This window comes from Meles meles, chromosome 7 (assembly GCF_922984935.1).
Source record: "Meles meles chromosome 7, mMelMel3.1 paternal haplotype, whole genome shotgun sequence".
NCBI classification, from domain to species: Eukaryota; Metazoa; Chordata; class Mammalia; order Carnivora; family Mustelidae; genus Meles; species Meles meles.
In genome coordinates this window covers 132,625,545-132,769,723 of record NC_060072.1, presented here as the reverse complement: position 1 = coordinate 132,769,723, position 144,179 = coordinate 132,625,545, and the positions used below count along the sequence as shown (strand labels likewise).

General features: G+C 40.2%; 1 protein-coding gene and 1 non-coding gene across 7 annotated transcripts; both read right to left on the bottom strand.

The window, feature by feature from the left end:
* Nucleotides 1-38,780: 38,780 nt before the first annotated feature.
* Nucleotides 38,781-125,955, bottom strand: ARMC3 (armadillo repeat containing 3). 6 transcript variants are annotated; one of them, XM_046010740.1, is made up of 18 exons: nucleotides 125,908-125,955; nucleotides 115,878-115,995; nucleotides 107,958-108,083; nucleotides 101,849-101,917; nucleotides 101,435-101,610; nucleotides 99,032-99,226; nucleotides 96,485-96,668; nucleotides 85,793-85,945; nucleotides 85,587-85,692; nucleotides 69,239-69,488; nucleotides 65,249-65,385; nucleotides 64,258-64,426; nucleotides 61,468-61,565; nucleotides 60,669-60,770; nucleotides 60,137-60,244; nucleotides 47,301-47,501; nucleotides 45,070-45,232; nucleotides 38,781-39,996 (listed from the first exon to the last, which is right to left on the bottom strand). In XM_046010740.1, the coding sequence occupies exons 1-18, from the start codon at nucleotides 125,953-125,955 to the stop codon at nucleotides 39,787-39,789; spliced, it is 2,613 nt and encodes an 870-aa protein (XP_045866696.1). In that variant the 3' UTR covers nucleotides 38,781-39,786. The 6 variants fall into 6 exon arrangements, with proteins under 6 accessions (XP_045866696.1, XP_045866697.1, XP_045866698.1 ...); XM_046010741.1 differs by having other exon boundaries at nucleotides 60,137-60,232; XM_046010742.1 differs by having other exon boundaries at nucleotides 101,435-101,607; nucleotides 125,908-125,950.
* On the bottom strand, nucleotides 49,650-49,795 carry LOC123947706. The gene has a single exon (XR_006819786.1). It is a non-coding gene; the product is annotated as a U4 spliceosomal RNA (small nuclear RNA).
* Nucleotides 125,956-144,179: the final 18,224 nt, after the last annotated feature.

The window sequence follows — 144,179 nt, the reverse complement described above, 5'->3', positions numbered from 1 at the left end:
TTTGTTTTTGCTCGTAGCTTTACAAGACTCGAGCCAGTCCTTAAAACCCAAATATAGCCCTCCTGGGGCAGAGGAATATTTCATCACGGAGGGAGGTCTAGATTTTCCTTTCATTGCATTTTAATTTCATTGGGTCAACTGAGCAAGGCTTTCATAGGAAACATCACTGTGCCTTAGAGCACCTTCAGCAACTCCTTCAAAATCATGGTGGCAAATCTCTGAACGTATTTCCCAGTGATGGTGAATGTCCTCTCTCCAGATGGCTCACCACAACAAGCTAATCCCACTTCATGTTACTGGTAATTGAATTCTCCCTAGAGAAGGAAATTGTATGAGATCCATGCACATTTGATGTATGGATACTTCTAAACAGCCTGACTTGGAAAAGATTAAAACAGCCTTGTATTCCCAATCCCTCAGACCTCCTCACCGGCAGGACCCAGATTTTAATCTGCTCCAGGTGGCAAAATTCAGGAAGGCTTATAGCTCTCGGCATCTTCAATTAATGCCAAGTGTAATCGTAGTTGGCAGAGTGCAGGGTGTTTTGGCACATTTAAGGGATGGGCTTAGAACCTCACTGCCAAGTCCTCAAAGTACCATCTCTTGGATTCCACTTTCCATAATCAAAAGCTCCTGTGATTAATGAGCTACAGGCAATGGGTAATCCCCTACACTTAAAGAATCAGAACCAGGGGGAAGGAAAAAAACAAACTAAGAACAAATTATTCCACATAGCCCTGGGTTTCCCAACCTCAGAAGCTTTGTGTGAAGCCTTTCTTTTCGGACCCTTGCCACGCAGACAGCTGAGTCTCATTGAGTTGTGTTATGTCTGAGTGTGAGAGAGGCTGTCTGCCGCTCTCCACCAGTGTGTGTATCTGTTTTAATTTTGCTCATGAGCTCAGAGACGTCTGGATTTGGCCACATTTAAAAGTAAAACGAAAGCATTGAAACACTGGATTTGGGAAATAATCACAGAACTGGAATCGTCTATGCCTCCTAATTGGCTTCTGGTCTGAGGCCATCTGAGTCGAGATGTCTCTAGAGCTCGTTATTGGGACAACTGCGCAATGGAAATCGCCTCGGACGCCACCTCTAGCAAGCCAACAGAGTCCGATTTATACTCCAGGACGGAAGTTCTACCCCAAGAGAGATCAGGAGTTGAGTCAATGTTTTGCCTTCCTCTGGTAGCTGCTGTGAGGTTTAAAAAGTGAAGCTTTCTAAATTCCACTAGAAAAGCAAGGAAATCAGTCACCAAGCAGATGAGAGTCTAGTCCTTGTGCTCAATGCCTCATTAGAAGTACGACCAAGATGGCGGAGTGAACAACCACCTTCAAAAACTGTAATAGACTTACAACCTTTTTGATGTGGGTAATATCTTGGCTTTCATGATTGTCAAGAGGTCATGAAAGCACAAGAAAATAGTGTTCATATGTTTTGAATAAAGTAAAAAAAAAAACAAAACAAAACCTCAGTAAGGCATTGGCATTTCTTTCTATTTTATAAATTACTAAAGTTTGTATTTAAATTAGATTTTATTAGTCACTGTAAAATGGTGCATTGACTTCATTACACATTGCTTTTAAAAGCTGGAGAAATGGAATCCTAATTCCATTTTATTAAAAATCTCTGTAATGACTTTGTCTCAGGAGACTCCCCACCAGTTGGGTGCATTGTAAATCTCCCGTTGCACAGTTTATAGATGAAGATAACAAAGTACATGAAGGTTACACTGCTTGTGTTCACATTACAACGGCAGTGATGGAATTAAATCCGAGACATTATCTGTGAGGGAAGGATTTGCCTTAATACGTGAAACCCAGAGCCCTCCATTGTGTCGGCAGAGAAGAGCTGTAGAAGGATATCTCCAGACTGAACAGGGAGGGTCCACACCTGGGTCTCAATCCTCTCCTGTCGGACACTGTCCAGTGTCCTATGCTGCCAACAACAATAACAATGGAAGAATCTACTGGATTCCCTCTTGGCAGCGCCCAGGCCGAATGTCGATTTCTAAAGAACAGGAGTCAATGCAGAAGGAAAGTCAAAGGGAACAAACAGAATCAAGCTCTTCCATTTGCTTCTTCTCTCCCCTAAGCTGATTTCACGGTGCCCAAACTCTTCTTCCCCCGGTTTCCCTTCCAGTATGCCCTCTGTAACTCCTTCCACCATAAACAACCTCCTGCTTTGAGGCTCGGGTTACTTGTGTCTACAATACCCATGTCCCTCCATCTGTCAACCTTCAGGTCACTCTCTCCCATCCGCTGAGGACATTTGCACCTGCTCTTTGTCTTTCTCTGCAACCCAGCTGCTGGATGATCTAGAGGATTATTCGACACCCTAATGGCAGGTCGGTAGGCTCCAAGTTTAATACTTTCCATCACCTTCTGCAGCCAGAAAAAGCATCGGAATCATTAAGCCAAGCAACTTAAATAAAAGGTGACAACCAGAGCTTTTTGTCTCTAGCAGCCACAGTGGAACTCCCAGACACAGAATCAGAAATACCTCAGTCACTGGGGAACTAGATCTTAGTCTTAAGATGTATTTTACCCGAGGCAAGGCCGATTCCCAAGCTGCTTCTTCAAACTTCTAGAAAAAAAGGTCCTAAAATTTTGAGGGCGTACAAGAGAGTCAACGGGGATTATTAAAAACCCACTCGTACTAATTTAATATTAGAATTAATTAATTAGAATTAATATGAGTATGTAAATTATAATAGGCATTATTCTTGATTTTGTGTCCATCCTTACATGATTTCATGAATATAACCATCTTTGTAAGGGTTTTTCCCATAGGAACTGAGCTACCCCTACCTAGGACCATAACACTTGTTTGGAGGAGGGGAATAAGGAGTTATTTGCTATTTGTTTTCCAGTTGTCCAACTGTGTTTTTTGCTTCTTTTTTTAATCTCCTTCCCTGATTTTTTAAATACATTTTTTTTGTTTCTTTGGTATCTGATTTTTCTCCCTAAGTAGGCTTTTTAGGTTATACCTCTCTGTTTTATTTTTTAAAGATTTATTTATTTAAGTAATCCCTACATCCAACGTGGGGCTCGAACCCACGACCCTGAGATCAAGAGTCACACACTCCTTCCACTGAGCCAGCCAGGTGCCCCACCTCTGTTTTATTTTTCAGTGGTTGCCCTAGAGATTACCATATACACCCTTATCTTATCACACTAGCTGACTTTTTAAGGTTCAATTTTGGGCATTTCAACTATGAATGGATGTCTTTATCACTGTGTGTATTCTGTGTCCTTTGAGGTTTGTTGAGATTCTTGAATCTTCAGGTTGCAATATTTCCACAAGATCAGAAATGTTTCAGCCATTATGTCTTCAAATGATTTTTTCCTGTCTCAATCTGTCTCTCTCCTCTGCTTCTGTGACCCTCATTATGGGTAGATTAGATTACTTGATGCAGTCCCACAGGTCACTGAGGCTCTGTTAAAGTTAACTGAGAAAGTCCTTTTTTCTCTCTGTGCTTCTACTTTGAAAGTTTCAATATCCTGTATTCAAGGTCATGGGCTTTTTCTCATGCAGTGTGTAATCTGTTCTTAAACCAACATAGTAAAATTTATATTATAAATAATATTATTATATATTACTATATTATATTTTTATTATAATTAAATTATATTTAAATTTAAATATTTTATTTTTCAGATCTATACTTTCCATTCGTTTTCTTTTTATTATACTTTTCATTTCTAGGCTGAGAGTCCATATCTGTATCTCATGTTCATCTTTTCCTTTAAATCCTTGAACCCGTTTCTCACATCTGTTCTCATAATTCCAGTAGGTGTCATCCTTGGATCTATTCCTATTCATTTCTCATTCCTCCCAGTGATGGGTCACCTTTCTCTGCTGCATCGCATCTAGTAATTTTTTTTTTATTATATACTTTGAAAAGGCTACTTTGTGCTGCGTTTTGATGTCTTTCTTTAAAACGTGTTGGGTTTGCTTCTGGCAGTCTTGATTTATGGAGGAACCAGTTGACTCCTGCTGAGAGCTGTTCTAGGCTTTGCTAGGGCAGATGACGGGCTGTCCTTGCTCTAGATGTAGCCTTTCTGAGCTCTCAGCTCAATGCCTGAGGGGTTTGGCAGGTTCTCTACCCCTTGGGTGGTGGGAACTCCAACATCATTCTGCCCTGCATGGCCGAGGGTGACTCGGTCCTGCTCAGACAAGGTCTCAGCCCCACAAGGTCTCACCTTATATGTGCACAGCTTAGACTGCTGCCAAAGACTCAAGAGGACCCATTGAAAATCCAAGATCTCTGGAGCTCCTTCTCTGTGAAGCTCCTCCCTCTACAACATTTTATCCTCCTACCTCCACTTTAACACCCTTGAACCTGACCTCTGCTTCCTCAGCCCTGTCTCTTGGGCCTCCATTTCCTGCATCCTCGTTTAGAAAGCACCATCAGGAAGATCACAGGGTGAATGCACAGTTTCCTTCCTTTCAAAGATCACAACCTTGTGGTGTCTGTTGTCCACTGTCTGAAACAGCTGCACATACTGTGTTCGGGTTTATAGCTTTCATGTGAGGAGGGTGACTCTGGTACTTGTTACTTCACTGGGACCAGAACCAAAAGTCAGCTCAAGGGTTTTTAGAAATACAAACCTTCACGTTTGGGGGAAGGAGTACTATATTTGCATTTGGTCATTCATCTTCCTAAGGTGGCACTGGAAAGATTTCTCATCCTTTTCCCTTTTTCTCCTCTTTCCTCTTCTCTACATCTCATTCTTCTTTTTCAAATTCTCTTTAATAGGACTGACTTGAGGTTTGCTCATACACAAACTGGAGTTTTGGCAGCTACAGAAAAGTTTTATACACCAGTAAATCTGCATCTATAGAATTTTACTTAAAAGAAATCAGAGAGGGACTGATGTATATGAGGCATATAAACATCTAGGTTTACAAAGCAGAGGTGAACAGAGCTGGCAGGAAACGTGTTTGTCTTTTTCCCCCTCCTAGTTCTGTGTTCATGTCCATATGAACACACTCTGATTTCTCACTATTTCAGAGTGGTCACAAAACCCTCACTTTTTTTCTTAGACAAGGCCCAGAGATACCAACCAGTTCAAGCTTCTTGACTTCCCAGAACCTTCCAATTCATTTTCTAGTCTAGGAAAGTGCCTTGATCCCAAGCAAATAGCAAGACGTTTATGGTCCATACTCTGAATTTAATCATGGTCCAGGGGAAATCCCACCCTCAAACCTATCCAATCCCTGCCACCGAGCTAGAGAGTATGACTACTCTCTAGCCCATTACAGCTCATGAAATAATGTTTTGACGATGCCATAATCTTAACATTCGGAAGTAAGAACTTGAGCACATACTAGAATCCCAATGTCGTGCAAGATTTGTGTTGAACGTGAGAGTGGAAAGTCACCAGGGTTGACCTCTTCATTTTCATCTTAGCCAACTGAGGTCCAGAGAGGCTGATGTTGTCCCTGATTTCACACATCTAAAGGATCAGAACCATTTCTAACCATTAGCGGGGATTCTTTATGCTTCACAACACAAATGCGAGATTCCCTTGTCCCGATTCCCTAGTCCCTAATAGATCTGTTTTTCAATCCATTCTAGTCACTGGAGAACTCTGTAGGAGGACCCGGATGAAGCAGAAATAGCAAAAACGATCCTATCCGGTTTGTCTTGAATATATCGGTGCATTCTAACTTTCTTAATTCTTGGTTCATTGCTCCTTTAGAGCCCATGTTCTAATTAAACATATTTGTTTTTGTGATGACGAGTGCATACATTTTATTTCAAAGTATCCGTTTGCATGTTTTAACAGCTGAGTAAGCAGTCTGTTGCAGCCTGTTTCGATGACATTTTACCTCACTTGTCTTCACTTACCCAGATCTGCGTGGGCTTTTGGATGACTGGATTGCAACATGAAAAGCCGAGCATCACACACCATTTCTCTGAAAGTCAAGTTCATGTAAATCCAGTAATTCTCTGCACAGGTTATCACCTATTTTTGTGTCTTTGTAAATAATCTTCCCTTGAATAAAAATCATTTGCTGATTATTTATTATTCCTAATTTTACAGAACTTCAGTAGGTTCAAAGTATGATCTAAAGAGACATCATCTCAGGGTGCCTGGGTGGCTCAGCGGGTTAAAGCCTCTGCCTTCGGCTCAGGTCATGATCCCAAGGTCCGGGATTGAGTCCCGCATCGGGCTCTCTGCTTCAACAAGGAGCTTGGTCCGCCCCCCCCCCCCCCGCCTGCTTCTCTGCCTACTTGTGTTCTCTGTCTGTCCAATAAATAAATAAAATCTTCAAAAAAATAAAAATAAAGAGACATCATCTCTAATCTGTCAGCGTTTTAGCTGCTCTCTCAGGTAGGGACTTAATTCCATGAGTATTCAGTCGGTGCTTATAAAATCCATCAAATAAAGGACATGCTATTATTACCGTCTTCATGATGCTTCTCACCAAACAGGGCAGTCAAGATGTTGACCCACAGGAATGGAAAGATCCTTGTGGCTGAGCTGGGTGAGTTAGGGGTGGTGTTACAGATGTGAGAGTGATTGTATGTATGGAAAGAGAATTTCTGAAGCTGAGGGGGAAAAAAGAAAGCACTCAGAGTGAGAGTAGACCACCCAACAGGAATAAAGAAAGGGAGGAGGCTATCTGTGGGGACTACAGTGGTTGAGGGAGTGAAGAACCAACAATGCGTGACATTCCTCGAAATCCAGGCACTCGACCTATCCCTAGACACACGTGATCCTATCTAGTTCCCCCAACCAGGAGGCCTTGGTTGTCAGCTGACTTCGGTAGAAAATAGATATTGTTCCTGCCCCTCTTTCACAGACAAGGATATTGAAGTTCCAGGGGGAAGGGACGCAAGGCAGTCCCCTCAGGCAAGAGTGACAGGGACCAGGTGGCAGAATCTGATATCCAGATGCCTGGCCCCGTGGCCTGGGCACTCACCCCTGTACTCTAATCTGCCTTCTACGAGGGGCTCAGGGCTGACCGCAGCCCAGGGTTTTTCTCTCTTCTTACCGACTGTGTGAGACTGTGGGACTGATTCCAGCGGAGTGTTTTGCAAATAGCGCTAGGCTGCTAGGCTCGCTGCTCTCCCCTGGCCTGCAAACCACAAGGCCGCGAAGACTCACGCCTGCTCAATTCTCTATTTCCGTGTCCACTCAGAGTGGGCTTCCTTGGATTGGCCTCACTACGGGCTCCAGTCTCACCCTGCCCTGTGACCTACGTCCTTTGAAGATGACTCTCTCATTGTAGGTAAACTCTTGCCATAGCTGTGATTACTAGAGCTTCTCATTTTCAACTTCTAACCATGATCGCAGAGAGGTGAGACGGGAAACGGGTCTTCAAGAAGTCAACCAGAAGGAGTGACGGGCATTATAGGTCTGAAAGAAAACATGCACCGAGTCCCGGGGTGTCACCTCTGGCTGGCATTACATTTCTAGTTTCATGTACACATTTACATCTCAGATAATAGGTGCTGAAAATCATTTCTGCTGAAATGTCAGAACGCCTTGCAGCCCGAGTCTGATTTGCTTTTAAAAGGACTCTGCTCTTCACCTTTATCCTGTTATGGTAAGGGGTGAACCCTGAGATGCGATGCCATCTGAATGTCTACCTATGTTTTGTAGATGTGTCGTGTGTGTGTGTGTGCGTGTGTGCGCGCGTGTGTGTGTAAACGCTGAACATTCAGAGGATAATGAGACTCTCAACACATAATATCACCATAGAAACCAGCATTTAGTCTCTGAACAACAACAGATTGGTTAATGCTTTAATCCTTCAAAATTGTGGATATTTACTCATAGAACCAAAATATTCCTAGTACTTATTATAGGCAAGAGAAAGCAGACTTTTTCTGTTGGAAAGGGTACCCCTTAAGAGTATCCGTGGGATGAATAAGAAGTCAGTAACATTTTCCGGACGCCACATAGTGCTTAAACCAATATTTACATTTAATAGTTGATGGAAAATGTTTGCATTAATTCTGTGTCAGGCTATCTCTCCAGTGGAAAGTTCTGTTCTTTAATTTTCTAACTAGACTTCAGTCATTGACCAAACTATGTAAGTCAAATTTTTAACTTGCCACAGAGAGAGACAGAGAGAGAGAGAGAGGGAGAGGGAGCACTAATGAAAAGCTCTAGTCATGCATGCATATTCATTAATTTCTCCCTGAGGAACACTCCATCAATCTTAACATACTAATGCCTGACAAGTCAAGCTGGTTGAAAGTTCTCTTTGAACCATGAAGTAATATTTTCCTGTGTTGTAAGACACGATGCATAAGGAACTCTCTTTTGTAAGCTAAGAGATAGCATGGTTCCCAAACAATGAAAGAGAAAACCACAGCACTTACGCCCTCATAAACAATGGAAATCTGGAAGGTTCCCCGTACCAGTGGGTCTCCTTTTCTTCTTCCGAGTGAACTTTTTAGGAGTTAACTCTGAGAGACATGAAACAACACACTAGTTCTTTCCCTGAGGGCTTTTGTTCTACTCCACTTCTTGCTGAGTTTCCAGAATTGGTCATAAGCAAATTCTGCCTCCTCCCCCGCCCAATTTTCTTTACCTTAATTTTCTCCTTTTTTTCTAAGATAATCACTCATAGAAACTGCCATGCCCGCAGAAGATTTCTTTCTGATCCCGTCACGGGAGCCTTAACAAGTAGGAACAAAGAGCAGTGAGAGACTTCTTAGCAACACGTGACATGCATGGTCTGCAACTGGGGGCATGCAAGACCCTGGGGGCTGTTGCCAATTTTTGGCCTGGTGTCCAGTCGGGTGCTCTGTACCGGCAAGTCTTGAACCATGAGAGTAGCCTGGGAAGACATGGGGTACAGTCCCACCCCAACCAACTTCCCTGCACTCCTTGAGATGCGAAAAGTAACCTAATCACTCCGATGGCTCCACATAAAGGAGAATGGAGCCTAGAGAAAGGGCAAGAACTGGGGGGCTTCCCAGGAGGTCACCAAGCCAAATGATGGGGTGCTCCATTCTGGAAGAAGGCTGGAAGTATGGTCTGCTGGAGAGGACAGATGAGATTTTTGCTCTGAGGGGACTCCGGTGACAGAGGAGGCTGGGATGAAGCCAGAGACCACCCAAGAAAAGCGAACATAGCACCTACGTGGAGTCTACCTCCCTGCCCCCCCAGGTCGCCCACTATTAGACCACACCCAAGGCAAACCGGAGAGCTGTCATTCTGAGCTCTATGAAACAGTGTGTCAAATCCATCTATTCGCTTGCGTTTGAACATCCAGCTGCATACAGTGTTACTGCAGGACAGTCAGAGAGGTTCTTGGAAAGCATTTCATTATCATAACAATGGCTACAAGGAAGTACTATGAGCACAGTACTCCAAGCACAGCCCCACAATGGTATTTGCCTGTCCTTCCCCTCCACTCCCAGCAGAGAGCAGAGCTCAAACAGTGTGGGGCCTACAGCTCCCTCCAGCCCCCAGCCAAACCCGACATGCTGGGATGGGAGAAAGAATGGACGTGCAAACCATGACCCAGACAGACCCCACTCCAAGCCCTTGACCCCTAAACCTAGCTGTATCAGGGACAGAAGGAACTTTGAATTGAGTTGACCATGTTTTAATAATTGGAAGTAACCAGAAATGATGGATTCTGCCTGAGCTATCATTAGGAAAAGAGACTCATTGAGAGCTGTGGTTGGGGAAAATAATATCTATATTCTCAAAGAGTTGAAATTCCTCAGTAAAGCATTTACCTATTTGATTCATTGTAGAAAGACTGCCATCCAAGGTGGCTGGGTTTTTATTTTTAAGTTTGAGAGTTTAAAGAAGCAAGCTATCTAGAAAATTAATTCATGAGTTGCTAGGTTTTTTTTTTTTTCAGTTTACATATAAAGTGTTAGTATACTTCCTATTTTACCCATTGTCTTAAATGGAGGGAAATTACTGTAATCGGAGATGGATATTGCCATTAGTGGAAAGAATTCTTTAAATAGAAGACATCTTATCTTTTTAAGTATGAAGAAGATATCACTTATATTCTTTTTTTTTAAGATTTTATTTATTTATTCGACAGACAGAGATCACAGGTAGGCAGAGAGCAGGCAGAGAGACAGGGGGAAGTAGGCTCCCTGCTGAGCAGAGAGCCCGATGTGGGGCTCGATCCCAGGACCCTGGGATCATGACCTGAGCTGAAGGCAGAGGCTTTAACCCACTCAGCGACCCAGGCGCCCCGATATCACTTATATTCTTAACTGGAACAGCAGTTTTTCCAGATGGAGACCTCAGAATGAAATGAAGTCACATATCTTGCGAACTTGAGCCAGGAAGACCTCTCACCTGGAGGACTTGTCCCCACGTGTCACGAGAGCTGGAAGCAGAGTTAGTGAAAAACTACAGGACAAGGGGCGCCTGGGTGGCTCAGTGGTTTAAGCCGCTGCCTTCGGCTCAGGTCATGATCTCAGGGTCCTGGGATCGAGTCCCATGTCCGGCTCTCTGCTCTGAAGGGAGCCTGCTTCCCTCTCACTCTCTCTGCCTGCCTCTCTGCCTACTTGTGATCTCTCTCTGTCAAATAAATAAATAAAATCTTTAAAAAAACAAACAAACAAAAAAAAAAACACTACAGGACAAAAGGGGTGCCTGGGTGGCTCAGCATCCAACTCTTGATCTTAGCTCAGGTCTCGATCTCAGGGACGTGAGTTCAAATACCGCATTGTGGAGCCTACTTAAAAAGAAAAGAAAATTACAGAACAAGAGACGGATAATCCATTTTCTTTTATTTTGTATGAGTTCCTTTGTTTTCGTTATAAGATCTATGTAAGCAGCCCCAACCCACCACCAAGACCAGAGTGAAAATAGACAAATTCCCGTCATGTAAACATGTGGCTTACAAATCTGTGCCTCTGTTTTTGATGGTCATTTGGTAAAATTTTCACTTTGGCTTTGTGACACTTTTTAGTATTTGGTATTAGAAACACTCTTTTACTATACAGAATCTTTTAAGATAAGCACTTGACATCCTCTTTACATGGCTTTAGGAGTGAAATACGATGACTTTTTAAAAAACGAGTATACAAAATAAAATTACATTCATTGCCAGAGCTCCTCCTTAGGCTTTGCTGGGTGTGCAAAGCCTTGCTGGGTTTTATGTCGGGCTGTACATAGAGAAAGGGTGGAGAGGAAGGATGCTGGAGTGAGCGGGGCAAGAAGTAGAAATTGGGGCAGATGAACACATGAATGGGCTTTCAGATTAATCTCTGTTGCTGATCAAGCCCAGAGAAAGCCTGGAATAAATTGGGGACTGTTCACAGTTACTGATAACTGAGAGTCAGACCCTGAGGTCAATCAGCTAGCTCTCCAGGACATAGGCTGGTTTTGAACTTGAGATGTTGAGTGCCCCTGTGGACCCACAGATTCAGGAGGACACGTTGGAGGGTGTGCATGACCTTTCTGGCAAGGAGGGCTAAAGCAATAATAAAGAAAACATGATTTTAAAATGTCCTACCTTTGAACAACACTTTGCAGTCTTTGTTTCTCTCATCTTAATTTTCAAGCCAGCTGTGGAGTACGTTTTGCTACTTTTTAAAAAAGATTTTATTTATTTATTTTTAGAGAGAGAGAGAGAGAGAGGATGAGAGCAGGGGGAGGGGCAGAGGGAGAGAGAGAATCTTAAGCAGACTCCATCCTGAGCCGAAAACTTGACACAGGGCTCAGTCTCATGACCCTGAGATCATGACCTGAACCAAAACCCGGAGTCAGATGCTTAATGCACTTAGCCACCCAGGCACCCCTGTTTTGTTACTTTTCATAAGCAAGTGACTAGCCCAAGATCATCTAACTGGAACCACCACTCAAACACAGGTCTTGCGACTCCAACTCTAGGATTCTTTTCCTGACGGGCTCGAGTGGAAGTGAATCCAACACGGCCAGGCCATCTCCCATAGGAATTGATGTGCAGGAAAATCCTTTCAACCTAAAAATCAAGGAAAGCCTTTTTTTTTTTTTTTGATGGCTTGCTATATTTTCCTTTGCTAGACAACATGAATTTTGCATTTTTCCTATTTTCCTTTGGCTGCTGAAAAACCCCGGCCCCAATTTCCGGCCTGGTCTCCAATTTTGGAAATTGCATGAGACCTTCTGGTCCTGTTTTCCCACTCCCCCCGTGTAATTCCTTATAACTTATAACTTATAACTCACATTTCCTTATTTTAAAGTGGCATATATATTATCAACTTTTTCAAATTATTGGTAGGACAAGGTGGGATATAAATATATAAACCCAAAAAAGCAAGTATGTGACATCCGACGGCTCTCCGGTTGCAGAGGCAGAGCCATTATTCTACACAACAACGCCTAACTAGGTCGGTCTTTCTACCTCCACTTCGGTGAATAACCAGCTGTATACAGAGGGGCGTTGCAAAGCGTTCAAGCAAGAGTACCTGACAAACATTTCATTATAACAACTGTTGTTTTTTGTTTTTTGTTTTTGTTTTTGTTTTTTTTAATGGTTGGCCGTGAGCACAGGGCTGCCGTATGTGGGCTGCCAAGAGACGGGTCAAGTTCTTCAGGTTCCCATGGGAAGCATGTCTTTGTATTTAATACCGAGGAAATTCCCACCCGGAAGAGGTGTAAGTTTGGACTTGCCAAATAACCAACCTATGTGGGGAAGGAAGCCTGTGGTCCTACAGCGGCTTTGTCTGCTGATTGCCTTGCCTTGCCATTCTTCTGCCCCCAGGTCCTGCCCCAGGTCCCAGGTCCTGCCCAGTCTGTGCTCAATGAGAATACACAGCCCAGAGCTCCCTTCTCCTCCTTCCTGGAATCCTAAAATTCCTTCTTTCTTCTTCCTGCTCTCTGTGCTAAAGAGCTGCACCTCTACTTCATAATCTCATTAGACCAGGACACATATAGTCTGAAACTCAAGGAAAAATGGGGCCATCATTCTGTAAAACCCCAGTCTCACCATCACGTATAAATAAAGCACATGGTGGCACTTGGGTGTCCAACTCTTGATTTCGGCTCAGCCCCTGATCTTAGGGTTGTGAGATTGAGTCTCAAGTCACCCTCTGCACTGGGCATGGAGCCTGAAGATTCTCTCTCCCCCTCTCTACCCCTCCCTGCTCACACACTCTCTCTCTCAAAAGATAAAAAAAATAAAAATAAAGCACATGATGTAATTAAATATGCAGAACCATGTAAAGTTTACTTGAGAAACCACATGACACAACTTTTAAAAGACACTGAAATTTACAACTGAAAATTTACAAGCCTATCATGGAATTTGCATGTGTTCATTCTGTCAATTTTTTTTTTTTTTTAATCTCAGTGTCATCACTGAGAGTCCTACTCAGGCAGTTATAGAGCTGGTCCTTCTTTTTTCTCGTTGCCGTCATAAACTATGACAAGGGAAAATCATCCCTGAATGAACATGGACTGGGGCTGAGCTCTTTGCTGAAGATGTCAAACCTTCAAGACTGTGATGCTCACGGTGGAGGGCATCTTTTTGGCACAAAGGATTTAGCCAAAACTGTACTCTGAGCACATAATTATACATGAATTACACATATAATTACACATCGGCTCATTTGTATTATCAACCTACAGATCTGCGGGGCATGGGGCCAGTGAGTCAATGGAGAGTCATTTTGATAAAGATACGGTGGAATTTGCTCTCTCTTTCCCAATTTAAAAATCCTGTGTTATCAGGTGGGCAATGTCCTTCCTTGCTTCTGAATTATTGCATTTAGATCTTAGCTCTTTGCTTTTCATTCTTTGTCCCAGACATCTTAGAGATTCAGCTGACTTGCAAAATATTCAGTGTACCCAGTAAGAGAAACAAACAGTCGAGTGTAACTTTTTTGGGCCCAAAGACCCTCAAGGTGGTGACAGCTGTTATTGGAGGTTGACCCATTTCTGAATGCAGTGCCTTCCTTACCTCTAGTGGTAACCTCTCTAGCGCATGAAGAAGGCTAAAATGGAAATTTCATAGTTTATTAATGAAGAGACTTCAGAAATTCTCAAAACTGCCCATGTCCTTTAGTTATAAACCAAGATGGCAGTGATCTTTCCAGGAAGGAGTCGTATCTGCCATGTTTCCTGGTACACAAACATTGGGAAAGGACAGCTAGCCTAAGTGGAGATTTCTTCAGATTTTAGGTCAGTGGTTCACAAAGGGTAGCCCTGACCAGCAGAGTCAGGATTATCCGGGAACTTGCTGCACATGTGGGTTCTCTGGTCTCACCCCAGGCCTCCTAAATCAGGACCTCTGAGAGTGGGGCCCAGTACTGAGCAGAATACAGGAGATTCTGATGCCCACTGCAGTTTGAGACCACTGCTCTCTCAATCTAGCGTGAGAACAAAACCTTAAGTAGAATCTCACTCTGAGAGCAGTGAACACACTGCAGCTTCTTGTATCAGAGTGTACCCTGGTTTAGCTAATGCAACGTAGGAGTTCATGAAGGGAACATAAAAGGACAGCTTTTCTTTTAAAGTGGCTTGTGGCTTTGGGGTCGTAACTCCTTAGCCTCAGTTAATGGTGTAATTACTTAACTGTTTACAATTAGACAATGATGTCAACAAATTGGGTAGTTAGCTTCCAATCTTCTGGAGAGACGCTTGATCCTGGGCGCAGCCCACAGCTGATTGCCCAACCTTGGCCAAGAGCATATCGGAGAGAAACGACCAGATTTTGCAGGGTGCATTATTTCTTAAACAGCAATGAACGGATACTGCAGGCAGAAGTGTTTTAGCCCTTGAATCACCGATCCTTGTCTCCTCTCTATTTTTCCAAGTCCTTTTTTCTATGGCCCTCCTTTTAAATATATGTCCAGTTCTGTGCTTTACAATGGTTTCCATAAAACTGTGACAAGAACTTTATATCAGGTGCACAATTAAAAAGAGAACTGCTGCCATTGGCATTTCTGATAGATCTTTCTGGACCTTAACCTCCAGGAATAGCCAAGAGAGAATGTATACTCAGCCTGAGCGAAAAAAAGTCTTTCCCTTTCTGCGAGCTTCCTGCGATTAATGAGAGAGGCAACTGCGAAGGAAATCATTGGGGCCAGAATAGAGTAGTCCCTGCCCATGCGTCCTCGGTTTCTCTCTGCTGCAAGCAGCCGCCACCGCCGTACCCTCACCATGTCCTGTTCTTCCTCTGGGACATGCGTGGGAGTTGTTCTTTTTCAGGAAAGAACTATTCCTCTTAGCTTCCCTAAGGTATCACTATGAGACCCAGGGGCCTCAAATCAAATCCGTTTGAACAAGGTAGGAATGAGCACGTCTCAAATAAGACCGAGGAGTAATCACAGCCTGCATGAACCCTGTTTAAAAAAACAGTCACCCTGGCCATATATTTATGTCCTGCCATTTGTCAGGAACTTCCAAGTCTCTACTAATGTTACCCTAAAAATGCCTAAATGGAAATACCATTCCTAGCTTAACGTGAACTTGAGCCTGTAGCTGAAGAAAGGTCTCTCCAATCTCCCCGAATAAGCAGACAGTTATGAATGGAGACGTTCTCCCTTCTTATAGATGAACTAACATCTGTTAAAATTGTCTTTGCATGGGGTTGCACAAACGTTGGATACAAGAACCTCTCCCTTGGATAAACACAAGCTCTGTGATTTCACCATGATGTTTCCCAGAGTTCTAGGTGAGGACAATCTGACTTGAAAAGTTACAAGTTAGAGCCATCTGCTGTCATCCTGGGCTACGTGTACAGGAGAGATTTTTCAGTTGGAACCATCTGCTCTTGAAAGAGAATGGGGTCTGGGCACCGGAGGGAGCAGAATCTGAGTCTGGGGGAGTCCTTCAGGACCTCCCGAGGTAGTCGGGTAGTAGTCTGGTACAGTGTGCTTCTTCCAAGCACGCCTGTGAAGCTCAGAACAGGGAAATGTGCTCTATTAGTAGAGGGGTGGGGGGCTCGCTTCCTGCCTGCTGGAGAGGGCGACCGCAGGGAGGGAAGCGGGAGGCCAAGCCAACACGCCCCATCTTGCTTGCACGTCGCCCCAAAGGGCATTCAAGCCCGTGAACTTCACTTACATTGGGGTGGAAACCAGCAGGCTCCAAGTGCCCGCGGGTCGAGCCTCAGCTACCGCCGGACCCACATGTCTCCAGCCCTTGGCTTCCTCCAGTCGCATCTAGGCATCCCTGGTTACCCTCAGCGTTTCGCTCTGTTTTCCTGTTGGAGGGTCTCCCTGGGCGCTCGGGCCGCAGGAAACATCGCTGCAGAGTGCAGCAGCTCTTGGCTTCACGGCTTTCTCTTTCCTCCTTCTGCCTTCTTAGGAAGCCGTTTTTGGAGAGTGAGGGAGCTGAGGAGGTCTCCACGGTGTTGCGGTATCATTAGAACACAATCATTCATCACCCTCCTAACGGGCGTCCTCCCGAGGAACAGGCATTTCCCGCTGGGGATGAGGAGGGGACGGTGTCTGTGCTGTGCACGCGACGAAGGGCCACTAGGGGGCGCCCGGCGCCTCGGAATGGCTCGCCTTTGCGCAACCAGAGGGCGGGCGGCCAGCCCTGGTCTTGGGATGCCTCCGACTCCCGGAGGCTCTGGAACTCTTCCTGGAAGATCTTCATCTGTCGGTTAATGGGTTTGACAGAGAAGAGCATCGCCAGCCGCCCCCCCCCGGACGGGAGAGTGAGGAGGGGGACCCGGGAGAGGGAAGTGGTAACTGCTGAGCTGGTGCGGGAGGGAGGACAGGAGGGAGAGGGAAGAGAGGCTGCTTTTTGAGGGATTGGGGAGCTCCAGAGACATTGGGATATGGTGTTTTTGTGGAGCAAATGGAGGGGCAGTGCTGGGGTTAGGGAAGGAGCCGGATTTGGCCTTGATTAGGGGAGAAGAATGTCTCCAGGCGCAGAAGGTCGTGGGCGTCCTGTGGGCCTGGCTGTCTGGGTCACTCAAGTCCTCCCAGGCCCCTGTGTCAACCACAACCTCCATGACTTTTCTCTTGCTTTAGAGTCACGCGTCTTCCTCACATCGTCTTTCTGGAAAACAGCGATGATCCATTTTGACTTCAGGCCCTGCCTGATGGAAACAGGAGGCAAAGACCGAGAAGGCCAGTTTTGCAGTGGCTTCCGGCCTTTTAGAATTCCTAGGTGGTTGTGACGGATGATTTTGAACCGGGAGATAGTGAAACAGGAAGGAGCTTGTCTTCTTGCACAATGTTTCAGGCTAAAAATAGTGACTGACCCGTTTGGGGCTCTTACTATGCTTGAGGAACAGGTGTAAACACTTAGAAAGGACCCGAGCCGTGTAATCTTCACAGCCACTGATGAAGGAGTATTTTAGTTGTCTCTGTTTAGCAAGGTAAAATGACTCAGCCAAAGTTACGCAGCCAGCACACAGTGGGGCCACCCCCAGACAGTCTGACTTGTACTGCACTTAATTGTCCTTCCTAAAATAAAATTCAGTTAAGGGACAAAACTGGGACTCGAATTCAGAATCTCCACCTTCAAATCCTCTTGTGTGATTGACATCATTGTCCTCAAATGCTTCTGTCTCAGGACCCCTTGTTGAAGACCCTGAGGAGTATTGTTTCTGTGGGACAGATCTATTATGATTGACTGTATTAGAAATGAAAACTGAGAAATTTAAATATCTATTAATTCATTAAAAATCACAGCAATAAACCCATTCCAGGTTAACAAACAACACATTTTTGTGAAAAAGAACTACTTTCCAAAATAATAAAAAAATTAATGAGAAGAGATTTCAATTTTCTGCCCAATGTAAATGTGGTATTATTTGATATAGAAAAACATGATGAAAAGAAAAAACAGGGGTGCCTGGGTGGATCAGTGGGTTAAAGCCTCTGCCTTCGGCTCAGGTCATGATCCCAGGGTCCTGGGATCGAGCCCCGCATCAGGCTCTCTGCTCAGCGGGGAGCCTGCTTCCTCCTCTCTCTCTGTCTCACTGTCTACTTGTGATCTCTGTCAAAAAATAAATAAATAAAAATCTTAAAAAAAAAAAAGAAAAAACCAACATCACCTGAGGGACACCTGGGGGGCTCAGTCAGTTAAGTGTCCAACTCTTAATTTCAGCTCTGGTCAGGATCTCAGGGTCGTGAGATCGAGTCCCACATTGAGCTCCATGCTGAGCATGGAGCCTGCTTAAGATTCTCTCTCTCCCCCTGCCCCTCCCCCCAGGTCACACATGCACTCTGCCTCTCTCTAAAAACAAACAAACAAAAACCACCTGCAAACCCACCACCTAAGAGAGAACCACTGTGAATATTTTTGTACATTGTTCAAGCCTGCTAGAAAGACTATATCTGCCAGACATTGTACCTTCCAGAAACGAAAACAGTAACCTTAAATTGTAGCAATTTAAAAATTCCTACAAAATCGGGGTGGGATACATTAAAGTTGAGCAGACCTGGAGGGGAAAAGGAGGGACTCTTGACCACATATTTCTCGATGGAATCAAGGCCCTAGTATTCATTATCCAAGGAACCCTGGGTTTGGGCAAGTCATCCAAATTCCCAGCTTCAGGTTTCATCTCTCAAAGGAAAAATAATAGTTGTACCTTCAAAGGATTAGAGAGATAATTAAATGAGTAATGTGTGCAAAGACTTTGAACAGCACCTGGAAAGTAAGTATTCAATGTTATTATGCTTACCATTTCAAATGATTTTTTGCACCATTTATATTCCTTATTCAATCATATGTTCCCTTTGGCTTTAATATCTATTGTATGTTGTCTTGTGTAATCTTAAATAATCAGGTAATTCTGGAGACAGAGATAACACCCATCCTGGTATAGTTCAATCTCAGAAGATCATGATTTCTATTCTATCTATTATCATTTGTGGTTTTCTTCCCACACTAAGAGATTCTGATAAAGATGTAGGTGTTGTGGATCCTCAGGTTGGGTAGAGAAAACTTCCTACTGTTAATCTGTTACATGTCCGTGAGAATATAATATATCATCTCTGTGTAAAGGAAAGAGGTTGGCAGTTGGTTGTCACTGAATGCATTGTGCATTAAATGGACAAGTTAATGGAGTTTGATCTGGCCCATAGCTCTCTGAGCAGCTTTCTTCAAAATCTGGAGGCTGGAAATTATCTAAGTGTGGGATGCAAGCAGCAGAGGGAAGGAGGTCTCTACTGTACAAAGAAGCTATCTTCTTTGTAAGGTGTTCATTCAGTAGGGATGATGCCAGGGGAGTGGAGCACCTTCCATGAGCGACCCGTACACCTTGGCAGGCTGCTGAAGATTCCTGTTCATAACCTGCCAGTAAGATGAGGAAAGAGCAAACAGGTTTCCCAAGGGTCCATTCGTCTACCTACTAGAGCAAGTAACCATGCATTTTGGCACCAGGATAGGAACAAACATAATAGATCTACTATTTTTTAGTGAATTCCCAAATATTCCGTTATTAACAAGCCAATCTCTCCCTGCACACATACTGTGATAGAGCATATTGTTGTCCCCAGATCTTTCCCTCTCTATATAATCACTCCTCTTTCCTTGTGACTTTGCAGTTTTTCCCACCAAAGGGGCAGAGTATATTTTCCAACCTTTTGACCTAAAGGCCCATGCTTGGCCACATGACTTGTCTTGGCCTAAAGAACAGGCTACAAGTGAGTGTGCAAGTTCTGAGCCCAGGTCTTAAGAGGACTTGTGGGTTTTCACCTGTGCTCTCGAGATTTTAGCCACTCCCCTGAGAAAAACAGGCTTAGGCAGACTCTCTGATCTGAGAAGGGGGATGAGAGACAAGGAGCAGAACCATCCCAGTGAAGCCCCACCTAGATCAGCCAATCTCTAGCATACCCACAAACATGTAAGCTAAATAAATGCTAAAAGTCATACGGCACTAGGATTTATAGTTGTTTGTTACACAGCAATAGCTAAGTCATACACCAGCTCATCATCTGGCTGGAGTAAGGAAGAAGGCGGATGTGATAGTAAGAGAAAAGCCCTTTCCCTCTACTGGTGGAATGTGGAGAGTCAGAAAAGAAGTAAGCTGAGAAGGTCAGGTGCCAACCTTCTTGTTCTTTCTTTGTTCTTGAGTATGTCGGATGGGGAAGGCAAGAGACATTCTGTCGATTTTGGAAAATCTGAGAACTTCGGGAACCAGTGGCCCATTTTCCTGGGTTAGCATGGGGGAGGCTGCGAGCCTCCGTGAGATGCCTATATTTTGTTTAACACTGTGCTGGGGAGCGATCGTAGAGATTGGACAGGTGTCTGGGCTGGTGGTCATGGCACTCAGTGCTTCTGGCTTTCCCCAGTCTTTAGAGCATTTGTGGGGGATCTAGAAATCACTGCGTGCTCCAGGAAAGAGGCTTAAAGGAGCCAATGGCCTGATGGAAGCCCCGGTGCTAGAACAGAGAAGCCAGAGAACACGTGGAATTTGTGGCCAGAGACAAAGGGCTGGGGCTTTGGTGTCAGCAAAATGGTCCCTCCTCCCTGAAAGGCGGTCAGGGACCAGTGGTTCTCCGTCCATAGTCTCTCTGACCCGGTGGGGCTCTGCAGACCTCTGCCCACCCAGACATCATGGCAGGGAGGAAGGGGGCGGGAGGCGATGCACAAGGAAAACCTGCCACATCAAGCATCCACCAGAAAGATGCTGGGTCACCTCCCCCTCCCCGCCAAAGCAGCATCAAATGGCAAGTGGCTCATCTAAGGGGTTCCCTCGCCACTCTGGGTATTACCCCAGTGCTCTTGCGAAGTTTAAACCCGTTCCTGAGCGTGGTTTGCTCTTCCTTAGAACCTCATTCTTTTATCATGTTGTTTTCTCAAATGGTAACAAATGTTAGGGTTTTCGTTTACAAAGAGCTCCTCAAATGCCACGACCCGTCTGAGACGTCAGCACGCCAACATCTGCCAGCCAGGACCGGTTCAAACGCCTCCCTTGGGCTGTTGCCTGTCAGCAGCTCTTTGCGGGCGGGGTCAAGTTGGACAGGAACAATTGTAAGGGAGGGCCGCGCGGAATTATCCAGATGTTATGTAACCGAAACTGTATTTTCACGGCAGAGAGAACAGAAGCAGGCCTCGGAGCGGATTTCAGAGCCGTTCCCGATTCTCAGGCCCGGGTCCTGGATCCAGTTTCCTCACCTCGTTTTACATTTCAGCAAAAGAGCAGCGCCTCGCAGGGTTTATTGGGCCAATGTCATCTGAGAAGGCAACGGGGTGATTTGTGGCCGTAGTGATGTGCTAACTGGGCCCCAACTGCTATCCAATACCCCCCACCCGTAAACCTCTTCCTGGGGGTTGAAAAAGGAGCTGAGACCTTTGGCAAGTTTATCTTTCTTCCCCCCCCCCCCCCCTTTTTTTTTTTTTTGGTGTGAGGCCTTCCAACGTCTTGGTTGCAGCTGGGTGTGCTCTCAGAGCAGACGAGATGCTCTGGGAAAGCGGAGGGTGTCCGTCATCCAGGCTGGCAGGGGCAGCAAGACCTGGAACCTTCCAGGCACCGTGTGCCCTGCCTCCGTGTCCCAGCTCAGCCGCCTGCAGGGCCCAGGGGCTCCGCCCGACGGGGAAGAGTCCCGGGGCTGGTTGGATTCTCCAGGAAGAGCTGCATACAACCAAATGACTTCTCAGCTCCTGTATATTTTATTTTCTGCAGTCAAGCACCTTCCCTAAGTGTTTGTTAAGCAAGTGGTGGAAACCCTGCTGGGAACTCAGTACCCATTTGTCAGTTATTCCTTTGGAAATAGTTTTGCAGGCAAAATGAGATGTTTGATGACTAGCAGAACTCCTTACTTCCCTACATACGCAGTGCTTCTGGACTTAGGATCAGATCTAGTTTGAAAATACAGTGTTTTGTGACTTTCAAACCCAAGCCCCGGGTTCAGGTGTCTTGGGTAGAGTTCTCGCGATTTGTTCCCAAGACCGTTGAGGGCCGAAGGGATTTGTGGGAAATGTAGTTTCTACTCTTGAGGGTTCCTTCCCCCCTCGGTAATTAGGAAGGAGTTTTAACTGGCAAGCAGGAGTCTTCCCAAATGGGAAAGAGGTTGCTGGAGGTGGGGGTGTGAACAAGGCCCCGGTCCTGGTGCCTTGGCTCCCCGGGAGGCATTTGGATGACTTACAGCGAGGACACTGAGCAGCCACGGCACGTCTGCAAATTTATCTCCCTGAACTACGGCCTCCCCATCTGTTCCAGCCTCTAATTACAAATGCAAAAAATATCTAATTTGCAATGGCATCATAAAAAGGGAAAATATAAATGATTTAAGAGCTGCTCTATGCTACGTTGTTCATGTTTTACACACTCCGGGCCGAGAGGAATTGCTCTCTCTCCCCATGTCAGGAGAGCTCCTTAGCCAGTGTCTGATTTGGCCAGACTGTGGGAGAATTCCCACAAAGTTGCAAAGAGGAGGAGGGGTCCCAGGACGGGGCCGGTCGCTGGGGTTACTGCTGAAAGCCAGGAGTCTACCGCCATGATTTCTGGATTATTTGACCTCTTTGGGAAAATCTACAATGTGAACACAATACCAGGAGTCTAAATATGATCGCTAGAAATTATTTTTTTTAGCTGTACCCTTGACGAAATAAAGAGGGTGTGCTATGAATCGTCCTAGAAAAAAGACGTAGAAATGTGTATGTATGCACAGAGCCCAAAATCTGACTTCCTTTTCTTCCTCTCTTCCCCCTTGCCCTGCTCTTCGTCCTCTACCGTCTGTTTGGAATTACCACGAGTGGCAGAGGCATGGGATAGAGGAAGGAGCAAGTGGTTTGGAGTTCTGGGCTGCCTCTAGATTCCTGGTGTGCTCCTGGCACCAGTGGTTACCTAAAAACAGGGCAGGCAACAGCCTCCCCCAGCATGGCTTCTCCTGAGAGTGCGTGGGCATAAGCAACACCTGCTCTGTCTCCCAGGTCTCCGTGGCCATCCCGTGGCCTCCTGTATGGTAGTGCTTGGTCAACCAGAAAGCCCCGGTCCTGTCCAGCCCTTTCATCCTCTACCACACTTAACCCAGAGCCTCACCCTTGCACTCACCCCCACTCATGACGCATTCCACACTCCCTTCGAACCCAGGGCTGTGCTGACTCTTGGGGGAGGGGTCTGGGGAGGTGAGGACAGGCTCTGGTGGAGGCCACGGAAAAAAAGTCACTTTCTTTGCTTTTGAGGATCGAGTGGGTCCCATTTTATACCTTCCTCTGGAGTGGAAAGACAACTTCCCTGGGAGTACAGAGATCTGTATTCAGAACTGGTGTTGCCAGGAACTGATTAAGAACCCTGAGCAAATCACTTGGCTTCTCTGGGTCTCAGTTTTTCCCTGCTGTAAAATAAGAAGGTTGAACAAGAGGGTCTCTAGGAATTCTTTAAGCTTTAAATCACTATTGTGAGAATATTACTGAGTCTAAGGCAGCCGCTTTTGTTTTATTAAATGTAGATTTGAAATACACATTTTCTCTGGGATGCTTTGGCTGCCTTAAACATGCTATGACTTGTCATTTCCATCTTTAATGGTGGTATATGTGCAAAGGGAAGATAATACACAAAAGTTCTTTCAGAAAAAGTGAAAACAGGGATGCCTCGGTGGCTCACTTGATTCAGTGTCTGCCTTGGGCTCAGGCTGCTATCCCAGGGTCTTGGGATCGAGTCCCAAGTCGGGCTCCCTGTTTAGTAGGGAGCCTGCTTCTCCCTCTCCCTCTACTGATTGCATTCTCTTTCTCTAAAATGATTAAATAAAATCTTTAAAAAAAAAAGAAAGAAAAAGTAAAAACAAAATATCAGTGGACAATTCATGTAGGTAAGCTCTAAATAAGTTTTAAGTAGTGGGTTTTTTGGGGTGCCAGGAAAAAATTATTCTGACATTTGTTAGAAGGATAAGGAAGGCTGTATTTAGGACTATTGCAATAGGCATTGCTGTATTGCCTGTTGCCGTAGGGGAGAGAAATCAGGCTTAATTCCAAATACAATAAAGACAGCTAGGGATTGGGGCTCCTGGGTGGCACGTCAGTTAAGAGCCCAACTCTTGGTTTTGGCTCAGGTCCTGATCTCAGGGTCATGAGATCAAGCCCCATGTCAGGCTCCACAGTTAGGTCAGAGTCTCCTGAGTTTCTCTCCCCTCTCCCTCTGCCCTTCCTGCTTGTGCTCTCTTTCTCTCTCTAAATAAATAAATCTTAAAAAAAAAGAAGAAGAAGAAGAAGAAGGCAGCTAGGAATTTATAGCCCAGGAGCAGAGTGGAGGGTCAATGAAAAAAATCACTAGGTGGAGACATCAACGTTGGGGGTTAGTAAAAAGCAAAATTCAACTGAGTACATTTTAAAGGTCTTTTTGGCTTTACCCAATGATTCATGAATCACCTAGCATCCAATCTAGCAGGCAGAAAGAAGCTCCAAGGAGACGGGAGCAGGAACAAGGAAGTTGTTCTAGGCAAAAAAGCATGTGGTTATTGCAAGGTCACTTTCCTTACAGGGGATGACAAGGATCTGTCAGGCAGATTGCCCAACTGGGGCTGGTCAGGAAATTCCTGATTGGTTTCAGATTCCATTTCCAGGAAAGCCCAAACTGTAGTTAAGTCTTGGTTTGATGACCTGGGTCTTAGCACAAGCAACTCCATTTTGGACCTGTTGTCTTGTTTTTAACAAGAGATTCTGGCTAAACCCTTATAACAGGACGCTCGTTGCAGGCAAGATAGTAAAGATGGGGGAATTCTTACCAAACTGACTTGGCAGGATTTTTGCTGCAACTGGATGAGGCAGGTCAAGACAAGGTCCGAGGATGAGACCTAGTTGAAAAGAAACCTCAGGGGAGCCTGCGTAAAGTTTGGTCAAGGAGAGAATCTTGGTCAGTGGGAACAAATAATCCATTATCTAGGATAGTGAAAGTCCTTTTAGGTGAATTTTTAGTACAATTATCAGATAATAGGTTCTTCATAGTGACTTCACAAATAAATTAAATGATAGAGGAGGGGAGGATGGTGTAGGATTTGCAGTGGAGCTCGGTACCTTGGTTTACATGAGATGGGGAGAAACTACATCTGAGTCCACCATCTATGTCTCTGTGAAAAGAGCTGTCATTACATGATGTTTCCAGGAAAAGAGATCTGCTGGAATATTTCTTGGATTTTTCACAATCCCGTCATTTTGCACGGAAAGAAGTTTTAATAACCCTGGGATACTATTGACTAGTGTTCGGAATGTGCTAAGTAAATTTCTCAGCATAGACACCTAACACATTGTCTGCAACACATGCTTCTAGCCCCTCCCTCTTCCTTGCTGCTCCATCCCCATTGCACACTTAGGATCCTTGGTTCTGGGGGTTCAATGATTCTGTCTGTAGAACAGTTCAAAAAGGAGAACAAGTCTTCTGGGTCCTAATCCACTATTTTAATCCAAGATTTAAAAATGCAAACAGTTTTGAGAGAGTGATTTTGAACTAAGAGGACAATATCCAGGCTGCTCTAGGGGCTTGGATAGGGCTGGTCTGGACTCAATGGGGATAAGAAGGCAGACACAATGGTCCTGCCCTTCAGGAGTTTTTGGTAATGGGGGAAAGCTGGTTGGAGGTGCACAGAACCACTGGTACCGCTGGTATGTTAGAGAATACTCAGGAGAAAAGTCAGCACAAGTGGGAAAGGAAACCTGAGCATAAACCACCACCGAAGACTTAGAACAGTGGAGACTCAGAAAAATGTCCATTTCTACGTGGCATTCTCGGGGCTTCAAACCCTTTCAGAAGCAGAAGAGAAATATGGCCAAACAGAAGAAACAGAGCACCTCTCTGCAAAGGGAAAGGGAAACATGTGTCCCACGTACCTCAGCTATGGAGAGTGGAGAGCGTTCAGAAAACCAAAAAGCTTTTTGCTTTTCATTTATATGTATGAATACTTTGTTGTTTCCAGTGGTAGAAAGCAGTTTTCAAATTGTATTCGCAGACTGATTTTGCTGCATAGATGCGGCCTCGTTTTATTCAACCGGGAAATAATTCTTCTCGATTATAACCCTATTTGCAAACAACACATTTTAGGAACTTTGGGAGCTGAGATTGAGTCTGGGAGTTGTGAAGTTTGTGTTTTCTCTATTCAGGTACACAGACTTTGGAACCTGTGTGAAAAGGCATCCTTCAGCTGTAAATGACACAGAAAAAAAAAAAAAAAAAAAAGCGTTCCGTTTGCTCCCATCCGTAGTCCGAGGGACTTCAAGAAAGCATTCTCTGGTTAATCTGGACATGGCTAACCCAGCTCACGTGGATTCTAGAAATGACTTGAAACATAAATTGTATTCCAGTTGTTTCCATCTAAGCCACTCTCACTTCCTGGGCTCCTAGAATTCTGATTTAGCATTTCCATAACACCTCAGCAAATTAGAGGAGCTTTCTGGGTAATTAGCATGCAAATGTGCATTTCAATGCAAGATCTAGACAAGCTTTCACTCTCCTGCTGAGGGACTGATTTTGTTAGAGGGCCCTAGAAGGTGTGTTTTTCATTTAGACACGCTTCTGGCAAATTCCATGTAGGATGTAATTGATAAGGAGCCTTATGAGAGATGAGCTATATCCCCACAGCAAGTAAAAAAAAATATCTGCGCCCTGTCCTGGGCTGCATTTGCTGGCTGGAGGACGAGGAATCAAGGACTGTTCGTTTAAAGCAATTCCTGCTTTGTATGAATTTAAAATGTTGCAAAGGGGCTTTAAAGAAAGCTTCAGTCATTATCTGCAAAATAACTGTATTAGAGGACTTTATTAAGTCTCGCAATCTGACTTCATTTATTATTTCTAAGAATGACTCCCATAGGAGTGAAGGAATCAAGCCTTTGTTCAGTCTTCCCTCCCAGAAAGGAGCCCCACTGGAGAGAAGTCTGTGAAGGTTTTCCCTGGTGACATTCAGGACGATGGTAGCCACGCTCTTGGGCAAATGGTTCTGCTTGGAGGCTGAAAATGTGTACCAGATTTCCAAGTTTTTTTGTTTTGTTTTCCTTATTGCTTTTTTGTTTTTTGTTTTTGTAGTGGGATATTTTTCCTGTCTGGGTTGAGATTCTGTGGATGGGAGGACACCTTTTGTAGCGTGTGAATTCAGACCGAGCAGGGAGGATTTGGCATGTCATGCATCAGGGCAGCTCGAAGCTTCTGGAACCATCTTTTGACAAGGAAGCGGTTGCCCAGCATTTGAGCTCCCCGTCTTTTGAAGGAGGGGAAGACGGACTGGCCCGCCAGTGGTGGTGTGGAGAGCAGGATAGCTTTGTCCTTGAATGGATGATAATGGTGATGGATGAAAATGCACTGCTTTTTCTGCACCAGGGATTATGGGTATGCCTTTTTTTTTGCACCAGAAAGGGGACAAAATGTTAACAGTGGTTAGTAACCTCTGGTCATGGGACTGTGAGTGAGAGCTGCCTCTTTATATATTTGCATAACATTTAAAAAACTCTCTACAATGAGACTGTATTACCCACAGAATCCTAAAGCACTATTTTAACCCACCCACCCGCCATGCAGGAGAGGTCCCAAGGTGTCACGGAGCTGGTAATAGCAGGAAGGCATCAAAGCCAGAGACCAGCCTCGTTTGGGCTAGATCCCCTCCTGAGGCTCCACGAACCCGGACCCTGGCGGCCACAGCGTGGCTCCCCATTTAGGAAACCTCCCATTCTCTGCACGGTGCTCCGAGGGGCCGCCTCTGCTCCCCGCCCTCACCTTGCAGGGCTGCAGGGCCTGCATTTGCTGAGAGCTGCCCTTGACTGTGGTACCAGCTTCTAGCGCATTGATTTATGGAGCTATTTGGTGTCAGGTAATTGCCCATCAATATCCTATTTATCACCCGGCTTGTCACGGGATGTGGCTGCTATTCCACAAAGCCAAGGCCTTTGAGAAAGGTCCAGGGGCTCCAAGCACAGGAAGAGGAGGTAGGAAATGTACCATGGCCAAGTTCTTTTCTCCCCACTTGGCTTATTGCTGGTCTTTCCCTTGAGTGAGGGGAGGGACAGTGGCACATGTCCGGAGAGGGGAGCTGCTGACTGTCACATGACTTCTGGACACCAGGAGGATCTCTCTTGTTCCAGCCCGTCTCCCCCCAGCATCCTTCCTAAATAAATGTGATCCACATTGGATAGGAACAAAATCTGCTGCTTAGCAGGTCATTAAGTTTTTTTTAAAAAGTACATATGAAGAGGCTGGAAAGAAATCTATCAAAACACGAATATTCTGTGGTTCCTGGAAAACTTCTTTACCTTATTTTCTGTACTGTCTGCAATAAGCATGTATTTCTTACAAACAAACTAATGCATTCAACTTCCCGTTGTTTATATCTTTAAAATGCAGATTTGCAAGAGTTCATCATTCTAGAAAGAAGCCTTTGGAATTGATAGGTCTCCAGAGAGTGGGCTCTGAAGAGCCTGAGGGTGTGTGGGGGCTGGTGGGGGTGTGTGTTGGGAAGAGAAGATGGAAAGCAGGCTGGGAAACCAGGCTTGGCCACCGCAGGGCTTGCCAGGGCGCACCTGCTGACCCAGCACGCTGGGAGTCTCAAGCACAGACATGAAGACGCGCCCCGGTTTGCAGCACCGAATTCCTGGAAAGCCCAGCTGTTGTCTGGAGCCCTGGAGATCAGGAAACACTGGACTTCCCCAGCCCTCCCTGCCCTTGAGTTTAAAGGGCTCGGCCCGGATGCCCTTGCCTCCTCCCGCCTGACTCTGCAGGGGGAGCAAAGGAAGCTGGAGCTCTGGATGTTTCACAGCAGAAAGTCCTGACTCCTGACACTGAGTGATTAAAAGTGATTTTTCTTTTAAGAAAAAAGAAGCCTTTTATCATCCTTCTAGGGCTGTCAGAAACAATTCAGCCAGATTTTCCTGGTCTTGTGTTTTTAGATGCAAACGTGGGAGGGCTGAGTTGTCCTCATCCCAACTCACTCTTCCAAACCAAGGGGAGAGGAGAGAGGGTTTCTGGTGTGGTCAGGGAGATGGCTGGCTCCGCTGTTCTTATATCCAGTGCGACCCTCATTGAATGGAAAGAGGCTGTGGGTTGTTTCAACCCCCAGATTCCCCTTTATGTGGATCATGTCTGAAAATCTGGGGCTCGGGACATGGTGTGAATGGGCTGAGGAGAGTGAACATTTGCTGGATTTGTTCTCTGTGCCAGGCACCATCTATAACAGCTTTGTGTTTATTCATCAGTTCGAGTCTCATAATAACCCGATGAGAAGGAAGGATTGTCATTGCCATTTTCTGGGCGAAGAAACCGAGAGCCAGAGTCACTCACCCAAGACCGGGCGTTCAGTCAGTAGCTGATCCAGGCTATGAACCCGGCCTTCACCCAATAAGCAGACTCAAGTCTCCCACCATGGTGTTTGCCCATGGTCATTTCAAATTTTGCTTAGAGCTGTGCATAAAAGTTTTAAAGATTATAATGAGATACCTTTCTAGGCATTATGCTAATTACAATGTGCTCACAATTTATATCCGTAATTAGGAGACTGGGGACTGTGTGATTCCATTGCTTGGAAAGGGAGACTACAAATATACTCTCTATGGAAACCACATACCCAAGTCCCAAGAATAGAACTAGCATACCAGCAGGGACTGGTGCCCAATGGGAACTCATCGTCTAATATTCTAAAGGCCCAAGGATTTTAATGATTGAGTATCTCAATGGTATGAATCTAAAAAGACAAGGTGTTGGACCAACCAATTCATGACTGTCCTCTTCAGTGCAGGGGAGGAGAGAAGGTCTTTTTTCCACCTACCTTCTTAGGTTCTCTGGCTGGAGTTCTGTAGATCGAATGGACAAAATTCTCATAACAAGAGAAAAGCATGCAAATTTACTTAATATAAGTTTTACATGACACAGGAGCCTTCATAAGAAAATGAAGACCTTCCAGAAAGATGAAAGCTGTGTGTTTGTATACTAGTTTTTTTTTGTTTTTTTTTTTTTATATTTTATTTATTTGACAGAGAGAAATCACAACTAGGCAGAGAGGCAGGCAGAGAGAAAGAAGGAAGCAGGCTCCCTGCTGAGCAGAGAGCCCGACGTGGGGCTCGATCCCAGGACCCTGGGACCATGACCTGAGCCGAAGGCAGCGGCTTTAACCCACTGAGCCACCCAGGCGCCCCTGTATACTAGTTTTGATGAAAAGTGAAAGTCATGGAAAACACATGAGGACAAAGATATGAGTTAATTGTTGCAATGTTGGAGGAAACTTAGCAAATCCTCCTCATTCAAATTCCTCCCAGAGCCCTTCAATCTCAGAGATGGGCTGTTCCTTTCCTCTGGGCATAGAGAGGGCACCTCTCACATGAGGATCTCATGACCTGTTTGGGGGGATGCAGGGAAAGTCAGGGAGATCTTCCTGTACCTGGCATTTCTCAAATTCCTCCAGCTAAAAATTTTCTTTTGTCAAGTTGCCAGATTTTGGAGTAGTGTGTGAACCCTGTCATCAGCCAACAACGAAACTGGAGTAACAAAATTTTAAAGCCAATGGCATCTTGCAACCAAGACATTCAGTGCAACATGAGTCTCAAGTTTCTTAGACAATTTATTTCATATATTTCTAAATTGTCTTTTTATAGAAATGAATACACTCATTAAAAAAAATTGGGGAGGAAGCCTGGCTGGAACAGTTGGCAGACCATGCAACCCATGATCTTGGGGTTGTGAGCTCAAGCCTCACGTTGGCTGTAGAGCCTACTTTAAGAAAAAAAAAAAAAGATTGGTTCTTTTTTCAAAAAACTTTGAAGAACAGTTACTTGCAAATCTCTGCTTGGATTAATGTCTTAACATCCACACTTAACCTTTGACATTGAAACCTGAGCTAAAAGAACACTTTGGAACACTTGTTAATGACCCACTCTGACCTTGCCTGTGGAAATTTCTAGTTCATAGCTGACCTCTGTAGGTTGTTGTGTTCTTTCTACATGGTGTCTTTGACAGAGATGCCAACTGTATATGAAAAATGATAATAGAACATGTCCTCGGGGAAGATGTTCTCTGAGCATCCTCTCCCAGGCTCTGAAGCTCGGCCAGTGACAGTCCGAAGGCAAGACTTAGTTTCTTTCCTGGAGTGATTTACTTTATAGCTCTGGACTAGATTCCCAGCCAGACATCATTCCCAATCTAGCCCAGGCCTTTGGGACTATGCCAGTAAAGTAATGGTGAAGTTAAAACTAAGCATAAAGGGAATCAGATGGTAGGTATTTAAGAGAGAAACCAAAGGCTTCCTCATTTCTTCATTGGCTTTCTATGGGATTTCATATTCGTGAGCATATTCTCTGAATGTGTTGGTGTAGCAGTGGCACGTGGCAATCCTGAGTCTCAGGGCACTCATTTAGTAAAGAACATGAGCGAGAAGGGAGCATTTGAGTTATCCTATAAATGTTTTTAACTCACCAATAATGTCTGTGTAGGTAGTAATCGTGGCTCCCGGCATGGAGAGGGTTTTCCTGTTGCTAAATTTTGTGCTGATCCCTAAAGCCAGCTAGGGTGATTTCCATATTATTACTTCTGAGTGGGGGCAGTGACGTCCATCTCTGGCAATTCTTAGCTCCCCTTTTATTTTTTATTTTATTATTGTTTTGTTTGGCTAGAGAAAGTAACTGCATGATGCAAATCTCATCTCATCAAACAATTAAGTTTTCTCTCTCATCCTAATCCTTAAAGGAATAAATAATTGCATAGATGCCAAGCTTTTTATTCTGTAAGCCCCTATCCTATTGCTCTCTCTCTCTCTGCATTTCTCTCTTATATGTATTAATAAAGTTAAAAGAGATTAAAAATTTTTTTCCCGAAAACAAATAAACGAAATCACACAGAAAATTGTGTATGTAGGATTGACTTTCAGTGGTTTAGCAGATAAATGACTTGATAGCATAAATATAAATGCATTCATCTGGGGTTTTCAAAAATTTTTTTTTCTAAAAGTAAAGACTATAGAATCAAAGAGGAAAGATAGGCACTACGATTTTTCAAAGAAAGGAACCTATAAATAACTAATTGGACTATCACTTGATTTGTATGTCAGATATGTAAGTACTTAGAGAGAACACTGTTTGTTTCAGCTGTTCTCATCAGTATGATTAATGACTACTTAAAAGTGCTTGATTCCATTTGTATGCCAGCTGTTCTTGTGTAAAACAAACTGGGACTTTCTCAAGATAATCAGAGTCGGACTGTCTGCAGGATTTGGGGGCTGATACCTATGAGCTGGAGAAGGAAATTGATGGCTCTCAGCTCATCATCCTGAGGTCAGACCCAGACACTTGTGACTGAAATATACTCAAAGCAGATGCTCATTACAAGGGCCTGCTCCTTTGCAGAATTTGGGTGATGGCAAGATCTCAGCCAATATGGAGCATTTGTGCGCTGTTAGCAAGTTAACAACGACCTGAGAAGTCTTCACGACACAGATTACTTGAAAAGGTAAATATGCAAGAAGAATCATTCAAAATCACAGGCAAGCTGGGCCAAGCAGCAGTACAAAATCATTAAACCATGGAAGCAATGCTCTACTCTTTCCCAATGAAGCAATCACAACTGGTTGCATCGTGTGGGTAGGCAAGGTGTTGGTTCCGTGGGAATGCACACAGGCAATGAGGATGATTTCAGACATAATCTCCCAAGAGAGGGAGCGGTTCTGAATTTTCACTCCCCATTGCACAGATTCAAAAGTGGCTGTGCAGTCATCTCTTCTACACTGAAAGGTAGCAGGAAACCAGTACCTAATCGGAGATGGCAGTGTTCTTCTTGACCCCACGGCTGCTTTCATAAGCACCCAAGTGAAAATGAAAATCCCTTTTCATTCTTTAAAGTCAGTTAGTTTAAGGCATCAAGAGAGTCAACAAATATCGCTCAGGTTGGCTTGTGCCAGCAACTCTCTGCCAGTAAGGGGTTTGCCAGACCTGAAATAGCTTTCCGTCTCATTGGAGGAGATCAAAGCATAAGAGCTAACAATCGTTAGTTGCTTACAAGGGTTAGCTCCGTACTGAGCACATTACATACGCTGTCTTATCTATTCCTCAGAGCAACTTTATGGGGTCACTACTATTACTACATCCTCATTTTAAAGACAAGAAAATCGGGGCACCTGGGTGGCTCAGGGGGTTAAAGCCTCTGCCTTCGGCTCAGATCATGGTCCCAGGGTCCTGGGATTGAGCCCCACATCGGGCTCTCTGTTTAGCAGGGAGCCTGCTTCCCCCTCTCTCTCTCTGCCTGCCTCTCTGCCTACTTGTGATCCCTGCTTCTCAAATAAATAAATAAAATCTTTAAAAAGAAATAAAGACAAGAAAATCAAAATATTTGCTCAGCATCCCATAGCTAAGAATGGTAGATGGAGGACACAAACCCAAGTTTCTCTGACTCCAAGGACCATGAGTGCTCCCAACCCGATAGTTACATGTGTTAGGAAAATGGCAGTGCCGGGCAGGAAGCATACGGGGAAAAGCCAGAAAGTGTGCTGAAGATAGGGTTGTAGAGGTCATCAGAAGAGTAAAGGGCTTGGGAAAGCTTAGGGGAGAAAGTGAGGCTTATCTGAATTTGGGTTTGAACTTGCAGACAAAAGATTAGTGGATGATATTGAGGATAACTACCATGCTTTCTCACCAACACTTCTTTGACAAGAAAGAAAATGTGGATGCATGAGTCATTGAGCTGATACACAAGTCATTGAACTGATATAATGTATTTACACATTTTATAAAAATGTATATTTTATAAAAAAATATATATGAAAATTATAGAGACAATGGCTAGGGTAGGTTTTCATAACCATGTGTTAATTATCTCTATTTTATAGATAAGAAATTCCAGAAAGTCTTTGATACTATAAAAAGTGATCAGGCTCCTGGGAGACAAATCTCCATGAGTCTCCTTTGTTTCTCTGTGTCTTATAAACAGAGGCTTCCTAACTTCCCTTTGTTCCAGATTATCTTTTCAAGGATGTTGGCACACAGCCTAGAAAGATATGGTATCTCCCTCTGGTGAAAGGGCAGAAAGCTTACTGCCCATTATAAAAGATTGGGCTCTCTAAGCCCAGCGTCCCTCTCCTGAAATGCAATCCACTGCACTTACAGGCATCCTTCTGGGTCTATCCGGGTTGTCCCCATGACACTTGGGAGCAAGGAGAATTAACCCACTGCCCTGGCTCATGCTGCTTGCTGTGCTATAAGTAACAAAGTCCTTTGTCTCTGACCCAGGAGTCTCATGTCTTACGCCAGCAACCATGAAACTGTGGCAGTTAACTTGCCCCTGGGATAAAATCTCAGGCCCTTCACACTTCAGCAGACAGGAAAATTTCTTTTCTAGACAGGTCAAATTTGTCCTCATCCTTATAGAAAAATAAGGCATGGGCTTTTGGCATCTGTTAGATTAATATCAAGTAGGTCCATCTTAGAGCCTAAAGAAGTAAAGGAGGACAAAATGGCAGTAGGTGGGGGAGGGGGCTCCCCTGAATGTTAGCCAGGTACTCAGAGACAAGGCTAAGTAGAGTACTACTATTTCCATGTCCATACTCTCAAAATGCTCATCACTGAAAGCAAGGGTTGACAGACTGGCCGATGAGCCAAATCTGGCCCACACCTTTTTCAGTAAGTAAATTTTTATTGTCTAGGCATTATTGGTAGTGGTTTGTGTGTGACAATAGCAGAACTGAATGGTCGCAACAGAGACTCCATGGTTTGCAAAGCCTAAAATATTTACTGTCTGGTCTTTTCCAGAAAACACTTGGTGACCTCTGGTCTAAAGAAATAAACAGATTCATGTAGAATAAAGAATTCCCCCAAAATGTGCTGAAGAGGTATGAACAGAACATTATGTGGGCATAAAAAAGAGAGCTGTAAACACGGGCACATCCATGTTTGTCCACACAGCCACATGCACGTACTCACATGTGCACACGTCCCTTCCTGCCCCTAATCATACACCTGTCTGTCATTTGCATGGTGGTCTTATTACACCTTATTACATCTCCACAGCCGGGCATATATATTTGGGAGCAGAGCCGCTGGAGACAAAGTCATCCAAATTTAAAACTTTGCTACTTACTAGCTGAGGGATTTTTGGATAAGTCACTTAACTTCTCTGAGCCTTTGTCTTGTTACTTGTGAAATTCCTACACATCACAGGGTCCATGGAAGGATCACACAAAGGCACAAAATATTTGTTATTGTGTATCCCCATTTTCCAGCAGTGGAAACTGAGGGACAGAGAGGTTGGGTATTTTTGTTAAGGTCATGTAGGTAGGAAAATGTAGATGCACAACTTAATTTCAGCTCTGGTTCTAAAATCTGGACCTTATTACTGCTATTATATTGCCTCTCAATATTAAAGGCCTATAGAATTCATACATAAAATCACAATAGAATTTACCCTTTCCAACACTAATTATTTTTAAAATTGTGACTTGTGGGTTGTTTATTCTCAACCTCTTTATTACAGACCTCTTGCCCTGTCTGGGTTCCGCAAGAGCCTTCTTTGAATTCATTATATTAATATATTCCCACCTGATGCTTTGATGGTTATCCTTTGAAGTCAAGTCCATTTTTATTATTAAAATAATAACACTCATGGTTTTAAGAGTATAAGTCTAAGCAAAGCTTTTGCCAGTTACTATATAACAATATTCAGGTAGTTTTCATGAAAGAATCGTGCTTTTAAATACTAAACTGTAGATAAATGATTTGTTACTATTGCATTGTTTTAAGAATCAACCCCCAAACAGTGATATTTTCCATATAATTCTCATAGAGTCCATTGATCCTACCCCAAGCAGGGGTGAGTTCGAGGGGGGAAGAAAGCAATGATCACCACCAGTATGTGTATTCCAGGCTTTCTGTGAAGAGTTCTAAAGGAAAATGTACTGTCTCCCCAAACCCCTTAAATCGTATCCCCAGATACTCCTTGGGCAGAGGAATAGCCTGGTAATATCTTGCTGTGAAACAAGTTAGCATATTTGAAGAATTCTGTGTCAATAAGAAGAAAAGGTCAGTACACATTTAATTTTACGTATTATTTTGAGCATCTAGAAAAGTGTTTCTCATGGATGACAATGCCGCTTCTTCGACAAGGAAATGATGCATTTGCCATCTGATGTGTGCTGCTCAAAGTGCAGTACAGACTTGAATCCTCGTTATGATACCTGCCCCAGAGTTGGAGGCCTGGGGAAAGGATTTTACTTAACTGTCCATTTCTCCATGCATAGCTGCTTTAAAAAGTTAAGATATTAATTTTAGGGGTGCCTGGGTGGCTCAGTTGGTTAAACATCTGACTCTTGATTTGGGCTTAGGTTATGATCTCAAGTCATGGGATCGAACACCACTTTGGGCTCCGTGCTGGGCGTGGAGCCTGCTGAAGATTCTTTCTCTCCCTCTCCCTCTCTTCCTCCCCCCACCTCTAAAGAAAATAAAAGATATTAATTTTAATGAAATGGTTTGATCTCCAGAAGAGAAACTGTGACTTTTGATTCTGACAGAATAACAAGCTACTTTAGATTGTTTTGAAACCTCACAGCCACAATGGCTGCCAGAGTTTGCACACTTTTTAGGTGACAGGGTAGGATTCTAACTCAGATTTTCTTGGTTCCAGACATTACCCAATATTTCCTGGGTCTAGTTCTGACCACATTACACGGTATGTCAGCCCAAAGCAGGTGATTCCTGCGTTGGTGGTATAGTGGTTAGCATAGCTACCTTCCAAAGCAGGTAATTCCTGAAGAAGATCCTTGGCCTTTTCTCCCCCCACTGCAGTGACTTAGAAGGTCCTATATTCCAGGCTGCTATTAGCCTGGGTCCTTGGGTGACTGTCTCTTCTACCGACCTCTGTTTGACATGTAATGTGATAAAAGACAAAAAGATCTCCTGAGATCTAAATTGTTTGTTGCCACTGTATAGATGTCTTATTTAAATACTGTTGTCTTTGACTATTCTCCAAATGCATTGTCTTTTCCTCATTGGTTTATAGAAACTCTTTGTTTGTTAAGGATATTGACATGGTGTCTGTTAACGTATGCTGCAAATGTTTTCCTCCCTATGGTTTTGCTTCCTTTTTTTTTTCCAAACAGAAATATTTTTGCTTATGCTGTATTTTTCTGAACAGAAATTTAAAGTTTTATAGAGCTAATTTTCTCAGATATTTTCTTCTATGGCTTCTAGTTTATCTGTCAGAAAAAGAGGATACTCCCTTGCTAAGATAAAAATTTTCTCATAGTCATTTACTAAATAGGCTATCATTGTGCCCTGATCCTGGCAGAGAATTAGAATTAGAATTATTAGAATTAGAATTATTTATCAATAATAAATCCATACATATATATAAAAAGATTTTATTAAAAAATTTTTTTTAATTTATTTTTTTCAGCGTACCAGTATTCATTGTTTTTGCACAACACCCAGTGCTCCATGCAATACGTGCCCTCCCTATTACCCATCACCTGGTTCCCCCAACCTCCCACCCCCGACCCTTCAAAACCCTCAGGTTGTTTTTCAGAGTCCATAGTCTCTTATGGTTCACCTCCCCTTCCAATTTTTTTTTTATAAACATATAATGTATTTTTATCCCCAGGGGTACAGGTTAAAATATTTTTTATCTATTCATTTGACAGAGAGAGAGAGAGAGAGAGATGGAATGTGCCCAAGCAGGGGGTGTCAGGCAGGAGGAGAGGGAAAAGCGGGCTCCCCACTGAGCAAGGAGCCAGACATGGGGCTTGATCCCAGGACCCTGGGATTGTGACCTGAGCTGAAGGCAGACACTTAACCCACTGAGCCATAATTTTATATATACATATAAAATATGTATCTGTGTCTGTACTCTTGATATTGTTCTATTTTTATGCCCATTCCATACTAATTTACCACTTTTTAATATATGTTCTGATATATGATGGACCCAGTTCCTCTTCCTTTATTGCAAATATTATTGGCATGCACATGCATTCATTCTTCCAGATAAAGTTTCCTATCTGTCAGGTTTCAGAAAAGGCAATGTGCTGGGATTCTAAATGAGATACTAAATGTATATATTAATATGGGGAGAACTGAAATCTTTATATCGCTAAGTTTCCATCAAGGAAAATGATGTGTATCTTCATTTATTCAGATCTCATGAAAATTTTATAGTTTTCCTTATTAAATCTATTTCTAGGTACTTTATACTTTGAGTTGCTATTGTGAATGTGTTGTCTTTTGGTAACACAAAATAGGTGAACTTCAAGAACTGTCTCAAAATAGAATTTAAATCAAACCTGAGCAATAATTTCCTAGGCCAGTTGAGAGACACATTATACGCAAATGTTTCTTAGATGAGAAAAGGGGAGGAGGATGGCCCTTGGCCTGTACCAGGCTAAAAAATACATTGTCTACCCGGACCACAGTACAGTGGCTCCAAAGGGAACTTTTGCTTCATTCCATCTTGCCGTTAGGCCATTGCCTACAAAAACCCTTTTCAGAACTTACTAGGAGGTTGTTTTTCAACGATGTTATTTTCTATATTACATTTGTCATCTGTATGAAGCTCCCAAAGAGGAATTCCCCTGGTCTTTGTTTCTCCTGAGAAACTGCTTTGTGCTTTTAGCCAGCGGAACCTATTATAAATCATGTAACTGATAGCGTTTCCCACTGCCTTGTCTGCTAGAGAGCTTAGCGTCAAATTTTCACCCACTCCTAACAAATGCATGGGATTTTCATGGATGCATTTGAATTCTAAGCTTATGCCTGGCCTTGTTGAACTTGCTTTCCAACACTTACGCCTGTTTTTCATTTATTTTTATCTTGTTACATCTTACGTATCTTTGTAATCCACTTTAAATGTGTTCTGGATCAAAACAGACTTGAAAATGCTTAGACGGGTTTGCATCCTATAATCCATGCCCCAGTTCACGAAATTGCATGATAAATATAATTACCACACCATTTGATATAAAGAACTTTATTTTGAAATAAGGAAATACAAATTCTTTGAAGTTATACATCGGTTCATACGGAATCATCTCAGCCTTCATTTCTAAAACCAAGCTTTTAAAAACCTTCTAGTAAAATGATTACAGTAAACTTTAGACTTAAAGTCAGGCTAGGATATACGTACTTTATGACAGTCATCATATTACTAGTTTTTATTTATCTTTTTAAATGTGTGTTTGTTCCCTGTTTCACTCTCCATACTCAAAACACAATTTCTCACAAAGATTTACTCTCTTTCCTTATCTAAAATTTTCCAAAAAGGGATTTTTAGGCTACACAAATGCAAACAACTCATTTCATGGCCCAGCATGAAAATGGAATGAAAATGAAAAAAGCAAAAAATTGTTTTTAACTGGAGGTATATATTTAAGTAAAACACAGACAGGACAAAAGACAAACACAGTTTATGGGAATAGGTTTTAGAAAGATTTTTAGTTAAGTGATGTATATTAGATGATTTTCTTAATAATACATTTTTTATAGTGGGAACAAAAAATTTTTAGAATTTGTAATACTAAAATCGATCTATAGATATTCGAACTATCAATACTCTGACTTAGTGAGACAAGACATAGTCTTTGTGACTTAGTCACTTAGTCAGTCTTAGTGACTGAAGACATAAAATACTATTGAATTTATTTAACCTAGTGTTCCTGAAGCTTCTGGGCATGACAGGCATGAGGCCATGGTATTGTCCTGGGAACAGCGGTCAGCAGCTGTGTGTTTTACCACAAGGTTCCCAAAGGGCAGAGGCTCCTCAGGAAATAGTGGGATGGATTAATTTTGACAATAATAAACTTCACATGAGGGTCAGTGTGAGTAATAGGATCTAACCAGACTGAACTCTCACCAAGAGCCTGAAATCAGAACCACCACCAAGTTCAATCCAAGTGTCCTCATTTCTACACAGAGAGAACATTTCTAATACTTTTATTTAAAGAAATAAAATCAATCGGTGAACTTCATAGGAAGTGTATATAATACATTTCTTGTGTGAACCCCTTTTTGTTCTTTTGGTAGCTTAGAGATATCTGTAAAGATCTGCTTCTTTACTTTTTAACTTCATCAACCCGCCTGGATGGAACATAAGGTCAACGATGTACACCTCAGGGGGAGGGAGAGCCCCAATCAGTCCCTTACGAGTTTCATTCATCAACTTAACTTCATTCCAAGCTCTGCCATACTCCCCACGAACCAGAGAGCAGCCGATGCCAATTTTATCAGCCAGCGCCTGTGGGAGAAAACACAAGAGCAACCAAAAGTGAGGAGGGAGAGGGGCGGGGGAAAATCCTTAGCTGGAAAACCCACCTTGTTGAAGGTGAAACGTACAACTCTTGCAAAGAAGGGCTTAGAAAAGAGGCTGAAAAAAATGTGGAATATTGTGATAGGAGCGAATACAGTGTGATAAGTTCCCTTGTTCCCCGAGATCCTGTAGACTCAAAACCCCTGTGTAGGTCCTGCCGGGAAGTGACATTTTTCAGGCAGTTACACTGCATTGTATCAGCACAAGATTGATAACGTCGTTGGAGAAAAGCTATTCCACGGGCTTTCAGCGCTACCACACCTATCAATCTTCCTATGTTTCTAGGCTGCTCTGTGGGTGTGATATGCAGTGGGATTGAATGGAGGGATCAAATTGGTGGGGACCTTTTCCTTGCTGATTTATTCTGTGTGATGGGGACGGTGCCGTGCGCCGTGGGTCAGTCCTTCTTGGGCTCTCTGCTGCCACTTCCTCTGGAATGGCTTATGTCCCTTGGAAGTGCTCTCTTCAGTTTGCCCTGATTTTGAGGTTATTTTAAAAAGTATCGTTAAAATAATCTGGAAACTTCTTAGCCACATCGTAGCGTCTTAGCCACTTTCTAGTTGTCAACTTGGGCAAATGACTCAGCTTCCCTGTGCTTCCATTTCTTCATCTGAGAGAGGAGAACAACAGAAGAGCCTCCTTCCTAGTGGGTGTTTGCGGAGATGAAGGGGACGAATGCGTGACAAGTGCTTAGAGTTACGAATGCTGCACAGAGTGAGGACTCAACAAGGGTTCCCGGTAGCAGAAGGCAAGAATTGTGTGGTTTTAATAATCCATGTATATAGTAACGTGATTTATTGATTATTTACTATGTATTGACTACACCAGGTAGACTTTTTTGGATGGACGAAGATGATTAAGACATGGTTGTCCCTCTTAGAGCCTTCCATCCTCTCTAGTCTGAGCCTGCCTGATAGACAGTCAACTCCAATACAACAGTACCCAAATGGATGGCGTTCTGTGGTATTGTCATTTATAGTAAGAAATACACGTTTAGTCTTTGTCCCATTTCTGGCATGGAGCTCCTAAATCCTTGGGATCTCCTGAGCAATGAGAACCATAAAAGTGTCTTTAAGTTTATGAGGTGACTTCTGGATGGCACTTAAGGATGGGGGCTCTTTGACAGGGGAACCGATCTTAGGATTGGAGGGTTACAACATTCACAGAGGTCCCACCCCGACCTCTGGGGAGCGGAGAGGGGTTGCAGGTTGAATCAGCCCCCAGTGGCAATGATTTCTTCAATCATGCCTATGAAATGAAGCTTCCCTGAAAACCCAAAAGGCAAGGGTTTGGAGAGCTTCCGGGCTGGTGACCCTGTGGAGATCCAGGGAGTGTGGCACACCTGGAGAGGGCCACCGAGGCTCCGAGCCTTCTCCCCATACCTTTATCCATGCGTCTTCCATTTGGCTATTCCTGAGTTATATCCTTTTATGATAAACTGGCGATATAGTCATCCAAATGTTTCTGAGTTCTGTGAGTCCCTCTAGCAAATTAATCAGCCCTGAGGGGGCTGTGTTCTTGGGAACCTCTAATCTATAGCCGGCTGGTCAGAAGCACAGATGACATCTGGGGCTTGAGACTGGTTGGCTGAAGTGTGTGTGGCGGGGACGGGACAGTGTTGCAGGACCCAGCCCATAACCTGTGGGGTCTGACACTGTCTCTAGGCGGGTAGTGTCGGAATTGGGTTGCATTGAGCTAGCTGATGTTGGAGGACTGGCTGGGTGTATAAAACTGCCCCCCTACCCCCGGGTCTGCCACCCCTCCCCTCACTGGAACCGGTACTTGGATCCTCTTACACTCATTGTCTAGTGGGGTAGAGAGTTGAAAAGAAACATGTTTTCTGAAATGATATTTATTGCTCTCTTAACTCCATGTCAAGGCCCTTTAAATCATCAAAATAATCCTGTAAAATAGATAATGATCTCCCATTTTAGATAGTATTTCCCATTTTATGGAGAGTAAAACTGAGGCCAGATCAATTTCTTGAGGAAGGTCACCACTAATGTGGAAGCCAGGGAATCTGTCCCCAGAGTCTGCATTCCTAAGCTTAGGGCGATCCTGCCTCCCACTGAGTTGAATGAGTTCCCAGCTGAAAGTCTCCATCTTCTCTGTGAAATGGGAAACAAGGTCGTCTGCTCCAAGAAAGAGGCAGAGATGAAAGTGTTAGTAGAAGGACGGGCAGGTGTAGGGCAGAGCTGCTGAGGAGAAAAGGGAAAGCTTGTGACCAGAAGCTGGAAAAGAGTGGCCAAGCTACATGACTGTCCATGTGAGTTGGGGATGCTGACTTGGCTGTGGCATTCCCCACTGCCAAGTTCCAAAGCCCAAGCATCACAGTGGAAGGGGCAAGCAATCTGACTGGGCCTGGGGGGACTGGCAAGGTAGTGGGGAGGACAGATGGGGTCAAGAAAGCGAAGGAAGTTAGTGAGTCAGTTATAAGGTCCAAGGATAATTCATCCAAGCTGCCAAGGGGGAAAGGCAAAGCCAAAAAGGAGGCAGCAAACTGGAAGAAAATAGGAGGATGAAGAGTATTCATAGGAGTGAAAGATTTAGGAGGGCGGAAGGATAAGATTTCATCTTATCCTTAGTATTGGCGGTCAGAATGTCAGGGGTGGGCAAGACCCGGCTATTGAATTGTGTGACTCCGTGCAGGTGTGAGGGTAATAGGTTCACTCTGGCATAATGAGATGGACTGAATATTCATGCCCCTCCCCACCCCAAACACATATGCTGAAACCTTGATTCCCCAGTAGGGTGGTATTGGGAGAAGGATCCTTTAGGTAGTCAGGTTCAGAGGAGGTCATGAACATGGGAGCCCCCACTGCGGGATTAATGCTCTTGTAAGAAGAGTAAGAGATCAGAGCCTCCTGTCTGTCTGGGATGTGAGGACACAGGCAGAAAGTGGTCACTGCAAACCAGGAAGAGGGTCCTCACCAGATGTTGACTCTGCTGGCAGCTTGATCTTCGACTTCCCAGCCTCAGCAATTGTGAGAAAAAATGTTTACTGATTAAACCCCCAGAGTATAGGATTTTGTGAGGGTAGCACGAGCACAGTAATACAGTGCCTGTGAGACACTAGGGTGCAGCCCACTGTGCGTAGACACACAGATCAGGAATCAGGAGAGGTTTGTGGGACAGAGGAAAGAATCTGGGTGCCTTTGGCAGTTCGTATTTAAGGCCATATGACCGGAGGACCTCACTGTAGGAAATACATAAAGTGAGAAAAGAGAAGGTCTGGGGTGGAACCGTGAGGGACCCCCACATTGAAGAGGGGTCGAGGAAAAGAGGTCACCAAAGGTGACTGAGATGAGGTGGAAAGAGAGTTCAAAAGACTAAAGAGAGTGGTGTCAAGGGACAAGAAGGACCAGTGACAAATTCTTTGACATATCAAGTAAGACAGACGATAGATTCCTGGGGTCCATTCTGAGAGGAAGCCAAGGCCAGGCTTCAGTGGGCTGAGGAGAAAGACTAAGGAAGCTAAGGAAGGACAAGGTGCTGAGATGACTCTGAATTTTGACCCAGAATGAGAATTATCTACAGATAGAAGCAATGTGGTAGATTTGATTCAGATAGGCACGGGTTCGGGCTCCAGCTGGGCTTCTGGTTGACCTTGGGTAAGTTCCTTCTTTGAGTTCAGTTTTTTTGTCTTTCAAACAAGGGTAGTAATTTCAACCTTTGGCATTTCTGAGACTTTCACAATTGCATTTATCAAGTACTTGACACGTAGTTCAAAATGATGGTGGTCACGGTAATAGGAGCTTTGGGAGTAGTTGTAGCTATGATGAGAAAAGATTTCTATTTCCTCTTTAAGTAGTATAGACTTAACTTTAGATTTTCAAAGAAAAACAGCTAATAGAGAGAAAGATTGAAGATAGGAGAAAATTCGATAAAGCAAGAAATCCAAGAAAATAGGGAAGGCTGGCATTTGGATTAGAGATCGAATTAGCTTAGAACTGGAAACAAGATACACACGGATGTAAAGAGGTTTGTAGGTATTTGAGAGGGGGTCAGAATCTTTACATTCAGTCTATAGTTCAGAAACCATTTTTGCAGCTCCTATTATATTCCAGATACTTGAGACAATGGAGGAAAAAAAATCTGATCCTTCTTGAGTGTCCCCATCTTGATAACTAATGCCATCATTACCAGTTGCCCCGCCCAGGACCTGAAAATCACTTTGTTTTTCTCATGCAATCCCTCATACCATACCTAGGCAGACACCAATTGTTTTCAGCTGTATCTCTTAAATCTCCCTGTACACTCACACCTTCTTTCATGCCCTCACAGCTATGGCTGTAGTAAAGGTCATCCGTAGTTCTTGTGCCAGTGACCTTCCAGTTGGTCTTCCTGTCTCCAGTCCCGCCCCTGCTCTAATCAAGTCCCCATTCTGTTGCTTGAATGGTGTTTCAAAATCATGTTACTGCTTTCCCCTTAACCACATTCAGTGGCTCTTACAATTTTAGGGTCAAGTGCAAACTCCCATGGTGCTCTGTGATCTGCCCATTAGCCTCACCCAACCCCTCCTCTTTCCTACATCCAGACAAACTACTCTGCGTTCCTCCAATGGACCAGCGGCTCTCATTCCTGTTATTTTGTATAAAATGTTTGCTTTGTTTAGAATGCTCTTGTCTTCCTTCTTTACCTGCTGAATTTCTACGTAGCCTCTAATATTGAGGCTGCATATCACTTCCTCCCCTGAAACTTTCCCTGACATCTCCTTAGAACCCACATCTCCTTAGGTACCTGGTGTAAGGACTACCAATTTCATATCTCTATATTCCCAGATCTTAGAGGAGCCCTTGGCCTATAGCAGAAGTATAAACGTTGAATGAATATGCTTCTGGTAGTCTAGCAAATATACACATACATATATATCTCAAATAGGAGTAACTCTAAATGATAGGATTAATATTAGCCAGTTAAATGTTAGCCGCTGGTTCACACCATCATGATAAAGACAAACAGTTTTACCTACTGGCAAATGAAACAAAACATCTTAAGTACCTTGAAAAGCAAAGCTCGATGGTAGAAGATTCCTTGTTTGATCAGTCCAATTGGTACAACATTGGATTTAAGTTGAAATTTTAGTTCACTTATATGAAGTTCCCAGCTGAAATCATGTAGTTTCTCTTTTGAAACTTTACCACCCATTTTTTCTGCCACATACCTGTTTCAATTATATTGAGATCAAATTAATCAAGTTTAATATCTCACTTTGGATGCTTTGAGTATAACTGTATGTATAACTGTGCAAAAACTATATTTCCTCTGACTTTTATTATTGGCTTTATTTTTTAAACTTACTATAAGTGTGTTAACATTATGCCTATTGTCTTCAAACTACCATGTGTAAACTGAAATTCTAACTATTTCATTCAACACAAAGGAAGAAATAAATGCGAATTTCAATATTTACAACAAGATACAAATCAATATCCTACTAAATTTGTATCAGAGCAGTCTTAAAGTTCTATCTTGCTCTTGAAAAATATTTTCAAACGTTTCAATCTGAAATCCAAGGCATTGTACTAACATATGGCCCTTCTTTTAAGGAATTTGAACACAGGGATAATAACACACTGGAAATTTTCCCATTGGATTCCCAAATATTTTCGAGTCCTATAAGTGTCTTCCTTTTAAGTTGTCTTATTATTATTTTTTTTTTATTTAGAGGCATTTATGTAACACTGAAGTGAGAGGAGAGAGGAAGGGGACAGAAGGAAAACTAAGTTGGGCGGTGTGCTTTGCCTGGGGGTTTCCTCCTCATAGGAAGCTCTCCCAGCAGAAGTTAGTACACACACCTCCAAAAATCCTCTGTTGAAGGCTCCTATATCTTGGAGTAGAGGCAGAATTGCAAATTTTAAGAAAGAATTTCCTCTTGCCGTACATAGGATCAAGCAAAGAAGAACAATGGCGAAAACCAGGAAGGGGCGGGAAGAGAGCTGTCGCATGGACTCTGCCAGGTGTCCTGTAATGAATGCCGGGAACCAAAGGCACAGGGACAAAGCTCTGGGTCTCGCCGCGGAAAAGGCTCAGGTTAAAAAGAAAAAAAACAAACACAATTATTTGGGAACGATGAAAAGTATTCCTGATAGGAGCAGAGCACCGGACATCTGACAAATGCTGAAATGAGCTCAGAGTTCTGCGTGCGTCATCACTTCTCAAGGACATCAGGAAAACTTCCGTCGCCAAAAATGTTCTATTCCAGTTCTGGCTGCCGAGAAGTCAATGATCTGGCGGCTGTGTTTCTTGCAGTTGTCACACCCAGGTTTGATGAGCGCAAGGCACGTCTACTTGGAGTAGATCCAGGCTCTTGTGGAGACTACAGCTGCTGTAGGATCCAGTAGCGCACTTACGGGTTGTCGGTGCCAGCTACAGAGGCCACCCTCCGCTTCCTGCGAGTCCTAATCCCTTGCAGCTACCAAGTCCAGTTCTCAGATTTCTCTTAGTGGACTCACATTAAATGCTCTAATGAGGAAGGCGACGTTACTTGGTGTCCGCAGAGCGTGGAGCCTGCCGGAACAGCCACCCCTTAGAGTGCGCACACCCTCACTCGAGAGCAACGCGAAATGCAAAATATCAGATATCTATCCGACCTAAAAATCAGTGACAGCTATTTGTATCAGAAAAGAATTTGCGGGGCTGGGGTAACCTGGTGATGGGCATTAAGGAGGGCACGTGATGGAATGAGCACTGGGTGTCATAGAAGACTGATGTATCACTGAACTCTACCTCTGAAACGAATAATACATGTTAATCCACTGAATTTAAATTTTAAAAAATCGAAAAAAGAAAATAATTTGTGAGTTTGCAAAGAATTCACAATAGGACTCCTTTAAATCAGGAACACCCCATGTACCTACGGAGTAATTTAATTTTTTCTTTCTCTTTTCTTTTTTTTATTTTTGGAGTAATTTAATTTTCAAACTTTTGATTCATTCCTAACTTCTTCAGGATCACATTGAACGATGCCTTTAATGGTTTAGCTGGAGAAAATGACAAAAGCATTTTTCTTTAAGCAATTTCCAGCTCCTAGCTCTGATTCTTGGCAGAAATGGGACCTAAAATAGAAATTGGGCATTTTTTCAATTTATTGTGTTTCGGCTTCAGGGTCAGAAGTGGGGGCCAGTAATTATGGTGTCATTAGCTGAAAATGCGCTAAGAAATACAAACCACTAAAATAAAAAACTTTGCTTCAGAAACTTAAAATGCCTATGTAGATAGAGACAACTTACTTGGCAAGAGTCTCAATCTGCTCCTTGATATTCGTTATGGGGAATATGGACTTGGTCACTTCATACACATAAATACAGAAGTCCGGGTCGGAGGGAGGGTACCATTCTTTATCGAGGTTCCCTTCTCCGATCAGTTTGGGGACTACTGCAACCTCTTCTTCCTCCTTCACTTTTTCCTCTTCTTTTTTCCCTCGACCTTTCCTTTGAGAGGAAACGGCAGCAATCAGAGTCACGAAATGAACAGGCAGTAACTGCGCTCCGAGTTCATCTGAAGAGCACCCCAGAAATAGAGTATTTTATACCTTAACGACCGTATCATATGCAGCTTTCAAATTTTTGATGACAACGATAGCACTTTATAGTCTCTATATTATGTAAGAGAAATTAGCTTTCAAGATAACATGACATGACTGATACGTATTATGAAAATCGTACACTGATCGTGCCTATGATTGCCTAGCCAGATGTCTGGTGCGTAGTAGGTACATAATAAACATTTATTGAATTGGGAAAAATTAGGTTGCTTTCTCAGGGAGTCTAAGCCGGTCTTACATCATCTCTTGCTTTGGTTGAGACCTTCTGCAGGAAGAGTCTGAATCACTGTTTTTTAAAAAAGAATGATCCAAAACATGGAAAAACAAAACAAAATAAGGCTGGCATCCATGTCACGCAGGAGTGAAGACTTACCTGTTTATCTTTTTTTTTTAAAGATTTTATTTATTTGACAGAGAGAGACAGCACAAGCAGGCAGAGTGGCAGACAGGGAGAGAGATTAGTAGGCTCCCCGTTGAGTAAGGAGCCCGATGCGAGACTTGATCCCAGAACCCTGAGATCATGACCTGAGCTGAAGGTAGTGGCTTAACTGACTGAGCCACCCAGGCATCCCGTACCTAAAGTTTATTTAGGAAAATGCACTTAATTCTGTACTTAGGAAAACTGGAATGTACTTAGTTGTAAAGATACTGTTTAATTAAAACATTCTGTGAATTAATTGCTTCAAACTTAGAGAATTTGCTAGCTAACATGTGTTTGTTTAGTAGAGATGCAAACTATTTCTGTCGATGGGGAAGATCTTGCCAGAGGCTATAGTTTATTGTCCTGTAGGATGCTAACTAGTTGTTATTGTTGTTGTTTATGTAACTCAGTGATCTTTTCCTAACATTCCTTAATTAAACTGGATATAAATACCTAGATCCTCAAATGTCCTTTGGACCAAATGTCCTTTGGACTAATATTAACATCTTACTGGTTCCCTCATTAACTTATGAGTTGGGCAAAAGTAATGACGTGTGTTCTCATTCCAGGTAACATGGAGTAGGCACATTTAATTCTGTTTCTCCTACTGAATACAGTCCATCAAACCTGGACAGTATTCGACCACTACTTGAAGACTCCGAAAAGCAAATGGTAGTGGGAAGATCCGAGAAAATCTTTTGAGTTATTACTGAACAGATGGTGAGTTTATTTTTTTCTCCAGTATTCTCCAAACCAAAGTAGACACAGCTCAAAATCTGGAAGTAGGCATCAGCACAGACAGAGCTCAAGGAGAAGCCCTCTTGAGAAACAGGAAAGACACAGGGTGGAGGAAAGCCGTGTTTTGTTGTGTTCTTTTTTTTTGCCCTCCATTCTTTTGTGCCCCAGCCCCTAAGGACTCCTGTGGGAGTGGTGACATCAGCATTTCATAAGAACCTAAATACTTTATACTTGCTCAGTCCTCATGTTGCTTGGCTGGAGATATAGGGGCAGTCGTGGTAAGAGTATAGCAGGGCAGGGTAAATGAAGTTTTCTGGCTTGAGGACCAAAAAGAAACCTCCAAGGAACCAACAAAGACAAGGGAGATCACGAAGAGGGAAAAGCTCAGGAAAAAAAAAAATCAAGTTATTTAAGAATTCTTAGGTTTACCTACCCCTCCCCCAACAAGCTGTGTATACATGGTTCTGACTCTAAACAGTACATCACAGATTTTGAGGATGGAACAGTGGGACTGACCACCACCCAAATCCTAAGCTGGACACACAGTCAGGACTGCTCCAAATAGCACTGCCAAGCCTTTGGAAACCAGACTGACCGTGGAAATGACAACCCACGGAACGCTGGCTGAAACTTGTTGAAGATTGGAAGCAGCTGGGTCTGGGTGCCTGACTGTCTCAGTTGGAAGAGTGTGTGACTCTTGATCTTGGGGTCATGAGTTCAAGCCCCCACGCTGGGTGTAGAGATTACTTAAATAAAATAGAACTTAAAAAAGAAGAAGAAGAAGAAGAAGAAGAAGAAATCAGCTGGGTCAACTACTGGCTAAAACAGACACACAAAAAAGACATTTTTCTTAGAAGGCATATAAGACTCATTCACTAATATCTTGGTTACTGTATTTTTATCACAAATCATTAAATCAGAGAGATTCAACTTTATTCTTCTTTTTCAAAATTATTTTCAATTAGCAATAATCGCGCCTCGGATAAACCTCATTGGCTACGATACTGCCACTGCGCAAAGCTCAAAATTATTTTATATACCTTCCCATAAAGTTTTTAGAATTAGCATGTCTGTATCTAACAGAAAATCCTACTGGAATTTTGATGGAATTAACCAAATTTATAGATCAATTTGGGAGAAAACCGACATTTTTACTATGTTGAATTTTCCAACACATGAACATGGTATATCTCTTCACTCATTCAGTGACTCTTTGATTTCCTTTGTATTTGATGGTTCTCAATGTATAAGTTTTGTTTCACTTTCATTTTTATTTCATATTTCATTTTGAAATCTATTAAAAATGGTATTCAACAAATTTTGGGATTTCAATTTTTTGTTGTCAGTATATAGAAATAGGATTTTTGTGTATTGACCTGATATCCTGATCTGTTGCTAAACTCACCTATTAGTCCTATGAGGTTTTTTAAAAAGTAGATTCTTTAAGGATTTTCTTTTCTATTCTTTTTTTAAAGATTTTATTTATTTATTTGACAGACAAAGATCACAAGTAGGCAGAGAGGCAGGCAGAAAGAGAGGAGGAAGCTGGCTCCCCACAGAGCAGAGAGCCCAATGCAGGGCTCAATCCCAGGACCCTGGGATCATGACCTGAGCCAAAGGCAGAGGCTCAACCCACTGAACCACCCAGGCGCCCCTCTTTAAGGATTTTCTATTTAGACTATCTTGTTGTCTGCAAATAGGAAATATTTTTTTCCTCTCACTTTCCAATCTTCATACTTCTAAAAATTGCCTTATTGCAATGTGTAGGCCTTCCAATACAGTGTTGAATAGGAGTGATAAGAATAGTTATCCTTGTTTTGTTCATGATCTTGTCAGAAAGCATCCAGTCTTTCACCATTAAGATATAATCAACAGTTTTCTTCTCCCCTCCGTGGATGCCTTTCATCAGATAGAGAAAGTTCCCTTATATTCCTATTTTGCTGACAGTTGTATTTTTTTATCATAAATAATGTTGAATTTTGTCAAATAATTTTTCTGCATCAATTAATATGATCATGTAGGTTTTTTTCTTTATACTGTCAATATGGTAGTTTACATTGTTTGATTTTCAAATGCTGAACCAGCCTTACATTCTTGGGATAAACTCGTCTTGGATGAATTATTCTTTTTATGTATTGCTGGATTTAATTTGCTAATATTTCATAGAGGACTTTTACATCTGTATTCATGATGGTTACTCAGCAGTAATTTTCTTTTTCTTTTTTAAAGATTTTATTTTTTTGTTTATTTGTCAGAGAGAGAGCGCACAAGCAGGCAGAGGCAGAGAGAGAAGCAGGCTCTCCGCTGAGCAAGCTGTCCGATGTGGGACTTGATCCTAGGACCCTGGGATCATGACTCAAGCCAAAGGCAGCAGCTTAACTGACTGAGCCACCCAGGCATCCCCATAACTTTTTGTATAACCGCCTTGTCTGATATTGGCATTAGGATAATACATTGGGAAACAATTTCCCTTATTTCCTGGAAAAGACTATTTAGAGTTGTTATTAATTCTTGAAATGTTTAGCAGAATTTACAAATAAAACCATCAAGGTCAGGAGGTTCTTTTTAGGAATGGTTTTATGAATTCAATTTCTTTCATAGTTCTGGATTTTTTAGGTCATCTATTTTATCCTTGGTGAGTTTTAGTAGTTTGCAGTTTTTGATGAATTTGCTCATTTCATCTAAGTGGCTGAATTAAAGTGCTCATAGCATGGGTTTGTGATGATAATTCCTTCTTTCATTTCTAATATTGATAATTTACATATTTTCTTTTTTTGTTTCGTTAGTCTTGCTAGAAGTTTTTCAATGTTATTGAAGTTTTTAAAGAATAAGCTTTTGATTTCATTTGCCTTCTCTGCAGTTTTTCTGTTTTCAATTCCATTGATTTCTGGCCCTTATTATTTTCTTCCTTCTCCTTGTATTGGGTTTTCTTTTCTTGCTTTTTTCTGGTTTGAGGTAAGAGCTTAGATTACTGACTCAAGACCTTCCTTTCATTTTAATACGTTTAGTAAAATAAATTTCCCTCGAAGCACTGCTTTGCTTTTATCCCACACATTTTGATATGCTATATCTTCACTTTCATTCAGTTCTTTGTAGCTTTAAACTTCCTTTGAGACTGTTGTCCCATAGTTTATTTAGAAACATGTCATTCAATTTCTGCCCATCTAGAGATTTTCTTGTTGTCTTTCTGTTGTTAATTTCTAGTTTGTTTCTATAATGGTCAGAGATCATATCCTGTATGATTTCAATTATTTTAAAGTTGCTTAGCTTTGTTTTATGCTGGGTATTTGTAAAATATTCCACATGAAGTTGAAAAAATATGTTTTCTGTTGTTAGTGGTGGAGTGTTCTATAATATATTGATTAGATCCTATTTATTGCTGGTGTTGTTCAAATCTTTTATATCTTTGCTGATTTCAGGTCAAGTAGTTTTGTCAGTTGCTCAGCGGGGAGTGTTGAAATCCTCAGCCATAATTTTGGACTTGTCTATTTCTACTTTCTGCTCTATCAGTTTTTGCTTCATGTATTTGAGGCTCCATTGTTTGGTGTTAACATTATTAGACCATTATATCTTCCTCACAGATTAACCTATTTTGTCATATGTAATGCTCCTCTTTGTCTCTAGAAATTTTCTTTGTTCTGAAGTCTACTTTATTACATATTAAAAGGGCATTCCTGCTTTTTAAAAAATTAATGTTTACATGGTATCTTTTTCCATCTTTTCACTTTCAACCTACCTATACCAATGAATTTGAAGTGAGTTTCTTTAAACAGCATATAGTTCCACCTAACATTTTTAAAAAGATTTTATTTTTAAGTAATCTCTACACCCAACATGGGGCCCAAACTTAGAACCCTGAGATCAAGTCATATGCTCTACCAACTGAGGCAGCCAGGTGCCCCATCATAACTTTTTAATCCACTCAGCCAATCTCTGCCTTTTGTTTGGTTCTTACTCCTCTGTTTTTCCTTTTTTGACTTTTTGTTGGTTACCTGAACATTTTTTAGTTTCCATTCTGATTTATTTGCACCATTTTTGAGTGTAGCTCTTTGTATTGTTTTGTAGTGGTTACTGTAGGATTTTAGTACACATATGTGGTTTTTCACAGTCTGCTGGTATCCACATTTTACCACTTTGAGGGAAGCATGGAAACCTCACATCCACTGAGGTCTCTTTACTTTTCTTCATTTTTGTTTCAATCATCAAATATGGTTTATAAAACTCATGAGGAAATAGGCTATTGTGTATACCCATATTCCAATTCTTTTTGCTGTTCCTTCTTTCTTCTTTGATGTTTCCAGTTTCTTTCAACATTTTCTTCTTGTTTGAAGAACTTCTAGTAACTAGTCAGTATGTAAAGGTAGAACTATCGGGAATAAATTCTTTGTTTTCCTTCGCGTGGAAATGTCTTTACCTTCCCCTCTTCATTGCTAAAGGATCGTTTCCGCAGAGACAGAAGACATGGTTGATTTCTTTAGTAGTTGAGAAATGTTATGCCATTTCCTTTTAGCCTGAGAGAAATGTACTGTCATTCAAACTGGAGTTTCCCTATAGGAAACTGGAGCATTGGCTTTGATGAATTTTGGATTCCATGACTCAGGTGGACTTCCTTGGGCGGAGCTATCTCCCACAAGAAAATTGCATCCTATGCTATGCTAGCAGAAAGAGAGGAAGGACAAGGAAACCTCTGTGTGATTTCTATAGCCTTTGCTTAAGTGTGTCTTTTTCCTGCAGCTCCTGTATTATATCTTTTGCTGTAATAAATCTCGGCCATAACTATATGTAAATATAAATATAAATATAATATATCCCCAGCTAGCCAAGAAAATGGGGCTAGGTCAGGTGAATTTCCTAAATTATGTCTTTGCAACTATTGAGCATTCTGTTCCACAAGCAGTACATTGGGGGCAGGAATTATCTTTAAGTATTTCTTGAAGTACAAGGTGGGGGGGGGGGATCAGCTAAAGGCCATGTGAATTTTCTCTTTCTTTTGATGAAAAAATATAAAACTAATTTTATGAAATGCTTTTGGAGAATTACACAAAACTCTGTAATCATAACAAATACTAAAAGTTTTATATTTTCTTTTTAAAATTTATTATTTATTTGAGAGAGACAGAGGGAGAAGCAGACTCCCTGCTGAGCAGGGCCTGATCTTAGGACCCCAGGACCATGACCTGAGCCAAAGGCAGATGCTTAACTGACTGAGCCTCCCAGGTGCCCCAAGTTTTACATTTTCTAATTCAATATTCTATTGACTGTAGCTAAGTAAAGGGCTGAGCCTAATCATGTATGAAATGCACTCACCACATATTATGGTAAAATCTTTAAGCAAAAATTAGTATTTTTCCAGCTTTACCTTCTAAATACCTTTCTTTGTTTTTTTGTAAATGGAACATCTTCACACCCATAGGAAGACTTTAGGAAAAAGGAAACGACCACTGGAAGGTCAATTAGAATTGTGGGAAGCAAATTTAGGTTTACCTGTTCAGGGTAAACCCAGTTACAGGGTAGCTTTATAACATTGGACAATTTGCCTCAGAGCCACCTATAAAACAAAGCAGGCTGTATTTTTCACTGAGTGTGCCTCTAGGAGAAAGGAAGAATCATTTGGCATGTAGACGATGTTAGCCAGCACACAGGGCTAAGTGCATCACGGAGGGCAATCTTATTGAGCGATTAAAAAGGGATAATTTAATGGAGCTCTTGAACTGTAGTTTCCCACAGCTCTATATGGAATTATTTCAATTGGACTTTTTTCCCATGAAGTCTGCCCAGTTGTGTTAATAAGGGCTTTAATACTTAAAGGAATTTCATTTCTAAATAAATATGGAAACAAGTGCTCAGAAATAACAAAATTAACTCTCGTAAAATTAATCCTCAGAAAGAACATCAGTTTGTGATTAAAGATAGCAGGACTTTTAACTTTCTTACAGAGGCTTGAGCGAACTACCTCAGAAAACGGAGACTTACTGTGGGGATCCAGAACAATAAGGATCGTTTCTGTGTTCATAGGTGGATGAGAAGGTAGGCACCTAAGTCAAGAGAGAGATTTGTCTGGCTCCAAATTGTGCATTGACATTTTCAAAGTTTAATCACTCACTCCTTTTTTACCTCAGCAACATTTGAACAAATAAATTAGAAGGCAAGGCTGCGGGGAGAACTGTAAGTCATGAATCTGGCCCACATGGGGTTTCAATTTAGGCAGGAAGATTTTGGTATATGAAAAATAACTACCGTGTCTGGTAGTGTTTGATAAATTCCACATGAGTGATAAAAATATAAAACTCAAGATGTTCTATAAATCTATCCCAACTGGGCGTCCTGTTCTACCTACTTTGTTCCAAAGACAGTATCGTACAAAGTGGACACATAAATGTATTCTGGGCTTAGAAGGATGCATGTGTGTGTGTGTGTGTGTGTGTGTGTGTGTGTGTGTGTGTGTGTGTAGTTTATTTTGTTATTTGTCAATGTCCCAGTAGGGTGAAAGCTCTTTGAAAATAGAGGTTTTTGTTCACTGCTGTATCTCTAACACTAGAACAACTCCTAGCACCTAGCACAGTAAGTATTTGTTGAATGAATGAATAATATCAAGAAAAGAAGGTAAGAAGGTATTTAAATGTGATTAAGATGTTAAGGGTGATTAAGAGACAATATCCATTTCTGGAAGACTTTTGTAGTCAGTCCAGATTTGGGGGGGAGGAAAAAATGGCTAAGCTAAGGTTAAAAAGAAGGGCTTGAGGGAAATTATTTTAAAAATAAAAATGTTTTAGGAAGTCACGATGATGAAGATCAAGACTGAACAGCAGAAATGTTTAAGTACATGTGGTAAATTTCTAAAAGACTCCAGAGATAAACAAAACGGAAGCAAACAAAATAGAGACAGGAAAGCAATAAACTTTTAAGTGTGTATAATAAACTCACACACAGTCAACTTAAATATTTATGAAAATTGGTCTGAATAAAAAAATACAGTACAGATAGAACTTATAAGACATTTACAGATAGGTATAGTAAATGTTTATTGTAAGGAGAATGGTCTTCATAAAGAAAAGCTTCAGAGGGCATATTAGATTCGTTGGCTCCGGTGAAGCCTAGGAAAGTATCAAGGATAAAGAGGAAACTAATCACCTCTCCCATGAGTGTTTTCCCAGGAAGAACAGCACTACTGAAACCTTCACATGCAAAAATAATTTGGTTGCTGGTCACCCAGTGAGACCATGTTGTTTCCAGATTTTAATTTACGTAGTATATGGTGATGATATTCATGAGGAGAAAGAGAAAAATCATTCCTTCCTTATCCATATTAGGCTACCCCACCCACATAATTGATTTGCTTGCTTCCCATCCCTTCTCTCCTCTTCCTTTCAAGAAGTTAGCCGCTTTGTGGTCCTAGATGGCTCATCATTCTTTGTCAGTATCTCTCAGTAACTTCATGGTAACATTAAACATTCTCAGATGAATAGAGTTAAAATGTTTTACTCCATCTCCATGATCCAAAGGACTAATAGTCACAAGACAAGAAGGGTTGACCAAAAGACAGATAACAGGGCAACAAGATTATGACCTACCTATCTCCCCAGTGGACCCAGGAATAAGGAGGGGGTAAAGGTCTGGACATACACTGATCACTTAAGTATGCCAGGCAATGGTTTAGGCACTGGGCAAACATATTTCACTTACTATACAGCACCTCTACGAGGCAAGGATCTTTTCTGTTTTAGAGATAAGAAAACAAAGGACCAGTTTTATCTGAACGTAAAATGTGTGTTCTCCTTCATGCTAACAATCTGTTTGAATGTTGGGAGTACATCAGGGTTTATCTTCAAGTGGGGAGAAGATTCAGGGGCAGGAGAAGAATGGAAATGGTGTGAGAAGAAATAATTATCTTCATTTGTTTACTTATTCTCCCGGGGCTTATTGGGAGGGAGTCAAACCTCTATTCCCTTCGACAACAAGCATTCAATATTTGAAATAATTTATGAATATTTAATCTATAAATATTTCTTGACTGTCCCTGGTGTTCATGATATTATTCTAGGCTCTACGACTATAAAAATGAAAAAGGCCTGGTCCCAGGTCTCAAGTTGTCCATTGCTGAGTAAGAAAGACAAATAGATCAACAGTGAGAGGTTCAGGTTATATATAAGACTATTTGAATTCATGAAGGAGTAACACAAAGAGAATACCTAACTTGGGGTGACCACGGAAGGCCTTACAAAAACAAAATATATAAAGAGTCAGAATTTGCCATGCACAGGAGACATGTAAGACAATCAGAAGGGGCGCCATGGTGGCTGTTTGGACTTCATCTGGAGGATGACAGGGATCATTGCTTTAGGCAGAGTAACATCATCAGCCTTTCATTTCAGGGAAGGTAATCCAGGGGGGTAGCACAGAGGATGGGTTTGTGGAGGGCTACACAAAAGGCAGAAGAATCTTACAAAAAGGAGGGTAGTGGCCTGAGATGTAATAAATACAAAGGCCTAAACTGGGAACGTAAAGGTGAAAATGGAGGGAAACCGTGACCTAAGAGACATTGAAGGCATGGGACTGAGAGTCAGTGTAGGAGGGGGAAGGAGAAGAAGGACTTTAAGATGATTCCTGGGCTTGAGCATCTGTATGGGAAGATGGTAACATTCACCAACCTAGGGAAGAGAGGAGGACGTTTGGCAGTTGTGGGAACAATGAGTTTCATCCGGAACACATTGTTTACAGGGCAGCAGGAGAGAGAAGGCTAGACTCAGGAGAGGGGTATATACATGTCGGCAGAAGTTAAAACCATGGAGAGTGAGAGTAAAGGAAGCATCCTGGAGCATGTCAGTATATATAAGGTAGTTGGATGGGTAGATGAGGATATAGCAAAAAAGGCCAGAAAGGAGTGGACTTATCCATCAAACAAGAAGGTAGGATCAGATGAGATAAAGATGTGAGTAGTACAGAAAAATCAAACTATCAAATATTGTAATTAAGAACCCATGGCTATCTGAAGATCAGCACTTTTAAAAATTCATTTAAATTCTAGTTAGTTGACATAGAGTTCAATATTGGTTTCAGAAGTAGAGTTCAGTACACGCAGGTCTCATCATCACAAGTGCCCTCCTCAACCCTAATCACCGATCTGGCCCATCCCCCACTCATCTCCCTCCATCAATCCCTAGTTTGTTCTCTATAGTTAAGATCTTGTCTCTCATTATTTGTTTCCCCCTCTTTCTTTTTCTGCCTCCCTGAAGATCAACATTTTGATATTTACAAGTACACAAAATAACTTTCAACCCAGTAGGACTGTCCTGTTCTCTCCCAAAAGATTTAGGATTAAGAACCAGACTAAGCTATAAGAAAAACAAGATGATATTCAGCCAAGAATGGCAGAATCATCAAAGATTAAAGCTGATACACTATCAGAGGCACCAGAGGGAAAAGTACACTTTGACTGATGGTGTTAAGTACAATATACATGCAATGGTCTCCCATCAGAAAAGTGCCTACCCTTCCCTTAGCAAGAGGGCAGAAGGCCAGCTCTTCCCCAGGGCCATGGCTGGGTAGACCAAAGGGAGACACCTGCCTCAAAGTCAGCCCATACTTTGTGTGGCCTATGAAGGGAAGATGGTCTCTCTGACAAATATGCACTGGATAGTTGTTGGGCTTTAGAACTGAAAGTTTGCTTGGAATTGGAGCCAGATCTGTCCCCATGGCAAACCAAAGTCACATAAAAACTACGGTTACGGGTGAGGCAGTAACCAAAAGAAAGTCAAGGAGGATAACAAAGCATCTGTAAAGAAGATGCCATGCATGTGGAGAGAGAAAAAGAGAGGGAGAGAGACAGAGACTCTATTGACTTCCTCCCAGCTCCCATCCTTGAGGGCATGGCTGCATTTCCCGCATCGGACTCTGGAGTCTCCTCCGCATCTCTGCAAGGGCTGAGTGGACTTGGGCTCCCTGCAACTGTCTCATACAACCGTACTGACATTCGCTCAGTGTATCCTCTGTGCCAGGCACTGCTCTATATGCTTTCTGCGTGCTAATTTATTTAAGCCTCAGAACACCCTATGTTATTGTACTGAGGAGTGGGCTCAGGCAAAGAGAAGGTAAACTACTTGCTCAAGACACACGGTTTATCACGGTGGACCTTGTCAGAAATACTCTTTTCCTGCAGACGTTCAGATTTCTATCCTCTGGAAGAAACATGAATGCTTCTGTATGCCCACCAAGCCCTGGGCTACGCACTAGGGATGGAAAGAGAAATCACTCAAGTCAGAACATGGTCTTGTCCTCAAGGAGGTCTCCATGCAAGTAGAATGAAGCACAGAGAAGCCCAGGGAGGAAAGGAAAGACAGGAAGGTGGGGGGGGGGGGGCAGGATAAGGAAGGGAGGGGAGAGGCAGGAAGGAGGAAGGAGGAAGGGAAGGGAGGGGAGGGAAGGGCAGAAAGTATCAGTCCTGGAACAAGAGCAGCAGATAAGAAGCAAAGGATACTGACAATAGAGAATGAGGTCAGAAATAGACAAGAAACAGCTCTGAGGTCTGAGGAGAGCAAACCACTGCCCGGACCTCGGGAGACCTTAGAGGGCGGTCTCAGTTTAGAAAGCGGATGCTCGAAATGCGTGCCAACGGCCTCCAATACCACAGTGGTTGTGAAGGGCTTAAGTCAACAATAATTAAAGGGTCACGGAGTGTGGCGAGAGGTCCAAGTGGGTTTTTGAGGAATCCAGGAAAGTGCTCATTAGAGAAATAATAGGTTTAAAAATACGTAAACATACAGAAAGCATGTTTGAAACATGCCAGGCCTAAAAAGCACGAAACCACATTCTAATTGTTCCATCAAGGCAGAACTGGGTCCTATTTCCCTTTCCTCCCTCTCCCTGCCTCCTGAAGGGTCAGAGGTTTCTCTGGGTGAGCAGGATGCGGGGTGGGGTGGGGGGCTTGGGGGGGGGGGGTGATGGAAGTACAAGGTAGAGAGAGAGGGGACTGCACTCCGGGAGGGCAGAGGGTCATTTTACGTTGATCACGACAGAGGGTTGGACTTTTAAATGACTGGCTAGAGACTGCTGTTGCTGTTTTCAAATGCACGTGTCTGTAGGACGGTACAATTGATCAAACAGACCCAAGTTTTCACCCAGAGGTAGGAGAAGAAATTCCCTCTGGGTGGGAGATTCAAAGAGACAAAAATTCCAAGAGATTCCAAGAGACAAAAACGAAGTTACTTTTTAATTACATTTCATGAGTCTTGCCTCATGCAACATCCTGATTCCACAAGAAAAGCTTCCTATTTTAAAGGCCACCCCTTCAGTTCACCAGCTTCGGTGGGGAATCAAAACCTCCCAGGATTATCATTTGGAAAAGAAGACAGTCCCACATTTCCTACCTTGACCCTTTCTCTTTAATGGCGATTTTGCTAAGAGCCGTATTTCGTCCAGAAGTCGGTTCTGATCTGTCTTCCGTAGGGGATCCAAATCCGGCACTAAAATGAGAACTATTTGTTCTTAGGACAAGATAAAACTCATCATTGATTTCCATCATGAAAAATAATAAAACATTACATTTGCTGGGCATTTCGTCATTTGGAAGATGTGTTTCTTTGCCATGACATGCCCGAGCACCCTTTCCCTTCGTGAGGCTGAGCACCAGGCAAGACTCCAGCAACAGATAATCAAACAAAGCCAGCTCACAGCTCCTATGTCCTGTGCTCCAGGGCTCACTGGAAGTTCCCAGCACAGGCACCCAAAGCCTACTTGTCCCAGAGATCTTTTCCACAGCAATTTAAAAAGGCAATTATGAAATGATCATACCAGAAGAATGAAAAGAATGAACTGGCCCAAATCTAAACTCTAAATTTGTTCTTACTCCCAGACTGAGGGGAGAATTATTTGAGTACAGAAAAGATACCATTTTCTTACTTTGTCTTTTCTTTGCTTGCTCTTCTTAAAGAAGATGAGGAAGAAATACTCCGTCCATAACCAATATCTGATGACTTATCTTCCATAGATAGAGGAGGAGAACTAGAATTTTTGAAATTATAGACAAGTTAAAATACTTTATTTTTCAATACTGGATTTGTCCTACAAAACAGATTTTTTTTCCCCCAGAAAAATCATAATTGGAGCTGACTTTTAACAGTGACAGAATGAAAGCATAAAGGAGAGGAGAAGGTAGGACAAAAAGATTACTGTTCAAGAACTGGAACTGGAAATATTTTTATAAAATACATCACATAAAATAAATCATGACAGATATATAGGTACACACGAACATTTTAAGGAAGCATTTTGAAGCTTTAATTTTTAGCTTTACTATTTACTTTATATTTTAAAAAAACAACACAGAAAACTTCTGGGCCGGAGTTAGAGTCCTGCAGACAGTTGTGGAGCCCTGTAAACATAATTCGTTTTGGTTTGCTCCTATCTACTTACACTTTCTTCAATTACTTCGTGTTACCAGCAGGGTAAGAAGCACTGACTACAGAAATACATCTGGAATTGAGTGGCAAAAGGGGGTCAGAGGAAAAACCACGTTGATGGTGATTTCATGGTCTTTACTATGGCAGGCTATGAGTTTACGGATTGGTGTTTGTTTTCGGGGTAATGCCAAATACAGGGGGGCAAAAGGATATCATCCTGGAAATCTTATATATTCATGTGATGATGGACAAAAACCCCTATGTGTTTCCCTGCACCCCTCCTCCCCCATGAGACTCACATGTCGGATTTACTGTTAACTAAAAGTACAGCGCGTAGATCACTGGGTTCTTGTAAGCAGAGATCCTTCAAAGGCAAAAGTTTGGTGCCGGGATTAATCTGTAAATAATTTAAGGACAAAAAAGTAATATCCGCATGGGTTATATTGGTTTAAGTGAATACTGATGTTCTCGACTGTTTGAAGTAATGTAATTTCACACACACAAAGGCACAGTCAGAAAGAGGAACTTGAACTTGTGGGCAGCTTGCCTCCGGTTCCCCATAATCTGTATTGTTTTATACTCTCAGCTGTTTTGCACCATCATTATCAGTTCGGTCCCTGAAAATAGTTGAGTTTTCGATGTATGTAATGTATACATAAGAGAGAATTTGTCTGTGAGAGTAACTAATTTCTAAACATATGACTGACAATGTTGTGAGGATATGCAAAAACAGGCTAGTCCAGGTCCTGTATTAGCAAATTTACCAGCCTGCCGAGGTAGGTTAGACCGCACCACCTTCTGGGGTCTTTCCCCAGTTGTATTATACTGAGATCCCTCTCTCATCCAAGGTGCTTTACAAGATCCTTTGAAAATCAGACAGAGCATGTCATTTTTCTGCCCACAACTCTGCCAAGTTTTCCTGCTCCATTCAGAATAAAGGCGAAACTCCTTCCTGTGGTCTACAAGACTTACATGGTCTGGGCTCTACCTCTCCGGTTTAGTACTTACTAGTCTGCTTCTTGGGTCACTCAGCTACAGCTACGCTGACCTTGCTGTTTCTTAAATATGCCAGGCATGCATATTCTTCTGCTTGGAAAGCTCTTCCCCCAGCCGTCCCCACAGCTAAGTCCCTCAACCTTCTAGTTTTTGCCTTCCTGACCACAATTTCCAAAGTGATGGTGAACATCAACCCCAGTCCCCACGCAGCACTATAGAGCCCCCTTATCCTGCCTCTGTTCTACTGCCCCCCCAAAGCTCTGATCATTTTGATCATGTGATAAACGTTATTTATCTCTTTGTCATGTTTACTGCTTATTGTCTGTTTCTTCTCACTGGTGTCATGAAAGTAGAGATCTATGTCTTTTATTTACTGACATCTTCAAACCTTTAATACTAGAAACAATATTTACTGAATGAAGGAATCGGAGAGTTCTCCTTTATAGAGAATATTGTTTCATTAAATTTTTTTTAAAAACTGTATGAACAAATACATTTGTCACAGTTTTATCTGATTTATGGCAACGTTTTTCTGAGAAGTTGTTCTTTGTTGTTTTTTCTGCCCCTTTCCTCATTTTTCTCAGAGCATCTTTGTACTAATAATGGTGTGCTTGTTCTTTTTGAACTACACATCACTGAATGAGATGGGCTTTCTTGGAGCACTGATTTCTCAGTGGCTTGTGTGTGTTTGTGTGTGTGTGTTATGTTAGGTCGGGTGGTGGCGGCAGCCAGGGAAAGCAGAAGGAACAGCAGGAGTAAGTTTTAGGCTAGCCATTTTTCATTATTCAGAATGTCTCAGGATGCCTGGGTGGCTGTGTCTGTTAAGCCTCTGCCTTTGGCTCAGGTCATGATCCCAGGGTCCTGGGATCAAGTTCCGCATCGGGCTCTCTGCTGAGCAGGGAGTCGGCTTCTCCCTCTACCTGCTGCTCACTCTGCTTGTGCTCTCTCTCTCTTTCTGACAAATAAATAAAATCTTCTTAAAAATGTCTCCAGGGGCACCTTGCTGGCTCTGTCAGTTAGAGCATGTGACTCTTGATCTCGGGGTGGTGAGTTCGAGCCCCACATAGTGAAGATTACTTTAAAAATAATAGAATTTTAAAATGTCTCCAATTCTATTACCACGATGGTGTTTCCTTCAAATACAGTCAGCTATGGGATTCTTTCATGGCCCTGTCTCCTCTGCCTTTTTGGACCGAACTGGTACAAACTGGCTTTTGGTGCCAGGCTTGCTCATCCCAGGTCTCTGGTCCTGCACCTGCCTGGCAGACAGAGCATTTGGCTTTTGCATTTCTGAGCTCTCCCCTCAGCTGAGGTGGGTATGGTGTTTTCTGAGACCTGCTACCAATAGCTGCCTTGCCCCTCTCTGGGCTTATTTCTTCCCCCTTTTCATTCCTCGTCCTGCACTCCTTTTGCCTGATCTCAGGAATTTTCAGTAACTCCTACATTTTTTTTTAATGAAGTCTGTGGATCATATCTGTTTCCTAGTTTTGCCAAAAGTGGCATTTGTATATTTAAGAAAATTTTTTCCATTCTCCTAATTGCTCTTGGTTTCCAGAAGAAAGGAAAATGCTGGCTTAAGCAGCAATGCCGAAAAGTCCTTAAGATTCTAATTTTTAGCTTCCCATTTCTCTTGACATTAACCTTGAATTACACTGTATATTGGTTTTAAAATCATAGAAATGCAGTTTAAATAACGTTCTTCTATATTACATTTTAAAATTTGGTATTACAGTCTGGTTAATTTCAGTTAGATTATAATAAAATGAAACACTTATACTTCTATCCTTATCACTAACACAGTTCATGAACCCTAGAATTATTAGAACAGAAAATGCTCCTTCTTTTATATCTTCTCTGAAACTTGAGAGTAGCCTCGGCAAGCTGATTCTACTACAAGTAATCAGATTCTAGTTAAAACTGTACACAAATGCAAAATCTTACAGCCAAAGTTAAGAATAAAGCTCTGATTCCCAAGTTTCTGCCCATAAAAATATATATTCTGTAAGGTGGTTATAAAATTGCGGTGTAACGGCATCGTGATTAAAGAAGAAATGATCATATATACCAAAATACGAATCAGGGCCGTCACTCACCCGACCATAGTCATAGAATCCATCACCGATTATGTTGCTTGATGACAAATAGCCAGTCAGGCTGTATTTCAGAGACAGGTAGTTGTTGAGCAATTTGTTATAAGCTGCCTCACTGAATTTATTTTTCCGACTTACTGATAGATTAACTTCTTCAAGGATCTCTAAAGCCCTGTCAATAAGAGGGAAAAAAGCATTATTTGCTTTAAACAAGCAATCCAACATTAAGTTCTCATTTATATACCCGGCCAAGACCCTGAATGAAGAATTGAAATGGAAAGGTTAACGTTATCTCACCCTTTTAGATAAAGCAAGACTGACAGAATTAAGAAGGCAAATCAGTCCTTTTGAGAATATATATGCCACCTAGTGACTCATATTCAAACAGCTGAAAAGGAAGTAGTAGTGGGCTCCAAGTTTTCCAGCTAACCAGGCAATATCCACGAACACAGAGATGGTTAGAAGTAGGGTGACCCCATCCGTGGAACCTGAAAACCCTATTTGCTGATGTGCTAAGGCAACTCGCTCACCTGCTGCGGCTGGAGAAACTATCCTGGTGAGGCTGGTGAATGCCTAATTCTGACGGAGAGGTCTGGGTGGAGGAGGGAGAGAAAGGGGACTCGGTCATGGCTCACCTTTTATTTCCACTTCAAAAGTGGTGACACGGAATTGCGGGTTAGCAATAGCAGGAGGAAGGGAAAGAGAGGGATTGATCAGGGTGAAGAGGTGGACAGGGAGACAGTGAAGATGGTTTTGTAAGCGTGCTGGGAAGACCTCCAGTTGGGGAGAATGGAGAGGGACACACACACCCCCACCCCCACTGCCAGGCTGCCCCTTTCCAGGGAAGACCCGCTGCATGGGTCCCAGCTCTGGAGGGCTCGGCCGCATGCGAGGGGGAGTGTGGACTCTGCCTGACCTTCCTTGGGCCCAAAGTGTGTGCTCCTTCATCTTCTGCCCTTCATCTGAGCCCGAAACTCGAGGCCGCTCCACTCACCCAAGCTTGCACAATTCAACAGCCATCAGCTCGTCGTTGGCGCAGACCATCACAGCCCAGCTGGCGTGCCTTCTCACTTCATCATTCTTGGAGTGCAGGAGCTCCACCAGCGGCCCCAGGCCACCTGAATTTCTTAACTGGACGTGGAAACCAAAAGTTTATGCATCAGAAGTACAGTTTATAAACACTGATTTTTTTTTCAAATCTCATTGGATTTTTAAATGATTTTAACCATGTAAGAACATTTTAGGATTTTTAGAATTGATTACATCCAGAGAGAAACAATTTATTACAAAACCTTAGAGACAGGAGCCCAGATTTCTGTTCAAGGTCAAGAGGAGGCCACGCTCAAATAATCGAGGGAGGCCACTGTGATTTTTTCGCGTGGAGGGAGATGGAGAGCCTGTCCTCCTGTTCCCCTGTACTCATTTATTCTGCTCATCAACACTGAATGTTCATTTGGCCCTGTGGCAGACAGAATGATGGTCCCGCAAAGGTGTCCTTTTCCCTGGAAGGGATTTTGCAGATGTGACAAGTTAACAATTTTGAGATGGGGATAATCAGGTGAGCCCAATTTAATTGCAAGAGTCCTTGTTAAGATGGAGAGATGGGTGCCTGGAGCCAAGAACGGAGCCGTATAGACGCAGAGATTGGAGTGGTACCCTCTGAAGTTGGAGGGAGGGGCCACAGCCAGGGGATGGGGGTGGATGGTAAAATCTAGAAAGGACAGATTTTTCCCTTAAAGTCTCCCAAAGGACAAGAGCTCTGCCAACACCTTGATTTCAACCCGTAAGACCTGTGTTCAGACTTCTGACGTCCTATACCATACGATAATAGATTTCCATTACTTTGAGCCACGATGTTGTGGTCATTTGTTACAGCAGTAATAGGGAAGGAGTCCAGTACCCAAGGCTGGGCAGGAGGAACCAATACAGTGACACCAGGGGACCCATGTCACTGGCCACCACCATCAAATCATCAGTGTGGCCAAAGAAGTACCATAGCAATGCCCTAGAAAAAGACCGATTTTTGTTAATGCTGCATAGTGTCTTCTCTTCATTTCTCCCAAAGGTGAGGAAGAGATAAAAAGAATAAGAAAAGAATTGGACAGAAAACTACATTAATTACACTGTTAAAGGAAATTCAGGTAATAAAGGTAATTATTCATGGATAAAATTATTCTAATCAGGGGGAAAAAAAGATTTGACAGAGCTCTTTTCTCACTGTCTGAAATGCAACACTCTATCATCTGAACCTAGAGGACAAAAAAGAACATTCTACCAGTTTCTATGTGTAGTATCTGAAGACGAGAGCCATTATGGGGTATGATCCATTTGATCCATAGTCCGTCATTTTCCATCAATGTCCGGAGACATTTTCTTCTCAGGGATCACACTTTAGTACATGTAACATTACAGCTTTAAAAAGTTTACTTGAAGCATCTTAGGCTTAAGAACTCAAATTTCTGAACCTCTTTATTTCTGAGTATAAGAGAAGATAGTCTAACTCTTCATGCGTTCTTGTGGCAAAGATCTAATTCATTGATTAATTCTTTCACTCATTTCCCCATTCATTTAATGACTGTTTATTAAGCATGCCCTTTGTGCCAGATACCTATTAATGGCATGGACACAGGGAAGAAAAACTCCCAGGTCCCTTTTCTAAAGCCTCAAGGAGCTTATAGTCTTTCATACAAGAACCATATACACAAAGCAGAGGACAGGGGAAGCATGCATAGGGTTTGAGGGAAGGATAGAGGACGACAGTTCCCAGCTTGAAGACTGAAGAAAAGCCTCATAGAAGACCGAATGGCTTGACATGCATTTTGAAGGAGAAGTGTGATTTTATCAAGTGGACAAAAGTGAGAATATTTCTCCAAGTGAAGAAATCAAAGACATATAAATTAGAGAACAGAGCATACGGACAGAATTACGAATAGCATGGGATTTCTGGACTATGGAGTTATGCCTGGTAAGAGGCTTCAGGCAAGGAGGGTAGGTGCGGGTCACTGGGAGCCCTCGCCCACCATGCTAAGCAGCTGAACTTTTCCTCTGGGGTGATGGTGCACCAATGGCCACATCAATGATGTGATGACGGTCATATGTTTCCCACACTGGGGACAGTGTGGGAAGCAGGAGGTGGCAGGCATAGGGAGAGCAGGAGACTCAGCTGCGATATTCCTGGAAGGAGATGGACTGCTCGGCAGACTGCATGGATGCAGAACCAAAACGCTTTGATTGCCATGTTGCCGAAGACAACATAGTGCCTGACACGGAATAGAGGGCAAATAAATACTCGGTAGTCCTGGGGCGCCTCAGTCAGTTAGGTGTCCAGCTCCTGGTTTCGGCTCAGGTTTTTGTGATCTCTTGGGTGGAGGAATCAAGCCCCCTGTTGGGCTCCTCCCTGAGCAAGGAGTCTGCTTAGGGATTCTCTTCCTCTGCCCATCCCCCACTCTTGCGTGTGCACACGTTCTCTCTCTAAGTAAATAAGTCTTAAAAACAATATTTGGTAATCATAGTGCTTTAATGGATGAATGCAAATGAACTGGAGTCAATGGGAACAAAGAAGGGGATAGAATAGAAAGGGACTTTCTATTCTGCCCTAGGGGACAGAAGAGATTTTTTAGTTGTCTGAGCAGAGAACCCAGTGCGACAGCTTGGGCTCTGGATGGCATCCCTGATCTCCCAATTTACCAACTCTGCTGGGAGCATAATGTGTCTTTAAGCCTCGTTTTCCTCATCTGTAAAATGGGGATTACAAACATGCCCATCACAAGTGAGGCTTAAATGCTTGTAGAGGGCTTAGCACAGTGCCCACTGCCTAGTAAGTGCTCAGTAAGCGTTAGCTACTGTTACTCATATTGGCGGGAGAGGAACAAAGCCCTAAGATGTTTGAATGAGTGCCCTGTGACAAGTAAATAGGAGAAAAGAAAGAGGAAAAAAAGGATGTTTGTAGGTTTGCGTTATTTTTATGAATAGAACAAAACACACTTTTACATGATACACTTGTAAAAAAATGCAGTTCTGTGTTTTAAGACTTTGAAATATACAAGAAACACAAGAGTATGTGGAACCCACGCGTATACTGTAACACATCATAGTAAAGGCACACCTGTCTGTCTACTGCTCAGTTTAAGAAATGACACATTTAGATGACCTTGAACCCGTTTGTTCCTCTCAATTAAATCCACTCCCTTGATCCCCCAAGAGGATTTCTTGACTTTGCAGTTAATAAACGCCAAATCCTTGACCCTTGCCTTTACAGATGCAACTCACATGTATGTTTACTTAGACAATATCTTGCTTCGATGTGTATATTTCTGAATGCTACATAAATAGAATCAAGTTGTATTCTACTGCAACTTGATTTTGCTCAGCACTATGCTTGAGATTCATCTCCGTTGATGTCTGTAGCTATAGTTCGTTTTCACCGATGTGAAGTTCCATTTTATGAATATATTACAAATTTATTTACCCATTCTCTTAAAAAATTAAACAACTGGTGTGTTTCCAGTTGCTTAGATATTAGAAACAATGCATCCCGGTGCAAAGAGGCAAGAGACCATCCTACGTAGATTTTAGAAACAGAACTGCCAGGTTATACCAGATTAGAGGATTCGCTCTTCTTTGCTAGATAAAGTCAATTTGCTTTCCAAAGGGTCACACCAATTTAATAATTTTTATCTTTTTAGAGTAGTTGTAGGTTCACAGCAACATTGAGCAGCAGGTACAGAGGTTTCCCACACGCCCCTTCGCCCAGGCAGGAGCAGCAGCTTTCCCATTATCAAATACATCCCCTGTCGGACCGGTACATTTGTTACAACTGATGAAAGTACACTGACACGTTACTATCACCCCGCGCCCATGGCTGAAGGGCTGCACCAATTTTGAAGGATCTAAATGATGGGTAGGTTCAAACCCTTGAAAATGTTTCAAATTAATCCACCCATAGGCACAGACCCGAAAAATGAGGGGACAGACCAGCTCTCACCTCCGTCCGGGCCTCCACGTCGCACGCGGTTGCGGCCACCAGGAGAGCCGCCTTGCTCTGCACGACCGTGTTGGAGGAGCGGAGCGGGCCGATGAGCGCGTGCATGACGTCGTGGTTCTGCATGTTCACCCGCAGGGGCTCCTGCATCGCCATGTTCGCTAATACCGTAGCGGCGCTGGCGATGGCTCCGTCTCGTTTACTCGACAGGACGCTTATCAGTGGATCGATTGCATCGGCTTCAGCAGCAGCACTGGGTACACGGAAGAGAAATGCGCGTCATTCATCTGAGTTCATGAAACGGTCCTTGGAGGGTACAATGGAGCTTATTAAACAAATGAGTACATAAATACGGTTTTAGAAAAAAAAAAAATGTCCAATGCAATGAACCCAGACTTGAGGTGCCAGTGATTTAAGTGGAGTCTGGGAAAATGTCAGTTAAGAGTGAATTTAAATTATCCTTTTCCTACTTCTACAGCTTGTCATTATAGAAAAATGCATGACTACTTCTTAGAAACCCTCCTACAGCTGTTCATTTTTTTTTTTTAACTCAGTGATACTTACAAGACCAGGAAATTTTATTCAAAGAAAGCGGATTAAGATATTTTCAACCAGTTATTCTTCTCCCCCCCCCCCCCCCCCTTAGAGAGGGGAATCTTAATCTTAATCTGGGCCTCAGTCTCACAGCCCTGAGATCAGGGCCTGAGCCAAGATCAAATGGCAGACACTTAACCAACTGATCCACCCAAGTGTCCCTAGGAAACTAAGCTTTTAAAAAGGGGAAATGAGTGAGTGGGAGATGCTCCTGGTTTGAGTTAAAACTCTTTAGCTCATCCTCCCCCTCTTTAAATGAGGTTGTTAATTGTAGGCAGGGGTTAACACATTTGAAGCCAGCAAAACATTTTGGAGGTGAAAGCTGATTTACAAAGTAAACATCAAAGATCAAAGTCACAATATTGACATAATAACTAGTTTTAGTAATGTAGGCATATTCAGTTGCTTAATTTCCTATTTCTGCTATAAAAAGACGACAATTATCCGTGAAATACATTAATAGTCTCACAAGTAATAAGCCTCTTTTAAAGAAGGCACTACTTTATATAGCCCTTGCTTTCTAATCACTTAAAAAGCTCATAAAGTAGTAAAAATAAATAAGGGGATCATTTTAAGAAGAGGTAGGTGATTTAATTATGTTCTTAATATTTGGAATTCTTTCAAATAAGAGATGTTCCAAGCCATAAGATATACAGAACATCCTACTTTCAAAGGAAGGCTCCAAATTCTGTGTTAAAAACCCATTTACATCATCATGGGAATAGAAGTAATCAAGACAATAAAAACATACCTGAGACTCCAATAACATGAACATCCCTTCACGTTTTATATCTGACAAGTTTCTTTTTTCCACTTAAGATCATATTAAGAACAAAAACTGAAAACAAGTGAGGCTACAGGATTCAGCCCATCACCCTTATTACGATGAATATTCCGATAATTAAATTTAATTTGGTCATCACTTACATTTGCTGATTGTGAAGGACAAGTAACAATCTCGAGATTAGAGGTTATCACAACTGTCTGAGAGAGGGCACAATGTAAATGAAGTGCCACCAGGGAGAAAGGAAGCTGTGATTGTCACTCAGACCAGCTCTGAAGTGGACCGAACAGCAGCAACTGGGCCAGAATGAAATCACCAATGAAGGCGGACGCTCTGGGGAACGCTGGGCTCCGTTGATGTTAACCCTGAAGGCAGTTCCCAGCCCTGGTTTGACTAAATCCATCCAGAAAACACACTAGATTGCTATGAAGGCAAAGTCAGAGTTTGCTTCCATTTCTTCCCAAAGTCCTCGGTACATATTTAATCCTTCCTGTGGGGTCTCCCATTCTTTTCCAGGGAAGGCATCTCTTTAAAATTTGGTTAGATGAGGGGCGCCTGGGTGGCTCAGTGGGTTAAGCCGCTGCCTTCGGCTCAGGTCATGATCTCAGGGTCCTGGGATCGAGCCCCACATCGGGCTCTCTGCTCAGCAGGCGGCCTGCTTCCCTCTCTCTCTCTGCCTGCCTCTCTGCCTACTTGTGATCTCTTTCTGTCAAGTAAATAAATAAAATGTTAAAAAAAAAATTTGGTTAGATGACCCGTAACCAAAGTTTGTTTCTACAAAAATATAGGAAGGGCCTGCTTGCATCTCACTATGACAGTTTGAGGGCCAGCATTTGCCCTCCTTTCCTAGGGGACAAAATAAACACTCAAGATAATTTTACTTTCCATGCTCTCTCCTACTATTAATCAAAGAGTGGTCATTTGATTGTATGAATAAAGAAAAATCTGGAAGCACTGGTACCTTAGTTTCTCAGAAACTTCTCATATTTTGTACTTAGAGCTTAAATATTGAATTTTTAAAAACTGCCAGCAAGAATTTTAAATTATGCATATTTTCTAATATAGACATAAACCCATTAAAAATTGTTTAATTTCTTTGACTTATTTTTCACGCACTGGATGCAATCAGTCCCTTCAACCAGAATACTTTGTACTTCATAACCTCTGGAAACATGCCTCAGTTAGAAGGCACGATTCCTTTGTCACTTCGTGATTTTTCCCTTGACAACGTTCACTTTTTAAAACGTCCTGGAGAATCAGAGAGGAGCACACAGTGGAGGTGTTTCATTGCAACCGTGTTAGAAGCTGCAAGTATTGTGGGAAAGCGCCTACCAGTACATTCTCCAGGGCTGTGTCTTTTGTATGCTTCACGGGTTTTCTGGAAAATGTAAGTGAATACATAGGATCACACTTTGTCGTTTGATTTCTCTTATTTATTAAAAAACAAAACATAAAACGGGCTGCAAGCTCCTGAAATGTTCACCCAGATTGCATCTCTGCTCACAGCCTTTGTGCGTGTGTTTGCTTCCTCCTCTCTCCTGGACAAAGGCGTATTTTGACTTGGTTCATGTTTATCTCTACCTTCGGCTCTTTTCTGTGCTCTTTATGAGCCAATAAGGAGAAGTACATAAAATCCTAGCTGTTTAAGAAACGGGAGATTCTAGTACACAGTGGAATATAGCTTTTACTAAATTGAACATAACTCCCAGCACCGAAAGACAGATCGCGCGCATGCAGCTGGGAGAACGAGCTGCACCGTGTGTACAAACCTGCCCGTAATGTGCTGTGTGCCGTCTGGTTAGGTGTAAAAAGCATAAGCGAAATTAAGTTATTATGGTGAAAAAAAATCAAGCTATTATTCTTACCCATCCAAAAAAAAAAAAAAAAAACCACACCTCATTTCATTATAGAAATAGAGCACAGAATTTACTTTTTTTTTTTAAAGAATCACATTAATTCTGTGTTTTAAACCCAAGACATTCTGTTTTATTTTTCCCTGTGTCTGATAATGTACACAGGCTGGAGCCTGTCATATTTTAAAAACACATTTCTGTTTCCTAGATAGTATGGCATTATCCAAATGAACGGGACAGAAGTCAAACTGCTTTGTTACAAAATCCAGAATTATAGGGCCATATGTCATCATGATAATCTGAAAATATTTTGATTCTTACTATCGTGAACCTCCATCAGTTGGAGTTTCATCAAGTAAGAGTTTAAAATGTACATTTCAAAAAAAAAGAACTAAAACCCAAATATGGAAAAGTATAAAAACATCTGTTTATATCATTTGATGTACGTAAACAGAGGTGAAGTTCGGCATGTCGTGTGTATCCAATTTATTACCAAGTCCTGACTTTTTTCCGCCTCCCTATTTCTCGATTCTCTCTCTTATCTCCAGCTCCGTCTCTTCGATCGAATCCATTCCATCAACCCCTTGTGAATTGATGTGCCCTTCTAACAGGTCTGTCCTCCCCCCACGCCCAGATTCTTTCTCTAACTTACAGCTAAAGGAATCTTTTAAAATAATTACCATATGATTATAATTATATACATCATATGCATCATCAGATTTCTCCCCTCTTTAAAATGTTTCTGGGGGCTCCTGGGTGGCTTAGTGGGTTAAAGCCTCTGCCTTCGGCTCAGGTCATGATCCCAGGGTCCTGGGATCGAGCCCCGCATTGGGCTCTCTGCTCCACAGGGAGCCTGCTTCCTCCTCTCTCTCTGCCTGCCTCTCTGCCTAGTTGTGATCTCTGTCAAATAAATAAATAAAATCTTTGAAAAAAAAATGTTCCTGGTTTCTCATTGCTCAGGATGAAGCCCTAAATTTCCCACATGGCCTCTCAGGCCCTGCAGGAGCCTACCTGCCTCCCCTGCCGGCCTGCACCCCTCTCACCTCTCCCTCTGGCTTTTCGCTCAGGGCCTCTCTGGCAACCCACAACACGCCAGGCTCTGGCTTATCCCTGGGTATTCTCATGCGCCCGCCCTTCTTACTTCCTGACGAACTCTTCCCCCGATAATTCCCAATCACCTTGCCAAGCTCAGCACAGTGCCTCATCCTCGAGTTAGCATATCTTGAGCCCCAAACTAGATACTAGGTCTCTTTTTCCCACGAGCTCAGGATTATTTGTTTGCGAAACATATATACATTTTTTTTTTTTAAATGCTGTTTTGGCACAAATGGTCCCACAGAATGGCAATGATCTTGAAATATCCTGTTACAGAAGCTTGTTGTGTAAACAACAAAAAAATTGACCACAAAGCTTTTTGGTTGAATCCCTGAGTCCCACAGTGAAAAAGCATTTAGAGGAGGGGCACTAAGAATGTGGTTAAGGAAAAATACAATGACTGTACACGCATAGTGCCTGTTTACGGCTCACTGAAAAAACCATGCGATTTCATGTCTGTGTGTCTTTGCATTCATGGTTTCTCTGCCCGAACGGCCTGGCCCTACCTGTCCACATCCCTTTCTGGGGGGGAACTGTAGTTCGTCCTTCAGAACCCACTCAGCTGCCCCTTCCACTGCGGTCATTCTTGTTCATCCCCCCATCCCCGCCTCTCCTTGTTACTCACTCCTTCCTCTTGCTGTGTCTACACCCGGTCCCCACGTCTTGAGTCTTATTTACATCCCCAGTGCTGAGAAGATCAATATATATAAATTGACTTGACTCCACTCAAGGGGAGCGATGAAGAAAACCTCAGGAGGAGTCGAGAGACGGTGGACCCCAAAGAATTCAGATCTCTGCTTGGAGCACTTACAGCCACTCTCCCCACCCCCAACTCTTCCCTAATTTAGTGAAGGAATTTTTATATGGAGTTTAGGGAATGACATCTTACACTTTAGAACACGTCTTAGGGATATGTCCATTTATAAACCAAAGATGTTCACGTTTTGTCTTTGCAGACACGTGGGCGGCTCCGTTCATTTGGGTGGTGTTGTCAGGTGACCCTCTTCGGTAGCTCTCAGAAAATAGGAGATCCTATTTAACTCATCGGCAAAGGCTGGTTACATGAATCAAGGGTGACCTTGGGCAGGACAGAAATCTGTTTAACAGAGCCCACATACAGAGTAATCTGTGGAACCGGATGAAACAGATGGTAATATTGGCAATCAGAACCTTGTTTGTTAACAGTGATTACAACCATCCCTACCAGCCTGACTTTTCATATGTCTCGGCGAGGTTTGTCACACCGAGGAAGACGTGTTGGCAGCAGACCTGGTGCAAGTGGTCAGGAGAGGTGCTTAGGCAGCAGGCGCCGGATGGGGGGGGGGGCATGTTTGCGCCTTGCCGGCTCCCCGTGCGTCTACACAGGTGCGTGGGGACAGGACGCTGGCGGGGATGATAAACGGGTCTCCTGGTTATCACAGCCAGATTTGGAATGCTGGGAGCAGGATTCCTGACTCTCGTTCCAACCAATTTTTCAACAAAAGTAATGATCCAAAAAGTCAAGTGTGTTCATTACATTGATCAATTTCTGAGTCCATCCCAAACAACTCTGACCCCGGCGCAGCCCCACGGTGGCGGGAGAATGGGATGTTTGCCCCCAACTCTGGCCGAACTCCAGGACTGACAAAAGTAGCCAAGAGCATTTTCTCCTTTTAAAGAAATCTTATTTAAAGAAACTTATCAATAGTTAAGGGAGAGGATCACAATTAATTGTAGGTGAATGCTGAAAATGAAGGATTTTTTAAAAAGTAGCATGTAATTATTAAAGTAAAACCCAGCCACAAAAACAAATGCAGTTTTACATCCTATAGCAAAATAAGGAAAACGCAAAAAAAAAAAAAAATTTTTAAAGTATGTGACCTAATCGTTTCTCTCGTATTGATATATCTCTGTGGCGTAATTCTGAGAGTTTTGGAGTGTGCTGTTCTCTAGCTGGCTATGACATCATGGGTTCTAAAGAGAGACCGACAGTTGCAAAGAGGCTAACCTAGCGCTTCCACAAGCAGCGTGCAGGTTTTTGTTACCAATTATAAAGCAATCAGTCAAAGTCTAGGGAAATCAAATGTAATTTTCTTACAAGTGACGTGGAATCCTTATTGACCTCTCTGTTCAATCACAATACTTCACTTCCATACACGCCACCTTCTGTTTCAAAAGCTGGACGGCCCGCCAATAATTAACTAGCTGCCATCAGGAAAGAACCACCGTCTTCATTGTACATGGCTGACTTGTTTCCTGATAAAACAGGAATAATGGTCACGGTGTTGGAATACTCATAATAAATGGCTTTTGTAGTTACCGAATGTTTCCGTTTAACCCGGAAATCGGTCTATTTATGCATCTGTATGTGACAAGTGACACAACCCCTAAGTAATTAGAGGTACCATGTTGATTTTCTTCACTAAATCATAAGGACGCCACATGCTTTCATGCGACAGCACAGGAAAACCCAAGGCACTTGCCAAGCTGCCTTATTCTCTCGGCAGCTCTAATGTCTCTTCTTCAGAGAGGCTGTCTTGGACGAGCTTTATGTCATCGGCCCTGACCCTTTTCACAAACCCAGTGTCATGCATGCTCCTCTTTAGGACATTGTGCTGCTGTATTTAATTGATACCGTTATCACTTCTGAAATTACCTTCTTAAAGTTACTCCCTATGGCCTGACCGTGCGAAATGTAGGTTTCATGACAGCAGTCTGATGGGACCTTCGATGTGCTCCCTATGGTTTCCCTGCAGCCTCGAACTAAGACCTAGACCTAAGAACCCCCAAATAATGGTGAAAGTTACAAAAGAAACTTAAACTTGTAACTTCCTTTACCTCTGTGATAAAATGATAAAAGTGGTAAAGAATGATCCCAACTAGTTCCTAGTGGAAGTTATGCTCAAGACTCCTTATGATGCTGGATAGAGGGTAATTAGTAGATGCACAAAATACAACAGATAATCTAGGCTTGCTTTTCTTTGTTTTACAATTAAGAACGATAACATGTAGAGAGATTAAGATTTGCTTGTGAGGCAAGTCAGTCAACCAACACAGGATTAAAAGTCTGGTGTCTGATGTTTAGTCTATAACCTTTTTTTTTTTTTTTTTTTTTTTAACAATCATCCATCTCTGAAGCTTTAAAAAGTATGAGGTTTTCTAGGGAAAAAAAAAAAAAAAAGAAGCCGGGGAATGAGAAATGAGGCAAGACATTTTGATATGTAGCATAGTGGGGAATTCTTCCTAACCACCGGATATATTTTTTTCAGTTTTCCTTATTCTCTTTCCAGAAGGAGGGGGAAGGAGAGAAAGGATAATGGAAAGGAAACTGGGAGACGTGGAGGGAGGGTAGGAAGGAAAGGAGGAAATGAAACTCACCCCTCCAGAGGGGCCTGGCCAGTCCAGTCTAGAACTCAAAGACATCAGGAAAGCAAAAAATAGCATTTTGGCGAAGATCTGGAGAAGTTCAGACTCAGATACTGAACAGGAGGCAGAGAGAGAGAAAAGTTGCTGGAGTGGAGACTAGGAGTTCCAACTCCCTCAAACTCCCCTATCAAGGTGCTAACAGGTAGAAAGGAAAAGTATCCCCCAGTAAACTTGAATGGGAATAATACAAGAATAAATTTTAAGTTTACTACAAAGACTCTTCCCATTTATTTGATCTATTAACTTCAGCAGCCTTTTAAAATAGTAAATAAACACTTTAAGTTCTTTGAGATATCATTCTTAATACAAAAGTTTAAAACACTTTTTCCCAAAAGGTTATGAAAGGAACTCAGGTATCTTGTAGGATGCTTATAGTGTGAGCATTCTAATTCAGAGGAGGTAGCATCTTACAACAAAATGATACTAATAAGGGGGCGCCTGGGTGGCTCAGTGGGTTAAGCTGCTGCCTTCGGCTCAGGTCATGATCTCAGGGTCCTGGGATTGAGTCCCACATCGGGCTCTCTGCTCGGCAGTGAGCCTGCTTCCCTCTCTCTCTCTCTCTGCCTGTCTCTCTGTCTACTTGTGGCCTCTCTCTCTGTCAAATAAATAAATTAAAAAAAATGATACTAATAATTTCAAAACAAAACAATCTTTTCTATTACATAAAGTCAAGAGCAAAAAATCAGCTCTAGAGAGACTACAATAACAATGTGATTAACTATGTTGTCCAAGCATATCTATTAATTTATATGGTTATACAGCACCGCGGCTATTCAGTCACCGGAGCAAGGCACGTGCCAAAACATTTTAAAGTGACTGCACCTCAAAAGGGACCAAAGACAAACGCAAGCATCTATTAACACACATTTAGCAGTAGACTACTCTCTCTTCAAAAGCAACAAAATGAAACGCTTATGAGACAATATTATAATGTTTTAAAATATTATTTTAGACGAATCAGAGAGTGTTTCAAATTAAATTAGTGTGCCTTTCATGACAATACAGAGCTCTTTCCGTTGCCTTTTTTTGCCCATCCCCCAACTTCCTCCTCAATGACCACTAGGGGTCAGTATGAAGACATAGTTCCCTTCGCGGTTCACAGGGAAACGGAGCTCTGGAAACATTTTACTGGTGAAAAACCCTTAGGCAACAAAGACAGTAACTGTATAGCTTTGGCATTCTGAAGTCCAGCCGAGACATCAAGTCTATAACATGAGTTTGCATTTTTCACGAGACTGAATTTTAATTTTGTAAATCATAGTGGATTAGTTCTACAGTGGATGTTTCTTTAACGGCAAAGTATTCAAAGTGACGAGATGGTTTGCTCTAAGTTTATCTGTGTGCTTTGGCCAAGAAGCATGTTCTAAAGGCGGGGGGGTGGCTTAGTTGGTTAAGCTTCTGCCTTTGACTCAGGCCATGATTCTGGAGTCTCAGGATTGAGTCCTGTATCAGGCTCCCTGCTCAGTGGGGAGTCTGCTTCTCCCTCTGACTCTCTGTCCTCTTGTTCTCTCTCTCTCTCAAATAAGTAAATAAAATCTCAAAAAAAAAAAAAAAAGAAGAAGAAGAAGAAGAAGAAGAAGTATCCTCTAGAACAAATAGTAGAATTTATTTTCAAAGGGTGAGAAAACACCACTCTAACCATCTCAGAGCTGTACATCCCATCTCTCCTATAGAGGAACAGAGATGGAAGTTAAGCTTGTGGTTTTGCCAACTTTAGGGGAGATTTTCTTTCTCCTTCAAAGTGACTGTCCTCATTCAGCGCACATTAGCCTCGAGAGCACAATATAACCAATTCTAAGATACAGCATTAGTCTATATACTTAAGTTTACAAATCAAAAGAAATATTTGTAAAAATAAATATACAAATATATTACCTTCCACCAATTCTATTTAGTGGGGTGAGAAGGGAGGGAAAAAAAGCTTTGAAAAGTGCTTTCTATATATACTAGGGAGATTTAACATTCCAAGAAATGACTTAGAGTCAGGCTCTCCCCTGACAATGCCCAGTGACTGACAGGGAGTTGGGTCCTGGTGAGAGGATGAAGTCCTGCCTTTTCTGGAAGGGCTGTATAAAGTTCTGCACGTGGCATACCTTTCACATGGTTTCTCTATACCTTACATGGTTTCCTTAGGCATGGTGTGCCAGGAATAACTCTACCATTCAGTCAATGCTTTATTTCTAAATTAGTAGGGAAATATTAATACTGATAATACAAAATGACAGGTTATCCATAGATAATAAAGAACATTCAAAAGTTCCCAAAGTACTCAAATACACATCCATATAATTTGGGCACATTTTGTCTCTTTCTGGAATCCCTTTGAGGTGTACTCCTTACTCATCTCCTCATTTCCTTTGCTGTGGTCCTCACCATAGGTCACACAAAAGCAGATGGGTCCTTACAAAAGAACTTTGTCTCTAGGGGCCCCTGGGTTGCTCAGTCAGTTAAGTGACCTGAGCCCAGGTCATGATCCTGGGGTCCTGGGATCGAGCCCCACTTCGGGTTCCCTGCTTACCAGAGATCCTCCTTCTCCTTCTCTCCACTTGCTTGTGTTCTCTCTTGTTATCTCTTTCTCTCAAGTAAATGAATAAAATCTTTAAAAAGAGAAGGAGGAGGAGGAAGGGGGAGGCGGGGAGAGGTGGACTCTGTCTCTCATATTGTGGAGGCCTGCAGTGGCCCAGCAATCAATCAACTTTCTGTTTGTTTAAGTAACCACTGTATGTGCTGTCATTTAGAATTAACTTACTTAAGTCACTGTTGTGGAAAGCCAAGAAGGGGTATAAAATAATAAAATATAAAGAAATGGAGATAAGAAGGGCTCTCAGCCTGAGTGAAATCACTCAGTTCTTCATGGAGAGAACATGGAAGTAAGGAGTATGAAGAAGCAGGAGTTAGTATGATCTATGAACAAACAACAGAGACTGGATTATGTATTTTCTACAGCAAAACCACAGTTTGTACTTACTTATCTATGGGGATTAATTGTATTATTACTTTTTATGTTTCCATTTTATTCATTGTCTTATTTCCTAAAATAACTATATCTTTTGAGATCTAGTCACCAACCCTACTATTTTCTAATCTTTTCATAGTTTACTAATAGCCAAAATTTACTGAGTGTTGGCAAGGAAAATGAAAAACATTGAACTCTTTTTATTCTTAGGATAACTCAAAAACTAATTCTGATCAGATCCAACAGATGGCAGCGATGTTATAAATTAACAGTTTAAAATACTCTTGTAATATGTAGAATCTGCCCCTCAGAAGAATGTCAACCAAGAATAATTCTCTAGATATTTGCATAAATAATGTACAGCTTTGATATGAATAACTGGATAGAAGAGTACAAGGTAAGTATCACATGAAATTTCGCTGAAATGGTATTTCCTACATCAAAAATCAACAACTTTATCCTTTCCAAAAAGTATTATAAATTGAGAATTGTCAGAAAGATTAGCAGTGAACCAAGAAAGGATAACAGTGTCCAGAGTAACTAAATGGATTACATTTTTTAAAAAGATTTGTTTATTTATTTTGAGAGAGGGAGAGAGGGTACATGTATGTGAGCCGGGGGTTGGAGGCTGGTGAGGAGGAGAAGGGGGAAGGGAGAGAATCTTCAAGCAGGCTCCCTGCTGAGAGCAGAGACTGACGCAGGGTTTGATCTCAAGACCCTGAGATCATGACTTGAGCTGAAAGTCAGACGCTTAATTGATGGAGTCACCCAGCCACCCCAATGGGTTACATTTTTACATAAAAATTCATTATTGCTCTCTGGTTTCTATTTTCACCTATTTCTTCCTATGGGCTTGTCTCAGCCTTTTTGCTTTTTACTTATTCACTTAAAAAATAATTTTACTTTTTCTTTTCCCCTATCACTTTAAGTGAATCTGGCTGTTCTTGTCCTTTTTTTCCTACACCTCCAAACTATTTTTTTTTATTTTTATTCATGGTCTTTGTGTTTTTAATCCACTTTAGGTGATTTTTACCTTGTAAATAATAAAGAATGAAAAGTACGACTAGGAAACTCTTAGAGGTGAGTTTCCACTGTTGCTTCTGTGATTCAAATTATGTAAAAATGAACACGCAAAATGATCACTTTCTGTTGGAAGTTATGGGCATTGGTTGATGTCAGACCTGTTTTTTCACTGTCCTGTTGCTTTCCATTATATTTGTGGTAAGTCCACTTCCCCCAAATGCCTACTCTGCAATGGGCACTATTCTAGATGCTTGAGAGGTATCCGTGAATTAAACAGACAAAGGTACTTCCTTCATGGGTGCGGGTCAGAGAAGGGTTGGGGAGAGAAAATAAATAACAAACATAATCAGTGAGTCGCACAGTGTATTAGAAAATCTTAAGTGCTATGGAAAAGGGGCAGTAGGGAAGGAGGTTTGAGAAAAAGTGTGTGTGAGTACAACTGTAAACACTGTAGTCATGGTGGGTCTCTTTAAGAAGGTGACATTTGAACAGACTTGAAGGAGGAGAGAGCCATGGGCATCCTGGGGCTAGAAGAATATTCCTTGCACCGAGACCAGCCCATCCATAAGGCCTGAGGCAAAATACTCCTGGAAGTTTTTATGACCTACTTCACTTTTCATCATTTTATTCCCCAATACTGTCTTATGTGTGAGCAAAGGGATTTGTGTCTGTTAGATTATTATTGTTTTTTAAGTACAGTCTCAATTGTCTATATAATTCAAATACCTGGAAACTTCATATATCCAGAATGTACAGGAGCACTATCAAAAAGAAAGAAAGAAAGAAAAAGAAGGAAGGGAGGGAGGGAGGGAAAAAGAAAGGAAGAAATGGTCACTGAGGACCAAAACACCACTTAGAGAAGAGGTCTCAGGTCCTTATTTGTAGCTTTTATATAAAATTTGATAAAGCTCAGTTACCTGATATCCGAGCTTTTAACTGACTGAAAGGAGAGATTTGAGAATTTTGGCAGGATCAGTCCTGCCAATCAGATCTACAGACAGCAGTGAAAATTCATACTGACAGGCTGCCAATGAGGAGTCAACAAAACGTAACAACACCCAAAAGGCAATGCCACCAGAAGGTCACACTCGGAGTGAGGCAAGCATCTACCCTCCCTACAGGGCCTGACACCACCACCTTGGAGCACACCATGGCCATCAACTCAAAATGGCAACCATAACCCTCCCCTGCAAAAGCCTAAAAACAGTATGATCAGTTTCAAAAGCTGGAGGGAAGGATTTCAGATTTTAATTCAATGCATTATGAATTTTTTAAAAAAGTTTTGATTATAAAGAATTTTCAAATATATAGAAAACTTGAGCATCTAGGAATCCTCATTCACAGAGAATATACCAATGAGGCAAAATCCTTTGGCACCAATTAAGGTGATATTTGTAATTAAAGTAGAAAGGGGTATGGATGATCTGGCTATTTATTGGTCATTGCTAGCAAAATTACTCATCGTCTTACTATTCATAGCTTATGGGTGTGTTTTCTTTCTTAAGAAAGCAAGATGTGTGAAAATCTGGCTATAGGTATTTTAGATTATAAATTTGTATAAAATTCTGTTTTTAGACTGTGGAAATATTTTATTTTTTAAAAGCATTTGTCAATTTTACAAAAAGAGTCACCATAAAGTATATTTTTCTTTCCTCTGGTTGATTTTTTTTTCCTTTAACTTAGAAAATTTTTATTTACCCACAACTTTCCAGGCAAAAATCCGTCATTACATAAAGGAAATTATATCAGCATTACATGTAATCATAACACACCAGAGAAAACTCAATTCATGAAATGGGCCTCCAACTCCAGAAGTTACCCTGGCTTTAAGAATTATAGGCACATAGAGATATGAATGTTAGAGAAAGATTGTCTTCTAACAAACAAAATTAGTATTCACAGTGCTTAACGGCAATTTTTCTTTTTAATTAGGCTAGCAATTATCAGGTATCTAAACAGCTATGCAGTACACCTGGAAGCCATTAGCTCTGGTTTTTTGCCTTCTTTTATCACTTAGGTGTGGCAGAAAAGCAACATTCTTTCCATCCCCTCGTCCTACCACCCCAGCAGCAGAGCCGTGACTCAGCCCACCAACCTCTATCCCACAGCTAGGAAAGATGATCTAAGGCCCTGCTTCTAAAATGTGATGCTAGAAATACTCACCAATGCTGAGCTTAAATTAATATGTTTTTAAAGATGATCTGAGTAGAAAAGGCTTCTTATAACAATAATCGATCATGGTTGCTGTCTCTTCTGCTGTGGTTCTAATTACTACTCTAAGAGGTTTGCTAGAAAGATAGACAATGTGGCTTATTTGTTTTCATTCCTTTTGGTGGACTACAGAAACTTTGTCAACTCGTCCTTAACATTTGACGCAAACATGTCAAATCTTACTCCATTTCCTTCTCAGAAACATTTATTTTCAATATCTTTTAGCTCAGCAAGTCCAAAGTAAAAACTATGTAGGCCTCGAAAGACATCCATAAAACCACTTTCATTCATGTCCCATGTCCCATACCAAACACAAATTGAAAAACAAAAAAATCAGAATGGACCGTATATAATAGGTTAAAGAAATAACTGCAATTGGAAATTTATAAAAATAAAAATAAATTACAAAAATAAAGAGGGGCGTGGTATCATTTAGTGTTAACTGACCTTTCTGTGTCGACGAAATGGAACTACAGAGTCAGATGACAAAATTCTGTGAAACAGATGATTAAATTGCAAGGAAAAACTGGAGGCAGCCTCTTCTGGAAGCTACTTAACATCCTAATTTTCTATGATTTTATATAAAACTGTGAGATGATAGAAGCCAGGCAAACTCACATCAAACTGCAATGTCTGCATACTCTGGGGGCCTATTAAAGTATTTCAGATACCATATAATCTAAACGCATCTAAGACAGAAGTGTTTTAATGTCACTGGTAAGACTTCTGCACCAGCACATCGATACTGGAACAATCACTAAATATGCTATTTTCAAATTGCCACTTACTATGACTCAGTATTCTAGAAATTTGTGTGGTTCATGTAGATGATGATGAGCCTGAATTTCGGAAATTATCGTGTCAACGATTATAGCTATTTAAGGAGCACAATTTTATTCTGATGCTTATACATTTTGGCTGTATTTTAATCAGGCATTGTTAGATTTTTTTAGTCATTGAATAAGGCCTTGTAAAACATTTGTGTGGGAGGAGAGAAAGGGAAAGAAAGGGTAAGAAATAGATTAAGTATATGAGGGAGGTGGAGGAAGATTTATTTCAAATTTAGAAAGAGTGATTTTAGCCACAATATCACAAAGGAATAATATACAAAAGTTAATAACTTGTGTATTGTGAAGGTGGATTTTATGTGTCAACCCGACTGGGCTAAACAACATGCAGGTAGTTGGTAAAACATTGTTTTTGAGTGTGTCTGTGCAGGTCTTTATGGAAGAGGTTTAGCATTTGAATCGGTACACAGAGTAAATGTTGCTCTCACCAAAGTGGGTGGGCCTCACCTAATCCATTGAGGGTCCAAATCGAACAAGAGAAATGGAAAGGTGAACTTGCTCTCTGCCTAAGTTGAGACATTGATCTTTTCCTGCCCTGGGACACTGGCTCCCCTGGCTCTCAGGCCTTCAGATTCTGACTAAATTATACCACCATCTTTCCTGGTTCCAAGGTTTGCAGATGGCAGATCATGAAACTTCTTGGCCTTTACAATCACATAAGTCAATTCCTATAATAAATCTCCTCATCTGTGTATATTATGTCCTATCGGTTATGTTTCCCTAGAGAATCCTGACTAATAAATATACCAAATGAGATATAGGGAGGGTAAATAATTATTTATGAAAATTGTCTTCAAGAAATTCTCACTCTTTTAGGGGCACCTGGGTGGCTCAGTGGGTTAAGCCTCTGCCTTGGGCTCAGGTCATGATCTCAGGGTCCTGGGATCGAGCCCAGCACTGAGCTCTGCTCAGCGGGGAGTCTGCTTTCCCCTCTCTTCTCTCTGCCTGCCTACTTGTGATCTTTCTCTCTCTGTCAAACAAAGAAATAAAATCTTTAAGAAGAAAAAAAATAAATTTTCACTCTTTCATAAGGTGGACTTCTGCAGAGAAAAGAACATAGATTCTGGAGGCCAGGAGACCTGGGTTTAATTTCCAGATCAGCCATTTTAATAAATTTGTATACCCAGGAAAATTAGGTAAATTGCAGAGCCTCGGTTTTCTCATTTGTTGACAGATTATCTTGATAATTAAAATTTGTAATGAATATAGATCATGTAACACATGCAGAGGGCATTGCTTTCCAATCTTTCCTCATAGTATTTACCCATAATATGTTGTTTCGGACTGACTTTCTAAAATGTTTCTAGATTTGCCTAATGTTTATGTCATTTTAAAACAGATCTTTTAAATTTTTTCTAGCATTATTATGATAAGGCTTATACAGAGTTGTCTTTAATATTTCCAGCACTATCCAGTTCTGTTTGTTCTGGAATCTTCCACAAGAGAGGGTCCCGGAGGAATAATCCAAGATAGAACAGCTGACAGAATATGTACAATGGCTTGAAAACCAAAATATTATAATCAGAACATACTGGACTGTTGGACGTCCCCAGAAGAGGCAGTGTGGTTGTTTGGTACTCACTTTGCATTTGCTGTGTTGCACGTGGTCAGATTAGCCAAGGCGAGGGCCGCGGCTTCCCTCACTTCTTCATTGTCACTCCTGAGTGACTGAATTAACTGTGGAATCCCTGCAGAAGCAGAAAGGGGAGACGTGAGTCTATAAACATCCAAAAAACAACAGTTTGGTGGCCTAAAAATGTTCAAAATGGGTCTGCCTGTTTTGCTTACCCTGATTATTGAAAAATTCTTTGCTGCCTGAATTCTCACACATCACCGAAATAGCTTGGGAGGCAGCAATTTTCGTTCCATCATTTTCAGAACCCAAAAGGGCTACAAGGCATTTCTCGACCTCTTGCTCGTGAAAGAGTTTTCTATTTTCGGCTTGCATAAACCAAAAGGAAAAAAAAAAATTTCAGAATGTTGCTGCAAAAACCATGCAAGCGTAACTACTTCCTCATCGAAAATATGACAAGAGTTCAAACTATTTCTTAGCTTCAGTCACAAAGACTCTAAACTAAACAAAATATACACCAGCTTAACCTTTAGAACACAGTGATTATGCAAAATGACTTATGGTTATTGGAATTTTTTTCCTATTCCCTAATATGATATCAATAACACAGCAAAGAAAATTCTAGGACTTCCTGGGTGGCGCAGTCAGTTAATCCTCCAACTCTTGGTTTTAGCGCAGGTCATGATCTCAGGGTTGTGAGATCGAGCTCTGTATCAGGCTATGTGCTCAATACAGAGTCAGCTTGAGAATCTCTCTCCCTCTGCTCCTCCTGCTCGTGGTCTCTCCCTCTCTCTCTCTCTAAAATAAATAAATAAATCTTAAAAAAAAAAAGGGAAGGAAAATTCCATAATAATAATAAAAAGGCAAATTTCAGATTTAGAGAGAACTTATTTAACATTATTCATGGTGCCTGGCGTGATGCTGTCTTCATACTAAGGACAAAGCCCTGTTTATTCGGTTTTCATTTTAAATACAAAACTCAGTATTTGAAGGGCGCCTAAGGTGTACAAACTGGCGTGCTACATGCCTGAGAGGAAAAGAGAGAAGAGGAGAAAGTAAAAATGAGTAATAGAGTATGATCCCAAGTCTCAAGGATTTATAATCTTCTATCAAAACCTCATAATCATTTTTATCTCATTACAATACGTGCTGTTGTAGCAAAAATGAAATATTTAATTGCTAAATTACCATCAATATAATCTAAACACACATTAGCGTGTTTTTCTTTATTTGAAAACAAATAAAATTATGACTCTAAGTACATAGCATATTTACCCCATTATAGAACACTAAATGAAAAACCAAAGTATTTTTAATGTTCTTTTTTCCCTCATGTCTTTCTCCTGATTTTGTTTCATTTTTTAAATAAATGACAACCTCATTATTATACTAAGCAAAAATTACATTAAACTAAATTAGAACATTAAAACCTAATTTTTTGGTCTGTGTTCTATAGTTAATTCTAAATAAGTTACTATTTATTAAAGACATGTACTCAAAAAAAGGTATATTAAACCAAACTCAATTTTAATGCCGTAAGAGGTGCCAGAGACTAGTTTGAAAAGCAACAGCTTACAAATAATTTTTTGCTCATTTAGTCACAGTTCAAAATACTTTTTCATACGGTTGATTCTCCATTAACCGACTTTCATAAACTCAATTTACTTGGTTAAAACAGAAGAATGTGTGATACATGTCTTAGGATGTTGATATACATCAGAGAATACTGTTCTGTTAAAATAAAAAGCTCTGTAAAAACAGCTGATACTAATTTAGGTCATACGTAACATCTGCACGTGGAAGTAATTCATTATGTACATAGACTGTAATTAACTTGTTTTTCCAGGAATAGTCTCAGAAGTTATGGAAACTGGTTTTCCACTTTAAAGTTAATATATGGTTTCTATCTTCTTCCAACAATAAATTTTTTTAAATTGCCCCCTTCACAGAAGCAGAGTCACATTCGGATGCCACCATTTTTGCAAACATTTTTGGCCCTTGTTCATCTGATATACCACAATCTGGGCGTAACAGCCATCAGCTAAATTACTAACACTTCTGGTCATTTGTCTTAAACCAATTACAAACCATGTCCGGTAATCCTATCATTTTAATCCCTTGCTCGTTTCGTTTAAAATTAGAATTCAATCAGGTCAGAACTGATTTATAAAAATGTTGTGATTAATAGTTAAATCTCAACTATGTGGCTTCTGCAGTGTTTTAACATATATGTAGTCCTGATTAGTAATCCCTGAATAAACAAGATCTGAAAGTTTTCTAGAGTCTCTGACCTAAATTGTTTAGATTTATAATTAAGACTTCCCTGAATTTAAAGCTCTAAATCAACTTTACTAAACAGAACAGTCTGAGAGTAAATTTCTACTAGGGAAATCAGCCAAACAAATTAATTTGTAAAGACTAACTTTGGAGTATGCTGTTGTTGCATTCAAAAAACAGTATATATGCAATTATTGGAAAGATTTTTCAAAATAGTCTAAATACCGTGGGCAATTAGTTTCTCAACCCTGCTGGGAGTGTTCTCGAAATCCAGCTGTGTTCACCAAACCTCAAAAGTGCTGACTGCAGTGTGGCTATAATAGATTTAAAAGATGAATTAATGTATTAACTAAGCACCTTCATTGAATTGCTATACCAAGAAGTAAAGTATTTATGTTTTAATTACACAGATAATAAAGATGGTAAGGTAATTACCTTTAAAGTGCTTTAAAAATAACACTTGTGCAGTATCACTAAAATAGAAAGCATGAGGTTTTGTAACTGGAAATAAATTTCACGTGATGATGCTTTGTTCACCCATTCTCAGAAGCTGGTGTTGTGCCATCTTTGCTCCTGCTGAGATGTTAATGCCAGTTCATAAACCTCGTGGCAACGTGGTAATTAACACCTTCCCCCTCCTGGTGTCAGGTCAAAGGCATACTGAGCTGGGCTTTCTATGGTGGGGACCCGTGTTAAAAAGTATTCAACAAACAAAACTTTAAGGTTGTGTGTTAATGTGTTTGTGTATTTCAACTGTGTTTTTGACATGCAATGTCAATGCATTACCTAACCTAAAAACATGTTTGATGATGATGGAAAGTAAAAAAAAAAAAAAAAAAGTTATAAAAGAATACTGATGGTTACATTCTTCTTTTTTTTTTTAAAGATTTTATTTATTTATTTGACAGAGAGAGAGAGATCATAGGTAGGTAGGGAGGCAGACAGAGAGAGGAGGAAGCAGGCTCTCCGAGGAGCAGAGAGCCAGACGTGGGGCTCGATCCTAGGACCCCGGGATCATGACCCAAGCCAAAGGCAGAGGCTTTAACCCACCGAGCCACCCTGGCGCCCCTGGTTACATTATTCTTAACAACAGAATAAAGAGCAATATATGTTAAAACCTGCTTATGAATGGAGTTTTCTAACTGTGCAAATAGCTCCTCTCATTTGGTAGGCTGTCTTTTAGTCTTGCTGATGGTTTCCTTCGCTGTGTAGAAGCTTTCTATTTTGACGTAGTCCCAATAGTTTATTTTTGCTTTTGTTTCCCTTGCCTCAGGAGACATATCTAGAAAAATGTTGCTACGGCTGATGTCAGAGAAATTACTGCCTGTGCTCTCTTCTAGGATTTTCTAACTGTGGAAAATTATTTTGAAACTTCACAATTATTTATCTTCAATACAGAAATACTAGGGGGGTAACTTTGTTAATCCTTGTTAAGTTTTTAGAGTTTATCATTGTTACTAATTAATATAAAAGAAAGCATGCTAGATCAGGCTAGGTCTGGCAGAGAGAAGTCAAGGCAGGCAACAGTTATAAAAAGGGGTAGACAAGAAATATAGGTAGGGCTTGACCAAAAAAAAAAAAAAAGCACAGAATAGAATGGAAGCAGGGAAGAGGAGGTGGTTATTGCTGATCGGCTATGTAAACAGCATAAGGATGTAAATAAACAAAGAGTAGAAGAGAATAATCAGCTAAATGACACGTCTGTAAGATTTAGGAGTTGGGAAGTCAATGTCAAATTCTACAAGGACTGTTTTGGCAGAATGGTAGAAGCAGAAGTCACATGTTTAAGGTTAAGGGATGGAGATAAGATATTGCTAATCTGTGGAGACATTACCATCTGTTGTTTGTTCCCTTAACCCTAACTATACTTTGGAAAGGTGTCTCTTCATTTGTCTCTTTATTTAAACCATCCGGAATTTACAGAAGTGATTTTTGCCAATACCATATTTGGGTGATAAAGTGGCAATCTTAATATCAAATTAGAATTTAAAGCTAAAAATCGGTTAAGTGAGATTTAAAAAAAAATCAATAGTGGATATAAAATAACACTAAGTAAAGCAAAGTCAGTTAAAATAAAATTATAAGAGAAAATCAACAGAAATAACATAGTGAGAAACTTCTAACATACCACTCTTCTGTGATATCAAAGAATAGAGGGTTTTGAAGGGTCAGGGGTGGGAGGTTGGGGCAACCTGAGGGTTTTGAAGGGTCAGGGGTGGGAGGTTGGGGGAACAGGTGGTGGGTAATGGAGAGGGCACGTTTTGCATGGAGCACTGGGTGTTGTGCAAAAAGAATGAATACTGTTACGCTGAAAAAATAAATAAAATGAGAAAAAAAAAAAAATAAAGAGAACAAAAACTGTACAATGTAATTTATAAAGTTGAACTAAAAGGTAAATATCAAACTCTACATTCCACTGGAAATATATCTTTTTTCTATTCAACAAATATTTGTTCACTTATTTTATTCATTGTTTACCTTTATCTTCTAGAATGATTCCTTGCATATAGCATGCATAGAATAAATATTTGTTAGGTAGTAAGAAAAGAGCATACCTTTTCAAGATTTCATAGAAGACCTGTATATACTGATTATTTCCTAGACCTCAATGAAAATGCAATATTACTTCCAAGGCAAAATTTACATTTTTTAACTACAAATTAAAAAAATATTAGACTTTAAAATAGAAGACTTTGAATTCTGGGTTCAAAATGGGGATCTGGGGTTCACTGCAGGGCTCTCCCTCAAAGTGTTGGCGCAGTTTGCTGACATGGTCAAAAGGCTGATTAAAATACTTGCTTCATAAAACTGAAACTGAAAATAATAAGATAACCAAATCTTTATATTACATAAAATGATGGTGCATATTTTTAAAATGCTGTTTATAATACATATCACCTCACTTGAGAGAGACATGGTGAACAAGAGAAAGTCCAGAAAAAGTAAGAGGATGATAGCCTACAGACATGATATATAGGGAAAGACTAAGTAAAATATAGATTCTTCAGTCTGGAAAAATGGTGGCTAAAGGGAACATGAAAAAATCACAAATGACATCGATGTAATAAATTCCAGATTTAGTCATTTGATTCTAAAATAAAGAGTGAGGAGACATAATTTGGAACTGAAATATAGTCATTTTAGAACTAACATAAGGAAGTAGATTCATAAAACATAAAGTGCCAGATGGGATTTAAAGACTCTCTGTTGAGTTTCCTTGTATTACAAATAAAGAACGGATTTCAACAAATGGTGCTAGGGAACTGGATTTCCACTTGCAAAAGAGTGAAGTTGGATCCTTACCTTATGCCGTATGTAAAAACCACTCAAAATGGATCAAAGACCTAAACATTAGAGATAAAACAATAAAATTCTAAGAAGAAAGCAGGGGAAATTTTTCCTGACATCAGATTTCTTAATGATATTTTGGATATAACACCAGAAAGTACAAGAAACAAAAAATAAATTGGATTACATCAGAGTTAGAAACTGCATCAAAGGACACAATCAGCAGAGTGAAAAGGCAACTCACGGAATGGGAGAGAATATTCACATATCATCCATCTGATAAGGAGTTACTATCCAGAATATATAAAGTACTCCTACAACTCAATAAAACAGCAACAAAAAACAAAACAAAACAAAAACACAACCTGGTTAAAAAATGGACAAAGGATTTAAACAGGTATTTTTTCCAAAGAAACAAATGGCCAATAAGCACATGGAAAAAACAGTCAACAACACAATCATTAGAGAAATACAAACCAAAACACAATGAAATACTACCTCATACCCATTAGCATGGCTACTAACTAGCTAACTAACTAACTGAATAAATAAATAAATAACATAGCAAGTATTGGTGAGAATGTAGAGAAATTGGAACTCTTGCGTCCTGTTGATGGGAATGTAAAATGGTGCAGTTGTTATAGAAAAGAGCACGTCAGCTCCAACAGATTTAATGCAGAATTACCATATGATCCAACAATTCCAGTCATGAGTATACCCCAAAGAACCAAAAACAGGGACTTAAAAAGCTATTTGTGTATGCATGTTCATAACAGCCTTATTCACAGTAGCCGAAAAGTGGAAGCAACCCAAGTGTCCGTTGACAGACAAACAGAGCTGGTGCCTGGGTGGCTCAGTCAGTTAAGCATCTGCCTTCAGCTCAGGTCATGATCTCAGGGTACTGGGATGGAGTTCTGCATCGGGCTCCCTGCTCAGCAGAGAGCCTGCTTCTCCCTCTCCCTCTGCTTGCCCCTCTGCCTACTTGTGCTCTCTATCTCTCTGTCAAATAAATAAATAATAAAAATATTTTTGAAAAATAGACAAATAGATCAACAAAATGTGATATATACATCCAATGGAACACTAGTCAGGCTTAAAAAGGAAGGAAATTCTGATGTATGCGAGAATATGGATGAACCTGAGGACAAGTCGTGCAAAGTGAAATAAGCCAGTCACAAAAGGGCAAATATTGTATGGTTCCACTTACATAAACACTTAAAATAGTCAAAATCAGAGAGACAGTAAGGGTGGTGGTTATCAGGGACTGCAAGAAGGAAGAAGTGGGGAGCTCCATAGATACAGGCTGGCTCTTTGGCAAGAGGAAAAGGGTTCTGGAGATGGATGTTGGTGATGGCAGCACAAAAATCTGAATGGACTTCATGCCACTGAGCTTAAAATTGGTTAAGACAATAAACTTAATATTAAGTTTATTTATAGTATTAAGTTTATTTATAAGTTTAGTAAACTTAATATTATGTGTATTTTGCCTATTTATTTATTTATTTTAAAGTTTATTTCTTTATAATCTCTACACCCAACATGGGGCTCAAACTCATGACCCTGGGATCAAGAGTCACAATGCTCCACTAACTGAGCCAGCCAGGCACCTCTCTTACAATCCTTTTTAAAAGAAGAATAGAATTCATTTCCTTTCTTTTCATCAAAAAATCATTTCTATGAATGGCACCATTTTGCTTCTAGCCATCCCAGCCAGAAACCTGGTCTTATTCTTGAAATTGCCTTCTTCCTCCTCCCACCCAGGTAGTCCACAAACACTTATGGACCCTCCCAATGTGCCAAGCACTGTGCTGGTGGTCCTCCTTGCAAATGTCTGTTTCAGGATCTTCCACCTCCATTACCACAGCAATCCCCTTCCTGGTCTTTTTTGGGTCTGGTCCTGCACACTTCTAACCTCTCCTCCACCTCGCAGCAAGAGGGCGCTTTCTTTAAAACGTGAGTATCTGTAATGGTCCCTCACCTCTCCAAGCCATTTCAGTGGCTCTTTGTTGCCAGCAAATTAAGGTCCAAAGTCCTTAACTTGGCCTCTATCACCCATTAGCATCGGCTCCTCATTCTACAGCCTTCAGTTTTTAGTTTTCTGCTGTATTCTATTCACTAGTCATTCTGAAATCTTTCAGTTCTGGAATGTACCATGCTCAGTCTCTCCTCTGGCCTTTATACATGGTTCTTTCCCTTTAGAGCACTGGTGATCCTTCCCCATCTCACCATGATCCTCTTTGCCAGCCAATTTCTATTATTTACTTTAGGTCCTAGCTTGTAAATTACATATGTCAGGAAGATCTATCAGATCCAAGTTGACATTTAGTGACCCAGCACACCCCCTCCCACCCCGTGATCCTGTTCTTCCATCATCAAGCCCATTTAACACTACAGTATGATCACCTGTTTCCTTGCCTGTTCTGGGTTTATTGACACAGAGTGTCACATTAATAAACAGGTCCAGACAGGCTGTGGTTCCTTCATAGTCACAACCTCGGTCATCACAGTACCGGTAGTGGTACTAGCAGAACAACTGGACCACCAGGGACTCTCCACCCAGTGCTCTTCCCAATGTTACATCACACAATGAGTAAGAGGGGCTGCGATCATCTTGAAATAAGAGAAATTGTAAAAATTTTAGGTCTGATATTGTCCATGGCTTGTCATTGCCCTTACTTTTGGTCTCAAATAGCTAAGAAGTCCTGAGAAAGCTGGAAAACAGAACTGATCAGGATTGATAAGGTCTAAACTCTATTTGACAGAATACTGAATCAAGCAACTTATGCCAATATTAAAAACTTTAATTTCACAGCCTGTCTAGATTTGCCAAGTCCTCTCTATATTAACTATGCACTGGATGGTGAAACTTGGCTTACTGCAATCAAATTCTGCCTTCAAGAAATCAGTATGGATTGAGAAGGAAATGTTTCCCATAATATACACATAGACATATATACAGATGTGACTATATATGTTTAGAATATAAATCACTTAAACTAGTCAGAACTGTCATCGTTTATAAGAGGAGTGATGTGGAAGGAGGAAAATAAAATCACTTCTTTTATTAAATAAAAGACTCCAAATATACATAAATTAAAACTATAATTTCATCTTCAGGACTTGTGATGTAATTTATCCCTCATATTTTACAGATTTATGTCAACATAGCTTGCCACTGAAAGGAAAATTGTATTATGTATATAGTATGAGCATATTATTTTTCCCAGCTATATCACATGGCACTGCTTGTCTACAGCTGATGCTGAAATTACTATATAGATATCATTCCAAATGTGGATCTACTGAAACAATGTTTTCAGGATCACAAACAATGCATAGATCCTGTAGAATTTCAAAATCAAGAGAAATAAAGACTTAAAAACAATTTAGGAATGAATTGCCCAATTTAAAAAGACTCATAATTAAATCAAAGAGTTTATTATATCCCTGACAAAGCAATCTCTCCTTTTACTCATTGGCATTAGGATGAATTTTGGTGCCACATAGTAAATATTGCACCTATTCTCAAATGACCATTTAGAAGAAGACACAAAAAGATGGAAGAGCATTCCATGCTCATGGAATGGAAGAATAAACATTGTTAAAATGTCTATACTGCCTAGAGCCATCTATACTTTCAATGCCATCCCGATCAAAATTCCACTGGCATTTTTCAAAGAGCTGAAACAAACAGTCCTAAAATTTGTATGGAACCAGAAGAGACCCCAAATTGCTAAGGAAATGTTGAAAAAGAAAAACAAAACTGGGGGCATCACGTTGCCTGATTTCAAGCTTTACTACAAAGCTGTGATCACCAAGACAGCATGGTATCGGCACAAAAACAGACACATAGACCGGTGAAATAGAGTAGGGAGCCCAGATAATGGACTCTCAACTCTATGGTCAAATAATCTTCGACAAAGCAGGAAAAGATATACAGTGGAAAAAAGACAGTCTTTTAAATAAATGGTGCTGGGAAAATTGGACAGCTATGTGAAGAGGAATGAAACTTGACCATTCTCTAACACCTTACACAAAGATAAAGTCGAAATGGATAAAAGATCTCAATGTGAAACGGGAAGCTATCAAAATCCTAGAGGAGAACATAGGCAGTAACCTCTTTGACATTGGCCGCAGCAACTTCTTTCAAGACATGTCTCCAGAAGTAAAGGAAACAAAAGCGAAAATGAACTTTAGGGACTTCATCAAGATCAAAAGCTTCTGCACAGCAAAGGAAACAGTCAACAAAACAAAGAGGCAACCCACGGAATGGGAGAAGATATTCACAAAAGACACTACAAACAAAGGGCTGATATACAAGATCTATAAAGAACTCCTCAAACTCAACACACACAAAACAGATAATCATGTCAAAAAATGGGCAGAAGACATGAACAGACGCTTCTCCAAAGAAGACATACAAATGGCTATCAGACACATGAAAAAATGTTCATCATCATTAGCCATCATGGAAATTCAAATCAAAACCACATTGAGATACCATCTTCACCAGTTAGAATCGCCAAAATTAACAAGACAGGAAACAACGTGTGTTGGAGAGGATGTGGAGAAAGGGGAACCCTCTTACACTGTTGGTGGGAATGCAAGTTGGTGCAGCCACTTTGGAAAACAGTGCGGAGATTCCTTAAGAAATTAAAAATAGAGCTTCCCTAGGATCCTGCAATTGCACTACTGGGTATTTACCCCAAATATACAGATGTAGTGAAAAGAAGGGCCACCTATACCCCAATGTTCATAGCAGCAATGACCACAGTCACTAAACTGTGGAAAGAACCAAGATGCCCTTCAACAGCCAAATGGATAAGGAAGATGTGGTCCATATATACAATGGAGTATTATGCCTCCATCAGAAAAGATGAATACCCAACTTTTGTATCCACATGGACGGGACTGGAAGAGATTATGCTGAATGAAATAAGTCAAGCAGAGAGAGTCAATTATCATATGGTTTCACTTACTTGTGGAGCATAAGGAATAACATGGAGGACTTTGGGAGAACGAGAGGAGAAGTGAGTTGGGGGAAACTGGAGGGGGAGACAAACCATGAGAGACATGGACTCTGAGAAACAAACTGAGGGTTTTGGAGGGGAGGGGGGTGAGAGGTGGGGTAAGCCTGGTGGTGGGTATTATGGAGGGCACGTATTGCATGGAGCACTTGGTGTGGTGCATAAACAATGAATTTTGGAACACTGAAAAAATATAAAATACAATAAAATTTAAAAAATAAAAGCAGACAAATACTCTAGTGCTTGTTAATTCTAATCTAAATCAAGAATAAAAGAGGAAATATGTGTGCTTAGTTTATATATAATGAGACATACGATCATAAGCTGCTTTAGTTATTGCTTTTGCTGCGTTCTTCTGAATGTCAGGAATTGTCGAGTTTTCTGCAAATGACAGGAGCTTCTTAAGACCCCCTGTTTGCTGAATCAGCACCAAAGTATCCATATCTTCAAAACAATTTGCAATCACGGAAAGTGCTTCTATATGAAGGTCATTCAATTCCTAATAATAAAAGCAAACATAACTTTAGAAAATTGTACTAAAAGAGATGGATACCTCCTAAATTTTACTGTTAGGACAAAGGTCAGTCAAAACATAATGCTGTTAACTTTGTTGTGACAGATGCCCAAGGAAACAGTTTTGTTTATGATCATAACATCGCTCTCCCTCACAATTTGCCAATTTCTTCTTGTTTCCCCTCCCCCAGAGAAAAAAGATAATTACTGGACATTTCCAGTCTGGCAGCCAAGTGAAGTGCTCATACAGCTTCCTACCAACAACAACTTTAAAATCTGAAGATAATATTCTTTTTAAAATTTTTTAAAAGATTTATTTATTTGACAGACAGAGATCACAAGTAGGCAGAGAGGCAGGCAGAGAGAGAGAGGGAATCAGTCTCCCTGCTGAGCAGAGAGCCCGATGTGGGGCTTGATCCCAGGACCCTGGGATCATGACCTGAGCCGAAGGCAGAGGCTTAACCCACTGAGCTACCCAGGCTCCCCTGAAGATAATATTCTTTGAAAAAGCAGACAGAAGCTGAAGGAAAGTATATTCCTTAAAATCTCCTACTAGTAGAGGAAGTATTGTAAGTTTGTAGCCTTCTTGCCTGATGAATCTCCCGAATCCCCATCGCTGTGGAAAACAGTAGCCTTACCTGAACAGCAAGACATTTAAAGTGGGAATCCTTAAAGTGAGAGGAACATCGGAAGGATGCTCATGGAATTCCCCGTCTTACCATGATCCCCACCATCTTGAAGCTGGTTTGACAGAATGGCCTTCTGAAGACTTAGTTACAATGTCAGCAAAGTGGCAATACTTTGCAGGGGCTGGGCAAGGTTCTCCACAAGGCTATGTTCTGAATCAGCGGCCGATATAAGGTGCCCTTTCTCCCATAGCCGGTGATGGTGGGTCCAGGAATCAAGGGGTGGAAATGGGTGTGGCAGCAGTCATGATTACCCCCAGGGACCCATGAACAACATTTTTGCTTCCTGTCTCCCAGACCTTAGGCTCTGCTGGCCCAGAGGTCTTAGTTCCAAAGGGAAGAATGCTTCCACCAAGAGACACAACAATGATTCCGCTGAACTGGAAGTTAAAGCTGCCACCCAGACACTTTGGCCTCCCCATGCCTCTAAAGCAGGCAAAGGAGGGAGTTACAATGCTGCTGGGGTGACTGATCCCAATTACCAAGGGGAAATTGGACTGTTACTCCACAGTAGAGGTATGAAGACTATATCTGGAATATAGGAAGTCCTCAGGGTGTTTCTTAGTATTACCATGCGTTGTGATCAAGGTCTATGGAAAACTGTAACTATGCAATCCAGGCAGGACTACTAATGGCCCAGACCCTCAGGAATGAAGATATGGGTCACCCTACCAGGTAAAGAACAGCATCCAGCTCAAGTGCTTGCTGAGGGCAAAGGGACCATGGAATGTGTATTGGAGGAAAGTAGTTATAAATACTAACTACCACCATGTGGTGGTTACAAACAAAAGGGTTTGCAACTACAGACAAAAGGGTTGCAACTGCCATGAGAATTTCTTCCTTATTTTGTTATAAATCATGTGTATGTGTGTAGGTATGAAATATCTTTGTTTTTCTCCCCCTCTCTTATCCCCTTAGGTAACATAAGATGTACTAACTTTAAAAACTAGCACTAGTTTTACATCACAGTATTTACATTACAGGATATCAAGGAGAAGAGTAAACATCATTGCATCCTGTTCTGGAGAAAGGGTTAGTATGTTTTGGTTGTACACGGGATAGTTACATCATGCCAGGCGGAAGTAGGACCTTGCTATTTCCTTTACTTGGAGATTGAGTATGATTTAAGGAGATGTGTATGGGTGCCAAATTTATAAGGGATGGACTTATAATGATTATTAACTTGGCTAGGCCATGGCATCCACATATTTGGTCAAATGTTATTCTAGATGTTTCTGTGCAAGTATTTCTTTAGATGAAAATAAAATTTAAGTCAAAAGACCGAGTACGGCAGATCACTCTCCGCAATCAGGAGTAAACAACTCTTCTTACTTTACCTAGAGAAAACTATGGCCGATAAAGCTTGAGAGACTAATTCTAGGTACTTCAGAAAATCATAAAGAAGATGCTAAACAAGAATTTAAAAATCTTAAATTTCTAAACCGAAAGACTAAAAAAAATTATTTTAAAATGGCCTTTGTCATTAATCTGATTTAATCGTGTTCATAAACAATGTAGCGACAAGCAAATGAGTCCATTGTACTTAGTACTATGCTTAAATATATTAAAATTTTATTTTTAAAAATTCTACAGTTCATATTTTATAACAACATTTAGAAGAGATACATTTCCTTGTAGAGAGTTGAATGAAAGTGACAAATACCTTAGTTTCTAGGATTTTAATAAGGTGGTCCATTCCTTGATTGTCCCTTAGCATCGCCCGTGCCTCCTTATCATTTGTAATAACACCTAAGGTTTTGAGAGCCAACAATTGAATAATTGGGTATTCCGATTTCAAGAGATCTAATATAGGGGGGACTGCATTTAGTTCTTGAACTGTAGCTCGACACTGAAAATCCTGCCATGAAATACAAATGATCAAATAAGTAACTTTGAAAGCAAAACACAGTCAATCTCAAGAATGGAAAACTCTATCTCCTAACGAAGGACATTCTAAGTTTCCCATCTTTTATTCCAGATTCCCTTCCAAAATAACCCCCACAAAAAATAAGCAAACCCTCAACTAGCAACACCTAGATATTCATTTTAACTCTGCAGACATTGTCGATAACAGGAAGATGCAGTATCTATTGTTTCTTTATTATCCAGCAAATTTCTTTTATTACAAATAGCATTGCAATAAATCTGTGCATAATCAGATTCTTTTCACACACTGTACCCTATTTCAAATCGTATTTGATAAAATGAAATGATGGCATCAATTCCTTACTATCTTTATTCAGATGGAATGCTTATGAAATGTATACATGCACACGGTGCTGTTGGCAGGCCCCGTGCACACAGACTTTTATCGGGTTTAGTTCAGACACATGACCTTTATTTAAGACATTTACAATATCAAGGGGTCATTAGAGTCTAGATGAGTTGCTCTGCACTGTCTATAATTTTGTGTGTGTGAGTGGTGGGGACAGGGCTAGTTGGGGTCAGCAATGGAGAAAACAGAGCAAAAAGTCATGAAAAGCCCCCGAACCCTGATCGCTAAATCATGACACTTAAAATCAAAACATCACAAATGTAAAATAGTATTAAAGGTGGAAAAACCCTACTAACTAACAGCTTGGGTTCTCTACCCATTCTTCAATGAATGCTTCCTACAAATATAAAAATTATGGGTGGCTATTTGTTATAGGTTGAATTATGTCCCTCCCAAGCTCTAAGTTGGAAGTCCTAACTCTCAGAATGTGGCCTTATTTAGAAACAAGGTCATTGCAGATGTCATTAGTTAAGATAAGGTCATAGTGGAGTAGGGTTGGTGCTTAATGGTGTCCTCCTAAGAGTGTGTCTTTAAAAGAAGGGGGGACACAACAGAGGGAGAGATTGCAATGATGCAGTTGTAAACCAAGGCAATTAATATACTGTTACTAACTAGTATATTTCTGTTCTAAGGAATAGTGAAGGCAAGCTTTTCATTTGTGTTTGATAAAAAGAAAAAATACAGGGAAATAAAAGCTATGAGGAGTCTTGAGATAAAAGACACTAATACATTGACAGGATTATTTAGGCCTGGGGGATGAGAGAAGGTAAACAGTTGAGCTTCCTTCAGCTTGTCTCCCTCAGGAAGGGCAAGGGTAAAAGCCAATGAGCGCCCAGCCCTGTGGCAATGACTTCTAAGGCCAGGAATGTAGGTCCTGCTTTGCTGTCTTTGGGCGTGAGCTCATCGCCTCCCCATGAAATGGAGGCCTCATCTTCACTTCGCTGTCTCTGCCTTTTATACTCCACGGCTGGCTACTTAAGATGGTGTTTTTGTATCTTCAGTTGATCTAAAGCTTATCAAGTGTGTATGGGAATTGTTCAGGAACCTGAGCAGGGAAAGAAGCAGAGAAGGGTGTCCAAAGTGTCAGGAAGGGGACCTGTTGTGGGTGTGAGTGTGTGTGCGTTGTGGGGCTGCAGCTAGGGGTAGGGACAGCACAGGTGGAAAAGGCCAAGGGAGGTTGTTTCCTTCCATAACAAAAGGAAAACTGTTCAGTGACATAGCATCTTGCAATTGTGAACAATGAGTTCAGTTCAGCGTACTCAACTTCCTGGATCTTCACCAATAAATAAGCCTAATCCAAAATGTTGGTACACTGAATAAGGCATATATTGCACCCAATGTGCTTAGGTTAGGTCAACAGATGACTGCCTGTGTCAAATTTAGTTCAATATACTAGATACCCTGTTTCAGAAGAAATACATTTGTCTAGTATAATCCTGTCTTACTTTGCAAGCCATTCTATTCTTTCAAAATTTAAACACACTCCTAAAATGCCCTTTCATAAACCCGAACTCTGAAAACTATAAAACACTGAAAGAAATTGAAGAGGACATAAAGAAATGGAAAGACATCCCATACTCATGGATTGGAAGAACAAAGTCTGTACTACCCAAAGCAATCTACACATTTAATAAAATCCTTATCAGAATACCAACAGCATTTTTCACAGAGCTAGGCCAAACAATCCTAAAATTTGTATGGAACCATAAAAGACCCTAAATAGCAGAGCAATCTTGAAATAAATTCTAGAAATAGCTTTGGTCAAAACACACTTTTAGAAATTACCCTCACCTGGACCAAGTTGTAAATGCACTCAATAGAGTTCTTCTTCACGTCAGGGTCTGGACTGGCCAGCAGTCTGATGAGTGGCTCTAACCCACCATGCTCAAATATTTGCACTTTGCTGGTATACTCTGCAGACATGTTCGCCAGGCAAAGACTGGCAAACTCATGGATAACCACTTCTTCTGTGCATCAGAGATAAACAACACAAGTATGCAAAAGGCTTACTCAAACATTATGTTAAAATATGTTTTGAAAACCAAAGCTTTGCAAATCTTAGTTGGTTGGAGTCCATCTTGGTTTGAGAGATTTTAATGACAATTCACAGATGATACTACGCAAACTATTTTCAATGAATAGTTTAGCCCAATGTGAAAAATAAACCAGCCCCGCTTTTGAAACAGATGCACGATGGAAAGTTACCTTCTGGAGCAAGCTGAGCAATGACGGAACTCATGACATCTAACTCCCTTAACAGTTTTTTAACATCATCTACAAAAGGAGACACAGAATATTACTCTTTATTATTAATAATAATAATGGTGATGTTGTTGAAATAGGCCTTTATGAAATAGGCTTTATTATTACCTAATTTTACAGATAAAGACATTGAGGCTCAAAAATCAGAAAGCAAGTGAGTGGTGGGGATCGGGTGGCCTGTCCAGGGCTGCCTGACCCTAGACAGACTCTGGTTTCTTTTTTTTTTTTTTTTTGACATTTTATTACAGTTTCTTTATTTATAGTTATGTCTTCTTCACATGACTCGAACCCTTTGTGGTCAGACCTTCAAGACAGATTTATTGCACTAAGTAGAACTATGTAAAGGGAGACTGCAGCTAGGATCACACTGCCATTTCTCAAGGGTAGATTGTCAGATAAATGCTGACAAATTCTTATTTTCTAATTCTCTTATATAATCATGGAAGTACTTCCAGTTAAGTACTACTGAAAAGATTGCTAAGTAGATTACAGATTCTTGACTGTGAGCCACATTTCAGCCATCTTGTGGATGTTGTCAGCTGTTCTTTTCTTCACGAGGATCTGGGACGCACTTGGCTAACACTAGTACCTCTGACGGAATAGAACTTCTGCAGCTGGCTAATGGCCTCCGTGCTGGGTTGCAGTTTGCTCACTTCCATCACTAAACTCTGCACTGCACCTTCCTTGGAGTCTATAACTGTGTCTGCCCTCCCTGCACACCTCATTTTCCCATGATGCTACACAAAAGGGGCATTTTCACATGTGTCTAGCCTAGATAACACCTGGAGAATTCTCAAGGAAAGATCCATACTTCCCACTCCCAGTCAGGACTAGGGTTGGTCCTTTCCAAATCCAAAGAGTTTTGCTGTAGACCCGCACATGTCGCTTGGTCCCCATTTTGTCCAAGGAGCTGTGCGTCCTCTTGCATGCTGGCTCTCTCCTCCCCAGGTTCCACTGCGCTTTCAGGCCAATCACCACCGATGGCAGAAGTCATGCCTGGATGACTGCAACTGCCTCATGATGGGTCTCCTTGTTCCTCCCTTGTCTTGGTTCAGAAAGCCAGACTCTGGTTTCTGTTCCTTGATCACTGAAATATACTTTCTTCCAAAACACCAGAAAAATACAAAATGTTCCTGGAACATAATCAGTAAATTTGAGTTACTGTGCCCTACATTTGTTTATTATATAGTAGAAATCCTTTGTTGTGTTGTTTTGTTGGGAAGTGCATTCTTAAATTTTGATTTGAATAAAACCTGTACAGAATGAACAAGAGAATTATCCTCAGCCTTTTCAATGAATGTATCTTGTTTGTATTCCATTTTCTTATCAGAGATGCCAAAACTGATTAAAGATAAGTATACTGATTTTTTAAGTTCACTTTTGTATTATTTATGTGAGCCCAATTAAGTCCAGGCAGGTATGTCCCTGCTCCTCTCCTGCCATCTTTAGCCCCCGTTTTCTGAGAAATAAGGCATAAGTACTAATTAGTTTTTGTAGTTTCTCTTCTTGGTCAATTATCTTTGCTTGTAAGCCAAAATTAGCATCAGCAGAATTTTGGAAAATTTCGCTCGGCAGCATCTAAGGCAGATGGTCTCTGGATGAATTTTTCCTCATTAACCACTGGGCATACTTGACCCCCACTGGACGCCTTTTCCTGCGGGATTCGGGGACGTGGCTGTTTTTCTACCCACTGAAACTTCTGCTCTCTCTGTTTCTGTTCAAAATGGCTACAGAGGGCCAGCAAATTTACAGCTAGCTATGGGTATGCCAACCCAACCTTGAAGTACAAAAGAATAGCAGAGCTTCTGGAAAGCATAGTGCCCCAAAGTGAAGGGCATTATTTTTCAGTCGACACTCTTTCAAAAAACAAAGGCATTACCTTGACAGGGAATTAACTCAGTTAAGGCATAATACCCAGATCCTTCCAGGTGTCTTGGTGAGCTATATAGGTGCGTGCCCTGGAAGAGCTGTTTCTATTCTGTTCTCACTGTGAAGAGTGCAGTCTCTATTTATCAAAATGAGAAGGCCATACCAGTCTATTTTTGCATACTTAACACTAAATATTTCTGGCCTTTAAAATTTTCAAGCTCATTCCCCATTTGGCATACAAAATAACATGTCGGAGACGTTCAGGCTCTGTGTGCTCTCTGTTCCTCTTGCTTCTCTGCAGGAAGGACCTGCTCCTGCAGGGAGAGGCCGGCTTGCTGCCTCCATATGTGACATCACCCCTTGGTCAGCCCTAACAAGTCCAAAGTTCTCATCAGAGGATTCTCTCTGCTGTGAAATTCCCTTCTCGATACGAATTTAGCCAAATCTGATAGATCTGGTAGCTCTATCCACTAAACCATTTTCTCTTGGCTCAGCGGATGATTCAGATTCACTGACCGGTCTTACAGATCGGGGGCATAGCTGATCAGTTTGGATATTCTGCTTTTTGACACCAAATTGCCTCCCCCGCAATCTTTCTTTTCTTTTCTTTTTTTCTTTTCTTTCTTTTCTTTTCTTGAGGTTAAATCAGTAAAATAAAAATAAGGGCAAAGCTGCTGTTTTCATCGCTTTAAAAACAATATTGCCCTCTGTCCCCTTCTCTCTCAACAGACTCCCCTATATGGCAGCGGAGAAGAAGCTCTGACTTGTGGTTGGTGCACATAAATCCACTCTTGCTAAACAGTGTGACAAATACAATTTTGGGTTGTTCCAGAACTGTCAGCACCTTCACGTCCTGGAGTACCTTCAAGCAATCTGTTTTCATTGCATTCTTATTTACAAGTTTTGGTTGCATAATACTGACCATCGAATTTACTTTTGGCCTTGTAGACTCCTTTACATCAACCATTTCTTAAGATGGCAAGCTCTTCAGACTGCCATAAGTAATATAAAGTCTGAGCTTTGAGGATTGCAATGAACTCTCTCTTTAGCTGACTCCATTAAACGAGTCTCTGTTAGATGGCCTCATCAAACGAAATACAGACTGGCAGGTAAAAGGAGAGAGAGGCCCCATTTCGATAAAAAGGTTTAACAAAGCAATTTAAGTGCCTATCTTGAAGGACCCAGGCTTGGCATGGGCAGGTAACTCAATCACTTCAGAAAAAAAGACAAGGAAGAAAAAGTAAGATTTGTTTGCTTTCATGGCAATCCTTTTAGGACCTGGTATCTGTTGTTGGAACATTCTGTTGGTGCATCCATATGAATGTAGTGATACCATTGAGTACATAAACGCCATGTAAAGATACAAATTGCTAAAGTAAAATCAGTTATTTTAAAACAGCCCAAAGACAGCTTGACCATGCAGCCACAGAGGTGCATTTATTTACATATCTGTCTGGAAATGTGCCTGATTCGTCTGGAAATGAGCCTTTTGATTTAGAGCACATGGCTGCAGCTCATATTTTATTCCATGTCAACCTGGACATGTATGCAGAGTGAAGCAACAGCCATTAATGTGTTGGGTGTAGTAACAGAAAAGGAACTCCACAAGCAGTTGAGGACGCCGTGTGTTCAAGTAGAAAATGAGTTCATTCCAATAATGGTTTGATTTTTTTCCCTCCCAATTCATGGAATCAAAAGAAAGCTCTTGGAAGTTCATTCATCCTATGTAAGACCCAAATCGCAAAGACAGCAAAGCTCTTTCCATTGCTAGGCTTCGTGGCTGCAGACCGCACTCGCCCAGCACTGGTGGCCGCCCAGCCAGCAGCCAGCAGAGCGGGGCCGGAGAGGTCCGAGCGCCACCACATTTAGCACTCAGACGCAACAGTCATTCTCAATATTGTGGGGTCACAGACTCCTTTAGAAACTCATGGAATTCACTATATAGACCCTGCCCAGGAAAATTTTGCCATTTGGAGGGCTTCGCAGGTTACAAACTCCTCACATACTGGAAGACGGAAATAAACTAAAATGAGTAATAGAAATTAAGAACAAAAGTAAACAGGAAAGAAGTCACAGAAACCTAGACATTAAATTAGAAAATATAAGTACACACAGGCAATTATAACTCTCCATTCCAAACAAACCGCATTCTCCCCCCAAAATATCACTTAGAAGGAGAACCTGACTTAGCATGTGCACTAATGTTAAGGATCAGAGAAGATCGGAGGAACAGAAAGCCCACTATACTATGAGCCAGAGAGTACGTTCTAATTCTAGCTCTGATCTCATCTCTTCTACTAAGCACCTGCAAGACTGCGCCAGGAACCTAATCCCTTCAGAGCCCGTTCCTATTTTTAAGATGAGGACTTGCAGGAATTGCAAAAGACGTGTTACAAAGCACCACTGGTTCTCAAATTCTGTGGTGTGTAAACAGAATAAAACATAAGAAAATTTTTAGTTTTCCCTTTTTTGGTTTTAAGTACATTCATTGAGGTTCATTCGATATGGCAGAATTAGTCTACAGGCAGCCCCTGAGATAAATTTATGAGGGCTCCACAATATAAATGATTACTACCTCGTTTAACTGCCCTGTGTCTTATGTGTAAAGGGAATGATCATAGCACCAACCTCATTAAATGACAATATGCAAATCGCACGTAGAGCAGCGCCTGGCACACTGGAAATGCTGTGTAAGAGTTGACTACTGTTACCATAATCTGGGCTGGTGGAACATCCTCCTCCCACAACCGTCCTCATCCCGCAGCCATCCGCAGAGCCCCTGCCTTACCCAACAGCCACCTTTAGAACTCATGCACTTGCTGCCAAAATCCCTTTCAGTAACTGCTCCGACGGAGCCCCGCCTGCCCCCCAACACTGCAGGTGCTGTCCATGCCATCTCTGCAGCTGAGGCTGAAATGGCACGGATGCCACAGAAAACTCTCCCTGCCCTTCTCTTCCGGTCTTCCTGTCTCTATGATTAATGCGACAGTCCCTGCCGGACACCATGGAATAAGGAGCGCCCCCATTCCTCCGCCCCCGCCCTGTCTCACACGTTCAGGAAAGTGAGGTGGAGGGGGCCGGAAGCTGAAGGAGGAAACTGCTTGTGTTTTCGCTGAGACTGGTGAGAGGGAAAATATGGTAATTTTAGCCACATGCCATGAGAGACAGAGAGACATGTTTATTCCTAGCTGCCTGAGTTTCATGTTAGAATTCAGTCTCTACCAAGAATGTCACTTTTTATTATAAAGTTAGAAGGCTTTCACTGGCTAACTCAAAAGACCTATCATTATAACATGAAAATGACTTTCAAAAGGAAAATACATCCTGTTCATTAGTCAGGGGCTGCCTTTATTGCCATGGTTTTGGTCAAACTGATATTCTAACAGACATAATAGCATGTTTTGACTAATGCTATTATTCCACCATATTAAATATATGAAAATATTCAAGCAAGTAATGAGTCTGATTTAAGAAATAAATACATGTCTATAATTATTTTTGGCAAAACATGTTTAACAGTTTCAAAAAGACCCGATGTATCAAACCTCTTCAGCCTGGGCTACTTTCACGGTGACATACGTATGAAGTGTAGCTTCATATAGGCAGACAAACTGCATTATGCTAACTCAAGAAAAAAAGCCATTTTAATTTTAAGAGACAATGATTGCCTTCGACTTGTTAGACTGGAACATACATCACCCCCTTTGACAAATTTTGCATGGACATATTTGCACATATTTTCATATTTTAAAAACATCTCTTGGGGCACCTGAGTGGCTCAGTCAGTTGGCCTCTGACTCTTGGCCTTGGCTCAGATCATGATCTCAGGATCCTGGGATCAAGCCCTGCATCTGGCTCTGCGCTCAGCAGGGAGTCTTCTTCTCTGCCTCTCTCTCCTCCTCCCTCTGCCCCTCCCCGCACCCCCACACCAGCTGGCACTCTCTATCTAAAATAAATAAATAAAACTTTAAAAACTCTTTAAATATGAAATCATACCTCTGTTGTATTTTATATACTTAACTTTTTGTGAACATTAAAGTCAGTTCAAATAAAATTCAAACAAATCCCTTAAAATTAAATCTAAAAAAGATTATGCATTACATTATCTTTAATGCATTAATACATTATATAAAATATTAGATTATTTTTATTATTAGATTATTTTTTAAAAGTTAACACTTACTGTTAGAAGCCAGGATTCCAAATATCATAGTAGCATTTCTTCTTACAATTTTGTCTTCATGGGTGAGCAGTTTAGTTAAGGGTTCCACAGCTCCAAGTTCAAGGAGGGTAGCTTTATTTTCTTCACCTGATGTCACAGGTAAAATAAAATCATGCATGGACATCAACAGTCTCATCAAAACTCTTCCTCATGTCATTTTAATTTCTTATTTGCCATTTGCCTTCCACATTCCTCTTTGCTTCCACATATATTTCTCTTGGAATAAACTTTAGAGCACAGGTAGCCTAGACATGAGCTGCTCTCCTTCCTCCTGACGGTGACAAAGCTGGTTTCCTCTTGTCAGACCACACTGCACCTGCTCTGAGGGGGTCTTCCCTGACCCCCCCATCTAATGTTATCACTACATCTAAGCCTTTCTTATTCTTCTTTAGTCTACCTCCTTCACACTACTTGGTGATCTCCTTGCTTTGTCTGCCTGTTCCACTCTACCTTATTTTTCATGAGGACAGACACCCTACCCATTCTACTCTCTCATATCCCTCAGTGCCTAGCACGGTGCCAGTCATGGATTGGCATAATTAATCACAAGACTTCCTTAACATACACAGTCCCGGGCGCCTGGGTGGCTCAGTGGGTTAAAGCCTCTGCCTTCGGCTCAGGTCATGATCCCGGGGTTCCGGGATCGAGCCCCGCATCGGGCTCTCCGCTCAGCGGGGAGCCTGCTTCCTCCTCTCTCTGCCTACTTGTCATTCATCTCTCTGTCAAATAAATAAATAAAATCTTTAAAAAAAAAACCATACACAGTCCCCACTTTGAGTTAAAGTGGGGTGGTGGGTGAGTTCCGGGGGTTCATTTTTTCACCCAATGGGGTCATAGCTCCTATTTTGTCAGGCAAGATGTGCCCGCAGCTAGCATGGAGGTACGCGTGCAGAGGGGAGCAGCCGGGGTCACCGGGAACTCCTTAGCTGTGGCAAGAAGCCCCAGAACCAGAAGGCCAGGTAAGGTCAGAGTCTTGCTTAACTGCAGAAGCAGTCGGTCTGTATCTTGATGAATGGGATAGCATTGTACAAAGTCAGGAATAATGTTTACATCCTGATTAATTTCAGCTTTTCAATTTCACAGGCAATTAAAATATAGATTTCACTTCCAAAATTAATTTGAGAGTACACTAAAGTCATTTTAACTTTTCTTGCCTCAGTTTTCTCATAAAATTAGAGTATTTTATATTTTAAGTTGTAGGTCCACATTCTGGTAAGACACGGACTATATGTTCTTAGAGCCCATGGAATTGCCCCATATCTATATGGTCAAATCTGTCACTTGGTAAGAGTACGTTGAAATATGCATCGTTGACTCTTACAAACTTTTTTTCAAATCTTCCAAAATTTTATTTTATGGAAATTTAAAACTTAATTTCTTAGATGAAAACATTTTGTTAAATGATCTTAATTTAAGATAAATTTTAAGATACTTATGCTTAAATAAAAACATATATTATATACCAGATTGTTATACAAGTTAATAGCTTCTTTAAATTTTCATTCTGAGACTTTTATTATATAACTTGAATTATTTCTTCATTAAAACATATTTTAAAGAATTTTTAAAATAATGCCATATATTACATTTTTATGATCAGAAGAAGAGGATTTGCGAAATTAACAACCTATGTCATCTTTTACATCTATTTTTATTCTTTTTTAAAGCTTTAATGAGATCATTGACATATAATAGACTGCATATTTAAAGAAAACCACTTGATAAGTTTTGACACGGGTTTTACACCAATGAAACCAAACGCTACCATGAAGAACATACCTAACACCCCAAAAATGCCCTCTTGATGCTGTGATCTCTTACTCCTGTTACTATACATTATTTTGCCTTTCCCAAAACTTTATATAATCATGCAGTATGAATTCATTATTGCCTGGTTTTGCTCACTCAGTCTAATTATTTTGAAATTAATTCATGTTGTAGCATGTATCATAGTTCACCTTATTTATTGTTATTTACTATTCCATTATATGGCTATACCATGATTTGGCTGGACCATATATGGTTGGTGTGCATTAACTCTTCGAGAAACTGACCAACTGTTCCAAAGTGAATGTGAAAGTTCCAATTTTTCCCCATCCTAGCCAACACAACTGTCCATCTTTCTGATGATAGTCATTAGAGGGTGTGAGGTATTATCTCATCATGGTTTTAATTTGCATTTCCCTCACAACTGAGGATGGTGAGCATAAGGTACCTTTTTGCCTTCCATATATTTCTTTGGTGAAGTGTTTGTTCAAATCTCTTGCTCGTATGTATGTTTAAATTTGGTTTGTTTTATTATTGAGGTTTTTAAAAAAAATTTTATTCATTTATTTGACAAAAAGAGCACAAGTAGGCAGAGTGGCAGGCAGAGAGAGAGGGAGAAGCAGGCTCCCTGCTCAGCAGGGGCTGCCCAGGATCCTGGGATCATGACCTGAGCTGAAGGCAGACGCTCAATGACTGAGCCACCCAGGTGCCCCTAATTATTCAATTTTGAGAGTTCTTTATGTATTCTGGACACAAATCTTTTATCAGATATATGATTAACAAAAATTTTCTTCTTGTCTATAGCACATCTTTTTAAAAAATTACTAGACTTTTTTGAGCAGTTTCAAGTTTATTAAAAAATGAACACAGGCACCTGGATGGCTCAGTCGATTAAGCCTCTGACTCTGAATTTCAGCTCAGGTCACAATCTCAGGGTCCTGGGATCAAGTACTGTGTTGGGCTCCGGGGTCTCTCCCTCTGCCCTTCTCCCTCACCTCTGCTCATATTCTCTCTCTTTCTCTCTCTAATAAATCTTTTTAAAAAATGAACAAAAAATACAGAGTTCTCATATACTCCATCTCCCTTTCCTCCCCCATTTCTCTTATTATTAAAATCATGCATTAGTGTGGTATATTTGTTACAATTGATAAACCAATATTGATACGTAACTATTAAGTAGAGTTGATAATCTATATTACGGTTCACTGTATATGTTTTCCAATTCTGTAGGTTTTGAGAAATATATAAGATCATGTTTAGCTTTCTAAGAAACTACCAAATCATCTTCCAAAATGCCTGTACTATTTTGGACTCCCACCAGCAATGAATGAGAGTCCCTGTTGTTTCCACATCTTCACCAGCATTTTACGTTGTCAGTTTTTAGAATTCTAGCCATTCTAATCGGTGTGTAGGGATATTTCATCATTGCTTTAATTTGCAATTTCCTGATAACATATGATGTCTTTTCATGTGCTTATTTGCCAACTGTGTATCTTTCTGGTGATGTGTGTGTTTAGGGTAAATTTGATAAAATCCAATCAATTATCCTCTTACGGATTATGTTTTAGGGTCATATCTAAGAAACTTTTGGCTAACCCAAATACTCTTTTAGTAGTATCCCACAGATTTTTATATGTTATATTTTCATCTTCAGTTTGGATTTTCCTTTTGCATTCTTTCACTGACAGATTATTTAGAAGTGTGTAATTTACTTTCTATTTAATGATTATCCAGAGTCCTTTGTGTTAAGTGACTTTCAGTTTAATTCTATTGTGGTATGACATATATTTTATATGATTGTAATTCTTTTACATTTATTAAGACTTAAAAAATAAACTTATTAAGGCTTGTATTATGGCTCAGAATATCACCTATTTTGATAAACGTCCTGTATGCATTTGAAAAGAATGTTATTCTGTTTGGAGTGTTCTATAAATATCAGTTAGGTTAAATTCATTTATATTGCTGTTCAGATCTTTTATATCCTTATAGATTTGCTATCCATTTGTTCTTTCATTTATTAATAGAAAGTTATTAAAGTCCTTAGCAATAATTGTGGATGTTTATTTCTCCCTGCATTTCTAACTTCATGTATTTTGAAGGTCTGACATTAATAATTGTTTAGGTTTTTTCATAGCTTCTTTTTTTTTCCTTTATTTAAATACAATGTAGTTAACACAAACTGTAATATTAGTTTCAGGGGTAGAATTCATGATTCATTAGTTTCATATAATACCCAGTGCTCATTACATCAAGTGTCCTCCTTAATGCCTATCACCCAACTACCCCCTTCCCCCACCCAATTCCCCTCCAACAATCCTGAGTTTGTTTCTTATAGTTACGAATCACTTATGGTTTGCCACCCTCTCTGTTTTCATCTTATTTTATTTTTCATAGCATTTTGATTGGCTCTTTTATTATTATAAAATGATGTTTTTTATCTGATACTGCTCTTTTATTATTCTGATGTTAATATAGTCACTCCAGCTTTCTTTTGATTAGTGTTGATATAGGATATCTTTTTTTATCCTTTTACTTTCAAGTTATTTGTGTCATTACATTCTAAGTGCATTTCTTGGATGTAGCATGTAGTTTGGTCTTGCTTTTTATAGACTATAGCACTATCTCCCTGTTAAGTGACTACTCACACCATTTACATTTAGTTTGATTGTTGATATCATTAGGCTTAAGTCTACCATCTTGTTATTTGTTTTTTGTGCATCTCATTATTCTTTGTTTTCCTTTTTTTCATCTTTGCCTTCTTTGTATGAATTGAATATTATTTTGATGATTCCATTTCATTTCCTTTTTTGGCTTATTTGATATTATTCTTTGTTATTTTAGTGGTTGTATTAAATTCTGTAGTATACATCCTTATCACAGTCTACTTTCCAGTCATGATAGACCACTTCACATATAGTGCAAGAAACTTACAATAGTATACTTCCATTTTTCCCCTTTCAACCGTGGTTCTGTTGTTTGTCATTTATCTTATTTTTACAAGTGCTTCTGCACAGGAAATGATTACTCTTTTTGTTTAAAATAACCAATTTTAAGTGATCTAAATAATGAGAAAAAGCTTTGTGTGTTACCATTTCTAGTGTTCTATCTTTATTCTTTTGTGTAGATCCACATTTCCATCTAGTGTCAATTTTCCTTCTTCCTGAAGGACCTACTTTACTACAATTAGTAGTGTGGGTCTGCTTGCAATAAACTACTTCAGCTTTTGAATGTCTGAGACATTATCTCACTTGTGTTTTTTGAAAGATATTTTTGCTGGGAATAAAATTCTAGGTTTAAAGTTTATTTTTCTCTCAGTATTTTAAAGATGCTGCTCCACTGACTTCTTGCCTGCACTATTTGTGATGATAAATCTACTGTCATCCTTATTTCTGCTCCTCTGAATGTAATGTGCTTCTCCCCTGGCTGCTTTTTAAGATTTTCTCTATATCACTCTTTTCAAGCAAATTGATTTTGTTGTACCTTGGTGTAGTTTTCTTCATATTCATTGTGCTTGGTTTTTTATGATCTTCTTGGATCCGGAAGTTTAGAGTTTTCGTTATGTTGGGGGAATACAGAGCCATTATTTCTTCTAACATTTTTTTCTGTCCTTCTCTTCTTTACAGTTACACATACATTGTGTAGTTATTTACTGATGACTTATATCTTCATATGGGTTAAATTTTCCTGGTTCTTTTCATGCCTGGTAGTTTTTTATTGGATGCCAGACATTGTAAATTTTACCTAGTTGGTAAATGGTAATTTTTGTATTCTTCAAATTTGTTTCAGGACATAATTATCTGGAAACAATTTGATCACTTTAGGTCTTGCTTTTTAAAATATTTATTAGACGGTACTAGAGCAAAGCTTGATCTAGGGCTAGTAATTTCTAACTCTTGAAGCAAGACCTTTCAGTGTAGTCTATATAATTGTCCATGAATCTTGAGGTTTTCTAGTCTGGCTGATGGAAATAGGCACGACTTGTGGCCCTGTGTGAGCACCAGGTGCTGTTAAATCTGATCCTGTTAAGTGCTTTGTCTGACTTCAAGTAGTTCCCACATACATACCTCCTTATCAGTACTCAGCTGAACACTTGAATCAGACCCTTTGCCAATCTCCTGAGTTCTCTTTCCTCTCTGTTACTGAAAACTCTTGCTGTCTTTGTCTCCCTGAACTCTTAGATCTGTCTTCTCAGAGTCTACCAGGCTCTGCACAGGATACCCCTTCCTGTGATATGGCCTGGAAATTCTCTGAAATCAATAAGCTGGGGCAGAGTTTATTTCCTTCATTTCCTATCTCTCAATGGTCTGTCCTTCACTGCCTAATATCCAGTGTTTTGCCAACTGTTATTTCATACATTCTTGTTTTCTTAGTTGTTTCAATCAGAAAATTAAATTTGACCCCTTGGTCCATCATGGCTAGGAGGTAATGTCCCATCATTTATCTTAAAAACATAGTCAGAAAATACTGCTAGTATAAAACACCAGACTTACAGTAATTTCTGTACTGATTTCATATAAAATATATACCTATCTATTTCTTTACCTCATGTCATATAAAAAAAGACAGCATTTGATGATTCTGTATGGCTGAGTGAGACTCAAGTTGCCCTAACTTCATGATCCAACATCTCCCTGAAATCTGGCCCAGAATTCTACACAATTACTCATGAACCATATCTACCAGAAGCAATGATTCTGGTTTTTATCTGGATTCCCAATGACTAGAGTGAAATACAGCAAGGTGAGTATTTCACCATTTGCTACTTGAGTGATTTGTTGTTCTCTCATACAAATCCCAAAACAATGTTTAGTATCATTTCCTTAAAATTCAAATTGCTCCCTTCTTAGTTTAAATGGTTTTATTAAAAATACCAAGTTACACTAAACTCTTCAAGTATTCTCAATTAAAATGTTATACAGTATAATAAAAGTCTACTTTTATTTTCACTTGGAATGAATTAAAATATAATTATAATTTACAATTATAAACCCTCTATGAATAATCTTTGAGATAGAACCTAACTTGTAACATGTATAGTGTTTTAATAAATTCTAATTTTTACAATGGTTTTAGTTTTACAGAAAAATTGCTAGGATAGAACAGAGTTACCACATATCTTAAACCCATTTTCCCATTATTAACATTTTGCATTAGTAGATACATTTGTTACAATTAATAAACCAATATTAATATGTTACTATTAATTAAATTTCAGATTTCTTTTCTTTTAGTCTAATGTTCCTTCTCTGTTCCAGGATCCTATCTAGGGTCCCCTATGACATTAGTCATATATCCTATCCTCAACTCCTCTTGGCTATGAGTTTCTCAGACTTTTCTTATTTTTGATAGCTGTGACAGTTTTGAGGAGTACTGGTTAGACATATTTGTAGAATGTCCCTGACTTGGAACTTATCTGATTTCAGGGTTATAAGTTTTTGGGAAAAATAACAGAAGTGCCATTTTTCATTACATCATGTCAAGTTTACATATTATCACTATGACTTATCACTATTGATGCTGATTTTGATCACCTGACTCAGTAGTGCTTGTCAGGTTTCTCCACTATCAACTTACTCTTTTTTCCCTGTTTCCATATTGTAATCTTTGAAAAGAAGTCCCTATGCAAAGCCCACACCCAAAGAGCGAAAAGTTACATTCTGCCTCCTTGAGGTCAGAGTACATAAATTATTTGGAATTCTTCTGCATGGGGGTTTTTAATTTTCTCTCTCATTTATTTACTTATTCAATTATTTATTTATATAAGTACAGGCTCATAAATATTTATTTATACTTTGGGTTATAATTCAATACTACTTTATTTTGTGGCTCAAATTGTTCCAGCTTTGACCACTGGGAGCTCTTGCAGCTCCTGTGACTTACAATTTTTTAAACTACAATAAAACCTTCAACATGACTAAATTACTCCTTCAGATTAAGATAGGCACTTAGGGAGATATATTACTTTCAGGTAATGCATTAAATGATATTCTGGTTGTCTGAAAGAATTTCATCTGACAAGAAGTGAATTAAAGACTAGGAAGAAAGGGCCCATTATGTAGTAAATATTTTAAGAAACTAATGAAATAGAAAAATAAACTGAAAAAACCAAACCTTTTAAAGCAAATCTATAAATGGCTTCACATGCTTTAGCCAAAATTTCTTCTTCTGGAGAATTAAGCATTAACACCACAGTTGCTGCTTTTTTGCTTTCAATCGTTAAGGGGTCAAACTGAAATGTAGAGAGAAAAAATGTCAGGTTCACATATGAGCTTTAAAAAACACATAAAAAAATGAACAGTGTCTAGAAACTTGAAGAGAATGTAATCATACAAAAAGGATGTGGTCACTGCCCATGAAGTGCAACGTAAACTTTTCATTTAAAAAACATCACTGATAGTGCCAGTATTGGTGGCTTTGGAATTCCTGGAGTAATGGCAGGAAGAGCAAAGCATTTTGGAATCTGATGGATCTAGTCTCTCAACTTAGCCATGTGGAATCAAACAAGTTACTTATGCTGCTAGAATTTCAGTTTTCCTTTTCTGTATAATGGGCATAATGATATATATTCTCCCTGAAGGATCAAGGAGAGGATTAGAGATCATATATGTAAAGCGCTTAACACATTGTCTGGCACATAATAGATGATCATTAAATAACATATACTAGCATAATTCTAAGTTGATACACAAGAATCCTTGAGTACTGGTATATATTAGATGCCCTGACAGTTCTAATAATCAGTACTTGCTTCTAATCACTACTCTTTATGAGAAAGCAGAAATTACATATGCAAAATAACTAAAAAGCAATAGAAAACTGCATATAAGAAAATGTAAAACCCATTTGGATAAAATCTGAAACAGGGCAAATGGTAATACCGTGTAAATAAAAAGTATAGAGCTCTAGGAAGATCTCTACACCCAAGTGTAAATATGATGAGTTTTATTTAACTCATACGTATAACCAACGATATGTGGAACTTTCCATTACCCCAAAATACTTGCTCCTGTCTCTCCCTCCAGTTGATTCCCTTTCCCATATCCATTCTAGGCAACCACTGATCTGCCTCCTTTTGCTATAGATTAATTTTGACTATTTTATATAAAATTATTACATATGTACCCTTTATGTATGGCTCCTTTCATTTGGCAGAATGCTTATGAGATTCATTCAGATTGTTCCATGTATCAGTGATTCATTCCTTTTTAACGATGAGTGGTATCTCATTGTATGAATACAACACAATTTATTTATCCACTCAGCTGATGGACCTTTGGGTTGTTTCCATTTGGGGCCATTATGAATAAAGCTGGGAATGGGCATTTTCATATAAGACTTCTTGTAAAAATATGCTTTCATTTCTCTTGAGTAAATACCTAGCAGTAGAATTTCTGGCTTGTCTGGTACTGCATGTTTAGCTTTACAAAAAAAAATTAATAATAATAATTTATTTTTCCAAAATAGTTTTACTGTCTTGTGTTCCCACCAGCAATGTATCTGTATCCAACAAGTATATCTCTTCACTTATTTGTCTTCTTTAATTTGTCTCAGCAATGGTTTATAGTTTTTCAGCATATAAGCATTACATTTATTTTGTTAAACTTATCTCTAAATATTTCATTATTTTTGATGCTAAGGACAAATGGTATCATTTTTTCTTCATGTATTTTAAACAAGTGTTATTAGGTGAACAACATTTAGGACCATTTTTCCAAATGAACCTTTTCATTATGATGATATATATCTCTTTTTCTTTGGTAATATTATTTGCCCTGTAATATAATTCATCTAGTATTAATATAGACACTCCAGCTCTCTTATGATGATTTTAGTGTATCTTTTTCCTTATTTTTACTTTTAACCTATCCATATCTTTATATTGAAAGGAGATTTCTTATAGAGAGCTTATAGTTTGGATCTTGTTTTTTTATTCAGTTTGACAATCTCTCACTTTTAATTGGAGTAGTAAATCATTTGCATTTAATATAGTTATAGATATAATTGGGTTTTAATGGACCATCCTGTTAGTTGTTTTCTCTTTCTCTGATTTGGTCCCTGTTTCCTTTTTTCCTATCTTCTTTTGGATAGTTGAATTTTTTTAGTATCCAATTTTATCTCCTCTATTGGCTTAACAACTGAGTTTTCTTCTGACTAGAGATCACATATTTCTTTGCATATATAATAATTTTTATTGGCAGCTAAACATTGTGAAAATTATGTTGTTGAGTGTCTGGATTCTTTTGGGGGGTTTCTCTTAAAGGATGTTGAATTTTGTTCTGCTAGACAGTTGTTTTATTTATGGTTCAGCTTGATCTATTTAAGGCCTGTTTTAAAGCCTTATTACAGCAAGCCTGGGGAAGCATTTGCTCTAGGGCTGGATTAACCATTCTACTACTAAGGCATGACCTTGCTGGGGGCTCTATTTAATACCCCAGATGTTCAATAAAATCTCTCCAATCTTTTGGGTCAAAATCAGAATGTCTTCCAGACCTGTATGAGTCTAAAAATTATGCAGATTACATCTCTCTGATAGTCGTTCATGCCTGTTCTTTGTCATGAGCATGAGTTTCACCCTATGCTGCTTATACTTCAAAGAATCAAGGGGACCATTAACCAAATTTCTGGAGCGATTTTTCTACGTATTTCCCTCCTCTCTGGCACTCGGCCCTACAAATTCCAGCCATCTTAGCCTCTCTAAACTCTGGCTTCTCAAAACTCTCTTATTTTAAAGCAAAAATAATCTTTCCCTAGATGTTAATCACCTTCCAGATGCTATCCTATCTCTCCTTCCCTTTTGGTCAAAAATTTTATGAACTATTGATTTTTCTCCATTTTCTCCTTCTCACACTTCCTGCTGAACGTCTCTAAACTGACTTTCATCCTCATCAGTTCACCAAAATAGTACTAAGACCATCATCAGTGATCACCATGTTACCTATCACTTGACATTTTTTTTATTATTATTTTTTTAAGATTTTATTATTTATTTATTTGACAGAGAGAGAGATCACAAATAGAGAGGCAGGCAGAGAGGGAGGGAGACGCAGGCTCCCTGCTAAGTAGAGAGCCCGATGCGGGGCTCAATCCCAGGACCCCGAGATCATGACCTGAGCTAAAGGCAGAGGCTTAACCCACTGAGCCACCCAGGTGCCCCATCACTTGACATTTTTATCTCACTTCTAGAGAATTAAAATAATAAACAATACTTGAAACTGTAGAAGCTTAAATCTGACTTTAATTATCAGGCCTCCATCTTTCTGGATAATGTTTTTTGCTTTTTATTCATGGTAGTTCGGATATTGAAAATCCTTGGTTTTTGTTGTTGTTGTTGTTTGAGGGAGTTGCTTTGTTTTGTTTTTTCACAGCTATATTCCTCTGAACTTGCCTATAACAGCACTCAGGACATTGCATTGTTTCTTTGGTGTATGTGTCTTCTTCAGTAAGTTTACCATCATTTACTCAGTTGTTCAAGCCAAACCTTGAAACATCCCCCAACTCCTCTTCTCACACAACACACGCAAACCATCAGCAAATTCTGTCAACTCTACCCTCAACATGGATCCCGACTATGGCCAATTCTTGTCTTCACAGTTACCATCTGGGGCTAACTGCATAGTTTATGGCTTCTCTGTTAACAGCCTCTGAATCGGTCTTCCAGTTTTCACTTTCCTTTCACAGTGGAGCTAGAATGCTCTTGTGTTTTTTGTTTTAAATATAAATGAGATGCTGCTAATCCTCTACTTGTAGCTTTCCACTGGATTCCCCTTTTTGCACATTAGGAAAAAAACCAATCATCACCACCATCCCACCACCTTTGGCACCTACCTTGTATACTCCCTGCTTCGTAATTTCCAGTCATACCAACTTTCTTGGCATTCCTCACACATACTAAGTAAGGCCTTAGTTATTATTCTCTGGCTGGCGTGCTCTCTCCAGATATTTGCATAGCATACTTCCTCATTCCATTTGTCTTTCTTAAGTGTGACCCCACTGGGAAAGCTTGCCCTGACATGGATTTTATTTAAATTAGCCTGATCACTCTCCATCCCTATAGACTACTTTATTTTTCCTCATTGATCATTGCTATCTGAATTATATTACTATTTGTTAAGTGACAGTTTCCTCCAACTAGAATATTTGCTATTCTGCTATTTCAATATTTTTAAAGCTGACTTTATAAGCATGTGAATAAATATGTCATGTTAAAACAAGGCTATGTCATGACACAATGACTAAAAACTACAATTGTTAAAGGAGTACATGAAAATATATTTAAACTAAAACTATCATAAATATCTTTAATCTTTCTTTAATGGTTGAGAAAACACTTTGGTATTTTGCCATGTCTTCTGGTCATCCTTAAGAAAAAGGTGATATGGGTTACAAGAAGCTTAAAGGGAAGATTCAAACTGTGAGAGCCACAATCTAAAGGGCTATTAAAAGAGGAAAAATACCAATATTTGGCAGAGAGTGGAGAAACTTGGCATGACGTTTGTTTCTCCTACAGAGCCTACAGCATTATAGTAATTTTTTATTAAAATAGGTGCTGAGAATAAAATGATAGCTATAACAGAATGCCACACAACTAAATAAATAATACTGTGCTGCAATTACATATCCCATCTGCTTTCCTGTGAGGAACTCACAGTCAGTCACCAGCAAGCTGGTTGTGAAATTATAATTTCACGCTCTGTACAAAATAAATGATGAACAAAAGTTATTTATAGAAAGAGTGTAATAAAGGGGAAGCATTTTGGCTAAACTTGAAATTTTAAGCTCAGTTAATTAGAGAAGCCATAGACTCATAGAGATATTTTTGTATCTCTGGTAAGGAAACAAGATTGTCTAGAATGGCGCTGCCCAGTAGAATTTCAATGATGGGAATGTTCTGATTCTCCATCGTCCAATAGAGAAGTCACAAGCCACGTGGGGCTTTTGGGCACTTGAAGTGTGATGTGACAGAGGACCTGAATTTTTCATTTAAGTTTTAGTTGTTAATTTTGATTGATTTTACTTTACTTATTGTAAATTTAAATTTGAATAACCACGCGTAGCCAGTGACTACTGCATTAGCACAGATATAAAAGAATACAAAATTATAAAGTTGAACTCAGTGAAAGTATATAAATCATGACAGTTTAGTGACTTTTATGGTACCAATAAGGGCAAATAAAAGGCTTTTTTGATGTCAATTGGAATGTGTTTACTACATGAGTGGTCTCAGGTCACAAGGAATCAATTACACAGGAAAAGAGAGACAGATAAACAGAAGGAAGCAGGCTACCACTCTAGTATGAACTTTTAGTAAAGAACATCTAGACGTCAGTTAAAATCTGCTAAAAAGTGTAAAAATGAAAATGAAAACAGCTAAAATGGTCTCTGGTTTTCTCTCTGACCCGAATTAAAGGTTTAGAGCTAGGTAAGCAATCTGATAATTTTTTATACAGTTTTGTATATGCTTATTAATTTATAATAATTTTTATTAAATTATGACTTTTTTAAAGATTTATTTTATTTGTTTATTTGACAGAGATCACAAGTAGGCAGAGAGGCAGGCAGAGAGAGAGGAGGAAGCAGGCTCCCTGCTGAGCAGAGAGCCCCATGCAGGGCTCCATCCCTGACCTGGACCCTGGGATCATGACCTGAGCTGAAGGCAGAGGATTTAACCCACTGAGCCACCCAGGCATCCCTAAACTATGACATTTTATTTATCTGTGATGAGAGCGAAAGACAGGAAAATAAAGTCTCATGAAGTTTCATTTCTGAAATAAGTCCATTTTGGCAGACGGTGACAGAGCATTCTGAGGTTGATGAAAGTGTCCTGGAGAAACAGGACCCTGGAGCCATCCCACTCTTGCAAGGAACTAGTTTGGTTGCCCAGGTGAGGGAGCAGGTTCTGCTGTAGCTTGTTGCTCTGACTCAACACTCCTTCCCCATATGGCACTGAACTAGAGAGAAAAGGTATTGACCCATGAACATAAACATTCTTTAACTTGATACTTAGTTAGATTACAGAACCATCGTCCCTTGTGAGTTTAGATGCTGTGGATTTATCCACTGAAACTTGATTTCCTCTGAAGTATTAAGCAAATAAAAGTTCCATGCTCATAGACTTGAAGACCTGACCATGAATCATAATGGCCACACCCCAGGCCACCGGGAACTTGGGTAGCCAGCTGGTCTTCCACAACTGATCTTCCTGCCTCCTTAGACAATTCATAAAAACTCTAAAGTTTTACAGAGTAATGAAGAGTACCCTCAACTACATGATTCAAAATAACTTTTATTAAGTTCTTATCTAGTGCCAAGCACTGTTCTAAGCATCTTCTATTTATCTACATTGCCTCATTGCTGTGAGTAGATACGAGGTGGCTATCATTACATCCTCACTGGAGTGGACAGAGGTTGGAAACTTTGCCCCAGATCATAAACGATGGATGATGGAGTGAGGATTCAGGCTCCGGCAGTATAACTCTGCAGCCTATGTTCTCAGTCACTGAATATCTTACCTTATATTAAATAATGTCTACTAAGATCCTTTGTTAGTAACTCTCTTATGCAATCACTCTACAGAAAGTTTGCCTTTTATTTAAAGCATCACAAACAACCTTTCAGCTAGACATGGAAATGATGTGGGAAGGTAGAATCTTGTACTGCTCACTCAAGCTGTATCTTCCCCACATCCAAGCATCTTCTTAGGTAGTGGTCAATTTCATGAAAAAGAATGGAGGTCAATAAAACATACAAGCATATATTAAATGTATGCTTTGACAATGAGAAAATAAGAAAAGCAAAGGGAGCTTTTTGTTTTAACCATATAACCGAACATTCTTCTTTCTCTCCCCATAACCCATTTTAAATAGTAGATGAAAGACTAATAAAAATACAAATCTTTGGAAATAATGTTTTTAGGAACTCTATAAGGAAGTTGTTATTTGTTGACACAGGAAAGTTTATTTCTTTTATATATCTATCTTTTAAATTTGGTTTTCCTTTAAAATTTGTACAAGAAAAATTTGTAGACTTTGAAGAAGTACACCTCGGAAAACATTCCAAGTCCAGATAGCTTAAACTATGGCATACTGTTTTGAAGTATTTGAATTTTCAAGATAGAAAGTAATTACATACTTTCACACTAATCTATTAGCTTTATTTATATAAAGTCAGAGTAGGGGAAGGATGGAAGGACCTTGAGGAAAGGCAATAGTCAAGGACCATTGGTAACTGTAACATGCCTTTTTTTTTTTTTTTTGTCTCACTCTATTTTTTTAAAGTATAATTAACATAGGATGTTTTGTTAGTTTAAGGTGTACAATATGATTCAAAAATTCTGTACATTTCTCAGTTCACATCAAGGTAAGTGCATTCTTAAATCCCCTTTATCCCATTCATCCCCACCCACCTTCCCTCTGGCAACCACCAGTTTGTTCTCTGAATTTGAAGTCTGTTTTTTCTGTTTGTCTCTTGTTTTGTTTGTTCATTTGGTTTTTTCTTAAATTCCATGTATGACGAAATCATTAGGTATTTGTCTGTCTTTGATTTACTTCACTTAGCATTATACCCTCTAGGTCCTTCCATGTTGTTGCATTCTTTTTATAGCTGAGTAATATTCCATTGTATATATATACACATGTGTGTACATATATAATATATGTATAATATATATATACACATGGAGAAGATATGAGATAGATATATATATATATATATCTATCTCATATCTTCTCCATTCATTCATCTATGAAGGGATACTTGATGCAATCCCTATCAAAAATACTAACAATATTTTTCACAGAACTAGAGCAAATAATACTAAAATGTGTACAGAACCACAAAACATCCCAAATAGCCAAAGTGATCTTGAGAAAGAAGAACAAAGCTGGAGTTATAATTATACCAGATTTCAAGATGTGCTACAGAAGCTATAGTCATCAAAACAGCAAGGTATTGGCACAAAAATAAGACACATAGATCAATGGAACAGAATAAGAGCCCAGAAATAAACCCATGCTTATATGGTCAATTAATCTTCATCATAGGAGGCAAGAATATACAAGGGGGAAAAGGCAGTCTCTTCAACAAACGGTGTAGGGAAAAGAATGAAACCGGACGACTGTCTTATACCACACACAAAAATAAACTCAAGTGGATTAAAGACTTAAATATGAGACCTGAAACCATAAAACTCCCAAAGAAAACACAGGTAGTAATTTCTTTGACATTGGCCATTGCACACGCTTTGGCTGCCCCTAAGGCTGTTGTGAACCTCATGAGGAAACAAGAGCTAGATTTCTGGTAATGCTAGGATTAAAACTGTTGCTCAAGCCCTTGACTGTGTCCTGCAAGGACTGGAATACAGAGGAAAGACACTGCAAAATTATAGAAAGTGTATTAGACAAATACATCTATTGTTTAATAGTCTCTTAATTCCAATTTTAATCAAGCAGTGTTCATCAGCAAGTACTGTGTTCATTAGTCCACTTTCCGGTAATAAGATGTCAATAACGCTATTTTGTGGGGCACCTGACTGGCTCAGTCAGTGGAGCATGCAACTCTTGATCTTGGGATTGTGAGCTTGAGCCCTACACTGGGTGTAGAGATCACTTAAAAATAAAATCTTAGGGCACCTGGGTGGCTTAGTCGGTTAAGCATCTGACTGTTGACTTAGGCTCAGGTCATGATCTCAGGTCCTGGTGTGGAGCCCAACACTTAGCAGGGAGTCTGCGTGAACCTCTTTCCCTCCCCGCTCTGCCCCTCCCCCTGAGTGTTCTCTCTGTCTCTCCCCTCCTCAGTTAGATAGACAGGTAAATAAAATCTTTAAAAAAAATAAAATAAAATCTTTTAAAAAATGCTATTTTGCAATAAAAAGTGGTAATGCAAAAATAAGAGAATTTGGAATGTTTTAGGAGTATGTCCAAAGGGAGAACAACTAGAATGATGAAAATGTATCATGAACCACAATGACCGTCTATCTCTGCAAAGCCTTCCTAGATCTGGGCAGACAGATGCTTCTGCTGTCTTTGTTCCCAACTGTACTGAAGGATCATCCATAAGAAGTTACATAGGGTGTGTGTGTGTGTGTGTGTGTGTGTGTGTGTGTGCCCGTGTCAGAGTCTAAAGGAGTCCCATAATAATAGGTCTTATTTACTAGTGTTAACTATGTGCCAGGTCCTGAAAATTTGATGTGCTTTATTTCATTTTAATTCCTACAACAACCAAAATGAATTGGACATTATAATTTGCATTGAAGAAATTTTTTTTTGAAAAGCTGAAATAACTCAGCCGCGTTTGGCAACTGTGCCAAATAACACAGCTCATGAGAGGCAGAGCTGGGATGTAGCTCACGCTTGTAACCACAAAACTCTAGTGTTATTGGGAAGATCTTGCGCTAAGCTCAGCTTCCCTCAAACTATAAAATCCTGTGAGTCTACTGACTGACTATAAGCACTTCTTTATATGCATTTTATTTGAAGAAAATGATACCAAATGTCTGTTTCAAAAGAAGTTTCCACACTGAAAACAGTCCAAGTTCATTTTCTATTTTTAACACAATCTTTCAGTAGTTGATAAACCTTAAAGAAATAAGATAAAACCATGCTATTAAAAGAGAGACAGGGTTTCGTGTTGTAGGAAATGCATTACTCAAATATTGGGAATAGAAAAAGAGGAAAAACCCACACTTTTCTCTCCATAGAACTGGAAAATACAAGACTTCTGATGTCCAAATGGTGGTCTTCAGACAACCTTCTACCCCCATCTAGTAGCTATAACATAAACTCTAGTTATCTTTGAAAGTGCACTTGGATGATTAACATTAATGAGAGACAGGCAAATATAAATTTAAAATATTTAAAAGAACAAACCAAAACTATTTGCTCATTAACCAGGCTTATAAACATGCCATGCACATACTGGAAAAGCTAATAATTACTCTCTAATTGTGCTAATTATGTAATGACAACATTGTAAATGTTTGTTTATATAATGTTAGATTTCTCCAACTAATCTTATCATTAGTCAGACTTTGGACTTCTGCCACTGTGTACTCACGTATATACTGGTATGTGCCAAACTGTTTGAACAATTTATTTTTAAAACTGGTTGTTAATGTGCTACTGTAATATTCAAATCAGAAACTTACCACATCTTTAGGAGGTGGTTCTGCTTCCTTCTTTATCTTTTTACCCATTCTGGAAAAAGATGCAATAAATAGTTAAATAGGACCACCTGGGTGGGTCAGTTGTTTAAGCATCTGACTCTTGATCTCAGCTCAGGTCTTGATCTCAGGGTTGTGAGTTCAGGCCCCATGTTGGGCTGGGAGTGGAGCCTGCTTTAAAAAAAAAAAGTGTCTGGGGTGCCTGGGTGGCTCAGTGGGTTAAAGCCTCTGCCTTTGGCTCAGGTCATGATCCCAGGGTCCTGGGATCGAGCCCCACATCGGGCTCTCTGCTCAGCAGGGAGCCTGCTTCCTCCTCTCTCTCTGCCTGCCTCCCTGCCTACTTGTGATCTCTGTCTGTCAAATAAATAAATCAAATCTTTTTTAAAAAAAGTGTCATTTGTACATCGTTTAGGCAATGTACAAATCTATATTACCTATGCCCTTAGAAAGTGATTTATTTCCTCATTTTAACTGTACATGAAAAGAGACTATGCTACTAATATTAGTATTTCTACTAATATATGTAGAAATTATTGTGCATGTACAAATATGTTACCTACATTCTTATTTCAAGCTGTCAGTGTTTTTGGAATTTGTTGAGCATTAGTCCTGGCTTCCAGGTCATAAGGAAGACAATACATTAGAGACATAACTTTTACTTACATAACTGGGAATAGTTTACCATGCTTACAGCTCACTTAGAGGGCTTGGAAGACTAAATCCAAGTTACTTTTGAGATCTGCAAGAATGTTTCGCCACAAAAGGATGGATTTTGGTCTGCTTTCTCACACTGCTCTATCCCGAGAGTATCTGGTGCACACTAGGCATTCGATATTTATAAAAATCATTAACTGTTTTTCCTGGGAGTATGATTTTACGTATGATACCCAAGACATACCAATACTAAACTAACATTGGTGTCATTTTCCCGGATAACCAGAAGTTTTCTCTAATATAATCCATAGCTCAATAAAAAAAGTAACTGAGAATTTGAAGAGTTGTTTACTGGGGAAATTGGGGCTACTGCTTGCAAGACCCTTTTCCACCTCGCATGTCCATGACTGTGCAGGAAAAAACATCAAGAACATTGCTACTCACAGTTGATACACCCGAGGAGTAACTCCACTTGGGTACAGAGGACTTTCCCGATGTTGATGACTGTTAGAATAACCCCAGAAATCTTTTGAATTTTCTCCAATGAGAGTTTGTGGGGTTATGCTTAGCATTTGTGCAATCTCAGATGGCATAAACTAGTCTTGAGGAAATGACTATAGTTTCCAGAGAAATTCTGGGAAGTGAAAAATCCTTGGAGAGAATCTACAATGTCAGAGTTAGTTCAGATAGTCTGTCGAGATACAACTGCAACTCCTAGCTTTAGGGACACTGACCTGAATTTATCACATATGTTAAAAAGCCACATGTTCCTAGAAAAACTCCTAGGGACTTCTGAAAGACATCCCTAAGCTCAGGTCACATAAATTTCAAGATCGTTGAGGGTCTGGGCAAGTTTATGCTGTGATTCACTACCTCACATTATATCCAATATATTGAACATTAAAATGCACCCACATTCTCCATTAAATACAATTTTTGTCTTAAAAAGTTTTGAAATTAAGCATTTGAAATTATTCAGCAGTTTGTGCACCTGGAAATTCTTACAAAATGAGAAAACTGTTTTCAAATGTAACTTAATATTAATTAAAAAATTTAACATTAATTTTTCAATTTTCTTTTCAGATTTTAGAGGCAATATTCTTTTCAAAATTCAAACATCTTTCATAGATGCTTAACAAGCACAAAGACCCTAGGCTTTGTGTCTCTAATATTCCAAGCAGATGCACAGAAACTATTCTGGACAAATGAAAATCTATCCTATGACTAACCTCTAGGAAAAAGAGACTTCACAGCTCTTTGCAACCAATTCCAAGATACAGCAGCCTTTGATTTACATAAGAACTGCTTCTGAATAATGTTTGAGAACTGAATTACACCTGTGCAAAATTACTGTATGTCATCTGATTTTCACTCAGGAACTTATTTTTCCCATTTTAAGATAGTGGCTTTGAATAATTGCGTCCTGAAGAGTGCAGAGGTTGGAATAGCCTTAACACAGGATTATAGCAATGGAGCTGTTCCTACGCAATAACATGAAGTAGGAAGCATTTAGTTTGTGTTTTTATTGCCATCTTGAGCATAACAGTTAATGCAGGAGGAACTATATAACTAACATAGAGCCAGAGGCAATAAGCCTCAAAGATAATCCTAAGGTTTTTTTTTTAACTTTGTAAATTCAACATTTCACTTAAAATCAAATGCTCCAACCAAATTACCTTATATTATTTGATTCTTTAAAAATTTGTTTTCCTTTAAAGCTTCAGAGATATCAAATTAAGAAAATAAATCCTTTCGACTGAGGCAAACCTGCTTTCCATGACTATTTTACCACCTGCCCATTGATGACTTTTATTGTGCTAAAAGAAACATACTATAAAATTTGCGATTTTAATCATGTTTAAGTGTATAGCTCTGTGTCTACTGTCTACTTTAAAAGGTAATACATTTCACTACAGAAAATTTGGAAAGCAAGGAAGGGCACTTGGATTTAAAAAAAAAATTAACTCAGGAAAAAACTCAGGGAGATTAGTACTATTTCAATATAGTTCCTTTTTCTTGTGTTTTCTACAGTGATTTTACCAGCCTACCTGGATTTCTAGCCCCTATTCTCAACTTGCCTTCCTGGAACCATTTTCCTACTATATTAAACTGATGGACAAGTTCAAGAGAGTTCATTCTCCATTTATTGCTCCGATCATCTCCAATGAATCAGCACATCATGTCATTTAAAATAATACTGTAAAGTCCACTATTTATGTGGACAGTCCCCTATTGCTGAGCATTTGTTTACAATTTCCTGAAACTATGGGTAAGTCTGCAATGAACATCCTTAAACCTAAAATGTTCATCCACATTCTGCAACTGCTTCTCTAAGATAAAGGAAAATAACGGACGAAAAGGCATGAACTTCACGGCATTGGGTACAAAAACAAATCTGCTTTAAATGTGCATCTTCTCGATTATTAGAGAGGCGCCACATTTCCCCCCCGCGAATGTACCCATCATTTGTACTTCTTGGTGAACTTTCAGACTACACGACTTTAAATTTTAGTCTACGGGGAGATCTTTTTTGAGAAAACTTACGGGGAGGAGGAAGGCTAGGACAAGTGGGGACTCGCTTCTTCTTTTTTTTTTTTTTTAAGATTATTTATTTATTTATTTGACAGATAGAGATCACAAGTAGGGAGAGAGGCAGGCAGAGAGAGAGAGAGAGGAGGAAGCAGGCTCCCTGCCAAGCAGAGAGCCTGATGCGGGGCTCGATCCCAGGACACTGGGATCATGACCTGAGCTGAAGGCAGAGGCTTTAACCCACTGAGCCACCCAGGCGCCCCGGGGACTCGCTTCTTGATTTGCTGAGAGTCAAGTAGCGGAATCTTTGACCCTCAGATGCCCTCTCCGGGCCTCAGTTTTGTCACCTGTTAAATGGCAGGCAGCGGAATGCTTAGGAAGCCCACCCCGACCCCCGTCTAATACTGCGGGCACAGAGCAGGGACCGAAGCCCCTCCAAGGTGTTCGTTCGTTCCCTCAGGTGGCGCAGATGTCCCCACCCGCAGGGCACCTTCTCCTTGCCCAAGTTCTGCTGGGACCTTGGCCCTGGGCCTCTCCAAACCGCGGGAGTGGCTGCTCAGCCGCACGCCCGCGTTTACCTGCCAGGAAATCCCTCAGAGCCGCGACTCCTCGGACGTGGAGAACTGCACCCGCCGCGGCTGGCGCGCGCCTCCTAGGCCACTGTTGTTCTTGGTTGCTAGGCGACACCGGACCGCGGCTGCGCGCGCAACGGAGCGCGCGCCTCCGCCCTGGAAGCTCGCGCTCTGCAGCTAAAGGAACTCATTGTCTGGCCTTAAGAAAGCGGTCCGCAAGGAAGGAGCTCGGGCGTCCTCTGCTCCCAGAGTCCACTGCTTTGAGGCAGAATAGACGCGTGAATCCTCCACTTCCTCGTAGTTGCAGGCCAGCGCAGGTGCAAACTGTAAATCAGCAGGCGTGCGGCCTCGGCTTCTCGCCGGCGAACTGGTTCTGGATTCACAAACTCAGAGATGCTACTGCTTTCTCCCCAGGACAGGGCTGGCCAGAATCCTGGGATGACTTAACAAATCTCCACTTTCTGTCTGCACTCCGCGAAGCCACAGACCTGCAGGACCCACACCCTGCATGCACTAGGTTGTCTAGTCTGCCCTCCCAGAACTTATCTTGGCTCTTCAATATCTCCCCTTACGCCTTTTTTCCTCTTTATGCCATTCTTCCCAATGGCCTAGACCTCCGTTTCCCTTCTTCGTCTTCCACCCTCCCCTCCAATCCGCAGTTAAGGCAATTGGCTCTCTTCGTTTTGTCTTGTATTCATTCAAAAATATTTATTAAGCATCTACTATTTGCCAGGTGTTGTGCAACTTGTGTAACTCTTGGAACATTCTTTCATTTCTACTTACTTAAGCCCAGCTCAAATGCCGTCTTCATAAAATACCCTTTGATTGGGCCTTAGCAAAAAACAAACAAAAATATCTCCCTCTCGGGACACCTGGGTGGATCGGTGGATTAAGCCTCTGCCTTCGGCTCAGGTCATGATCTCAGGGTCCTGGGATTGAGCCCCGCATCGGGCTCTCTGCTCGGTGGGGAACCTGCTTCCTCCTCTCTCTCTGCCTGCCTCTCTGCCTACTTGTGATCTCTCTGTCAAATAAATAAAATAAAAAAATTTTTTTTAAAAATCTTCCTCTCCTGAATTCCTATCACACTTTTAAACTCCATCCCTTGCCTGCCTCTGCTGGTCCCCCAGCCCTAGGAGTGTTAGATGTTTCTTATAGTTGCTTCTTTCATATCCCTTTATGTCCTTATATCACCTTTTAAATTACCCGATAAACACCTTTATACATATTTAAGAACTTTTATATTAAATTTTCTATTAAATAACTTGTGATTTCTGTCTCCTGATTGGGATTGGGCGTTAAATAATACACTCCTGGATCTTCAGCCTTTTCCCCTTCAATATAGGAATACTGTGAAGTCTCTCCTTTGCCTCATACAAAAAGCAGAAACAAACAAAAAACCTCCTTTCAACCTGTATTTCCTTCTAGTTATCATTCCGTTTTTCTCTTTCTCTTCTTGACCGTGAGTTTCCAAAACAGTAGCCTATATTTGATATTTCCACATGTATTAACCTCCATTTACTCTTCAAACCACAGTGATCTAGTTTGGCCCCACTGCTAAAAGTACTCCTATCCATTGGCTGTTTCTTAGTTTTCATTCTCCCTGACATCACTGCTGTGTATAACTCTCTTGATGATACCTCGTTCTTGAAAGACCTTCCTTGGTTTCCTTGATACTACTTGTTCTTGATCCTCCTCCTACTTTTATGACCACCATTTAAGGTCTTTTCTATATAGACTTAAGTGTTGATATTTCCCAGGGTTCTGTCCCTGGTTCCCTTCTCATACTATATGCTTTTCGAGGGTGATCTTTATTTTTGTGACTTCAACTGCCATATATATAGCTCCCCAACAGACTTCAATACCGGGCTCTACGTTCACATATCCTTCCTCTTAACTGGAAAGCTCTAACTGGATGTCCACAGGCATCTCAAATATCAACACTACCCACCTAAACTCATCATTTCCCTTTAGAAATATGTTTTTTCTATTTATCGTGATAAATAGAATTTATCCACTACCCACTACCCACCTAGATACCCAAGCATGAATTGTGAATGTCATTTCGGAACCATTTTCCTTCATATTCAGTTATGTGAATTCCCCTAAAACTGTGTTGAATTTATTCTTACCTTTCATTCCCATAGCTCAAGTACTGAATGTCACCATCCTTTACCTGATTTCATTTAACAAGACTTCTGACAGGTCTATCTCCCTTTAGCTTCATCCTAGCTTCAATCGACCTTCTCCAAGATGACCAAAGTAATCTTTGTGATTTGTTTCTCTCCTTGCTGACTCCCAACCACTCCACCACATGCAGGATGAAATACAACAAGATTCTTAAATTAGCATTCCAGAGCTTATTCTGGCTGACTCCTTCATACTGCAACAGCTTCTCTAATCACTCAAGAAAGAAAGAAAAGGAAAGAAATGGCAAACTGCTCACATAATTCTCCAAGTACACTGTGACATTTTATGCCCTTCACTCTCTTAATCAGGATGAAAACCATCTATTTGTCTTTCAAATTTTATCTTAGTCATGATTTCCTTCACAAAGTCTTCATTGGCTTTTCCAAACATGGTGAAACATTTCTCATTTTTTGCCATCACTGCGCCTTACACTTGCTCTATTTCTGCTCTTTTCATAAGATACTATAATTTATTTGTTTATGTGTGTGTCTCCCCACCTTAGGCTCTTTCTAAATGTTCGTAAATAACTAACATTTGTTGAATGCCCATATGAGCCAAACAGTGATGAAGCAGTTAATTGCATCATTAAATCCCCACCATAAGTCTTTCAGGTGGAAATGAAATAATTAGTATAAGGTCACTCTACTCATAAATGGCAGAGCCAGAACTTGAACTGAAGTCAGACTTTTCCTTCCAGCCTCCTTCTCCAGGAAAAACTGATCTGTTTTCTCTCCCTATAATTTTGGATTTTTAGAATAGCTTACAAATTGCACCATGCAATATACTGCCTCTTGTGTCTGGTTTCTTAATTTAGCATAATGCTTTTGAGGTTTGTTCATAGTTTGCATGTATCAATAGCTTGTCTCTTTCGGTTGCTGAGTAGTATTGCATTACATGGATATACAACATCCGATCACTGGTTGATGGACATTTGGGTTCTTTCCAATTTCGGACTGTTATAAATAAATCTGCTCTAAACATTTATACACAGGTTTTTGTGTGAACATATGTTTCCCCTTCCTTGGGAAAATACCCAAAAATGGAATTTCTGGGTCTTATGCCATGTGTACGCTTGATGTTACGAGAACTTGCCAAACTGTTTTTCCAGAGAATCTATACTATATTTGCATACCCACTACCAATGAGTGATTGATCCAGTTGCTTCCTAAGCGCTACAACACTTGATATTATCAGGCCTTCAAATTTTAGCCATTCTATTGGGTGTGTAGTAGTGTCTCCTCTGGTTTTATTTTGCTTTTTCTTCATGACTAATGATCAGCTCTTTCTACGTTTTGTTAACCATGTCTATATCTTCTTTTGTGAAGTATCTGTTCAAATATTTGTCCTACTTTTAACTGACCTGTTTGTCTTATTACTATTGACTCATAGTAATTCTCGATGTATTCTGGATATAAGTCATTTGTCGTATATAACTTGGAAATATTTTCTGCCCAGGTTCATTATAGTGGAAAATTAAATTTAGAGAACATAATTTAAATTTTTTTTAAGATTTTATTTATTTATTTGACAGAGAGAGATCACAAGTAGGCAGAGAGGCAGGCAGAGAGAGAGAGAGAGAGGTGGAAGCAGGGTCCCTGCTGAGCAGAGAGCGCAATGTGGGGCTTGATCCCAGGACCCTGGGATCATGACCTGAGCCAAACGCAGAGACTTTAACCCACTGAGCCACCCAGGCACCCCAAGTGAGCATAATTTAAACACGTGGGTTGCCTATTGTTACTGGGTTGGTCACTGTTTCTAGGTCTTCTCAGAAGCCTGGTGAGGCTACGAATTCAGCATACATTATAAATCAGAAATTTATAGATCCAGACTGTGATTACAAGAGACAAGGTATTGTGTGGCAGTCATTGGAACTCTCTGGTTCTCTAGCAATCACTTAAACTTAAAACTCTAAGCCTGTCATTTTCTATCTCAGAACTACTAAATATAATTAGAAGTAATTTGCCCAGTCTGCATCCCTTATGGTGCTTTTGTTCACTACACTCTGCTACAGCGTAGCCACTTTGGTCCTGTCAAAACTCTCTCCAAAAGGTACTTCTTTCTAGGAGGCCACAGGTGACTCCCATCAGAAATCTTCTCAAAGTAAACAGATCTCTTCACTGTTTTCAAATTCACTCATGTTCAACAACCACTTCCAGATTTACATCTTTGGATTTCTAAGGTCAGCAGCCACTTCTGGTATCAATTGCTGTATCATTTGAAGTTCCACTGTGGACAACAAAATCTATTCTAGTTGACAGGGAATTCGAGATTTATAGCATTGTTGCAAGGGCTGGAGGAATAGGTGCTAGGCTTTCAGAGATGATTTTCAAAAACAGTACTGCAAAGCATTATCTACAATAGCCAAGATATTGTAAATATCTTGTCCATCTGTCCATTGACAGATGAATGGATAAAGAAAATGTGTGTCTATATGCAATGGAATACTATTCAGCCATAAAAAAGGAAATTGTCTCATTTGTGACAACATGGATGGACCTTGAGAGCATTATGCTGAGATAGGTCTGACAGAGAAAGACAAATATTGTATGATTGCACTTAGGTTTGGAATCTAAAAACATTGAACTCATAGAAACAGAGTAGAATTGTCATTGCCAGGAATCAAGAGGTCGGGAAAAATGGAGAGACATTTGTTATTAGATGAATAAACTCCAGAGATCTAAGATAGAGCATGGTGACTGTAGTTAACAATAACTGTATTATATACTTGAAAACTGTTATGCAGGTAAAGCTTTAATATTCTCACCATCACTGCAACCACAATAAAACAGTAATTATGTGAGGTGAAGGATATGTTAGCTAACCTTATTGTGGTAATCATTTTACAATATATATGTGTGATAAATCATCACATTGTACACCTTAAACTTATACAATATATGTCAATTATATCTCAATAAATCTGAGAGCAAAATAAATATATTAATATATATTAATAAATACATAAATATATAACAAATATACAAATAAATATATATCAATATATCTTAAATGTAGGGGCAAAAGTGGGCAACCAACAAAGCCAAGGAATCAGAAACCTTAAATCATGCAGAATAATGAGGATTATCTGAAATTCACATGTATGCTCTCCAGTAATTCTTTTAATCCTCTGCATTTTTTTGGAGGGGGGGCCATGGAAAAGTTATGAAGTGAAGTAACAGTGCCTAGCAAATCAGGCCATCTCCCCTCCAAAAAGATTTGAACTTCTTTTTTTTTTTTTTTTTTTTTTTTTTTAAAGATTTTATTTATTTATTTGACAGAGAGAGATCACAAGGAGGCAGAGAGGCAGGCAGAGAGAGAATGAGAGGGAAGCAGGCTCCTCGTGGAGCAGAGAGCCCGATGCGGGACTCGATCCCAGGACCCTGAGATCATGACCTGAGCCGAAGGCAGCGGCTTAAACCACTGAGCCACCCAGGCGCCCAGATTTGAACTTCTTAAAGCATCTGTGAGCTTAAAATTTTAAAAAGAGTAAATTTTTTATGAAATCAGTTACACCTGTATGAGATGAAGTTTAATTTCATAGCAAAAGCCAACTTGCATACATAATTACAGAATCACTCAATTTAACAACCTATGTTAAAATTGCCCATGTTTGGGGTGAGCAAGGTAAGAGCATGGAAAAGATGTAATTTTTGAGCAGTATCACAAGTAGATGCATTTACGGCATGTGAGTTGCCGTAGGGATAGCCCTAATCTAGAAATCAAACATTGATCAATCTGTAGGCAATACAAAGTATACCCAGTTAATAAATCTAGTTAGACTACCTAAAGAGAAAAGCTTAAAAAAAAAACACCATTATTTGTTCTGCAGAAAGGTACCAAAACCAACTTTTTGAGATAAGATATTTAAAGTGCTAAATGAATATGTTGAAACATATAATATATATTAGGTAAAATGCTTAAGATATGTATATTGATACTTTAATTCTAAGTCAAAGGATGTATATCAATAGTTGGTTTCCAAAATGCCATCGATGAACGAACTCACTGTTAATTATGGAGAAATGTTGGTGTAAAAATTTTCCATGGACCTGTTTTCCACATTAAATGTTATTCTCAGAATGGCGAATCCAAGCCACTAGAGTCATACTTGTTTAGAAGTTTATGCAAAGAATTAAGATCAGAAAACTATACTACCAATTCCTACCAAAAAGGAAGACCAAAGAAAATTTTCTCAAGAGTTTCTGAGCTAAAAGAGGAAATGAAATTTTGAGTATAACTGTGGGTATAAATGATTCGTACTTTGCAGATGAAGGTTGGTTTATTGGTTCAAAAAAAAAAAAGTGTCAACAAGGGGCGCCTGGATAGCTCAGTTGTTTAAGCAGCCATTCTTGGTTTCGGCTCAGGTCAGATCGAGTCCTGCTTTTGCACTCCATGGGAGAGTTTCCTCCCTCTTCCTCTGCCCCTTCCCCGGCTCACACGAAGTAGATGTGTTCCAGAAAACATGTTTTTGAAAAGGATTTTTGGAATCTAATTATACTTTAAGAACATTAAGAGAGTTCACTATTTAGGGAAATCTGGAGATGAATCACCTTATACTGAAAAAGAAAAGAGCCCTTCAATAAAAGAAAGCAATTATCTATTATTTATCTACTTTATAAATCTAAATTTGTTAAAGTGAGGGGGTACATTTGTATAATTTAGATAATTTATCATTGTATGTTTCTTTTAATGTATTCTTTGAACTCGTTTCCATTCAAATTGAATTAGTCATATGGATGATTGTTGTAAATCAATTGAACTTGGTTGAAGATAAGTAATAAAAATGTAATTTCTGTCTGTAACATTCAATTCAGTGTTAGCCATGTAAGAAAAACCATAAACAGTATGGTAACCTTCCACCTTTCCTAGAGCCTAAGCATACATGTTTGCCAACATGTACTATAAATAGTTGCTATTTTTCTCAAAAGTAGATTGCCACAAGGCAGTTTCTTCTACCACAGTGTGTTATTTAAAAGTTATCTGCTTTTTTGGCTGCTGTTCAAGAGAGTTCTTTGCCTGTAAATCCTCTTTATCTCATGCTATGGTTGAAGCAAAACCTTGGCAGAGTTTCAGTGCATTTGTCTCGTTGAACCAGGGCAGAAAAAAATTAAGGGCCCCAGAGACTGACAATGTTCTGCAAATGGTCATGAATCAGTGGGGAGCCCCAATGGCTTTTCAAAAGGGTAATATCATTGAGTGCCCACTGTGAAAATGAGGGGAAGCCACACCCTTAAAAAGATCATTCAAAAGCCTGAGAAAGAGAGTTTCCAAATAAGCAATACTCATTGTTTACTTGACTCCAGGCCTTGAAAATCAGCCTAACTTAGTGGACTGGATCCATAAGTAGGGCTCACTTAGCTCTTAGACTTGATTTTACATTCCTTGGACTCTGAACTCAGTTTCTGTAATTTGCATTATGGAAATACCAGCTTGTTTGCTAGAGGTTGTGGGGTTGAGGAGAAAACAGGATGCACCCCACTTAAAGAGAAAGATTGATAACAGGAGTCTCAGACATATATTCTTTTGAGAGGACATCTCATGTTGTGAAGGAAGCCTTAGAATGACTTCTTCCCCCACTAGCCAGCTACTTACATGAAATATGAAACCATGCTTGTGGAAAAACAGTAGAAACTATGGTCTCAGCAATCCCTTAACATGAAGATTCCTTTAATTTGGCTTCTGGTATTCAGCGTGCTTTAAGAAAGAAGAAGAAGAAAAAGAAGAAGAAGAAGAAGAAGACGACGACGACAAAGACAAAGACAATGACGAAGCTGCTGCAGCAGCAGCTGAACAGCTCTGTCTGTTTAACAATCTCAGCTTAAGGACCCCTTGCACTGAAAATAAGTGGGTTGATCAAAAATACAACCCAGATCAGAAGCACCAAAATAATCTCTATTGAATAACCTGGAACTCCCCTAGAAAACCAGTGTGTTGGTGGTAGAAAAAATGGTTCTACAAGCCCTTCTCTTTGCCTGTTATGGTGAGTGGTAAGGTAATCCAATAGCAAATTGTAGGCCAGGATGCCGGGTCAGATCTCACGTTGGCTTTCTTAACCAAAATGGGCCAAAGATTTTGGTTGGATCATGACTGATAAGTGATTATTGCCAGAAAAGGAGTCTGAGCACAAGCCTTTCCAGGAGCAGGTGCTGACCGTCATCCTAGATCCTGACTATGGAGGGTCCTTTGGCCCCTCCTTATTTGAAGGGCTAGGCCACCTCACATGGATCTGGTTCCAAGGCAGGATCATTTTAGGTATAGTTAGTTTAGTTTCTACAAATTATTGGAGAGTTGTGTCTAATTTAGGACAAAATTGTCAATCTTTCATTTCCAAATTATTTCCTTTTCCATCATTTATTTCAAAAAATGCCAAGTAAGGGGCGCCTGGGTGGCTCAGTGGGTTAAGGCCTCTGCCTTCGGCTCAGGTCATGATCCCAGGATCCTGGGTTTGAGCCCCGCGTCCGGCTCTCTGCTTGGCAGGGAGCCTGCTTCCTCTTCTCTCTCTGTCTGCCTCTCTGCCTGCTTGTGATCTCTGTCTGTCAAATAAATAAATAAAATCTTTAAAAAAAAATGCCAAGTAAAATAAGCTTTAAAAACAAAATTGGGACACCTGGGTGGATCAGTCAGTTAAGTGTCTACCTTTGTTTGGCTCAGGTCATGATCCTAGGATCCTGGGATCGAGCCCCATGTTGTACTCCTTGCTCAGCAGGGAGCCGGCTTCTCCCTCTGCCTGCCGCCCCCCACTTGTGCTCTATCTCTGACAAATAAATAAATAAATGAAATATTTTTTAAAAATGAAAATTCTTACTTAAAATTTGACCTAACTTCTCAAACAGTTAGAAAAATAAGCAAAAGATGATAATAACCAACTATAGTACATTTTGAAATAAGTAGAGAGGAAAGGTTCCCACTGTTTGTTTGTGTTTTCAAAAATTACGTGAATAAGTTAGTCACAGAAAGACAATTATCATACAATCTCTCTAATATGAGGAATTAAAGAGGCAGGGCAGGGAGTTGTGGGGGGAAGGGAGGGAAAAATGAAACAAGATGGAACCGGGGAGGGAGACAAACCATAAGAGACTCTTAATGTCAGGAAACAAACTGAGGGTTGCTAGAAGAGGGGGAAAGCGGGGTGGGAGGGATAAGGTGGCTGGGTGATGGACATTGGGAGGGTATGTGCTATGGTGAGTGCTGTGAATTGTGTAAGACTGATGATTCACAGACTTGTACCCCTGAAACAAATAATACATTACATGTTAATAAAAAGAAAAAAATTAAACCTTAAAAAATTATAATGGATAGATATATCTACCAGTGATCATCTTAATTATTAAATATTTAAAGAAATAATGTTTAGTTTCAAACAGAGTATAATCTATGATAAGTGAAATTTTATAAACTTAAGAAAATCATAATTCACAAGAGATCAGCATTATCTAAAATGTATCTTTAATTTTGAATAAACCCCCAACTTCAGAAAACCCTGAAGGAGCTACTGATTTTTTGAGCAGTTGATTGCAAGAGTATAGCACTGATTTTAAATATGACTCTTCTGTAAGAATCAAAAACTTAAAGAGGGATAAAATATTCTGAAATCTGTTTTTAATGGAAGACTGAGATCATGTTCACACAAAGATTAAGCAACAAAACAAACTCGTAAATACAAGAGATTTTCTCTATCACATTAGTCTAATTTAATTTTTCACCATGGAGCTGATATATATTAAAAGAAGGAAAAAATCCAAAAAGAAAATATCAAAATAAAGAGATTTAGTTTTCTTCCATTCAAAATAGGACAAATTCTTTATTTCAAATTTAGTCTCTAACTCTTGTAAGCACATTCCTACCTTGCAGAAAAGAAAATGTAGTTCTACATATAATCCACTTCTTACGCAATTTGTTTTCATTGTAGTCATAACATACTACTTGGTCCTTATACTTGAGAAATTAAGCATAAACCAGTGTTACTCTACTGCTCTTACTTAGCATTCAAATTATAACAGGAATTAAACACTAGTGACTTTTTTTCTTTTAATACATTAATGTTGACCACATACATTATATTTCATGTAGATCTTGCAATTTTGGATTATGCTCATTACATTTTTGAACATCTTAATAAATACAATCGAAGTCCAAAACTATCCTTCTAAGTTTGGCATTACTAACTGGAAATTAATTAGTTCAAATAGAAAGTTGCTATGCTTGGGGCACCTGGGTGGCTCAACTGGTTGAGGGTCTGCCTCTTGGGGTGTGGCTAAGGTCATGATCTCAGGGTCATGGGATTGAGCCCTGCATTGGGCTCTGCCCTTGGCAGGGAGTCTGCTTGGGATTCTCTCTCTCACTCTCCCTCTGCCCCTCCCCACATGCGCTCGCTCTCTCTCTTTCTCTCAAATAAATAAATAATTTTTTTTAAAAAAGTTAGTATGCTTTATATTTATTCAAAAGTGTTTTTATAGAATGTTACAGTTTTTGTGATGAGAAATATTTGCAATTTCTATTCTCTTACTATAAAATTTTTAATTAATTGGTTCACCAGAATTAAAAATAGCAGATCATACCAGAAGTTCTACCTTCCGTTAGTTCTGAATACTACATTTTATGATTTGAAGGTTCTAAGGTTGTCATTCGAGTGGCTTTAATCAAGAAAAAACTCATCTTAAAAGCCAAAATCAAGAAAATAATCAATATCTCCTAAAATAATTATTGCTTTGGGCTTAAATGCAAGGCTACTGGATTCTATTTCCATGACAATTTGCCCTATGATGTAAGTAAAATGTGTATGTTTTGGGGATATGTGACCAATTAAAATATTTAGATACATATTTAATTATGAATATGAATTTGCCAGTATCATGACTACTGAGAAAATTATTGATGGCCAAAACTACTTTATAGAGCACTATTGTGCAGTACAAGCAACATTATGAGACAGAATAATTAAGCCAAGATAGAAAGAAGGAAAGAGCATACAAATTAGAAAGGAGGAAGTAAAACTATCTCTGTTCACAGACAATGTGTTATACATAGAAAACTCTAAAGACACCACTAAAAACTATCAAAACAAATAGATTCAGTAAAGATTTAGGGTACAAAATCAATATGCAAAAATTAGGTGTGTTTCTATACACTAACAATGAACTATCAGAAAGAGAATTTAAGAAAAGAATCCCATTTACAATAGTTTCAAAAAGAATAAAATACTTGGAAATAAATTTAATCAAGGAAGTGAAAAATGTGTACACTGAAAACTATAAAACACTGATGAAAGAAATAGAAAAAGACACAACGACATAGAAAGATAGTCCATGCTCATGAATTGGAAAAATTAATGTTATTTAAGTATCCATACTACCCAAAGCAATCCACAGAGTCAATGCAATCCCTATTAAAATTTCAATGACATTTTTCACATAAATAGAATAACCAATCCTAAAATTATTCTGGAACTGCAAAGGACCCCAAATAGCCAAAGCAATTTGGAGAATGAAGAACAAAGCTGGAGGTATCACACTTCCTTACTTCAAACTATATTTTTAAGTTACAGTAATCAAAACAATATTGGATTGGCATAAAAACAAATAGATTAATGAAACAGAATGAACAGCCCAGAAATAAACATACCTATATACATACCTATATAGTCAATTAATTTTTGACAACAGTGCCAAGAATATACAATGGGTTAAGGACAATCTCTTTAATAAATGGTGTTGGGAAAACTAGACATACAACGCACCATACACAAAAATCAATTCAAAATGGACTAAGACTTGAATGTAAGACCTGAAATTCTCAGAAGAATACACAGGGAGTAAGCTTTTTTTTTTTTTAAGATTTTATTTATTTATTTGACAGAGAGAGATCACAAGTAGGCAGAGAGGCAGGCAGAGAGAGAGAGGGGAAGGAAGCAGACTCCCTGCTGAGCAGAGAGCCTGATATGGGGCTCGAACCCAGGACCCTGGGATCATGACCTGAGCCGAAGGCAGAGGCTTTAACCCACGAGCCACCCAGGCACCCAGGGAGTAAGCTTCTTGACACTGATCTTGGTAATGATTTTTTAGATTTGACACCAAAAGCAAACATAACAAAAGCAAAAAAAAAAAGAAGTAAAACCACATCAAACTAAAAAGCTTCTGCACAGCAAAAGAAACCATGAACAAACTGGAAAAACAACCTACAGAATGGGAGAAAATATTGGCAAATCAAATATCCATTAAGAGGTTAACATCCAGGGCACCTGGGTGGCTCAGTGGATTAAGCCGCTGCCTTCCGCTCAGGTCATGATATCAGGGTCCTGGGATCGAGCCCTGCATCGGGCTCTCTGCTCCGTGGGGAGCCTGCTTCCTCCTCTCTCTCTGCCTGCCTCTCTGCCTACTTGTGATCTCTCTCTCTGTCAAATAAATAAATAAAATCTTTAAAAAAAAAGAGGTTAACATCCAAAATATAGATGAAATTCATATACCTCAATAGCAATCAATCAGTCAATCAATAAAAATAACCCAATAAAAATGAGCAAAATACCTGAAAAGACATTTTTCTAAAGAAGACACACAAATGACCAACAGGTACATAAAAAGATGGCTCAACATCACTCATCATCACGGAAATGCAAGTCAAAACCACAATGAGATATCACCTCATACTGTTAGGACATCTATTATCAATAAGACAAGAGATAACAAATGCTGGAGAGGATTTGGAGAACCGGGAACTCTTGTACACTTGGTGGGATGTAAACTGGTATAGCCACTATGGGAAACATTATGGGAATTCATCAAAAGATTAAAATATAGTTACTTAGGGCACCTGGGTGGCTCAGTGGGTTAAAGCCTCTGCATTCAGCTCAGGTCATGATCCCAGGGTCCTGGGATGGAGCCCCACATCGGGCTCTCTGCTCAGCAGGGAGCGTGGCTCCCTTTCTCTCTCTCTGCCTGCTTATCTGCCTACTTGTGATCTCCATCTGTCAAATAAATAAATAAAATCTTTAAAAAAATTAAAAAATAAAAATATAGTTACCATATGACCTAGCAATCCAACTTCTGGGTATTTATCCAAAGGAAATGAAATCATAATCTCAAAAAGATATTTGTATTCCCATGTTCATTACAGCATTATTCACAAAAGCCAAGACATGGAAACAACCTAAGTGTTGACAGATGAATGGATAAAGAAAATATGATACACACACACACACACACACACAATGGAATATTATTCAGCCTTTTAAAACAACAACAACAATCCTGCCATTTGTCATACCATGAATGAACCTGGAGAACACTATGCTAAGTGAAATAAGCCACATAGAAAAAGACAAATACTACATGGTATCATTTATATTGTGGAATTTTTTTTTAAAAAGTCAAACTCATAGGGGCATCTGGCTGGCTCAGTTGGAAGAACATGAGACTTTTGATCTCAGGGTCATGAGTTCAAGCCCTACATTGGGTATAGAGATTACTAAAAAATAATAATAATTTAAAAATAATAAATAAAAAGTCAAACTCATAGATACAGAGGGTAGAAAAGTAGTTGCCGGGGGCTGGATGCTGGGCGAAATAGAAATTAATAAAAGAAGAGAAAAAGAGAAATTGGGGAAGAAAAGTTGATAAAAGGGTACAAACTTCCAGATGAGTAAGGTCTGAGGATCTAATGTATAATATGGTAACCAAAGTTGATACAACTGTACTGTAGAGTTGAAATTGACTGAGAGAGTAGAACTTCAGTGCACACACACATGCACACACACACAGACACACAAAGGTAAATATGAGAGGCAGTGGATGTGAGAATCCACGCACTATGTATACAAATATCAAATAACAACATTGTATACCCTTGATATATCACAATCTTGTTTGTCAATCATACTCAAAAAAGCTGAAAAAAAAATTCATTCTAGCACTACTTGCAAGGGAATGAAATCAACATAAATGCCCCTTAAGAAAGGACTCATGCAATAAATGAGAGTTTATTTACCAATGAAATTATATGAAGTTGTTAAAAAAAAAGAATAGCAGGGGCGCCTGGGTGGCTCAGGGGGTTAAAGCCTCTGCCTTTGGCTCAGGTCATGATCCCGGGGTCCTGGGATCGAGCCCTGCATCGGGCTCTCTGCTCCGCAGGGAGCCTGCTTCCACCTCTCTCTCTTCCTGCCTCTCTGCCTAGTTGTGATTTCTCTCTGTCAAATAAAAAGAGAGAGAGAGAGAATAGCAAATATGTATTGACTTGGAATAGTCTCAAAAAGATTTTAAGTGAGTAAGTAGGGTGCAGACCACTGTGAATATCATTTTACCGTTTGCGGAGAGAAAGCTCTGG

Excerpts from the sequence above, each read along its gene's own strand:
- ARMC3 (XM_046010740.1), bottom strand. The coding sequence starts at position 125,955 with ATGGGTAAAAAGATAAAGAAGGAAGCAGAACCACCTCCTAAAGATGTG. Across the intron at positions 85,946-96,484 it reads AACTAAAGCAGCTTATGATC|CCGAAAATAGAAAACTCTTT; the intron begins GTATGTCTCATT and ends GGTTTATGCAAG. Across the intron at positions 64,427-65,248 it reads GTTGAATTGTGCAAGCTTGG|GGCTTTAGAGATCCTTGAAG; the intron begins GTGAGTGGAGCG and ends TCTTATTGACAG.